We start from the raw sequence: 144179 nt of genomic DNA, 5'->3' as shown, positions 1-144179 counted from the left end.
ACAGCAAAGAAGGTCGGGTGGTTTTGAAAGGCAAAGGATTAAGGAATGAAGAAAGAATTCCCCTCAGACTTGTCCGAGAGGAATTGGTGGGGTAACTGTCTGGGGATTTTCTCCACTTCACAAAACCCACTGGGACTCAGCCCAAAGCCCGATTCAAAGGCCACCAAGTCTGAGTAAGGGGCAAAACATCTACCAAGAAAAGGGGTCGAGTGGTCGACAAGACAGGTCAGCCTGACAGCCTACAGCAGCATTCAAAACTCAGAGACCTGCATAGAGCACAGCGAAAAATGCAGATAGCCCTTAATCGATCAATATCAGATCATTTACGGCTCATAAAGGACAAATGCAAAGTCAAGAAATCACATCGCATTAATGGCACCACTACCGAGCTACACGCCACATTTATGGTGCCGTCGGAGAAGCCACCCCGTATTAAAGAACTCTAATAGCAGAAGGGGCATGAACTCGGTAGATACAAAGATGATCTACACCTCCCCAACCTACGGCATAAATAGCAAGGTTCAGGTACGAGAAAGCTCTATGATCCCTAGACTCCTTGACTTATTTACAAACTTCCAAGAACACTTACTAACTTTGACATCAGAGACCCCCCCCCCCCGACCCTGAGGTCGCCCTCCCCAAGTTGCCTTTTCTCTTGTCTTTTGCAAGCCTATTCAAAAGATCTGAGTTGCCGGAGCCTGGCCCAAAGGTGTGCGAAACACAATGTTAACACCATTCATTCGGTCCACTCGGTCCGTGAACATTTTTTTCATTGTATATATATGGTTAATGAAACTAAGTGATCTCTTCAACATTTTATATATGATTAATGAATATTAAATAATTTTATTATATATATATGGTCAATGGTGATCTCTTGGATGAAAATTACAAAATTAACTTAGACAACTACTGTATAAAACAATAAATTAAATATCTAAAAAATATCTAAATATATATATATCTACATTCGGTCGGTCTTAGTCCAGTCCTGTCCAAAAACACAACACCCCGAGACTGACCAATAAGACTATCGGTCTAGTCCGGTCTGGACCGAAACATTCAGTTCAGTCCAGTCGATTTTTTCGGTCCAATCCGATCCTTTTACTGCCCTAGCCCCAGCTGTTCTGAGAAGTTCTCACCAAAACCAAAGTGGTTAGTGTAAATAATTCAAACCATGAGTTTTAGGTTGCATTTGGATGCTGAGATGATCTCAGATTATCTGAATTGATCTATGAATAGTAATATTTTGTGGGTCCCATTGAGATGTACTTAAATGTAAATAGGTTGAGATATGTGTTTAAATGTATGAAGTAGGTTGAAATGAGTTTAACTTTTTTATGGAAAGTTGAAAAAGTAGTAGGTTCTATTAATGATCAGGTTGAGATGTATTTAACAACCAAACACAGCCTGAGACTTGCAAACTTAAGCCAAGTGGCCTAATGTTTGGTAAGAATTCGATTTTAGTAGAGCTCAAGTATGGCTCGAATCTACTATTGGGATTGTTTCAACTCTCTTTTCTTTGCAGGAGTGCGGCGAGGGCTCGAGGCACCCATGTCAGGCTTAAGGGCTACCTTGTCTTGGTGATAACAATGATTTGGTGCGTGACAATGTTCTAGTGAAGATAGGGAGTTGAGGTACCCGAGCGGCACTTAAGGGCAACCTTGCAGCTAGTGCACCAGGTCAGGTGGCCAGATTTTCAAGCTTTTTGTTTGGTTGGGCTTAATCATCGTTGTGCATACTCTTTGTTATATTTATGATTATTCACCCTGGGCCTCTTGTTTGGTGCGTCATCTTTATTCCATTTATTCGTCTTGGGTCTCTTGTTTGCGATCTAGGTTGTTTGAACCAGTGTTAAGGGGATTTTTGTTGCTCGGCCTTGCATTGTTGCTCAATGAGTTCCTTTTGTTGCTCAAGGCAAGCGGTAACACCCCGCTCATTCTTTCTGACGTAAGGAAATTCAACTGCAAGCCTCGTTATGCATGTAGAACCTCGATGGCGTGTTCCTAAAGATATTATGTGATTTCTAAAGTATGCCCAGTGTTTTAAATGCACTGGAAATATTTATATGTGATATTTCCAGTATTACTGAACTAAGTTTGATTTTAAATAAGACAATTATAATATTTTTGAAGAACTCCAAAAATATTATTGTCAGAAATCATTTTAATATCATTTATTAAAAATGATTTCAGTTATTTAAAATATTATGAGATTTGAATTATGTTGAAAACTCTAATTTATTAAATGGTTTTATTCTTTTAAAAGATATTAAATAAGACTTCATCATTTTATTAATGATGAAGGATTATTATTTTATAAACAAAAGGTTAGTTTAAATAATATTCTACATTAATTCCTCTTAGTGCTTTTAATTAAGTTAATGTTTACACATTTTTAAATCAGTGTTTTAATCCTCCACCGTTAGATCGTTTTGAAGATCCCAAGATAAATGGATCAGGATTGAAACCCAGACCCTCTCTCTTTTTCCTTCACTTTCCCTTTCCCTCTCTCTCTCCTCCCTCCCTCAGCTCACGCTAGCAGCAACCCTCTCCCTTACCCGATTCCCTTTCTCAACTTGCCCAGCCCCAAAACACCATCGCACCCAGGCCGCCGGCCACCAGCCACCAGCGCACCTCCAGCCATCATTAGCGACTGCCCCACCGAACCCAGCCCCTCACGGCAGCCCTCTCCCTCTCTTTCCCAAATTGGGTTTACCCACACAGATTCCTTACCCATCCAGCCACCATGCGTCGCCGTTGCCAGCCCCCAGGCCACCGAGCACCACCACGAGCCCCTTGAGCCTCCCCTTTCCTCCTCCCCTTAGTCGAAGGCCCAAAGCCTCCCTCACACGCACAAGCTCTCTCCCTCACACGCACGGGTTTCTCCCCGTCCATCGTCGTACATCGCCACCCACGGCGTCCAACTGCCGTCTCAAGCTTCCTCTGGCCACCATCGGCCTACCCCAACCACCCATAGCCTCAATCTACCCCTCACGCACACCCCCTCTCTCATGGACTCTCCCTCATGCATGGCTTAGATCTGCCACCGTGGCGCCACCCTGATGCCACCATTACCTCGTCGAGGTCCTTCCAAGCCACTTCATGCTCAGCCCCTTCCAGAACCACCACTTTACATGGTGGACAGCCATTGTGCGTGGCTAACCACCACTGCACACGGCTAGAAATGCCATGTTACGCCCCTCGCCACAACCACGAGGTCACCATGAGCCATTCCAAGACCACACTTAGCTATCCAAACGCCCAAACAGCCACTGTACGACCCTTCCGACATCATCGACCGTGACAATCAGCAAGCAATGCACGGGTTATTCTGTTGATGGTATAACCCTCTCTCCTTTGTTATTTATGTTATATGTTGGTTGGTTGGTTGGTTAGGTTGTTGACTGTGCTGTTAGTATTGTGGAGTTCGTTGTGTAGTATAGAGATGTGATGTGTTGTGCTGTGAAGTGTTGGGTGTAGTTGGGAAGTGTGCTGTGAAGTGTTGTGGACTGTGCTGTGTGGTGTTGTGGACTGTACTGTATGGATGATGTGGCGTTGTGTGGATTGGGAAGAGAGTATATGTAAAATATACCCTCTTAGCGTAAGGTGGGATGGGAAGAGTACATGTGGAGTATACTCTGTGAGGCATAGTGTGTGTGAAGGTAGTACACATGGAGTGTACTCCACGTGGTGGAGTGATACCATATGGCAAGTGTGTCGTAATGGTGATGGGTAGTAGTGTGTATGGAAGGAGTACACGTGGAGCGTACTCCATGAGGCGCAACGATACATTGTGTGGCATGTCGCAAAGATTAGGATGGTTGTGTGGTTGATGGGCGTAGAGCGTGGTGAGTAGTGTTAGAAACTGTGGAACAGTGTCCCGAGGTAGCTGTAATGTGGCCTGTAGTTTGAGGTGACAAGTATCACTATGATTGACTTATGGCTAGAAGTATATGTGAAGTGACAGAACAAGTGTAAGAGTGCGCAGCGAAAACATGACTGGGAATGTTAGGAAGTGACATGGTTACTGGCAGTTGTGCTTGTGATGGGTGAGGAATTAGTATAGGAATGGCGTAGTAGGAACATGACGAGATGTCACGATGTGGCAGGAGAATGTGAGGGACCGTACTCATGATGAGTTAGGAGTTGGCATAGAAATGACATAGCGGGATGTCAGGTGACGTGACATGGTCACGGTATAGCTTGAGAGTAGTCTCGAGTTATATGACGTGATGTAAGACGTAGTTGTGAATGGAGTCTTGTCATGTTAAGTGTTAGAATGAACTGTCAAAAGGGACGGGTATCATGAAGAGTCATGCTAGCCAGGTTAAGAGAAGGTTGGTATCGAAGTATGACGCTTGTCCCTATGAGCATGTGATCAATGTGTTATATGATGGTCTTAGGTGATGAAGGGGTAAGGTACATGTGCCGGACGGATTCACCATATGTAATGGGTAATCTGTTCTAAGCACAAGCACACGGTACTTAAGCCATAGAGTCGGCTTAGAGCCGTGTGGTGTGTATGGATGGGAATGAGGATTTAGTGTGAGCTCAGATGCATAAAGGTAGTGACAGGTGTATTGTCTAGGATTGAGATGCATGACTCCTTCAGTCGGAATCATGCGTCGGAATGTGGTTAATAACCAGAGTAAGATGAAGATCTTAGTGTCTTAATCCTAAGGTGAATCATGGGTTCACTTTAGTGGATGGGCACACGAGGTAAGACTTTGAGTTTGGAAGATGTAGTGACCATAAGTGGATCCCGAAAGTTTTAACATAGTAAAAGGCACGTAAGAGCACGAGATATAAAGAGAGTGTTCCAAGTGAATTGTAGTTATGTCTTTTAAGTTTAGTTGCTTATACATTAGATAAAAAATGACGTCAAGGTTATGTGTATGCATGTAAGTTGTCATCTGACATGCACATGAATGGACTGCATGATATAAAAGTAGCATGGAGTCTAGGTAAGTAAAAAGATATAAGAAATGAAAATGAAACGCCTTCTCTTTACGATGCCTTACAAAACGACACGAAAGATGTTTTACAAAAAAATGTGCTAAGTATAAGTGTTCAAATGTATACATATGTACGACCCTCCTTGGCGGCACCTTTTTACGCAACCAAAGTATTAATTGTATGCATATGAATGGATGACTATACGCAGTATCTATTGAATGTATTTTCCACGAAAAGAAACGCCGAGGCTCATGCCTCGAGCTTTAATTGATGCTTTAAATGATGCGAAGAAAGTATGTTGTTTTAAAAGGTCCCTATGAACTGATGTTTTAATGATGCCATGAACCGATGTTTTAAATGATGCCATGAAAGACAGATGCCATGACAGACAATGTTTAAGCCCATACTGTTAAATGAAAGATAGAGCTTAAATGAACTAAAAAGAAAGGACTGAACGTTTAATGCATGAAATACATAACGGCCACATGAATGAATGAAAAGGGTACCGAATGAATGGGCAGATTGCAATGCCGGGTAAGTAGTACTAGTAGTGCACCATTGCTGCCCCTGACTGAAAAAGGATTCCCAACCCGTGGCCACAGGCAGAGTCCGAGTCCAAAAGAAGACCGCTAACCCCAACACATGAGGCGTAACAGTGTGTACCAGCTAATGAAAGTGATAAGAAAGAATATATAAATGTATGAATGTATCGCATTCTTTAAAAAATGAAGGCACTGACGGGAGAAATATTTTACGAAAAGAAAACCCATTTTTAAAGAAAAACCTTATCCAGTGATGTTTTCAAACGAACGCACGCATGCATATACGTATAGTATGCATGGTATGATGAATGCATGAATGAAAACCTATGTCATTATATTTTAACTGTATGAAGTAATGCTTACGAGTCATCGACTCATTTTAGTTTTTATATATGCCCCCCCCCCACCCCACAGAGAGTGAATGAGCAATACGCGTCAAGACGGACACGGCCTAAGGGGAAGAGTATGGAAGTCTAGGCATGAGTGTTTAAATGTATAAGAGGCCCTTTTTATTATTAAAATTGATGTTTTCCGCTATAAACCTCTTTTATTCTCAAAGCACATTTTATTTTATAACGTAGAGTCTTGCACCCTGTGTATGGAAGCAAAAAGTTTTAAATCGAACAGTAATTCCTGTCGTCTTTTCTAAAATCATTTTATAAAAAGTCTCATCACAAGGACGGGCGTTACACAAGCATTGATGCTCGATGAGTTCTTTTGCTGCTAGGGGTGAGTAGCATTCTTCCGGAAAGCTTTATTGCTCAGGAGAGCTTTGTTGTTTGAGAAAGCTTTGTTGCCTAGGATAGCATTGTTGATAAGTTCCCTTGTTGCTCAGTGAGTCCCTTAATTGCTCATGTGAAACTCACAATTTGCTCACTCATGGCCTTTAGGCCAGATGGCACCAGTTTGATTTCCTACCTAGAGAGCCAGAGTTCAAGTCCCCTTGACTAATATGAAATGAATTCTATGTGAAAGAATTTGAGTTGGAAAAATATTGCCTACCATGATTGGAGAGCTTCATTAGTCACCAATTGTGGCTAAGATCTTGCCAAATGTCCAAATCAAACTTCTCTAACCTAATTCGGACATTCCACACTGTAATTTTGAAAACATTGCTCTAGGTGCTAACACCGAGGTTATTATTCACTCTGAAAAAGGGAAAAATAATTTTGCACTATAAAATCCTAAAAATTCATACTAACCTCAAAGTGCAAATAGTTTATCAAAATTTGACTCCAAAGTATCTCGAAATAATCAAAATATGTTTTCGAATAAGCATTATTCCAAAAATCGAAAATGGTTATATTATGCTATAAAATCCGAAATATTTATACAAAACTAATGGCGTAGACCGTTTCTCATTCTCACACTCTTAAGTACCTCAAATAAATAAAATCGCACTACTAGAACCACAATGGGTACAACACTGACTATCCTGACAGACTAAAACTACATGGCTGGGTCAAGTTATGAAAACTTTCAGGTTTTCACGAGTTTGCTAAAGTCTAAAGAAATTCCTACGTTAAATTTTTGGTGGGCTGTTATAGTTTTTATGTTTAAAAAAGATGAAAGGATGTTCAACATAGATATATCACAGCACAATAGGAATAAGAAACTAATGCAATGAAAAAAACTGAATAGCATGCCTAAATTACTGTTGAACAGAAAAATTAGCAAACTAATCCAACCAACAAAACTAAACAACATGCCTAAATCACAGTTGAACAGCAAGAATGTTAAGCAAGATAAATTATCACAACGTGGATATATCATAGCACAACAAGTAAGATAACTAAATAATCCAACCAACAAAGAACAAGCTATGCTACTCGTGATGGGGGGGGCTTACAAAAATAATCAAGATTTGAGGATGAACCAGCATGGATAACTCATAACATAACAACGAAAATAACAAGCAAATTGATGAGGTAAACAACTGAACCGTAGGAAGAAATTACAAGAATATGGTACGTTATTTAGGAAAGAAGCTTATATGTTTAAACAATATGAAAGGATGTTCAGCGTGCGCGCGCGCACACACACACATGTATATATATATATATATATATATATATATATATATATATTACAACACAACAGGTAAAATAAGAAACCAAACTACCAAACTAATCCAACCAACAAAACTGAACAACATGCTTAAATCACAGCAGAACAACAAAATACTAAACTAATCCAACTAACAAAACTGAACAACATGCCTAAATCACAGCAAAACAAAAAAAATATCAAAAGAGAGTTCATAACCAAAAGAAATTTACGAGTTATCAATTCTTTGTTCCATATACAATTAACTTTCCTTATGTTCCATAAACTTACTTTTACCTATCAAAAAAACTGTTCGTTAACCATAAACTGAGAAAAAAGTATTCTAAAAGTAGGGAGTTACAAAGATCCAAAATGATAGAGTTACAGGCGGATTCGAGAGAGCATTTCTCTCAAAGTAGTCGAGAGAGAGAGAGAGAGAGTGTGTGTGTGTGAATCAAATGGCACAAACTTACCTATCGTGGTCGGTTGGAGGGGCTGCTATCGATGGACAAGTAGAGTGCGAGAGAGAGCCGATAGCAACTAGGGCATGAGAGAGAGTGAACGCGGGGAGGGTGGAGAGAGAGACTGTTGAAAACAGTAAACAATGGGTTGGAGGATGTACAGTGGCTCCCAAAATACTCTCCATATTTTAGGAACCACTGTAGCATGTGTAAGTACAAATCCTAATTTAGGAAATTGGATTGGAGGGGAAAATGAAAGTTTTTCCCAAAATTCCTCCTATAATTTGGAGAAGAGGAACGTATAGAAAACCGGATGTCAGTGCTTTAAAGGCGTAGTTTTCGGGCCACTTCCTAGGTGGAGTGACCCTTCTAGTGTGACTGGATCCACCTTGAGGGCCTATTACTTCCTAGCCATTCTAAAGGTGGCCAAAAAAGTGGGAATCTTAGAGTTGTATTAGAGGTGACAAACATTGTTAATGTGATAATAGGTCAATAGAAGCATAAACATTGTCAACTATTATCACATAAACGAGCGAAGTAGGAAACTAAAACTCTAATCTTGTAACTTATATAATATAAATGAGATTTGCTGCTCATTATTTCTATACATTTTTTTTAATTTTAATTTTTTTTAAATTAATTAAATTATTCTATTCATTATCTATACATCATATATTTATTAAGAGAATATATATATATATATAATATATGATATAAAAATGATCAATATAATTAGTCAATATAAATTAGGTGGAGTTAGAGGCCAAAGATGTTATCCACCACGCCACTTGGTGCATGGGAAAGGGTGATCTTTTAAATTTTACTTTTAGTTGACGCGACATTGTTTTGTTTTATTGTTGAGCTGTCAAATTTCAAATACAACTGAGAGCAGAAGTTACCAACATATCATTTTAGAGATGAGATGAAATAAATTAAAATTAAAAGATTAAATAAAATATTATTAAAATATATTTTTTAATATTATTTTTATTTAAATATTTAAAAAAATAAAATTATTTATTTTATTTTATATAAAAATTTTAAAAAATTATAATAATGAGATAAAAAATTTTTAAAATTTTTAAAATTTTAGATTTTAGTTTGTAAGCAAACCGGGCCTAAGACATGGCCACTTTAGTACATAGGATTATGGATAGTAATTTAAATCCGTTTAGATTCATAAAGTGTTTTATCTCATCTTTTCTTATCATTATAATTTTTTTAAATTTTTACACAAAATATAATAAATATTTCAACTTTTTTCAAATCTCAATTCAATTTTTTTCAAATCTCAAAATAATAATAATATTAAAAAATAATATTTTAACAATATTTTTTTCAATTTTTATCTTTCATTTAAAACCATCTCATCTAATCTTTGAATTCAAACTAACCCTTAGTGTTAGGAATGAAATTTAAATAGATAAATTTTACACAGATCTTTTATTAAAAAAAGTTGGCCCTACAAAAAAAATAGATTTTTTTTTATATTTTTTAATATGAACTCTACTTTTCTACAAATAATTTGTACAAGACTTATTTATTGGGATTTATACAAATCATTTCTATAATAAATATAATAAATCCACTTATAACAAATCATTGCAAGACATTTATATATTTCACGACTGTAAATATCATTTCTCTTAAAAGAATATAAAACTTAACTATTATTTTAATAATTAATTATTATATTTTTAATTAAAAAATATCAATGATGCCATCTATGCCTCTGATGATGGATTCGTTTCAATAAATAATGATATTATTATAGTCACGACAGAGGAAAACTAAACTCTTTTAAAAACATATATATTATACGATCTCCAAAATTTAGAATATAAATTAAAATCTCTTGATTTTTGGTAAATATGACATCCAAGCTTAACTCGATTTTGAAATAGAGAACATCTTCAAGTCTTCTTGTAAATGATGTGTCCCATAACCGGTCGTGATTGTTAATTTGTAAATCGTTAAGTGAACAGCACGGTGTGCCTGTAACCTCTATAATCCTTAAGTTAGCAATAAATGAGAGATAATAATTCAAGAATGCTCAATCTAATATTTAAAAGTTACCTATTGACCCTATATATAGGCAAGAAGAATATTGGATGAATACCATAAACTAGTTGACTTTGTATAATGCTTAGCCATTAGAAGGCTTATCCCTGATGTATCGAAATTATTTAATCACTACTTTATCCATATTCATAATGTGAGGTTTATCACTTCCTAAGAATAAGGACGGATAGGGTATTACGTTATCCATATTCATAATGTGAGTAACCATCCTTAATGAATGATGGGTCTTGAGCTCCTAATTTGGATTAGACTAATATTGACTTCTTCACTTCTATCAAATTTAGACCGAAATTCGTTCATGTCAATCCCAAAAAATGTGAAAAGGATGACAGAATACATAACCTAAGATGAAAAATAGGAAAAAAATATTTTCAAGTTAAAAAATTATTTGAATATAATTTTTGTTTTGAAATTTGAAAAAAATTGTATTTTTTTGTATTTTATTTTGAAATTTAGAAAAGTTGTAATAATTAGATAAAAAAATTAAATATTTAAAATTGAAATATATTTCATGTTTAAGTGATATTTGAGGAGAAAATTATAATAAATTTTTTGATGAGATAATAACTACGTGGCATGTCTCGCTGCCCAAGTATAAACGTTAGACTTGGCGAGGACTCTTTGGGAAGATGAGATCCCCTTCCATCTACCTTGGGCGATAAGGTCAAGGTCTCTATCTTAGCACCAAGAGGAAAGGATAGATCTTCCCTTCTCCACATAGGCCTATGAAGGATTTTTTTTTTTTTTTTTTTTTTTTTTTGTGGGAATATTTCCTTTTCTCTAAACTTGATGAAATGGTAAACACGGATCTTTACCAGAGCATGGCAGATGAAAGGCCTGAATTTATCGAATTAATTTTAATTTTTAATAAAAAGTATAGATGCATGGATTAAAGCTCATAGACTCTACTAAATAGATTTTTTAGGAAAAGTGTTCGATTTATAAAGAGATATAACAAAAGTAAATTTATAAATTAATATGACTTAATTTTATACATCATATTTATTTTATAATAAAAATTTTATTATAATTTTATATAACAAATCATATCTATAAATTTATTTTTATAAAATCTTTCCGTAAAATTTTAAAAAATGATTAGGAGAGCAACCTTGCATAGAGCCACAAAAGTAATTGTAGATGTAAATAAATAACACTACTCGATATGGTCTCAAGATCAGCTTGACTAAATTCAAGTTTGGTTTAATTCATTTATTTTTATTTTTTGAAAGTCAATTCATTTATTAAATGAAACAACTCATGAGCACAAAATTATAACCGATTATTAAATGATATTTGTATAAAGTTCATCTCAACTCATATAAGTTCATATAAACCTATATAATTTCATATTTATTATTTTATATGATTATTTTTAATTTAATAGTGAGAATATTTTAAATATTTAATAAAAAATAAGAGGGAGTTATATTCTATTATATTGTACATGTTGAATGAACCCTCGTGTTCATTGATATATGTATATAATAACTATATATAGATATTTTTAAAAACTCAAAATTTATTTTTCAAAATTGATAAGCAAAATTAAAAGATAGAATATAAATAATTTATTTTGTTAAAACTCAAATAACTCGTACATAAGTTTAAAGTCACTCATAATTTAATCAACTATGTATAAATATAAAAGCAACTCAATAAAAAACTAGAATTGTATTTAAATAAAAATTAAACAAATAATTCTCGATCAACAAATACCTTTTATGATTTGGATCCATTGAATTAAAGAAGTTTTATATTTTTAACGGGATCTCGTAAAACTAAATTTATAGAATGACTTAAACTTGTGATACATTAGTCTCATTTTACTTGGGATCTTACTCGAGACTATAAACTTCGCATATTTTTTATGAAAATGTGAATAAATATAATATTTATATAAAAAATTAATTTTTTAATAATATACTTCATTTAAGATGAATGTATAACGCTTGCACAATGTTAGAGCACTTATAATGAATTCTTTATCATATCTTTTAAAATATATCATTAAAACTCTATTTTTTTATTTTATAGACTGATTTTTACAATATGTCATCTATCAAATTATCTATTTTTTTTTTCTATATCATTTAAATATTCTTTTTCAATTCTTTTTAAATATTTCATTTCTATCAATAAATTTATAATATTCATATATTTTTTTATATTTGTAATTTATTTTTATATACAATATAAAATAATTCAGTCGTATATATGTAAAACAAAAATATATAAATCAAATAAAAAATTAAAAATATGAAAAAATTGGTTTAAAATTATTTTTAAGATTTTTTTTAAAAGAAAAGAAAATATATTTATTTTAAATGATGTATAATAAAAAGAATTTACTTGCGTGATAAAAATCAAAACAAAAGAAAACGAGGGAGTAAAGAACTCATCTACCAAACACAGATGCCAATATATATGTCTTTATTTGTGTGATATTGAGAGATAATCTCACGCCTCCACCAAGCAAGCCTTTTCCGTCCCTTTCTCCTGCCCACTAGGGTTTTCTCAAACAACCACTCATTGCCGTCCATTCCTTCATCGTCTCTCTCTGAGCCTCGGTTTAGATTCTGACGATGACGGGAAAGGCTAAGCCGAAGAAGCACACGGCGAAGGAGATCGCGTCGAAGGTCGACGCGGCAACGACGAACCGGGGCGGTGGGAAGGCCGGGCTTGCTGATCGTTCCGGGGTGGAAAAGGGCGGGCACGCCAAGCTCGAGTGCCCGCACTGCAAGGTGACGGCGCCGGACATCAAGTCGATGCAGATCCACCACGACGCCAAGCACCCGAAGGTCGCCTTCGACGAGTCCAAGCTCGTCAATCGCCACGCCACCGTTGCCGCTGACACCTCCAAGCCCCGTCCTGGTGTCCGCGGCAGCTTGAAGAAGTGAAAGAATGATTAGCCAATCGCTACGTCATGTCCGCAATGTTGCTATCGCTGTCTTTTTTCGGTTGGGGTTTTTCTTTTCTTTGATCTCTTAAAGTTAAGTAAGCGATTGGCTTGCACTTTAGTGTGTTTGGAATGTATATTGTCTGCCTTAACGATGATGATGGTGATGATCTCTATGATGATGGCTACTTGTTATGAACTCATGGAAATAAATTATGTGATGTGCTTAGTTAATTGTATGCTATGATTATTATGTGGGGTTATGGTACATGGGAATTGAGAGTAATTTTTTATGTTTTCATAATGATTTTAACTCGTAGTTGGGTTTTGTAGATCATTTTGGGAGAAAATCCATGGAGAATCATTTACATATATGTGGTAGCTTGTGTTTGTTATACAGTAAAACATTTTCTTGAGCTCAAATCTTTTTTTGGTAGATAAGAAATTTGGGGTAACTTTGGTTTCAAGTAACAACAATCCAAAGTTTGAATTGAGGAAATGAAATGTATTCATATAGTTTGTTGCCTTTTGACTATATGGTGATTTCTTCCATGTTGTAGAAAGATTTTTTTTTCCTTTTTTGCCCTTTGGGATCATGCCAATTTTTTTATGATATGGTCGGGAGTTTGGTTCATATGTCTTTCTACTTGGTCTATGTCTAAGGTTCGGTAATAGATATGAAGGCCCATCTCATTTGGTTAACTTGAGCATTTGAGCTTCAGTTTGAGTTATTTTAATTGATTTAATGCTGTTGTGGTGGGGTGGGGGTTGCTAAAGCATTAGTGTATACTGTTGTTTAGAATGCTATGGTCAGTGTGGAAAGTTCCTTGGGCTCTTGGCTTTGGTTTCATTCAAATTTTGCAACTGAAGGACTAATAAAGTTAAACTCAGTCCAGTTCTTGTGCTCTATAATTGTTTGGGATCCCTTTTGTTTTAGGGTTTTTTGAAGTCTCTATTTGCAATCTAAAATAGGTGTTTACACTTTTAGTTAAGTTGCCAACATAATTTGTGACTCTGAATAATATTCGGTTTCTTCATATTTGCATCATAAATTCCTTGTCCTAAGTTTTCTAGTAGATAAAACAATGCATCTGGGAGCCTTGAAGACCATGATATTCAGTGTTTTAGGTTTGGAAGCATGCGGTTGATCGGAAGTAATGGTCATTAATACTAACTTTATTGTGAGGTGTTTTTAGCTGATACTTATAGGAGCAGCAGATTTTTTTTTATGACATGGAATCCTGGAGACCGTGCAAATGCAACGTGTCTTTTACCCAATTAAATTCCGGGCCCGTGTAACACCTCTACATCATGCGAATGAGGTAAATTATTGACTTTTTACCAGTGGGATGTGCCCCTCGAAATTCCTTGCATCCAAGCGCCAACTTGAGGGGAGCATGCCCCCAAAACCAAAGCCCTTTCCTTTTGAGCCAACCCCTATGGTGCTTCTTCGAGTAGGTTCCTTGTTTATCTGAGGGTTTTACTTTAACCTTTGTCTAAGGTAAGAGGAGTTAGTTGCTAGGGAGGGATAAACAAGTAAGAACAAGGCTTGTTCAAGAAATGACTGTATATGGCATATGCGAAACTTGTGCATACCCCTGAATTTATGTCTTGAAGTTTGTGATGGATTAAGTTCTTTGTAAGTCAAGATGTTATCTGTATTTCTCAGTTATTTAATTAATATAAAGAGTGTTTGTTGCTTGCAATCGTTGTATAAATCAAATGTTCTTTTTCTTCTTTTGATGGTTGGTTGATGCTGCTAAAAACTGCGGTATTTAAGAGTTTGGGCTGTTGTTTTTTCATACTCTCCATTGATGCTAATGGAGACCACAACTCTTACACAGCATTTTCTAGCACCATCAGCCAATGACGTTTGAGATGTGTGGAAGATTGGCAGATTTTATGGTTCATGGTTGCGTTTGCATGGTTAGCTGATGTTGTTTTTCTTTTCTTTTTTTTTTTTTTAGAGAAAAAATGCAAATGGAATAAATACATGGTTTAGTCATTTCTTAAACCGCCCAGATCATAATTTATATGCTATGATATTTTCCCCATTTATGGTCTCCATGCATGCAAAGTGCAAACGAAGTATGAGTTGTGGAAGGTTGACAGATTAGAAATCAGGGACGCATTTCTGACTGCTTAAACATTAGCCATGTCGATACTTTTGGAGGCACGGTTATGAAGTTGAGTATTGCTACTGCTATATCTGAAACCTACTGCTTAGATGATCCTCTTGATGTCTCATGTAATTTTTTTAAGAAAATAAAAAACATATTCATAACAAAAGTGTGTCTGAGAATACAAAAACATAAAAATTGTAACTCTAGATTTCTTCTATCACTTTTGTATTTGTGTATTTTATTTTATTTTTATTTTTATAATAAACGTGGCAACATCATGTGGTATGATGGTGCCATGTCAAAAGGGCTATGTTAGCAGTAAATTTTAGATGTTTAAGTAGCATTATTCTATAAAGTGTAGTCATAAATCAATGTCTTACATTTCGATTCTCTCTATTTATATAAACAAATTGAAAATAGCTAGAAACGCAAAAGGATCCCACAAAAAGGGATCCTACAAACTGAAGGGGCACTGTGCCTCGTCAATTTAAGTTAAGATGTTATTTTTCCCCTTCTGTCCCAACCAGTTGTGTGGTGCGAAGTGAACTAGCATCTGGAAGTATACTTGTTCAGACTGAGAGGCCCATGGGCCTGTGCTTATCATTTTATTTGTGTTTTAGTCTTTAGACTATTTTGTTGGACTTTGAGTTGTATCAGTTAGTAAGCCTGTGCACTTCCGGAATTAGTCGAACTTCCTTTTTAGACACCTTGAACCAATAAAAGAAAAAGTTAGTAGGCTTAGGCCCGTAGCATTAAGTTGGTTTGTAGAATGTTATGTATTGTTGCTTATTTAGCCAGGCCCATTATGTAGGTTATAATATTAGAATTTGACAACTATATGTACTGAGCAATTTTTTACACAGAATTTAAGTACAAGAATATTCTATTTCCTTCCATCATCTTCCTGAGCACCCTCGAAGTGAGAATTGTTCTTTTCAACCCTTAAGGGTTTGTTTCAATATGGTATGAGAGAGATACCCTTAAGGAGCACACTCGTCTAAATCAGCTACAGGATGAATTAAATACTTTGAAAAAAATCGACTGACACCCAATATCATTATCTAGAAATAGAGATGTTAGCCTTTAAAACGCAAATTGACTCAGTGATGCAATAGTTGCCAGCTTTAACCTTAGAATTGAATACGAAAAATCAAAGCCCTAGCCTTGGAGAATCTTCCTCTAGTGTCTAGAACTGTGAGGATGGAAACAACTCAACATAGAGTGAAGTATGTACTAGTCGTGGGCTTGGATTTTCTTGTGTTCCAGGGAGAAGACCCTAAGGGATGGCTATACAAGGTAAATCAAATTTTTGCTTTTCACAATACATTACCACGTCACCATATTAGGTTGGTTTCCTTTCACATGGAAGATCAAGCCCTCATTTGGCTCCAAGATATGGAGAAATTGAGACTATTAATTGGTTGAGACACTTTTGTCAAGGCCTTAGATTTGGCCCTAATGCCTATGATGACCGATGGAATCACTGTCTAGATAGAGACAAAGTGGGTCTATGGAGGATTATAAGGCTCGGTTTGAGACTTTGTCGAACAGATTTTGGGGACTCTTGGACACTTATAAACTGAGCTATTTTCTTAGTTAGGATGTTTAACCCCTTCAACTTAACCTATAGCTTAGCCAAAATTCAAGAGGAAAATGTGAATCTTTCTAAGAAACACCACAAACCAATCATATCATACTGATTTAAACCTGAACTTCTAAAGAACCCGAATCCTAAAAAACGCACACTACCTATCCATAAAATCAACCAAAACCAGATGAAATATAGGAGAGAAAAGGAGTTATGTTACTACTGTGATGCTAAGTTGATAGGAACCAAGGTGGGTCTACTCTTAAAGATCCTTTGCAAGTTCCAGATGGGCAATTACAAGATCAAGGGCCAAGAAGATCAAGGAAGCAATGCAAGGATTGGTGCAATCCACTTGGGATGAAGCCAGCAAGAGCCCAACACTGAAGATGGGTCTGAAAGAAGAAGAACTAGCTTTGATCCACTTTATTCATGCTGTGGAAGACATGACTTAGAGATACGGCCTATTGTTATTGGAGGCTTCTAATTTGGTTAAATGATTTATTTTACTAGTTTAGAATAAGTGGGATTGAAAATGCTTGGCTCACATGTCTTATTTCTTATGAACTATGTTTTTGGGAAGGCCTTGTATTTTGGCCAAGGGCTTATTTGAAAAGTTACATTTTAGGAACTAGGGTTTCATCAATTTATTGTTGGGGTTACTGTAGCCGCGGGTACTATAGCCGGTACTGTTCATCAAGGGTAATTTTGGGAAAAAGGGGCTTTATTTTGGCTAGGGTTTTGATTAGGTTTGGGTTTAAAAACTCTTTGTAGCCTCATTTGAGAGATTAGACAATATTGAATTTTATTTTGTGAGTTGAGTTTTCTCCTCTTGTTCTTGATTGAACTCTTGAACTTATCAAAGGCAAATCACAACCTTTGTGGCGTTCCTCCTTTGTAATCTGGGTTCTTGAGACGGGTTCTTCAACGGGTCTAGATTTTAATATAATCTAGGTTCTTGAAACGGGTTCTCATCGGGTCTAGATTCTCCATCCTTAACTTGATTTTTGGCTTTCTTGGGGAGTTTTCAAATTGATTGTGGGTTCAAGGGAATTCATTCCTACGGGTTCATATCATTTGGTATTCAGAGCAAGGTTTCCAATCAGGTCTTATTCTATCTTTTATTTCTTGCATATTTAATTCTAGGGCTTCATTGTTCTAGGGTTGATTACAAAAAAAAAAAAAAAAATAGTGGTGGTTAGCAGACTTCTTCACTATTGTTAGGGTTGCTGAAATTCATTGTTCTAGGGTTTGTGTTGGCTGAAATCTCATGTTCTTGGGGCTGCCGTATATCACTTGCCCAAGGGTTTCTGAGTTATTGTTAGGGTTTTCTCAACTGCTTATTCTTGTTTGTGATCAAATCAGTTGGTGAAAGGAAAAGAAAAGAAAAGAAAAGAAAAGAAAAGAAAGGAAAAAAAAAAATTCGAGATTTTTTTTCTTGAGCCTTATCATCAAAGGGGGTGATTCTAGTTGGTATCTTGTCTTATTGTTAACTGTTTCATTCGTATAATTTTCTTGATTCACGTGCCATTTTTTTTTCAATCCTTCCGTGTTGCTCTTGTTCTTGTTTCTTGGACCTAATTACTAGTTGGGATAAAACAAAGTTGCTTTGTCTTGATTGAGTCAATTAGTTCTTAAAGAACTGGAGTGGGAAAACTCTTGAGGTAAAAGGCAAGAGAGTATGAGACTATTATCGAAAAAAAGCCAATTAAGAGTGAAACACGAATGGAGTGTCATTATTCGAGTGTAAACACGTGAGGGAGTGTGTGAGGTTTACTTTTTTTTTTTCCCACTAACATTCTTTTGTGTAGCGCCTGATAATGTCTCATCGGATTAGCGCATCACCAAGGGGGAGAGCAGATAACTCATCCTTTGTGTTGCAAGCCATGCAACAACAGTTTGAGCGGTTGAACTTGGTGTTGGGTGAAGTGAGGGATAGGATGGATCATCAAGAAGCAGCGATTAGAAATCTACAAGGTGGGAGGGACAGGAGGCGACGTGAGTATAGAGTTGAAAATCAGTATGAGAATGAAGGAGATGGTGAGGATGAGGAAGACTTAGCATCTGACGTTGGGTGGGGTAGAAATAGAAGAGTTAGGCATGAAAGAGGATTTGAGGGAATCTAAGGGGTCGGGATGGTGTAGATGGAGACCTTGGTAGCATCAAAATGAAAATACCACCTTTCCAAGATAGAACTGACCCTGAGGTTTATCTAGAGTGGGAGAAAAAAATAGAGTTGGTGTTTGATTGCCATAATTACTCTGAGGAGAAGAAAGTGAAGTTGGCGGTAATTGAATTCACTAATTATGCTATTATTTGGTGGGATCAATTAGTGACCAATAGGAGGAGGAATTATGAGAGGCCTATAGAGACATGGGGAGAGTTGAAAGCTCTCATGAGGCGGAGATTTGTTCCTAGCCATTACTATAGAGACCTTTACCAGAAATTACAAAATCTTACACAGGGGTCTAGGAATGTGGAGGATTACCATAAGGAGATGGAGGTGGCGATGATTCGGGCTAATGTTGAGGAGGACCGAGAGGCCACCATGGCTAGATTTTTTAGTGAGTTAAATAGGGACATAGCCAATGTAATTGAATTACAGCATTATGTGGAGATAGAAAACATGGTGCACATGGCTATGAAGGTGGAGAGACAATTAAAGAGAAAAGGGACAGCAAGGTACACTTCGGTTTCTAGCACTACTTGGAAATCAAAATGGGAAAGGAATGATCCAGGTGAAGCAAAGAGAAAGACCGAACCACCTAAGGGAAAAGATGAGGGAACTAGCAACAAACCCAAGGTAGAATCCCAACCTTCACGGAATAGAGATATCAAATGTTTTAAGTGTTTGGGTTCAGGGCACATTGCTTCTCAATGTCCAAATAGGAGGGTGATGATTATGCGTGACAATGGGGAGGTGATGACTGAGAGTGAGGATGATAGTGATGAGGTGCCCAAGTTGGATGATGCTAGTGATGATGATGGAGTGGTATACCCTGTGACAGGTGAGTCTCTTGTTGCCAGGCGTGCTCTTAATGCACACATTAAGGTGGATGATGCAGAGCAACAGAGAGAGAATATTTTCCATACTAGATGCCATGTCAACAATAAGGTATGTAGTATGATCATTGATGGAGGGAGTTGTACTAATGTGGCTAGCACTACTTTGGTTGAGAAATTGAATTTACCAACCTTAAAACACTCTAGACCATACAAATTGCAGTGGTTGAATGATTGTGGAGAAGTTAGGGTGGATAAACAAGTGTTAGTTACTTTTTCTATTGGGAAGTATCAGGATGAGGTGCTTTGTGATGTTGTGCCTATGCATGCGGGCCATATTTTGTTGGGGAGGCCGTGGCCGTATGATAGGAGAGTGACACATGATGGGTTCAAGAACATGTACAACTTTGAAAAGGAGGGCAAAACAATTAAGCTTGCTCCTTTAACTCCAAGCCAGGTCTATGAGGACCAATTGAAATTGAAAAGTGAGGTTGCTCAAAAAAGAAAAAGTGAAAATGAGAGTGATCAGAAGAGAAAGAGAGAAAATGAGAGTGATCAAAAAAGGAAGAGTGAAAAAGAGATTGAGCAAAAAAGAAAGAGTGAGAGTGAAAAAGAGCATAAAAGAAAGAGTGAAAAAGAAAGTAGAGAGGTGGCTGAGAGTAAAGAAAAAAGAGTAGAGCCACTAGAGAAAAAAGAAAGAGAGTCTTCTGAGAGAAAAGGAAAGGCAAAAGTGAGTTTCTATGCAAGAGAGAGTGAGGTTAAGAGGGCTTTCTTCGCAGATCGCCCTATGATTTTTCTTGTCTATAAAGAGTCTTATCTTACTCTTGATGAAACTAACCAGTTTCTTCCTAGTTTGGCTGTTTCTTTGTTGCAGGAGTTTGAGGATGTATTCCCGGATGAGATGCCAAATGAGTTGCCACCCATTAGAGGCATTGAGCACCAGATTGATTTTGTTCCCGAGGCTGCTATTCCAAACCTACCAGCCTATAGGAGTAATCCAGAGGAGACAAAGGAGCTTCAGAGGCAAGTTGAGGATTTGATGAGCAGGGGGTACGTGAGGGAGAGCATGAGCCCTTGTGCTGTACCAGTGCTACTAGTGCCAAAGAAGGATGGGACGTGGAGGATGTGCATTGATTGCAGGGCGGTCAACAATATCACGGTAAAGTATCGCCATCCCATTCCTAGATTGGATGATATGCTTAATGAATTGCATGGCTCATGTATTTTCAGTAAAATTGATCTTAAAAATGGGTACCATCAAATTAGAATGAAAGAGAGTGATGAATGGAAAACTGCTTTTAAGACTAAATATGGGCTTTATGAATGGTTGGTTATGCCATTTGGACTTACAAATGCGCCCAGTACTTTCATGAGATTAATGAACCATGTCCTACGTGCATTCATAGACAAGTTTGTGGTTGTGTACTTTGATGATATCTTAGTGTATAGCAAGAACTTAAATGAACATATTGAGCATTTGAGATATGTGTTTGATGTGTTGAGATGTGAAAAGTTGTATGCTAATTTCAAGAAATGTGCCTTTTGCATGGAAAAAGTTGTTTTTCTTGGTTATGTTGTTAGTACGAAGGGTATTGAGGTGGATGAAGAGAAAGTCAAGGCCATCAAGGAGTGGCCAACGCCAAAAAGCATCACTGAGGTAATAAGCTTTCATGGCTTAGCAAGCTTTTATCAGCGTTTTGTTAAAGACTTCAGCACCATTACTGCACCACTCACTGAGGTAATTAAAAAGAATGTTGGGTTTCATTGGGGAGCTAATCAAGAGAATGCTTTTGCCACTATTAAAGAAAGGTTGTGCTCTGCACCTGTGTTAGCATTACCTGATTTTAACAAAGCTTTTGAGATTGAATGTGATGCCTCAGGAATAGGGATTGGAGCCGTTTTGATGCAGGATAGGCGTCCCATAGCCTTCTTCAGTGAAAAGTTAAGTGGGACATCCCTGAAGTACCCTACTTATGACAAAGAGCTTTACGCACTTGTTCGTGCATTAGAGACTTGGCAACACTACCTATGGCCAAGGGAATTTGTGATCCACACCAATCATGAATCATTGAAGCATCTCAAGGGTCAAGGTAAGTTGAATAAAAGGCATGCTAGATGGATGGAATACATTGAGACCTTTCCCTATGTCATCCGTTACAAGCAAGGTAAGGAGAACATTGTTGCTGATGCTTTATCCCGGAGGTATGTACTTCTTACTTCTATGAGTGCTAAAATGCTTGGGTTTGAATATGTGAAAGACATGTATGCCGATGACGCTGATTTTTCTAATGTGTATGTGGCATGTGATAAGGCGGCATTTGGTAAGTTTTACAAGCATGATGGTTATTTGTTTAAAGAAAGTAAACTTTGTCTGCCAAATTGTTCTATGCGTGAGTTATTGGTGCGTGAGGCACATGGTGGGGGATTAATGGGACACTTTGGTGTCAAGAAAACTTTAGACATTTTGCATGAACATTTCTTTTGGCCTAAGATGAAGAGAGATGTTAACCGTATTTGTGGAAGGTGCATTACATGTAGAAAGGCCAAATCTAAGGTTTTGCCACATGGGTTGTATACACCCTTACCCGTTCCTAGTGAGCCATGGGTAGACATATCTATGGACTTTGTTTTGGGGCTGCCTAGGACCAAAAGGGGTAGAGATTCTATTTTTGTGGTTGTGAATAGATTCAGTAAGATGGCACATTTCATTCCATGCCATAAAACAGATGATGCAACCAACATAGCTGACTTGTTTTTCTGGGAGATAGTGCGACTCCATGGTGTACCTAGGAGTATTGTTTCTGATAGGGATGTTAAATTCCTTAGCTACTTTTGGAAGGTGTTGTGGGGGAAATTGGGTACTAAGCTCTTATTTTCCACTACTTGTCATCCGCAGACTGATGGTCAGACTGAAGTAGTTAATAGGACTTTAACTCAGTTTTTACGCACTGTTGCTCATAAGAATTTAAAAACTTGGGAGGATTGTTTGCCATTTATAGAGTTTGCATATAATAGGACGATGCATACTACTACTTCATACTCTCCTTTTGAATTTGTTTATGGATTTAATCCACTTACTCCTTTGGATTTGATGCCTTTACCTGTTGATGACAGGAGTAGTTTGGATGGACAAAAGAAGGCGGAGTTGGTGAAGTCACTTCATGAGAGGGTACGGCTTCAAATTGCCCAAAAGAATGAAAGGGTTGCGTCCCAAGCCAATAAAGGACGAAGGCGTGTCATCTTTGAACCAGGAGATTGGGTTTGGGTCACATGCGCAAAGAAAGATTCCCAGCCCATAGAAGGACTAAGTTACATCCTCGAGGAGATGGACCTTTCCAAATTCTTGAGAAAATTAATGACAATGCATATAAAGTGGATCTTCCAGGTGAGTATAAAGTTTCTGCAACTTTCAATGTTTCCGATCTTTCTCCTTTTGATGTAGGTGAAGATTCGAGGTCGAATCCTTTTGAGGAGAGGGGGAATGATAGGAACCAAGGTGGGCCTACTCTTAAAGATCCTTTGCAAGTTCCAGATGGGCCAATTACAAGATCAAGGGCCATGAAGATCAAGGAAGCAATGCAAGGATTGGTGCAATCCACTTGGGATGAAGCCAGCAAGAGCCCAACACTGAAGATGGGTCTGAAAGAAGAAGAACCAGCTTTGATCCACTTTATTCATGCTGTGGAAGACATGACTTAGAGATACGGCCCACTGTTATTGGAGGCTTCTAATTTGGTTAAATGATTTATTTTACTAGTTTAGAATAAGTGGGATTGAAAATGCTTGGCTCACATGTCTTATTTCTTATGAACTATATTTTTGGGAAGGCCTTGTATTTTGGCCAAGGGCTTATTTGGAAAGTTACATTTTAGGAACTAGGGTTTCATCAATTTATTGTTGGGGTTACTGTAGCCGCGGGTACTGTAGCCGGTACTGTTCATCAAGGGTAATTTTGGGAAAAATGGGCTTTATTTTGGCTAGGGTTTTGATTAGGTTTGGGTTTAAAAACTCTCTGTAGCCTCATTTGAGAGATTAGACAATATTGAATTTTATTTGTGAGTTGAGTTTTCTCCTCTTGTTCTTGATTGAACTCTTGAACTTATCAAAGGTAAATCACAACCTTTGTGGCGTTCCTCCTTTGTAATCTGGGTTCTTGAGATGGGTTCTTCAACGGGTCTAGATTTTAATATAATCTAGGTTCTTGAAAAGGGTTCTCATCGGGTCTAGATTCTCCATCCTTGACTTGATTTTTGGCTTTCTTGGAGAGTTTTCAAATTGATTGTGGGTTCAAGGGAATTCATTCCCACGAGTTCATATCATAAGTAGAACCCAAGACACAAGTGCCAAAACCCTAAATTGTACTTGTTAGAAGAAGTGTTACTTGAAAAAGAGTTTGAATATGGGCATCAAGTGGTACCACCTGAGATGGAGGGAGAGGGAGAATTGGTTGATTTGAGCAGTGTCAATGAGAACCCATAAATATCCTTACATGCTTTAACATGTTCCCACAATCCTAAGACTATGATGGTTAAGGGGAAAATAGGGACAATCTGGGTTACTATCTTGGTTGACACAGGTTCTGCCCATAATTTTCTAGACCTAGCTGTGGTTGAAAAAGCTAAAATTCTCCTGGGTCTCACTAAAAGAGTGAAGGTGAGAGTGGCCAATGGTGATTTACTTCCCAATGAAGGGGTTAGAGTCAAGATACAAAATAATTTTTCCACAAATGTTACTTATCAAAAAACCTTTTCCACAGATGTTCATCTGCTAGTTTTGGCTAGCTGTGACATGGTCATGGGCATTCAATGGCTCAGGGAACTAGGACCTATTCTTTGGAGTTTTGAGGAATTAACCTTGAAGTTCACTTGCAAGGGGTAGTAGTGGAATTAAAAGGGTTAGTCACATCTCAAATGTTTGAGGAATGATCACTTAATCAATGTAATAAATTTGAGAAAAATGTAGTACTATTGGTACTGGAGGAGGAAAGGAGCTATGAGCAGATAGAGGGAAAAGAGTAGTCAATAGTAGTTCAATCTCTGTTGGAACTATATACAGATGGTTTTAGGGAACCAAGGGCTTACCCCATTCTCGAACTAAAGATCATGCAATCAACCTAGTTCCAAGAACCAAACCTATTTCAATTAGACTATACTGATACCCTTATTTCGAAAAGGATGAAATAGAGAAAATAGTGAACGAACTAATGGGCTAGGGGGTCATACAGCCTAACCAAAGTCCATATTCCTCCCTTATTCTCTTGGTGACGAAGGTAGATGAAACTTGGTTTCTTTGTGTGGATTATAGGGGACTTAACAGTGCTACAATCAAGGACAAACTCCCTATACCAGTGGTTGAGGTGTATAAGAGGAAAACATGGTGGTTGATGCCCTGTCTAAGAAGGAAAATGAAGAGGAGTGCTTTCTATCATTGATTTCCTTCCCTACCAGGGATTGGATGGAAGAACTGAGGGTTGCTTATGCTAATGATGAACACCTATAGAAGCTCAAAACTCAATTTTGAGAGAATCAATTACCCCCGAGTGTACTCTAAGAGAGGAGAGTTTCTTTTACATGAACATACTTTGCAGTCCCACATAGGAAGCCTTCAAGGTTAAATTACTAGAGCTAATGCACAACAACCCGTGGGGCGGACATTTAGGCTATGACAAAGCTATATAGTTCATTAGAAATTGTGATTCGTGTTAATGGGTTAAGGTTAACAACACTCTTCCTAGTGGGTTTCTGCAATCTCTCCTTGTGCCTCACCAACCTTGAGCGCGTATTACCATGGATTTCATTGAGGGACTTCATAATTCAAATGGCTTTAACACCTTGTGGGTGGTTGTAGAAAGGCTCACCAAGTATATCCATTTTAAACCCCTCAAACACCCCTACACTGCGAAGAAAGTGGCTAAACTGTTCCTAAAAATATATTCAAACATCATGGCCTACCCATCTCAATCATACCCGATCGAGACAATACCTTCACTAGTTGGTTTTGGCGAGAATTCTTCACTGTCCAAGGGATTCATATGAACATGAGCGTCGCCTACCACCCACAAACTGATGGGTAGACAAAATCAGTTAACAAATCTCTAGAAAATTATCTAAAATGTTTCACGGGGGATTGACCTAAGGAATGGTCTTATTGGGTACCTACCTTTAGCTGAATGGTAGTACAACTCTGCCAACACCTTTAAACCAAACTTACTCTCTTTGAAGCTCTATACGGATACCCTTTGCTGTGACTCCTTAGCTATTTGCCGAGAGTTGCCCACTTGGAGGCTGTGAAAACTAGCCTTTGAACCAGAGATTAGATCCTATAGATCTTGCAACACAACTTGCATAGAGCACAAGAACGCATGAAAAGATATGTAGATATGAGGAGCAAGGAATAGGACTACAAGATCGGAAACTGGATGTACCTTTGGCTTCACCTTACTGACATATCTTGGTGGCCCACTGCTAAAACCTCAAGTTAGCACCTCAGTATTTTGGGCCCTTCAAGATATTAAAAAGGATAGGCACCATCACCATAATATCTCGGCACTTCCCCGATGGATACCATGGGAGTTTTGAATATGGGTGGGCAACGAGGGCCTGTCCCCCGCTACTCCGCCCTTTCCGCCCTGCCCTCGCATGGGCAGGTGGTCTACCCTGCACCGCCCATGCGGGGGTGGGGGCAGGCTGACCCCAAAGGGGCCCCGCCTAGCACCCCTCCCATATTTAGTATACAAAATTATATTTTTAATGTTTAAATAAATAATTTATATAAATATATTGTATATAGATATATACAATTTGTTAAAAACTAGAAGTTGGATTCAAGTTAATGGATTGCCTTGGCAATCCAAAATACAACTCTAATGAGTTTATATTCTTTTTAAATATATAAATTTTAATTTATAATTTTAATTATATTATAATTTGGTTCTAAAAAAGGTTTTTAACCGCAAAAAAATTTATAGACCCAATAGATCATTGGGTTGAGTAAAGGGCGGGGCGGGGCGGGGTACGGTTTCAACCCCACCCCCGATACCGGTAAGTGTACCTTCAAATGCACCACATTAGGCATATGGGAAGTTTTTCAAATGGCTGTAAATTGTGGGAACCATATGCTCCTTCATGAAAACTGATTATGGTGCTGACATGTGATAGTGTCATAGAATGAATGGAAAATGAATTTCCCCTCTTGGAAGGAATCCAAAATATCTTAATTTTTTTGCCATAAATGTTTTTGAATGACTACTGCTCTAGTAGTTGGGAGGGATTGAAGCTCTAACTATGGACTCCACAGTACGTAGGACCATGGATGGTGTTAAGGCTAATATTGTCTCTGCAGTAAAACCCAACTCACAAGCATCACAGCCAAAGGACCATAGCAGTATCACATAACCACCTGCTGCATGAGCAGCATGCACCCTTTGTAACAAACCATACTCTAGGCCTAGAATATTCGATTCTGCACAACAATTCTTTTAGCTCAAGTATATACAGGCATCATTGAAATAGCCACAAAACAATCAACAGAAATATAGAGAAAAATTTTCTTCAACATGGTATCTAGAGCCTCAAAGGACTAACGTCCATGGCTTTTTCTTCAAACCCATCGTCTCCCACCCTCCCTCACCCTAATTTCTCCCACACTATTTCTGTCAAACTCACACCAGAAAATTACCTGTTTTGGAAAGTGCAGCTTGTTCCTTACCTTCATAGTCAAAGGCTTTATAAGTATGTCGATGGCTCCTACTCTTCCCCAAAACCAGAGCTCGACGATGGCACACCAAACCCAGTTTATGATGCTTGGCTTCAACAAGATCAATTAGTAATGTTTGCCCTTATTTCTTCTCTTTCTGAACCTCTCATAGCTCAAGTCGTTGGATGTAACTTTGCCTGAGCTGTGTGGCTCTCCCTTGAGTCCACCTATGCCTCAGTTTTACAGGCACGCCTTATTCAAACCCAACTTAAACTCACCTCTCTCAAGAAAGGAGTAGATTCCATATTAGTGTTTTTTCGTCGAGCCAAAACACTGGCTGATACAATGGCTACTACAGGACGCTCTCTGCCTCCTGCATAATTCATTCTATACTTTCTAGTTGGACTCGAATCTAAATACGATGTTCTTGTTTTATCGGTGACCACTCGCCTTGAGCCCATTTCTCCCGATGAATTGCTTGGTTACTTGCTAGCCCATGAAGCTCGCATGCTTCATCACTCCGACACAAACATCTTCTCAACTGATGCATCAGCTAATTTCACAGCCAAGCAGCAATCTGATCAACGTGGTCGAGGGTCGAGGGTCTCATTGGGGCCGCAATAATTTTCGAGGACGTGGTTGTTCTGATCGCAGTTGTGGTGTTCTCGCAAGTAATGCTGGTATAAGTGCTTCCATGCCCACTGACAACCATTTAATTTGTCAGGTCTGCAATCGCCAATGACACTCTGCTCTCACCTACATGTATCGGTTTAGTCAAAGCTTACATAGCTGCTCCATTGGCAACTGTGAATTTTTCCTCCTCCAACTATATCTCTGATCCAAGCTGGTATCTGGATACCGCAGCCACGAACCATATCACCAGTGATTTGTCTAAATTAAACCTGCAGGCTGCTGAGTATCACGTTGCGTGTTGGTGATGGCTCCACTGTGTCTTTTTCTCACTCTGGTTCAGCCTCCTTCTCCTCTCCTACCTCCAACTTTCTTCTTAATAAAGTTCTTTGTGTTCCTTCCTTTCAGAAAAATCTTATTTCTATTAATCAATTTTGCATCGATAATAATTTTTTCTTTGAATTTTTCTCTGACTCTTTTTGTGTTAATAAACCACATTTAACTAGTGGTGTTAACACCACCCGTTTATACGAAGCAAAACTCTTATTCACCTACTTTAGATGGTTCAAGTGGGCTCCCTCAAGACTCACCCAACAAATATTTGGTGTCCTACTTTATCCGCCAAAGTTCTGCCGTTTGGATCTAAAAGGAAGCAAAAATTTCAAGAGCTGTGCTATATACAGTCTTCTAAAAAGGATTGTATTTCAGACCCAGTATATGAAATGACCAAATTGTCCCCATTTTTGGGCTTGAATTGACTACATTACCCCTCTTTCTTATACAAACTAAACCAAAACATTTGAAACTGAAATATGGTTTTGACCTCTGCACTTGCCCTAGCAGATTTCCACTGTTTTCCTCAAGGTTTTCCTCCAGGTTTCCTCAAGGTTTTCCTCAAGGTTTCTACAACCTCCTTGGCCACCATTGACGCAAAGCACAACTCCATTGTTCCATTGTTTTCCTCAAGTTTTGTTTTTTTTCATATTATTTTGATCACTTTTCTTTATTTTAATTTATGTCTTTTTCTTAGATAATCTCAGATAATCAACTCTCTTGAACATGACCAATACAAGTAGTAATTAACACAAAGCATCATCCCAGCTAGCCTGGAGGGTATTGTTTTAAGAATTAAAGATACATAAAAAATTGATGTCATACTCATAGTATTTGTTCTGCATTTTCTTCCTAGTAATTTGCAATTTTTGCTTCACAGTTTTCTTTTGGTCACAATAAAGACTTTACATATGGAATTTCAGGAATAATGAACTTACTCGTGTCCTCCACTTCCTCCAAATAATCATTGTGCTGTCTCAATGATGGAAGTTCATCTTCCCATTTATTGAATCTACGAAATTGGAATATAAAGAATCATAGTCAGAGACGAAGAACACAAGGCAATGGAAAAATAAACCACCTTCAGAACCAAACTATTCCATACCTTAAAATCCATCGTATTTGTAAGGAGCTGAACATCATTACTCCGGAGAATCCAATTAGGAATAGAGAAAAGAATAAGAATAAGGAAGAAGATTGACCAAAATGAGCAATCGACGAAGCCTTTTTCCAACCATGCACAGAGGCCTTACACTTCACAACTGCCAGCGTGTATTTCTTTTTACTGATAACCTAAATCGGCGTTTGAAACAAAAGGTCCAATTCTTCATTTCCTAGTCCACTGTCGCATTTCATTATGTAAGAATGCACAACGGAAAAATACCTCAAGCTCTGCTTATAAAATTTCTCCACAAGTTTCTCCAGATTGACAAATCCCAAGCGTTTCCTCTTAGTGGCGAAGTGTACTATATAGTATAAAACTAGAGTAACACTTAACAAATGCACAGCCTAAATATTTTATCAAGAGAGAACAAAAAGAGAGAGTTTTTTGTGTATTTCAGATGATGCCAAAACCAAACTGAGGTGTTTATAGTCCACCAACATAAGGTTGGCCTTGAAGGCTAGCCATTACACTGCAATCAAATTGCAGCCGTTGCAAGCTGCAATAGCTTGTAACGTTTGGCATTAAGCCATCCGTTACAAGTCAAGTAACGTATGGCTTACGTTACTCTAGGCATAAGGGGAAGGGGTCAGCCCACTTGGGCGCCCCTCCTTCCCTCTTGCTAACATCTCCCACTCGCACACAGTGGGCATGACCCCAGGTCTGCATCTCTCTAATGTTCTCAATCTTGTTCATGCAAGTAAATAGGTCGTGCGACCACCAAACACATATATAGAAAGGTGGGAGTGCATACACCAAATCTCTCCCAGAGAAGACCAACATAGTAACATCCCTAAAGTGTCTGGTCATGTCCTAGATTCATTCGATTGCATCAAGATCAAGCATTTTCAAACTCTCTTGAGTTAAAAAACTCAGAACAATGCTTGACCACCTCCAAATCATTTCAATGTATTCACAACCTTTAGCCGCTACCAAAATGTAGCATCATAGTTTGACGTTAGCAAACACTATCGAAGATACGATATCGAAGAGTCTTCCCTTTGCACTCATATCACTAAATTTTGGTCGAACTGCTTTTCCAGCAATGCCTCTTTAGACCGTATCAATCATGGTCATAGACAGCATGCCAAAGTAGAAGACATCCCAACCTCAATCTCATGACATAGTCGAAAGTAAATGACATTTAAAAATTGAGACTCACAGTGAGAAAGAGGGGAGCACCAGTGCTATTTGTTAAAAAGAAGGATGGAGGATGGTACCCTTAGAATGTGTATAGATTACCGAGAGCTCAATAAGGTAACCAACCATTAAGAATAAGTACCCCCTACCTCGAATTGATGATTTATTCGATCAACTCCAAGGTGCTTCTACTTTTTCAAAAATTGACTTAAAGTCAGGATACTATCAATTGAGGATAAAGGATCAGGATATACCTAAGACTGCCTTTAGGTCTAGGTATGGGCATTATGAGTTTAAAGTGATGCCGTTTGGATTAGCCAATGCCCCTGCAGCATTTATGGATATGATGAATAGAGTATTTCGACCCTATCTAGATTCCTTTGTGATAGTTTTTATTGATGATATTTTGGTTTATTCTCAAGAACCGGAAGAGCACGCCAGTCATCTTCGATTGGTTTTGGGTAAGTTAAGAGATCATCAGCTCTATGCAAATCTGAACAAGTGTGAATTTTGGTTGGAGGAGATTAAATTTCTTGGTCATGTTATATCCCGTGATGGAGTAGCAGTTGATCCAAGTAAGGTCGAAGTTGTATTAGCATGGCCACGTCCTTCAACGGTGCATGAAATTCGAAGTGTCTTGGGACTTGGCGGTTATTATCGCAGGTTTGTGGAAGGTTTTGCTCGATTGTCTAGACCTCTCACTACTCTTACCAGGAAAAATGTGGAGTTTGTTTGGTCTGACAAATGCGAGAAGAGTTTTCAGGAGCTAAAGAAGAGGTTAACTACAACACCTGTTTTGGCACTTCCGGTACCTCATAAGCCGTTTGTGGTATTTAGTGATGCTCCCAAATTTGATTTGGGATGTGTTCTTATCAAGAAGGGAAGAGTTGTGGCGTATGCATCCCACCAACTGAAAGATCATGAGAAGAATTATCCCATGCACGACTTGGAGTTAGCAGATGTGGTTTTTGCTCTCAAAATTTGGCGGTACTATTTATATGGTGAGACTTGTGAAATTTACACTGATCATAAGAGTCTTAAACATCTTTTCTCCAGAAAAATCTTAACATGAGACAGAGGAGATGGTTAGAGTTAATCAATGATTATCAGTGTGAGATTAAGTACCACCAAGGAAAAGCAAATCAGGTTGCAGATGCACTCAGTCGGAAGTCTTATTCGGTTGATGAGGCTGAGTCACCAGAATTAGACTCTCTTCTTTTTGGTATGAGGAGACTTCTTGCTGAGAGTTCACAGCAGGATAAGGTGTTGACTTCAATTCATGATATCCGAGTTCTTGATTTTGAGGAGTTGAAGACTCTATAGGAAAATGACTCTAAGCTGTTAGATATTAAAGAAAGAGTCAAGAAGTCACAAGGACCCGCGCATTTCAGTCTAAGCAGAGATGACATTCTTTTATTCCGAAATCGTAGGGTGATTCCTACAGATTCAGAATTTAAAGAAAGAATCTTGGCTGAGGCCCATGCAGCGCCTTATTCAGTTCATCCTGGAAGTACAAAAATGTACTGAGACTTGAAGAAGAGTTTTTGGTGGGAAGGTGTGAAAAGAGACATTGCTTTGTTTATTGCAAAATGTACAACTTGTCGGCAAGTTAAAGCTGAGCATCAAAGGCCCGCTGGCTATCTTCAACCACTCCCTATTCCTGAGTGGAAATGGGACGACATCGCAATAGATTTTGTAATTGGTCTACCAAGGACGCCTAGTGGGAAGAATTCAATCTGGGTTATTATTGATCGGTTGACCAAGAGCGCCCATTTCTTACCTATTTCTAACACTGATACTTTGGGAAGTTTGACTCGGTTATATGTCAAGGAAATTGTGTCTTCATGGAATACCCAAGAGTATAGTGTCAGATAGGGACCCACGATTCACGTCTCACTTCTGGAAGAGTTTGCAAACAGCTTTGGGCACTAAGTTGAAATTCAGTAGTGCTTATCATCCTCAATCCGACGGCCAGTCAGAACGCACTATTCAGACTCTTGAGGATATGTTGCGAGCATGTGTCCTGGATTTTAAGGGGAGTTGGGAAAATCATTTGCCGCTTGTAGAGTTTACTTATAATAACAGTTTTCAAGCGACTATTCAAATGGCCCCTTATGAAGCTCTTTATGGGAGGAAGTGTAGATCTCCCTTGTTTTGGGATGAAGTTGGCGAAGGGAATCTACTAGGACCAGGGATTATTCAGGAAATGAGGAATCAGGTTCGAGTTATAAGAGGCAAGATGGTAGCTGCGCAGAGTCGTCAGGAAAGCTATTCGGACACAAGGAGAAGAGATCTATTATTTGGGGAAGGTGATTGGGTATACCTCAAAGTTTCTCCAATGAAAGCCGTCAAGCGTTTTGGTAAGAAAGGCAAACTTAGCCCGAGGTATGTTGGCCCTTTTTCAGATTCTGGAGAAGGTTGGACCAGTTGCTTATCATATTGCCTTACCAGAATATTTTGGTGAGATTCAAGATGTTTTCCATGTGTCATCATTAAAGAAGAGATTTGGACAGCAAGAGCCCCGTTTCATTGATCCAGGAAGCATTCAACTCTGGCCTGATCTCACGTATGAAGTTGTGCCAACTCAGATTTTGGATAGAAAGGAGCAACAATTGAGATCCAAGTCGATACTCTAGTTATGGTATCTTGGGGAGATCCTTTAGCTCAGGATTTTTCGTGGGAGAGAGAAGCAGACATGAGAAAGTTCTACCCTTACTTTTTTGGGTAGTTTTGAATGTTTGTTTTCTTTCTCAAGTTTGTTTTGAGTTTTGTATTGTATCTTGTTTTGAAATCAATGAAGGAACTTGTCAATTTCGAGGACGAAATTTCTTTTAAGGGGGGAGGTTGTGAGATCCCTAATTTTCTGGTGTTTTATTTTTTCCTATTATTTATTTATTTATTATTATTTAATTGTATTATTTGTTTATTTATTTTATTTGTGATATTTTATTTATGTTATTTTAATTTTATTGGTCTATTTTCGGATTGGGCCTTTGGCTTTTGTTGTATTTTATTTAGTGGGCTGTGTGTGTGAGTTCTGTTTTAACCTAACCCAGCCCAGCAAGCCCGACCCGTGTGTTCTGATCGAACCCAGCTTGTGTGTGTTGTGTGAAGCCCGAAAGCCCAGCCCAGCAGGGCCCAGCCCGTGCGGTTCTGTTGAACCCAGCCCCTCATTTTGTCAAACGGCGCCGTTTTGGGAGGGAACCCCTTAGGGTTCCATCTCTTTCCTTCTTGCGCCGTGCAGCAGCCCTTCTTCTTCTTCTATTTTCTTCTTCTTCCTTCAAGCTTCTTCCTCCACGTAGCAGCTGCCGACGCCATTTGGGCCTTAGTCACGCATTTCAGCCGCAAGCCGCCACCTCCTCCTCCCATACTTCAGCTCGGTGTCATTCGGCTAGTGATTTCTGAAAGCTCGTTGTCAAGCCGTAGCTTCACACGGCCACCACCACCTTCCACCTCAAGCTTTCATGGCTGTCCCGTGTCTAGCTGTTTTCTAACCTTCATCTGCTGTCAATCCACCTTTTCCCCACGCAACCCGCACTGCCACGCATTCCCTCCATAGCTTGCACTTCGGTTTTCTCTTCCGTGATGCTCCTAATGGGAACCAAGGTGGGTCTAGTCTTAAAGATCATTTGCAAATTCCAAACGGGCCAATTACAAGATCAAGGGCCAAGAAGATCAAGGAAGCAATGTACGAATTGATGCAATCCACTTGGGATGAAGCTAGCAAGAGCTCAACACTCAAGATGGGCTTGAAAGAAGGAGAACCAGCTTTGATCCACTTGATTCAAGCTGTGGAAGACATGACTTAGAGATAGGGCCTATTGTTATTGGAGACTTCCAATTTGGTTAAATGATTTATTTTATTAGTTTAGAATAAGTGGGCTTGAAGATGCTTGGCACATACGTCTTATTTTTAATGAACTAGGGTTTTCGAGAAGGCCTTGTATTTTGCCCAAAGGCTTATTTGGAAAGTTACTTTTTAGGAATTAGGGTTTCAAGAGGTACTGTAGCGTACTATAGCCATACTGTAGCCACGGGTACTGTAGCGAGACACTGTTCATCAGGGCATTTTGGGTAAAAAGGGGCTTTATTTTGGCTAGGGTTTTTATTAGGTTTAGTTTAAATACTCCTTGTAGTCGCATTTGAAGGTTAGACAATATTGAATATTATTTGTGAGTTGAAGTTTTTCTTCTTGTTCTTGATTGAACTCTTGAACTAATCAAAGGTAAATCATAACCATTGTGGCGTTCCTCCTTTTTAATCTAGGTTCTTGAGACGGGTTCTTCAACGGGTCTAGATTTTGATATAATCTAGGTTCTTGAAACGAGTTCTCATCTGGTCTAGGTTTTTCCATCCATTGACTTGAATTTGGCTTTCTTGGGGAGTTTTCAAATTAATTGTGGGTTCAAGGGAGTTCATTCCCGCGGGTTCATATCATTCCTCGTGTGCTTCAAACCGCCACTCTTGGCCTATTTAAAGGCCACGGTTTCAGCAAATTAAATGTTCCGAAAATCCTCATCTTCTCTCTCGCTTAAGTTTATCGCATTTCTTGGTGTCTGAGATTTTGTTCTGTATATTTGTTAGTGAACCCGTGAGCTTGTGTTGTACTGCCGAGCTCTATTCAATTTTAAACTTGTGAAATATCACTCGGTTTCTTGGAGAAATTGTTGGGTTGTAGTGAGTTGAATTTCCATCCACTTGTAAATTGACCCAACCCATGAGTTGAGAGGCCTTTTGACACTGTTGTCGCCGCTGAGCCGCCACCTTGAGCAAACGCTCTTTCGCTTGATCTTTCAGATTTCCAGTGTATGTAATTTTCCAGTTTTATTAATAAAGTTGCTGTAATTGTATTTTGTAAACTGTCATTTTTGTTGTAACTGTTGATTGTAATGATCTGTTGGATTTGGGCCGTTAAAGCGTTGAGTTGTAACTGTTGTTCATTTGTAAATTGTTGATCTGTTGGTTTTGTTGGAAATTGGGCCTTGAGTCGTTGAAGTGTTGGGTTTGTTAATTGGAGTTGTTGGATTCGGGCCTTGGGCCGGATTGGAGGACGGGATTACGCGTGTAGTTGGTTTTAAGCTGTATACTTGTAATTATTGTGAATTTGTAAATGAGATATTTGAATTTATTCCAACAAATTGTTGTAATGCATATTTATCGTTTTTAACAAATTGTGCATTACAACAGACTGAATTGTGCATTACAACGCTCTCGTACAGATTCCGTGACCTTTTGGCTGGCGAGATTAGTGGATGCTTGGCCATGTACGCGCTGGGCGCTGAACTGGGCATCGCTCGTTACGAAGTCTCATGCACGTATGTTACCCGTGATGTGACGAAGAGAGCCAGTGTGTGCGGACGGTCCATAAGGGAGACCGTGGTGCATTCGTAATTCTGTAATAATTATGATCAGGGCCAAAGATGGGATTTTTGGTGTGAGTATTAAAAGTGTATTTTTGGGAAAATTGAATGTGGGTTGTTATTCTGTCTGTATGGGGACACGTGATTATAAATGTGTTTTAAATCTCTTGGATGTTGTTTTGGTTAATTACTTGCTGAGATGTCATAATCTCATTGTGGTGTTTTACCCTACGGTTCCGTTTTATGGTGCCATAGAGTTTGACGCAGAGCTCGAGTATGAACCTGAAGGACTGGCTCCTCCAGAAGCTTAAGTTGCTGATATGTTGTTCAGCGTTTTGGGATTTGTTTCCCTTATGTTATTTGTTTTCTTTAAATTTTCTGTTGGAAAAATGTAAAATTCTTGTAAAGTTATTTTATTGCTTTTTGAACAAATTCTGGTACTTAATAAAGTTGTTTTCTCTGTTACGAAAATTATTTTGTATATTTATTGCATGTTGTACACACTTTGAGCACTGGTCGTTGGGATGCGTGATCCGTGTAGTCATCATCCCAGTGTCACGAACTCCACAAAAATAACACGTGAGGGTCGAGGGCGTCACACAATGTCTCATCTCTACTCGCTACTCAAGCGCTAGAGGCGATCACTCGTATAAGTGAGCCGATCTTAGCCTGTTGACATATCTTGTGTGTGTATTAGAAAAAAAATACGATAACGAACTGAATCATATTGTATTAATATCCCAAAGGAAAGATTACATCTCAATGTCATTTGAAACACAAATTACATTTACAGTCTACGCAGTCTTAGATTCCTAACATGAGCCTCAAAGATATCTCTTGCTATAGGCTTCGTTAAGGGATCAACAAGTATGCGACTTGTAGAAAGGTGTTTCAGAACCACTTCCTTTTGCGCTACCATGTCTCTGATGTAGTGATATCTGATATCTATGTGTTTGGTTCTTCCATGATACTTTGAGTTCTTAGCATATGCTAGAGCTGCCATGCTATCGCTGAATATCGTCACCGGATTTGAAGTATCCGTGCCAATGTCTAAATGCTTGAGGAACATCCGTAACCAAACAGCTTCTTGAACTGCTGTAGAACAAGCTATGTATTTTGCCTCCATGATGGATAAAGCTATACAGGGTTGTTTCTTGTTGCTCCATGTAATGGCGCCTTTGTTGAGCAAAAAGACTAGGGGTTGATTTGCACTTATCTTGGTCGCTGCCCCAATCAGCATCACTGTAACTTCTTAGCTGCAATCTGAACCCTGATAGCACAGCACAAAGTCCGCAGTTGCTTTGAGATATCGCATAATTCTTTTGACCACTTTTCAGTGAGCCAGTCTAGGATTAGATTGAAATTTACTCACTAAGCCAACTGTATAGCATATGTCAGGCCGAGTACACATCATTGCATACATCAAACTACCCACAGCATTAGCATAAGGGACATGGGCCATCTTTTCCTTTTCTCTTTGAATCTTAGGACACAACCCTTTAGATAAGTTCTCGCTTCTTGCAACAGGGGTGTCAATGGGTTTACATCCATTTATTAGAAAGCGCTCGAGGACTTTATTTATGTAAGTCTGTTGGGACAAACACAAAAGTCTCTTTGAGCGATCTCTATAAATTTTAACTCCCAGAATGTATTCTGCCTCACCCATATCCTTCATCTCAAAATTGAAAGATAACCACTCTTTTGTGGCAACTATCAACCCTTTATCATTTCCAGCTAGTAGTAAATACTCAACATACAATGACAACATAATGAAATTCTTCTTAGACCATAATGAAACTCTTCTTAGACCTTTTGACATAGACACAATGATCCTCTGTGATCATCGTAAACCCATTCGCTAGAATGGCTCGATGGAATCTGAGGTACCATTGTCTAGATGATTATTTTAGGCCATATATAGATCGTTTGAGTTTGCACACTTTGCGCTCTTGACCTTTGACCACAAAACCCGTTGGTTGATCCATATAGATCTCCTCCATCTAGTTCTCCATTGAGAAATGTTGTCTTAACGTCCATCTGGTAGAGTTCCAAATCCATATTTGTTACTATAGTTAGAATCAGGCGAATTGAGGAAAACCTCACCATTGGTGAAAATGTTTCCTCATAGTCTATACCTTCCTGTTGAGTATATCCTTTCGCCACTAAGCGAGCTTTGTACTTATCTATTGATTCATCTGACTTGCGTTTGACCTTAAGAACCCGTTTGTTCCCAATAGTCTTACGCCCTGTCGGTAGATCAACCAGATCCCAGACCTAATTAGTTTTCATAGACTCAATCTCATCATTAAGAGCTTTCATCCATTCATCTTTAGTAGAAGATGAGAGAGCCTCATGAATTGTCCTAGGCTCATCATCATCATGTGGAGCTACCATAAAAGCTTCCCCTTCAATCTCAAAACGACGACGGGGAATACTTTCACGTGTGCTTCTACACGGCTGAAGTTGTTGTGATAGATTGACAAGTGGTGTGCTCCCACTCGGATTCAAATGCTTTTTATAATTTGTAGGAGTTTGAAGAATTTCTTCCTTATTCTCAACTAAATTCCTTGGAAACTCATTTTCAATGAAATCCACATCTTGTGACTCAATCTCAGTCACATTTCCATTAGATTGTTCACCTATTAACACATACCCTTTAGAGAGTTCTGAGTACCTTATAAAGATACACTTATTCCTTCTAGGGCTTAACTTCCCATGCTTATGAGAAAGATCGTGAGCAAAACCCGTTGAACCGCATGGCCGTAAGTTACTCAAATTGGGTTTCTTGCCGGTCCATAGTTCATATGGGGTGAAAGTTACTGATTTGTAGGGCACTCGGTTAATAATATAGGCAGCAGTCAAAAGTGCATCCCCGTAAAAAGAAATTGGTAAGTTTGCTTGCGCCATCATTGACCTAACCATCTCAAGCAGTGTTCGATTTCTCCTTTCCGCCACGTCATTTTGCTGCAGCGTACTCGACATCTTCAACTATCTTTCAATTCCTTTTTCATCACAGAGCCTTTTAAATTGCTCAAAGAGATATTTTCGTCCTCGGTCAGTTCTTAGAGTTTTTAAACTCTTGTCTAACTGGTTCTCAACCATTCTTAGATATTGCCTAAAACATTCCAATGCTTCGGACATATGGGAGATTAAGTAGACATGACCGTAAGTTGAAAAATCATCTATAAATGTGATGAAGTAGACACCTCCGTGTCTTGCCCTCACACTCATTGGACCACAGATGTTTGAGCAGACTAGTTGCAGTGGAAAAGATGCCCTAATGGCTTTTCCTAACGGTTTTCTCTTAGCTTTTCCTATTAGAAAATGTTCACATGTGGGCAAGTTGACCTTAGTGAGATTGCTTATAAGGCCTTCTCTAGCTAACCGAGCCATTCTCTAGCTAACCAAGCCAAATTATCAAATGTAGAAAGAAAAACAATAGACTCATTTATTTTTGAATAATCCAAATTTAATATCATGAAATCGTCTTGAAGAAAAGCATTGCCATAAAACACATGGCCTAAATAAAAGGAAACATAATTGTTTTCAAATATAATTTGAAAACCAAGTCTTAATAGAGTGACTACAGGAAGTAAGTTTCGTCGGATCTTGGGAGCGTATAGCACATTGTGGAGAGAAAGAGTGCGGCCACCCTGCAAGTCCAGCTTGTAGGTACCAAGTCCCAATACCTCCACGCTAGCTCCATTCCCCACCTTGATATCACAACTTCCAGCTAGAATCCGGCAATACTCCACAAATTCGACTCTCTCTCGCGCTATGTGTTCGGTCGCTCCTGAATCAACAGTCTACACAGGATAGGAGTGAGCAACCATCACATGGCTAGTTACAAAAACAATGCGAGAAAAGTCAGAGCGTACCTTCTTCGGCTCAATGCAGTCACGGGCGAAGTGGTCATTCTTTCCATAGTTGAAGCACTCTAATTTTGACTTGTTCTTCCCACGCTTGCCCCTCTTGTTGCACTGAGAAGTTCCTGACACCTTTTTAATTTGTCTAGCAGCTACCCCATTCTTGAACTTCTTGCACTTAGGCCTTAATGCCTTACACAAACCAGAATCAGCCACATAGGCCATATGATTGGGCTTAGCAGCCTCTAGGCGCTCAGCCTCCAATTCCAAGTGACGCGAGACATCATCAAAGTCTTTGATATTCTCGTTATGCATCAGGTTCTAGCTCATATTCTCCCAAGAATTCGGCAATAATCTTATCATTGCCCTAAGATCGTGGTCGACATAGCCCTAAGATGCTGCTTCATCGTGTGGACAGAGCGCATCTTGTAGGAGTCAAACCTCATGGTTAATCCACGCAACCTAGTGGCTGAAGTTCCACCAAACTTCAACTTCAAAGCTTCCCACATGCTTTGGGCAGTGTCATAGATCTCGAATTCACACATTAGGTCATTGTGCATGATTCTTAACGTGATTATGCGTGTGCACCGACTTTTCTTAGCCCATTGAGTATAGGCTAGTTGATCTATCTTGTGTTGTTCCAAGGTCCCTTCCCCGGGCTCGGTAAGGGAGTGAGATAAGGCCTCCAAGACCTCTTGCTCATCTAAGACATATTGGATCTTACGATGCCGAATGTCGTAGTTCTCCCCATCCAATTTCTCCCATTTGTTTAAAACGGCACCTATACTCTTGGATGCCATTTCACTACAATACAAAAAGAACGGATATTACACACACACCTAAGAAATCTGCCGTGTCCATCCAAGCTAGAAAAAGAATAATTTGGACATGTCGCAAGAACGAAAATTCGCTAGGCTTCAGAATCATCTCTTGTGCCACAATATCCAATTATTAAATTTCTAACCTAATTCTCGCGCAAATTTAAAAAAAAATATGAGAGAATTAATCATCATAAATCTCAACCATACTCCCACTATCTTAAGTAGTCATCTAGCCATAGTCACATGTAAAGAAAACAAGAAGACTATTGTCTTCTTCAACCTTCAGAATTGGTACTGTTCATGTGAACAGTACCACGAAAACACAGTGGCTTGAACCCACAGTCACAGTGTGCCACCGGGACTGGGCTGGATGGCAGAGCACTCACCGGAGTGCTCTGAACGACGTGGGTTGCTCCACACGGTGCGCGCAACACCACGTGGTGTGCGCGAGGCCCCGAAGGTGCACGCGGCACCGCTGGGTGTGTGCTGCACCCCCCCAGGTGCGCGCAGCACCTCCGATGGCTTTTTTTTTTTTTTTTTTAAATCCAGATAAAAAGAATAGGATAAAAAATGACACCCAGACAAATCTCAAGCATATGCGAGAAAAATTATAAATTGGAAGCAACTTTAAAAAAAGCTCTGATACCAATGTAAGAATGCACAGTGGAAAAATACCTCAAGCTCAGCTTATAAAATTGTTCTACAAGTTTCTCCATATTGACAAATCCCAAGCGTTTCCTCTTAGTGGCGAAGTGTACTACGTAGTATATGATTAGAGTAACACTTAATAAATTCACAGCCTAAATATCTTATTAAGAGAGAACAAAAAGAGAGAGAGCTTTTTGTGTATTTCAGATGATGCCAAAACCAAACTAAGGTCCACCAACACACGGCTGGCCTTGAAGGCCAATCATTACACTGCAATCAAATTGCAGCCGTTGCAAACTGCAACAGCTTGTAACGTTTGGCATTAAGCCATCCGTTACAAGTCAAGTAACATATGGCTTAAAGGGATAAAGGGGGGGTCAGCCCACGTGGGCGCCCCTCCTTTCCTCTTGCTAACACATTCCCTTCTTCCTTCTTCTTCCTTGGCTTCCCTTCATCTCCAAATTTATTTTGTTATTTTGTGAAAATGATTAGCCCATCCATCAAAACTGGATTGCAATTTCGACTTCATTGGGTGACGGCAATGGCAATTTCATTCGGGTATGGGGACGATTTCATCTCGGCGCAAGGGGGACTGGTATCGACTTAACTGGGCACACGGGGCAAGGTCCTCATTCTTTCGATTTCATCAGTTTCATTACAGGACCTGATTTCTTCCCTGTAATGGAATGCAGTGTTTCATTTAATAAGGAAACACTATAATTCATTAAGCTTGCAACGCAGTCCCGATTCGGGACTGCAATAAGAATAATTCAAATTTCAAAGGCCAAAAACTTTGTTTGGAACCCATCTGTTTGAACTCCTATTTGTATGTTGGAATCTTAGAATCCGTCTGGATATTTAGAATATTTCAGTATTTTTATAAATAATAGTAAAAAAGTTTGAGTTAAAAAGGTTTTATCGAATTTTAAAAAATAAGAAAAAAAGTTGAATAAAAATATTATAAGTTGAAAATATAATTTTTTAATAGAATTTTTGTTTTAAAATTTCAAAAACTAGTATTGTCTTATGTGTTTTGTTTGGGAGTTTAGGAAAGTTATAATGATTAGATAAAAAGTTGAATATTTGAAATTAAAAATATTTTATATTTGAATGATATTTGGGAAGGAACTATCTGAGAATAGTTTAGAACATTTTGTTGCCAAGCGAACTCTTAGAATATATTATTTTGAGCGATTGAGATTTTTTTTTTAAATAAACATGAGCGATTGAGAATTTGAGATAGAAGTAATGTGTCGTTTCTTTAATTGTGAATGGATTTAAAAATTTGGATTCAAATTGCGATTTTAATTTGGATGATGATAGTGAAATTTGCGGGCTGATAAAGTATCTGAAGGGCGCACTATTGGCGCTTTGGTAAATAAATAAATAAATAAGCCGTTTTCTTAACTCAATTGTTATAATTATTTTCAACTTTTGATTAAAAAAAATTGAAAGATGTCAATTAAAAAGGATAAATTACAACTCAAACGTTCTATAGAAATTTGATAGATTTTATAAGAGTATTATAACCAGAAAAGGATTTGATCGGAATCAAGGTGGGCCTAGTCTTAAAGATAATTTGCAAATTCCAGATAGGTCAATTACAAGATCAAGGAAGTAATGCACGAATTGGAGCAATTCACTTGGGATGAAGCTAACGAGAGTCCAACACTCAAGATGGACTTGAAAGAAGGAGAACCAGCTTTGATCTACTTGATTCAAGCTGGGGAAGACATAACTTAGAGATAGGGCCTATTGTTATTGGAGACTTCAAATTTGGTTAAATGATTTATGTTATTAGTTTAGAATAAGTGGGCTTGAAGATGCCTGGCCCACACGTCTTATTTTCAATGAACTAGAGTTTTCAAGAAGGCCTTGTATTTTGGCCAATGGCTTATTTGGAAAGTTACTTTTTAGGAATTAGGGTTTCAAGAGGTACTGTAGCGTTACTATAGCCGTACTGTAGCGCGACACTGTTTATAAGGGCATTTTGGGTAAAAAGGGCTTTACTTTGGCTAGGATTTTAATTAGGTTTAGTTTAAATACTCTTTGTAGCCTCATTTGAAGGTTAGACAATACTGAATGTCATTTGTGAGTTAAGGTTTCTCCTCTTGTTCTTGATTGAACTCTTGAACTTATCAAAGGTAAATCACAACCTTTGTGGCGTTCCTCCTTTGTAATCTAGGTTCTTGAGACAGGTTCTTCAATGGGTCTAGATTTTGATATAATCTAGGTTCTTGAAATGAGTTCTCATCGGGTCTAGGTTTTTCCATCCATTGACTTGAATTTGGCTTTCTTGGGGAGTTTTCAAATTGATTGTGGGTTCAAGGGATTTCATTCCCGCGGGTTCATATCATTTAGTATTCAGAGCAAGGTTTCCAATCAGGTCTGATTCTATCTTTTATTTCTTGCATATTTCATTCTAGGGTTTCATTACTCTAGGATTGATTACAAAAAAAAAAAAAAAAATAGTGGTTGTTGTATTTCTTCACTATTGTTAGGGTTCTGAATCTCATTGTTTAAGAGTGTTTGGGTTTTTGAGTTATTGTTAGGGTTTTCTTAATTGCTTATTCTTGATTGTGATCAAATCAGTTGGTGGAAAAAAAAAACAGAAAGGAAAAAAAAATATGCCCGGAAAAAAAAAATCATCCAGAAAAGAAAAAAAAATAAAAAAAAAAGGGAAAGAAGAAAACTGAAATTTCTCTTGAGCCTTATCATCATCAAAGGGGCTGCATACATTATTCTAGTTGGTATCTTGTCTTATAGTTACTGTTTCATTCGTATAATTTCCTAGATTCACGTGTCATTTTTTTTATTCCTTCCGTCTTACTCTTGTTCTTGTTTCTTGGACCTAATTACTAGTTAGGATAAAACATAGTTGCTTTGTCTTGATTGAGTTCAATTAGTTCTTAAAGAACTTGAGTGAGAAAACTCTTGAGGTAAAAGGCAAGAGAGTGTGAGACTATTATTGAAAAAAAATCAATTAAGAGTGAAACACGAGTGGAGTGCCATTATTCGAGTGTCAATACGTAAGAGAGTGTGTGAGGTTTACTTTTTTGCCACTAACATTCTTTTGTGCAGCACCTTATAATGTCTCAGCGGAGTAGCGCATCACCAAGGGGGAGAGCAGATAACTCATCCTATGTGTTGCAAGCCATGCAACAACAGTTTGAGCGGTTGAATTTGTGTTGGGTGAAGTGAGAGATAGGATGGATCATCAAGAAGCAGCGATTAGAAATCTGCAAGGTGGGAGAGATAGGAGGCGACGTGAGCACAGAGTTGAAAATGAGTATGAGAATGAGGGAGATGGTGAGGATGAGGAAGATTTAGCATCTAAAGTTGGGTTGGGTAGACATGGAAGAGTTAGGCGTGAAAGACGACTTGACGGGAATCTCAGGGTAGAGATGGCATAGATAGAGACCTTGGGAGCATCAAAATGAAAATACCATCTTTCCAAGGTAGAGCTGACCCTGAAGTTTATTTAGAGTGAGAGAAAAGAATAGAGTTGGTGTTTGATTGTCATAATTACTCTGAGGAGAAGAAGGTGAAGTTGGCGGTAATTGAGTTCACTGATTATGCGAGTATTTAGTGGGATCAATTAGTGACCAATAGGAGGAGAAATCTTGAGAGGCCTGTAGAAACTTGGAGAGAGTTAAAAGCTATCATGAGGCGGAAATTTGTACCTAGGCACTACTATAGAGACCTCCACCAAAAATTACAAAATCTTACACAGGGGTCTAGGAGTGTAGAGGATTACTATAAGGAGATGAATGTGGCTATAATTCGGGCTAATGTAGTGGAGGATCGGGAGGTCACGATGACAAAATTTTTGAGTGGGTTGAATAGGGAGATAGCCAATGTAGTTGAGTTGCAACATTATGTGGAGGTAGAGGACATGGCACACATGGCTATGAAGGTGGAGAGGAAGTTGAAAATAAAGGGTACAACAAGGTATACTTTGATTTCTAGTACTCCTTGGAAACCAAAGTGAGACAAAAATGATCAAGCTTAACAAAAGGGAAGACCGAACTACCTAAGGGAAAAGATGAGGTTGAGGCTGAAACCTCAAGAAAAATAGAGAATGAGTTGGAAAATAATTGTGAGGCCGAGAGTTCAAAAAAGGAGGAAAGTGAAAGAAAGAAAGAGAGGTAAAATGAAAAATATAGTGAGATGAAAAGAGAGAATGAGGCCGAAACTTCAAGAGAAAGAGAGAGTGAAAAAGAAAATATAGAGGTGGCTGAGAGTCAAGAAAAAAGTGTGGGCCATGAGAGGAAAAAGAAAGAGAGATTGCAAAGAGAAACAGAGAGACAAAAGTGAGTTTTTATGCTAAGACAAACTTTTATACTAACAAATTTAACGACTCTTTGCCTCGTGTTGTTGTTTTTTTGTTGCAGGGATATGAGGTCATGATTTCTAGCGGCGTGTTTTGTGCATTGCCACATATTAGGGAGATAAAGCACTATATTGATTTTGTGCCAGGTGCGACAATTCCTAACCGATCTTTCCTTGAAGAACATGAGTTTTTAACACACTTGAAGGGATAAGGTATGTCGTTGACTATAATGCATGCTAAGTGGGAGGACTGTGTTGAGACATTTCCTCATGAATTCAAATACACACAAGGTATGAAAAATCTTGTGGTTGATGCTTTTGCAAGAAGGTACGTCTTTATCTTCATTTTAGATCCAACATTGTTGAGACTTGAATATAATAAGGAATTGCATGCTAATGATGATGACTTTGCTAGTGTGTATGGAACATGTGAAAAAGTATCGTTTGGTAAGTTCTATAAATTAGATTGGTACTTATTTAGAGAGAATAGATTTTGTGTGCCAACTAGTTTTATGCTTAAGTTGCTTGTGTGTGATAGACATTGTGGTTTGTTGGGTAACTTTGGTGTAAGGAAGACTTTCAATTTGTTGCATGAACGTTTGTGGGAGTATCATTTGCCATTCACTGACGTATTGCATGAACGTTTGTGGAAGTATCATTTGTCATTTATTAACGTGTTGCATGAACATTTGTGGAAGTATTACTTGCCATTCATTGAGTTTGCATATAATTGGAGTGGTGTAAGAAAAACTTTAGGTGTGTTTTATGAACGTTTGTGGGAGTATCATTTGCCCTTATTAGAGTGTGCATATAAAACCTTGCATACTACTATTTCTTATTCTCCATTTGAGGTTGTTTATGGTTTTAATCCACTTACTCCTTTAGGTTTGATGGCTTTGCTTGTTGATGATAGGAGTAGCTTGGAAGAACATTTTCAATTTCTTGAGAAAATTAATGAAAATACATATGAAGTAGATATTTCAAGTAAGTATCATGTTTTTGCTATTTTCAATGTTACTAACATTTTTCCTTTTGATCCAGGTGGAGATTTGAGGTCGAATCCTTTTGAGGAGGGGGGAATGATGGAATCAAGGTGAGCCTAGTCTTAAAGATAATTTGTAAATTCCAGATGGGCCAATTACAAGATCAAGGGCCAAGAAAATCAAGGAAGTAATGCACGGATTGGTGCAATCCACTTGGATGAAGCTAGCAAGAGCCCAACACTCAAGATGAGCTTGAAAGAAGGAGAACCAGCTTTGATCCACCTGATTCAAGCTGTGGAAGACATGACTTAGAGATAGGCCTATTGTTATTGGCGACTTCAAATTTGGTTAAATGATTTATGTTATTAGTTTAGAATAAGTGGGCTTGAAGATGCCTGGCCCACACGTCTTATTTTCATTGAACTAGGGTTTTCAAGAAGGCCCTGTATTTTGGCCAAGAGCTTATTTGGAAAGTTACTTTTTAGGAATTATGGTTTCAAGAAGTACTGTAGCGTTACTATAGCCATACTGTAGCTGCGGGTACTGTAGCGCGACACTGTTTATAAGGGCATTTTGGGTAAAAAGGGCTTTACTTTGGCTAGGGTTTTAATTAGGTTTAGTTTAAATACTCCTTGTAGTCTCATTTGAAGGTTAGACAATATTAAATGTTATTTGTGAGTTGAGGTTTCTCTTCTTGTTCTTGATTGAACTCTTGAACTTATCAAAGGTAATTCACAACTTTTGTGGCGTTCCACCTTTGTAATCTAGGTTCTTGAGACAGGTTCTTCAATGGGTCTAGATTTTGATATAATCTAGGTTCTTGAAACGAGTTCTCATCGGGTCTAGGTTTTCCATCCATTGACTTGAATTTGACTTTCTTGGAGAGTTTTCAAATTGATTGTGGGTTCATATCAGGATTACATAAAAGTAATCAAACAAATTAACGTGATTTAATATGATTTGTCAGATTTACTTTGTTTTGGTATCTTTTAATGGTGCTTATTATTTACCGTTGAGTTTCTCTCATTTTTTTGTTGGTAGTTAATAACATTGCCGTTGGGGAGAGTTTTGGTCTTCAAGTGTTCAAACCGTTTTTTTATTTCAAGTGATTTTATGCCTTAGACGTTGTAAGATTAATTTCTTTAACGTTTTGAAGGTTTTAATTTATTTATTGTTCAGTTGCCGTTTATTTCTTCCAGAAGAACGTTTTGAAGGGTTATTAAAGAGGGTTTTTAAGTTGTAGACATTGGTTTTTTTTTTTTTTAACCTGTTAACGTTGGCCATTTATTTCATTGTTAGTCTTTTCTTTGTACATCCTGGGTCCTTTCTTAGTCTTATATATATTTATATTGTTTACTTCTTTATACGGGACTATTTGTGGAATATACTTTAGAGAAAGTGAGATAAGATAAATAAGCTTAATGAGTATATATTTTTTAGAGTATTTTCAGATAAAAGAGATATGTTCTTTTTAGTAGAAATTTGGACTCAACCACTTGTGCAGAGTAAGCTTGAGTTATACGACAATTAGTTGGGCTGTTGTATCCTAGAGGAGTCAAGTCAAGATGAGTTCTGCTACACCAGTTAATTTGAGAATTTGTACACTACAGAGGCTTGAATCTCCTTAAAAAGAGCGATATTTCTGTGCCTCGGTCCAAACTAGCTTCATTTTAATTTTAATTTCATTGTAATTTTTATTATATTATTGTGTATATCACCAACAATTTTAAGGAGATTCAGACATAGAGCCTAGAATTGAAAAATCCACGGAAAGCATCGGAGATCTCAACAAGTCCTTCCGGTTCAAAGGAGCTTATTTCAAGAGATAGAAGTGCAAGGTTCTCTTCTATCTAAGTCTTCTCAACGTCTCTTATGTTCTCACATAAAAAAATCCTTGCAAGATCACCACTGAGAATATGATTGAAGCACAAGTCAAAACTCACGAAGAAAAGATTGAAAAATATACCAAAGATGAGTATGTCCATTTTATCTTTTAAATTGTCTTGCTAATCAATTTTATGATTACTACAATACTATTTACACCTTTGCAAAAAAAATTTGGAAAGCTTTACAGAGTAAATACGATACAGAAGAAGCCAAAGCGAAGAAATATGTGGCAAGTCGCTTCTTTCGATATCAAATGGTAGATGAAAAATCCGTTGCAGAGCAAGCGCAAAATTTTCAAATGGTTGTAGCTGAAGTTAGATCCGAAGGCAACAAGATTAGAGACAATCTAATTGTTTGTGGCATCATTGATAAGCTACCACCTTCGTGGAGGGAGTTTCAAAAATCGATGCGCCATAAACCAAAGGGACATCCTTGGAGAAATTAATCACACGTATTTGTGCAGAGGAGGAAGCTAGAGGCCAAGATGATTTGGTGTTTCAAAATGGTAATGAGGATTATATGACAAAGGTAAACTTAATTTTTGAAAATAGTAGCTTGCCCAATGGTCAAAATACAAGAAATAGTTATTTGAAGCCGCAAAGAAAAGATTTCAAAAATTTTAGTAGACCTTACAAAAAGGCTTTCAAATCCAAAATGGTAAGAACCAAGGACCCCCTTCACAAAATCAAGCTTGTTTGTCTATGGCAAAGTTGGGCACTTTGCTTGAATTTGTAAGTTCCGGAAGTGAGAAAATAATCCTCAAGTTAACGTAACTGAGGAGCCATTTGTAGCAATGATTACAGAAATTAACATGGTTTAATTTGTTGAAGGGTGGTGGGCAGATTCTGGTGCCAATAGACAAATTTGCTATGATAAACATTGGTTCAAAACTTTTACTCCCTTTAATGAAGAAAAGACTATTATGCTTGATGACTCAAGTAAAACCATGGTTCTTGGAAATGGTGGAAATGGTGAGGTTGAGCTGAAATTCACCTCTGGACATATATTGATGCTTAAAGATATACTCTATACACCGTCTATGAGAAATAATTTGATATCGAGTTTTTTACTCAACAAAACGGACTTCAAATAAACTATGGAATCTGATCAATTTGTAATTACAAAGAATGGAGATTTTGTGGGCAAGGGCTATGCTTGTTATGGGATGTTTAAATTAAATATTGAGAATAAAACATACAATGTTTCTTTTTATGTGCATTGTTCTTTAAATGTTTTGGCGCGCATGCTTATGTCTTTCTTAGATATGGAATAAAAAATATAGCAGTCCATATTTTTTCATATTGGAATTAAGTGTTTTTTGAGTAAGGTGTTTTTTTTATGAAAAGAAAATTTCCTTTTAAGTCTAAAAATTAGTAGGGGTCAAGGTTTTAGAAAATAATATTTTTTTTAAACACTTGGCTCTAACGTTTTTTTTTTTTTTTTTTTTCCTTTTCTTTGAGTTTTTGGGAGTAAATCTGAATGTTATTAACTTTTTGTATATTAAATGAACGTAAATGTTATTTATGTCGGCTGCCTCTATTGTCTTTATTGCCATTTGGTTTGTTTGAAACGTATGGTATTAATTTTGAATTTAGTGCCATAACTGAAAGTTTTTGATGTTGAGATTTGGTTTTGTTATCCTAAGATAAGTTTGGATGCATGTATAATTATTAGCCGTTTTAAGATTTTATTGATTATCGCTTTATGCTACCGTATTTTTCTTAAGTCAACTATGAAGTTGATCTGCTTTGGCTTCAATAAAAGATCAGATTTGTTGAGAGAATTATTCATTTGTGGAAAAAAACAATTAATTCATTGTGATAGTACTACTATAATTGGTAGAGTACGAAACCGTTATTATAATGGTAAATCCAGATCCTTTAGAAAAAAACACAGTACTGAGAGATTTTTTTTATTGATTGTGTTATTAATGTGGATCCACTAAACAAAATTTTGACAAGAGAAATGATCTGTAATACATCAAGGGAATGAGATTAAAACCCATAAATTCATGAGCCATGTATAAGGATACCAAACCTTGGGACCAAAGATCCTGAGAACTGGGTTGATCAATGAGAAAAACGAATTATATGATGGTCGTAAGAAATGCACTATTTATTTTTATTTCTCATTCATATGATATGAGTGCATTTATCTTGTAATGTTTTGGAGGATGAGTTTTTGGAGAAACTCTTAATGAAATTTTGTAATTCTTATGAGTATGGTGTAAAAATTACAGGAACACCCTTGACAGATTTCACCTATGTGGGTGTGAGAGTGGAGCCGTTCTCTATGAGATTTGGGTTTATTCTCAAATATACATGAAATCGGGATCAATACAAGGCCGTAATGTACTGGCTAATAAAACTCATGTCAACATCTAGATTACTATGTGTTGACATAGTAACGTGAGGGAATGTTGGTATTTTTTAATGATGTTTATTATTTACTGTTGAGTTTCTCAGTTTTTTTGGTTGTTAATAATATTGCCGTTGGGGAGAGTTTTGGTCTTCAAGTGTTCAAACTCTTTTTTTTTTTTCAAGCGGTTTTATGCCTTAGTCGTTGTAAGATTAATTTCTTTAATGTCATGAAAGTTTTAATTTATTTATTGTTCAGTTGCCGTTTATTTCTTTCGGAAGAACGTTGGCTTTGAAGGGTTATAAAAGAGGGTTTTTAAGTTGTAGACGTTGGCTTTTTTTTTTTTTTTAACCTGTTAACGTTGGCCATTTATTTGATTGTTATTCTTTTCTTTGTACATCATGGATCCTTTCTTAGTCTTATATATATTTATATTGTTTAGTTCTTTATACGGGACTATTTGTGGACTATACTTTAGAGCAAGTGAGATAAGAAAAATCAACTTAATGAGTATATATTTTTTAGAGTATTTCCTGATAAAAGAGAGGTGTTCTTTTGAGTAGAGTTTTAGACTTAATCACTTGTGCAGTATAGGCTTGAGTCATACGACGATCAGTTAGGTTGTTGTATACTGGAAGAATCAAGTCAAGATGAATTCTGCTGCATCGGTTAATTTCAAAATTTATATATCGCAGAGGGCTTGAATTTCCTTAAAGAGAGCGATATTTCCGTGCCTCAGTCCAAACTGGCTTAGTTTTAATTTTAATTTCAGTGTAATTTTTATTATATTATTATGTATTTCACCAACACTTTATAATAAAAATAATTTTATAATATGATAAACTATATCAAACTACATTAATTTGTGATATTACTTTTGTGTAATCACGGCTAGAGTATTTTTCTAGAGTTTATATTTGCTAAGATCCAAAATAGCATGTGATCTGCAGCAGCACCCATGACAGATGTCATCTCCTAGCACTGCATTGTCACCACGTCTCGCTTCCCCCCTCATGCAGACGACACACGTAGAGCTCCAATCGACAATCAAATCCCGGGGATCATAAAACCAAAGCCTCCAGCTAGCCCCAGTCTCCATCATCACAACCAGATATGGCCGAGAAGGATTGGAAGAAGCCTACTTTGTGATGCCAAATCCATTAGAATGCTTCACCAAACTAATACTCCTCCAAGCAGACTTGATCTACAACTGCTTCGTCACTCTCTTCTCCCCCATCTTCTGTTTTCTCTCCATCGTCTCCGAGTCCTACCGCCGTGCCGAGGAAACCAAAGACGCCGTTGAATCCACAGTCCGGAAAGTCCCCTCCACCATCGCCCATGGCATCGCCGTCTTGATGAAGAAGTTGAGCTTTGGGTTTCTGGGAGCTATGTACGCGTGCATGGTTTTGACGGTCCTGCTGGTTGTGGCTGCCGTGGTGGGTGTTGGATTGGTAGAATTGTGGGTTGAACATCCTATCTATGTAAGGGAGAAGTTGTATTTTGATTACACTGAGGCTCATCCAAAGGCTGTGTTTTGTCTTGGTAATGTTGGGGTTGAAAGATTCAGCAGGAGGAAGCAGTTGTTTATGGGTGTTCCGAGAGGCCACGAATTTCATGTTTCTTTGGTGCTTTTGATGCCTGAATCTGACTTCAATAGGAAGATTGGCGTGTTCCAGGTACGCATTTTTTTCTCTGTTTCTTTTTTTTTTTTTATATATATATATATTAATAAAATTCGATTGGTAGACTAAAATTAATTAATTAAAACTTTACTTTATTTGGTCATTTTTCCCCATATTTTTCATATATTTAGATCTTATTTTTGAGACGGTCATTAATTAATTATTCGGGGGAATACTTATGGACTCATGAATTATTAAGGTCACTGAAACTGCATTGCTGGAAAGTGGGAGCAATTGAGATGATACTTCCGAAAATGTTGTGAGAATTGTCGTATTTAAAACACCAGAACAATATGCCACCTACCTTAGAGCTTTAGGTCATTGTTTATAAATAGAAACTTCTATTATATAAAGCTTTGACAGTGTAGCTCATGATAATATAAATAATATATTAGGCTAAAACCCTCACGACAAAACCTTGACCCTCACTCAAATAGTAACTTATGAAATATTGGTGCTGTATAGATCAACTCAAGTCAAGAATCACGACCCTAAAAAAAAAAAAAAAAAAGAGGAAAAAGGCTGTTATTTTTCTATGAAGTTATGCTTTTATGGCTCAACAATGAGAAGCAAGTATCCATGAAATTGTGAGATCTGAAACTCTCAACTCATTTGATATATTTTCCAGAACAATAATGATGATTTTGTTTTGTGTAGTTAGGAAAAAAAAGTGTAGTCTTAAACATTATATTTACTATGTCGCAAGATCTAATTTCTATACCAGTTTCCTAATGTTACTTAGAGATGGTGGCAAATGATATAGCTAGAATGTCAAATTTGGAACTTTCAAAGGCAAAATGATGATAATTGTCCAAAACCAACAATAGGCACTATTGATGACGTTTTTCACCACCAACTGGATCTGATCAATGACCTGCAAAAATGAACAAAAAGATGGGGAGATCTCGATGGGTCTAACGCACATCTGATGCCTAAGTCAGGAAATGGTAAATATACATTAATAGAAAAAGGGGAATTTCTTTATCGTACCTGAATTCGTTGGTAAAAGTCCTTTATATAGGGGGTGAATCCTTGTTTGATAAGGAGAGTGAATTTTTTCCCAAATTTTCAGGTCTTGATTGCCAGCTTCTCGTGATAAGATAGCTGAAGGAAAGAATTGACATATCTTGGACTTCTATTCCGAATATCTCGCTAATTTCTTCATGGGTAGATATCTTCTATCTTCTATCAGAGTTTACCATAGAGATCTTATTAGGGGCGATAGGATCTTGTGGTAGTGAACATATAGTATTCCCGTAGGTTCTTTGGCCTATAGGGCATATTACATGGGCCTTTTATTTTGTATCAGTGAGCCCGTTCACTAGGGATTTAAATGATCCTCCAGTTATCCCGCAAATTCCTGCCACATTGGTGTGGCAGGAATTTAAAGATTATGAAGCGTTAGTGCCTATCCCATTACTAGTTGCACTTGGCCACTCGTATTCGTGTGTTAGAAGGATCTTTGATGGCTGCACGTTTGCCTATAGTCACATCACCAGATCGTGGGATGTGCTTGCGGCGATCATGTTGTTAGATGGCTCATATTCTCCCTGGGGAATTCCAACCGTCGCAACCAAGGTGATAAATTGTCCCTTCCATTTCACTGTTATTCCCTTTTCGCTTCTGCACATTCTTTTCATTATTGTCTATGTTCTCCATTAAGACCCATTTTCTTCTCCGAAGTTCATATGATTCCATGGCCACAGAATCAAGGATTTCATACGAATCTCTCAGCTTGCGTAGGTCAGCCTTGGTCATGCTGGATGACTAGTCATAACCCTCGAAGTAAGGAATATCGCGGGCAGTAAGAAGTGTTGAGAATATTAGTGAAAAAGTAATGAAAAAGTAATAATAGAATATTGAATAGTAGTAAAAAGTAATGAATAGTAGTAAAAAATAAGTGAAAAGTAATAATAAAGTAATGAATAGTAGTGGAGTATTTTGAGAATACCTAGGGTATTCTTGGTACCCAAACCTAGCCAGAGGTTCCCCCTCAAGGAGTCGTAAATGAATAAGGATTTGCTAAAAAGGTGGTCCTTACGTCTCGCTCCCTTTCTTGTGGGTTATGTCTTGCTCCCTTTCTTGTGGGTTACGTCTCCCCTGTTGTCGCCTAGTACGCGATCTCCTCGACTATTTGAAGCTAGCACCGGCCCATCTCAACTATAGCACTTGGAGGATCCTCATGTGTTGTTGTGTCACCTGGAGGATGGTTTTGGAACCTACCAAGGAGGGGTACCCTGACTTAACTGCCTGTGAGTTCATGGCTACTCATTCAGTCAGGGCACTGGAAGGTAAAATATGTTCATTTTGTTCCTATTCTCGCTATTGCTTTACTCGCTTCGAGTTGCCACTCGAATGCTAAGCAGTGGTATAAGAAAATTTTAATTATTTTTGGACAGGGATGGGAGTTTCCTGGCAGACAGGTCAAGAAGGTTGAATTTCCAGTCCGCACCATTTGGAGATAAGTCCATGATGACAAGGATGTGGTTGTCACTCTTTCCCTGTGGGAACAAGCCCGTGTAGAGAGAGTTTACTCTTGGGTTGAGCACAACTAATAATGTTTGGACGGAGGACGGAGGACCTCCTGACAATGGCCCATATTCATAGATTTTTGGTGATGCTTGACCACTCTCGCTTCAACGGTCGTAACTTGCCGAAGGAACTTAATACTTCTCAGGGCAAGAAAAGAGTCGTTGTTACCCCGCTGGCGAAAGTAGGGAAGTGGTCTTGTCGTCAGGCTAGGGGGTGGATAGACCTTGACCTCATGAATCTTCTATCCGAGAAGGCTCCTTGGACTTTGACAATCTAGGTGACTTGACGGGGCAAGACTTCTAGGTCCTAGCCACTGCCCTAGATTTTGAATTTCCATTGCGGGGGACTGACTCTACCCCATCACCAGCCTTTGCTTCATCGTCGACCCTGCAAGTCACATTGGAGTTGGCTGACGAAGACGACACAAACATTGACTCTACTTTTACTCGAGGTCTTGTGGATTTTTCTTCTGGTCTCAGTGATAGACTTTGCTAGGTGGGGTTGAGGTCAGGGTTCTGACCTATGAGGTCCAAGCTAGGGTTGGCCCTTAACTAGAGGTTGGGGAAGGGGAGCCTACCCCGGGTTCCCTTCCCTCGACTACATCCGGTTGCGAAACCCCGGTGCTTCCACCCAACTCGGTGCTGAGCAGGGACCGAGTTTCAATCCCTTCCTCGTCCAATAGTACCTTTGGGGGGCGAGGCGTGGTTTCTTCACTTGCTAAGGGGCCTATTCACTTCCCCTTCGACGTGACTGTTGATGTGATACACTCATCTCCTACGATTGAGGTTGAGGCTGTGGCTCCTAAGAGCCCTATCATCAAGGTCGAGGCCACGATTCTTAAGAGTGGCCCCAACCCTTGCTTTCCACCCTTGCTTTTCAGGATATTTCTGCTGCTCGGGCCCTTTGCCCCAAGGAGACAAGGACACCGGTACAGCTTGGGCCTCGCACCCGCCAAGACCTTGAGAGAGAGATGACTCTATTCATTCTATGGCATCCCGACTAAGGGACTCCTTTCCTCGATAAGCAAGTCTTAGAGTTCAACCTTTGTTTCCCTTTTTTGGCTTGGACCAATTGCAGCTTGGATTGTCGACCTAGGGTCCTGGAGGATTAAGTGTAGTCTAGGCGTGTAAGGAAATCGAGTGCCTGAAATTTGATAAGATCGAATTGGAGGTGGTCATCGACCAAGCTAATGGTATTGGAGGTCGACTTGGCTAGACTGAGGGAAGATGTTGTCACCCTCGGCGAGGAACTCAACCAGGTGAGGATGGAGGTTGTCTGCGACCATTTGAGTTAAGGTGCTCCAAGGCGAACACTCTTCCAGACGAGTAATGGTCTTGCCTTCAGACAAAGTTAGAGGGGTTGAGGAAGCGTTGCGGAGAACTGCAAATACTGCGGTGGAAGCTTTGAGGCACCTCTGCATGCCACTGGACTTGGAGGAGAAGAAAGGGGAGTTGGAAGAGTCATCCTGTTGGCACAAAGCAATGAAATATTGATGGTGATGGGATGAACAAGAGGCACCGTGAACTGTCATACTCGTATCGGTTGGGTAACAAGGTTAAATAATGCGATCTATGTATCAAGGAGTTGGAATTTGAGCTAGCTTCTTCAGGCGAGGAGATTGCTCACCTTTCACCTCAACTTCTTGCAATTATATTGGTTCGCAATAGGACCTTCGGTTAAGGCTATGGCATCGGTCTAGAGAGGTTGAGAACCATCTTGTTGGTGAACCCTCACATTGACTTGAGGACCCAAATTCTAGAGTCTTTCTAGCCCGATCGAGCTACATGCTAATCCCTTAACTCTTTTGGGCACGACATGATGCTTGATGCATTTCCGTTCTGACTCCTCCAATACCTCCAACTCTTCCAGCCCCATAGTTCCTTTTATTCCAGTTTTATTTTTTCCTTATTGGCTGCCCCATCCATATTTGTACAAATATGATATTTTGAGTGAATGGACACTTTTTCATTGTGATGGTTGTGCCTTATTATTTTGCTTTATGTGTTCTGTGTTTGTTTTGATATCCTTGGTGCGTTTTTCGCGTGTTGCTATGGCAAGGATGGTACGGTCTGGGGCTTGTGCGCTTTAGAATTTATCCACAACAAGTTTTTGGACTTGGCATTAGTGGCGGAGTGTCGGGAGTCTGAGGACTCTGGCGCCCTACTGTTTATCCACGAGTCTTTGGATTCAACATTAGTGGTCGAGGGTCGCATAGTCTAAGACTGTCGTTCCATATTGCTTTCTCATTATTGGTCGAGGGTCGTGGAGTTTGAGTATTCAACTTTAGTGGTCGAGGGTCATGGGGTCTGAGGACTCTGGCGCACTATCACTTTCCCACAAAGAGTCTTTGGACTCGACATTAGTGGTCGAGGGTCGTGGAGTCTGAGGACTCTGGCATTCCATCGCTTTGCCACAGCGAGTCTTTGGAGACATTAATGTCGAGGGCCTTTGAGCGAGTAGGTAGTGCAGAGAGGAAGTTTATGCGTCAACTTTATTCATAGTTCTTCTTTACATAATCAAGGATAATATTTTTGAGGTGCTCTGCGTTCCATGGATGTGATAGCTCCCATCCTCTAGCGTCTTTTAAGTGATACGTGCTGGGTCACGGGCTGAAGATTACTATGGAGGGTCCATCCCAACGAGGGCCAAACTTTCTCCTGTGTGGTTACTCTTGTTTCCGTCAATACTAGGTTGCCTAACTTAAAGGCTCGGGGCCTAACTCTTTGGTTGAAATATCGTTCGGCTTTCTTTCTGTTGAGGACTGCTTGAGCTTTCGCTTTGTCTCAACGTTCATCTAGTAGGTCGAGATGTTCTTCCAGTGCTTTATCATTCTGCTCTGTCAAAATGTTGGATGCGGTATGTTGGCACTCCTATCTCCACCGGAGCCACGACCTCGCTCCTGTATGTTAAAGAGAAAGGGGTCTCTTCCGTCAGGGTTTACATTGTGGTTGTATGCCCAAGACACCTGGGAGCTCTTCTGCCCAATCCTCTTTCTTATCTAGGAGCTCTTGTTTCTGTAAAGCAGGAATTTATTTATTGCTTCTACAGCTCTATGCACCACTCCTGATAATGTTCTGAGTCAAACTGTCGCCCATTCCTCACTATGATTATCGCCAAGGGTTCCGTCTCCACACATTTGGTGAAGTAGTCTATTATGACGACTACGAACCTTACTCCTCCCTTCCTTGGTGGTAGCAATCCTATTATTTGACGCCCCCAAATTCCACTTGGGACTTGGCGGAACTTGAAATGTTGGGATATACAACACAAAATTACTTGCCCTCGTTCATGAAAATTAAGGATGCAATGTACCTAGCATACATCTAGCAATATGCAATATTCATAGTGGATAATTTTTTTCTTTTAGCAATACTATGTATCAGAAGTAATATGTCGCAAAATATAAACATGCTTCATAAAATTCATGTGATAGCTAGTATCCAAAAGATTACAATACTTATCTAATAGGTCTATAACATAAAGAGTATTGGAGACGGCGCTCCATAAGTACAGTCTATAAATAAAAACTATTATACTAATTTGCTGAGCCGTTCACGTTGCTCAAATATGATATCCAAGCTGACGTCCAAAAATGGGGGTTAGGCTCCATCAACTCTTTATCTGCTCCACATTCTATTCGACCTCGTCCAACCTCCCATGCATGGGTTCTCTAGATCCTGACATCGTCTACCATTTCGGAGTTGGGACTACCAAGTGAGATTTGATTACAAATCTCAGCAAATTAACAAATAACTTAACATACATTTTAAAGATGCATGCATGTCAGTAAAAACATGAATGCATACATGAGCATAAATAAGCTTGACGTGACTTGAGATTTAACAAAATGTGTACTAACATGAGTTGAGCTGACATGAGAAGAACTAAATTGACTTGAACTAAACATGACATAAAGCTGCACCTGAAACTGAACATGAATTAAACTTGAACTAAACGTGAACTGAACTGAATTAAACGTGGACTAAACTGATTTGGAAATTGTATGTAGGGATTCTAAATGTTAGTAACTTTATTACTAATAACTTAGAAACATGAAAAATACTAACTTGGAGTTAAATTACCATTTTACCCTTTACATGTGGGAAAATGACTATTTTATCCCTAACTTAAGGATTTCACATCCTAACTCCAAAAATACCAAAATTTACATTGCTCATGTAAATTTTGTCCTCAACTCAAATATGAATTTAGAAAAATGTAAACCAAACACAACTATGAGAAACATCATAGGGCCGAAACTTCCAAAGACCATTTCTCTTTACTTTTTTGTTGCAATTTTATCCATCTTCAACACTCATACTCAAACCAAAATATTGCAACATAGATCATCACATCCTATACTTTGAATCTCAATGTTTTGACCTTTTCAAAATATTTCCAAGAACTTCCAAAAATTCAGAACTTTCCTCTAACATGCTTATAATGCATTCTAAAGAACTAACATGCTTTGAATCAACATATAAAAGTCACCAAAAATCACAATATCTCACTCGAAGTACTTGGCTCCAACACTTGTCAAAAACAAAAATTTTTCTCGACTTTGATTTGATCAAAGACTTGATCTGAGACATACCTTGATGAAATCTTTAAACCAATAACATCATATGAATTAAAAATATGTAGTAAATTATATCCATGCATTAAAATTTTGACCTAACTGAGTATCCAAGCATTAAAGTACATCACATGGCTAAAAATAAACCAAAACATGGATCTAGCTGAAAACATCAAACGTTTGACCTAACCAAGTATTCTCTTGCAAAAAAATCAAATCTTCACAAACCAACACCTCAAATCTTCAAACCAACATTCTAACATGTAGATAAAAGGCATATAATCATCTAATAAATATATCAAAGCCATTGGAGTAAAAATATACCACAAAAGATCCAAACTTTCTTAAAAGAAAAACTGTTTTACCTCCTCCAGTTTCTAAGTTTCTAGATCTAAGAAAACATTTCATCGAAGGCTTTAATCATGCAACTAATCTCCAATAAAAATTCATATAAACATGTTGACAACACTCTATAAAAATTTTTGATCAAGATTTGATGGGAACCTTTCATTCCCGCGGGTTTATATCAAGATTTGTCCATTAGCTTGGTCAAAAACTCCAAAATATAACACACTATACATATTATCGCCCAGATTGACCTCTCCATGGTTAAAACAACTTTTGACCAATCAAATGAATATTAAATCAAACAAAAAAGTACCCATGGAAACTAGACTCAAATAGTAACAACTTTCGTGAAGGACTCATTGTATCAAAATACTTACAAGGCTTCCAAACATGGCACGCCAAATGGCTCAGAGAACTGCCTGAGAGAACTTCTAAGTGTTCTCTTCCAAGAATGGGGGTGAAAAGTGGTGAAGTGAGGGAAGTGGTAACCTGCATGCCTCAAGTACTTTGAAAAGGGAGGTATGACTTTGAGTGAAACCTTGAGGGATGGTGATTAGGTCACAAAAAGGAGCAAATAGCATGTGGTTTTCAGCCAAGGAAACTTCCAAGTGAAGGGTGGTGTTGAGGTGGCCTTCAGCCTTCACATCATGCACAACTTTGGGGCTTTCAGGAGCAATGGATGGGCTACTATGGGTGGGTATAAACTTCCTCAAGAAGGTTTGCTAAGGTGGTTATCATTTGTGGGCCTTAAACAAGTGGACTTCATTTGAGGTTTAAAGAGGGTTTGATTCAGGTTTGAGATACTTTTAAGCTCAAATCCAATTTTTCTTGGCCCAATCAAATTTTCAAGATTTAAAGGGTTGGATAATGATGTTATAACCTAAATGTGAGGAATTAATAGCATGTGAAAACGATTTAATCAAGTGATTAAACACAATGCTAGAAATTGGATCTAATAGGGTTTTGAAATCAAGTTTGGGGCTTGGGGTAACCATTTAGGGGTTTTGATTTTCTCGAAACTTTTGGGTTTCAATTGGATCCTAAGTATTTAGGGTTTCACTAGGGTTGAAACCCTCTTTGGTTTGGCACGAATTAGACGGTCGGATGGAATAGGGTTTTGGTTAGGTGGCATGATCTCACACCTTGATTTCCTTCACAATCTATCTCATGGTTCCTCTTGGTGCCAGGTGTCCAATACCATTCACCAAGCGTGGCTAAGATGTTGTCATGTGTGCAAATAAAACTTCTCTAGCCTAATTTGGACATTCCATACTAAGATTTTGAAAACATTGCACTTGGTGCTGCTATTGAGGTTACTATTTGCTCTGGGAAAGTGCAAAATAAACTTCGAATAAGCACTTCGTCTGAAAACAGAAAATGTGTATATTGCGCTATAAAATCCTAAATAAACAATTGAATCTAATGGTGTAGACCATATGGCATTCTGACACTTCTATCTCAAATAAATAAAATTGCACTTCTGGCTGAATCTGACTATGATGGCAGAATAAAACCTATGCGATTGGTCGATTCGTGAAAACTTACGAAATCTTCACCAGGTTCCTAAAGTCTATAGAATTTCTAGCGGACTGTTAGATATTACGTCCATCCCCGACTGCATGAAAAGTCACCGGGACATTATGGAGGTTAGCTCCTTCGGCAGGTAGTGCGATACTGAGGCAAACACTTGGCACTTCGTACGTCGCTCTACGAACTCTTTCGCATATTTGAGGCCAATAGTAGCCTGCCCTCACAATCTTTCTCACCAAAACGTATTGTGCTCTTCCATCAGAGTGGTCGCTCGTCCATTCTTGCACCTTTGCTAAGATGTATTGTGCCTCTTGTGGGAGATACATCTCAGTAATGGGGTCGAGAAACCTCTCTTGAAAAGAACTCGGTTGATCTGAGTGAACCGCATAGCTCTTCTTTTGATCTTTCTTCTTCCTTTCCAGTTGAGAGTTTTCCCATATCTAGGTACCTCGCCACTTCTTGAGCCCAGGTCGCTTGGTTCTATCTCTAGGACTTCAGTCCTGATGGTGGGGGATTTCTATCACCCTCCTCTTGACCTCCCATGGTGAGGCCGAGTTATCCATTCCTGAAGCGGCTCACACTACTCTGTTTGCTGTGCTATTACTTTCCCTTGGTATTTTCTCAATGCTGAAGTGGCAAAACCAGTCTTGCCTTTCCGATGTCAATTGCAAGTACTTCTTCAGCTTTTCGCCTTTTGTACAGCTCCAACACCTGATTGACGACCACTTTGTAGTCTGCCTTCACCTTGACCTCGATTGCCCCTACTACATATGCTATTGAGCCTCCCACCACCAAAGCTTCGTATTCGTTTGTTGTTGGTAGTTTTGAAGGTAAATCTCACCATGAAGTGATGTTCGTGCCCAGAATTGTTTACTATGTATACCCCTACTCCCCCATTAGCATGACAGGATGAGCCATCAACGAAGACCTACCAAGGTTTTTCGACTAGAGTAGTTACTATTTCTTCAGGAAAGCCGGTTATTTTGATGATAAGTCTACTAGGGCTTGCCCTTTTGTTGCCTGTGTCTGGAGGATATCGATGTCAATTCGCTTAACTTGATCACCCAACTCACCAGGCGTCCTAAGGCCTCAGATTTATGTAGTATCTTCTTGAAGGGGTCTTTCGTTAAGACCTTAATGGTGATATGAACTCCACCAACAATTGTGATGAAACCCGATAACAATGATGGCTTGGAACCCCAAGATCGTATTGACAAGATTTGTTGAGCCTTGACCAGTCACCCAACTAGATGAAAACCAAGACTACGAAGGATGGAAAACGCCACACCAAGAAATCAGAATCAAGGTGATAAGTTTGGAGCTTGAACGCCACAAGATTAACTTGATAAGTTCAAAGAGTTCTTTGAAGAACCAAGAGGAACACAAGACCTCACAAAGACAAATAAGCTTCTGAAATTTCAAATCTGATATTAAAACTCGAAATAACTCCCCTATATACTTGGAACAACCCTCCAAGAATAGGAAAAGTCATAACTCTAGGTTTAAAAGCAACACAAATATTATAATAACAAGTCCCACGATTTTTAGGCCTCTTGGACTTCTAGAGGCAGCCATTTCAGAAATGACTAAATGACTAAATTCAATGTATTTCAGGTACCCAGGCAAGACCAAGTTCATTCACCTATTTAATATTCTTGAAACTTAACAAATTCACGTCCTTCAATGGACAGATCATTCATCATATTTCTACGTGCTAATTAGTCTCTTCAATTGCCTTGATGACATGGACTAAGTCTTGAATATTATTTGAGCCCATCTTGGTCTTTTTAGAATCAGCCCAATTCTCTTGAATTAGCCCATTTAGTGCTTCCTTGAAACGTTTGGCTCTAAGTCTTGTAAGTGGGCCACTAGGAAGTGACAAAGGGTCTTGTGCAAATTCAGCTCCATTCCCACTTGTATGATCAGCATGTCCAGCTCCTTGGTTTGCATCATTCTCCCCCTCTTGAGAAGGATTTGTCCTCAAATCATCACCTACATCAAAAGGAGACAAATCAGCAACATTAAAGCTTGCACTGACACCATACTCACCTGGTAAGTCAAGCTTGTAGGCATTATCATTGATGCGTTCTACTACTTGAAATGGCCCGTCACCCCGGGGTAGGAGTTTTGAACGCCGCTTCTCTGGAAATCGGTCCTTCCTTAAGTGCAACCAAACCCAATCTCCTGGTTGAAACACTACCTTCTTGCATCCCTTGTTGGCTTGATGGACATATTGTTTAGTCCTCCTTTCAATGTTCAGCCGTGCCTTTTCATGAATCATCTTTACAAATTCTGCCTTCTTCTTGCCATCTAAGTTCACACGTTCACTCAAAGGTAAAGAAGTTAAATCCAAAGGTGACAATGGGTTAAAGCCATAAACAATTTCAAATGGTGAAAACTTCGTTGCAGAATGTATACTTCTATTGTAAGCAAATTCAACATGTGGCAAACAATCTTCCTATGCTTTCAAGTTCTTTTTAATGATAGCACGCAACAAAGACGACAAAGTTCTATTTACTACTTCAGTTTGGCCATCCGTTTGTGGATGACAAGTAGTAGAAAATAACAACATAGTCCCCAGCTTTCCCCACACAGTCTTCCAAAAGTAACTCAAAAACTTTGCATCCCTATTAGAAACAATGGTCTTAGTCATACCATGTAACCTAACAATTTCTTTGAAGAACAAATCAGCTATATGTGATGCATCATCAGTTTTATGACATGCAATGAAGTGTGCCATCTTGGAAAATCAATCTACCACCACAAAAACTGAATCTCTCCCCCTCTTAGTCCTAGGTAAACCTAAAACAAAATCTATAGAAATATCAGTCCAAGGATCACTAGGTATTGGCAAATGGGTGTACAAACCATGGGGTTTCAACTTAGACTTAGCCTGTTTACACGTGATACACTTCTCACAAATTCTTTCCACATCACGTTTCATATGAGGCCAAAAAAAAATGTTCATGCAAAATTCTTAAAGTCTTAGCTACACCAAAATGACCCATCAAACCACCACCATGAGCTTTTCTCACAAGCAATTCGCGCAAAGAACATATTAGCAAACACAGTTTATTTTCCCGAAGCAAAAATCCATCATACCTATAAAACTTACCAAACGCCATTTTTTCACATGCATTGAACACATCACCAAAATCAGAATCTTGAGCATACAATTCCTTAATGTATTCAAAGCCGAGCATTTTTGTATCTAAAATGAAAAGTAAAGCATACCTTCGGGACAATGCATCAGCCACCACATTTTCCTTACCTTGCTTATATCTGATCACATACGAAAATGTTTTCAATGAATTCCACCCACTTGGCATGGCGTTTGTTCAACCTTTGCTGTCCTTTCAAATGCTTCAAAGACTCATGATCTGTGTCAATCACAAACTCCTTTGGCCATAGATAGTGTTGCCAATTTTCCAAAGCCCTCACCAAGGCATACATCTCCTTATCATAAGTAGGGTAATTTAGGGCTGCCCCACTCAACTTTTCACTGAAATAAGCAATTGGACGGCCTTCTTGCATCAAAACAGCTCCAATACCTATGCTTGAAGCATTACACTCAATTTCAAAAGTTTTAGCAAAGTTAGGTAAAACAAGCAAAGGCGCATTAGTTAACTTTTCTTTGATCAGACTAAATGCCTTTTCTTGTTCTTTTCCCCCACTTAAACGGCACATTTTTCTTGATGACTTCAGTAAGAGGGGCGGCTAAGCTACTAAAATCACGCACAAACCGTCTATAGAAGCTAGCTAAGCCTTGGAAACTCCTCACTTGGCTGACTATTGTAGGCGTTGACCACTCTTGGATTGCCTTCACCTTTTCCTCATGCACCTCAATTCCTCTCTTACTAACAACATAACCAAGAAACACAAGCTTATCCGTGCAAAAGGTGCACTTTTTGAAGTTAGCAAACAACCTTTCTTTCCTTAGAATTTCCAAAACAGATTTCAAATGCATTACATGTTATTCCAAATTTTTGCTATAGATCAGGATATCATCAAAATACACAACTACAAATCTGCCAATAAATGCTCGCAAAACATGGTTCATCAAACGCATAAATGTGCTCCGAGCATTAGTTAAACCGAAAGGCATCACTAACCACTCATACAAACCATATTTAGTCTTAAAAGCAATTTTCCATTCATCACCTTCTTTCATCCTAATCTGATGATATCCACTCTTAAGATCAATTTTTGTAAAGACACAAGAACCATGCAATTCATCCAGCATATCATCTAGTCTAGGAATGGGATGACGATACTTTACCGTTATATTGTTGATGGCTCGGCAGTCAACACACATCCTCCATGTTCCATCCTTCTTAGGAACTAACAGCACCGGAATCGTACAAGGACTCATACTTTCACGGACAAACCCCTTCTTCAATAATTCACTTACTTGCCTCTGAAGTTCCTTGGTCTCCTCAGGATTACTCCTATAAGCAGGTCGGTTTGGAATTGATGCACCAGGTATGAAATCAATTTGATGTTCAATCCCTCGGATTGGAGGTAAACCATAAGGTACCTCTTTAGGAAGGACATCTTCAAACTCCTGCAAAAGAGAAACAATATTGCTCGGCAAAGCACCGACGAGATCATTAGTACATAAAAGAGCCTCCTTGTACATGAGTACAATAAGGGGCTGGTGTGAAAATAATGCTCTCTTGATCTCACTTTTTTTTGCAATGTAATTGAATTTTTCCTCTCTTGTTCTCACTATAGCCGAAATCCTCTCTCTTTCTTTTTCACTCTGATCAATGTTTTTCTCTCCTTTTTTTTGAAAGTCTTTTTTTTTTCAGTTTCGGCCTTCCTTTCCTTTTTCTTTTTTTTTTTCATTCGAACTTTGTAACTTTAATTGGTCCTCCCTAACCTGTTTTGGAGTTAATGGCACAAGAGTAATAGGTTGCCTATTAAGAGTGAATGATATGAACCCGTGGGAATGAATTCCCTTGAACCTACAATCAATTTGAAAACTCCCCAAGAAAGCCAAAAATCAAGTCAAGGATGGAGAATCTAGACCCGATGAGAACCCGTTTCAAGAACCTAGATTATATTAAAATCTAGACCCGATGAAAAACCCGTCTCAAGAACCCAGATTACAAAGGAGGAACGCCACAAAGGTTGTGATTTACCTTTGATAAGTTCAAGAGTTCAATCAAGAACAAGAGGAGAAAACTCAACTCACAAATAAAATTCAATATTGTCTAACCTTCAAATGAGGCTACAAGGAGTATTTAAACTAAACCTAATTAAAACCCTAGCCAAAATAAAGCCCCATTTTACCCAAAATGCCCCTGATGAACAGTGTCGTGCTACAGTACACGCGGCTACAGTACCACTACAGTAACGCTACAGTACCTCTTAAAACCCTAATTCTTAAAAAGTAACTTTCCAAATAAGCCCTTGGCCAAAATACAAGGCCTTCTTGAAAACCCTAGTTCATTGAAAATAAGACGTGTGGGTCAGGCATCTTCAAGCCCACTTATTCTAAACTAATAAAATAAATCATTCAACCAAATTTGAAGTCTCCAATAACAATAGGCCCTATCTCTAAATCATGTCTTCCATAGCTCGAATCAAGTGAATCAAAGCTGGTTCTCCTTCTTTCAAGCTCATCTTGAGTGTTGGGCTCTTGCTAGCTTCATCCCAAGTGGATTGCACCAATCCGTGCATTGCTTCCTTGATCTTCTTAGCCCTTGATCTTGTAATTGGCCCATCTGGAATTTGCAAATGATCATTAAGACTAGGCCCACCTTGGTTCCCATCAGTGAAGGAATACTTATTTGTGAATCCATCATGCGTAACCCTCAGATCATACTGCCATGGTCTTCCCAACAGTAAATGGCATGCGTGCATAGGAACCACATCACAAAGCACCTCATCCTCATATTTGCCAATGGACAATGCCACCAACACTTGTCTTGTCACCTTGATTTCCCCACAGTCATTCAACCACTGAAGCCGGTAAGGTTGTGGATGTTTCAAGGTAGTTAAAGCCAATTTCTCCACCAAATTAGTGTTGGCTACATTTGTGCAACTCCCACCATCGATAATGACACTGCAAACTTTGTTAGTTATAAAGCACCGAGTATGAAACAAGTTCTCCCTTTTGTTACTTTCTTCCTCCTTAACCTGCACATTGAGAACTCGCCTTGCAACCAATAAATCTCCAACCACAGCATTTTGCTCATCGTCAGCATCCTCCATAGATGGCATATCATCATTATCTACTTCTTCCTCATTTTCTGACTCAAGCTCTCCTTGGGCATTTATCACCATCACTCTCTTGTTTATACACACTGGCTGGCTATATGTCTGCGCCCCTGACATTTAAAACACTTAATATCACGTGTTTTAGAACTTGAAGTCTCGATTGTACCTGAAGTAGTGGCGGTCTTTAAGTTGTCATTCTTAGAGGATTCAAATTTTGGCTTATTTTGTTGCTGCTCGTCCCTTTTTGGAGTTGTCTTCCACGAGCTGGTTGTAGCCATAGGCAGTCCCCTCCTAGCCAATCCCTTTCGTTTGAATTGTTCCTCCACCTTTATGGCTTGATGCACCATATCCGTCAACTCAACATAGTGCTGCATCTCGACTATATCCGCAATCTCACGATTTAAACCGTGCAAAAACCTAGCCATGGTGGCTTCCCGGTCCTCTTCTACATTAGCCCGGATCATAGCTACCTCCATCTCCTTGTAATACTCATCCACACTCTTAGATGCTTGAATTAACCTCTGTAATTTTTGATACAATCCCCTATAATAGTGGCTGGGTACAAAATGCTTCCTCATAAGCATTTTCATTTCCTCTCAAGTGTCCACGGGTGGCTCTCTATTCCTCCTCCTATTAATCAGTAATTGATCCCACCACACAATGGCATAATCGGTAAATTCAATTGCAGCCAACTTAACCTTCTTTATCTTTGAGTAGTTGTGACAATCAAAAACCATCTCCATTTTAGTTTCCCACTCCAAATAAACTTCAGGATCATTTTTACCTTGAAAAGATGGGATTTTAATCTTTATATTTCCTAAATCGTTATCCCTCCTAGGCCTACCCATCCTAGCTTCTCTATTTCTATACCCACGCTCAATCCTGCCTCGGTTCAAATATTGCTCATCAAACTCCTCCGACTCCGCCTCTCCATCAACATTCGGCCACAGACCACGCCCACCATGCTGCCTATTGTGGATGTCATGTTGCTGGCCCCTAGGAGTTTCCGCTTTTACCGTGTCCAACCTTTCGTGAATAGGTTCTAATTCAGCCCTCAACATACGCGTCATCTCCCCTAACATCTCTTGCATTTGGAGGTTTGGAACTGGAGGTTGTCGAAATTCTTCGGTTGTGTCTTCTTCTTGATTATTAGACATGTTTTAAAATCTTCAAACAAAGTTAGAATCCTCACAAGCACTCCCTCACGTGTTTCACTCAAGAATTGATACACTTGCACTCGTGTTTTCACTCTAAACGGCTTTTATCCTCATATGGTCTCACACAATCTTGTCTTTTTCCACTCTTCTGTGTCTTCTTTAGTTCTTAATCGAACTTCAAGAAACTCATTCAAAATAATCCAGCAGCAATTCGGAAAATAAACAACCAAAACTCATCAAAAGTTCAAGTACTTGAATAAGGTGAGATACAAGATTGAAAGGAAGAAGTTTTCTTACTGGAATCGTGTACCTTTTTTTTTTTTTTTTTTTTTCAGCAAAGAACAGGAAATAGAACGAAAATAAAAGATAGACAAACTTATCTTAGAACCAAAGTTCTGATACCAAAATGATATGAACTCCACCAACAATTGTGATGAAACCCGATAGCAATGATGGCTTGGAATCCCAATATCGTATTGACAAGATTTGTTGAGCCTTGACCAGTCACCCAACTAGATGAAAACCAAGACTACGAAGGATTAAAAACGCCACACCAAGAAATCAGAATCAAGGTGATAAGTTTGGAGCTTGAACGCCACACGATTAACTTGATAAGTTCAAAGAGTTCTTTGAAGAACCAAGAGTAACACAAGACCTCACAAAGACAAATAAGCTTCTGAAATTTCAAATCTGATATTAAAACTCGAAATAACCCCTCTATATACTTAGAACAACCCTCCAAGAATAGGAAAAGTCATAACTATAGCTTTAAAAGCAACACAAATATTAACATAACAAGTCCCACGATTTTTAGGCCTCTTGGACTTCTAGAGGCAGCCAGAAATGACTAAATGACTAAATTCAATGTATTTCAGGTACCCAGGCAAGACCAAGTTCATTCACCTATTTAATATTCTTGAAACTTAACAAATTCACGTCCTTCAATGGACAGACCATTCATCATATTTCTACGTGCTAATTAGCCTCTTCAATTGCCTTGATGACATGGACTAAGTCTTGAATATTATTTGAGCCCATCTTGGTCTTTTTAGAATCAGCCCAATTCTCTTGGATTAGCCCATTTAGTACTTCCTTGAAACGTTTGGCTCTAAGTCTTGTAATTGGGCCACTAGGAAGTGACAAAGGGTCTTGTGCAAATTCAGCTCCATTCCCACTTGTATGATCAGCATGTCCAGCTCCTTGGTTTGCATCAAACGGGATGAGCTTGGAAATTGGGTTGCAACTGCCATGCCGGTGTCACCAATGTGAAGGCTAGCATCTCCATTCAAGGTTACCTCGATTCTGCTCCCCTTAAGGCGTGACTTGTGTAGTACGCCGCTTCTGAACCTGCCCCTCTTGTTTGACGAGAGACTGCCAGGTAATAGTAGAGCGTATCTCCTTGTTCGGGTTGGCTTAATAACAACAGGTTGGATAGGCATTGCTTCAGCACTCATAAAGCCTTTTCACAATCGTCATTCAATGGATGTTCTTTATACAGGACCCTAAAAACAGGCAAGCATTTGTCTGTAGACTTGGACACGAATCTGTTTAGTGTCATTACTCTGCCTGTCAACCTCTGGGTCTTGTTGATGTTCCCAGGGGGCCTTATCTCCATGATTGCCCTTTCTTTTCTATGTTAGGTTCTGTTCCCCTCTCGAACATTCTGAAGCCCAAAAATGCACTTTTTCGAGTTCAACTTCATTTTATACTGTCGTAGCACAGTAAAGGCTTCCTTCAAATCTTCTAGTTGTTGTGTCGCTTCCTTGCTTTTGACTAGTAAGTCGTCAACATAGACTTCCATGCTTCGCTCAATTTGCTTCTTGAACATCCGATTCATGTCTCTGGTACGTTGCTCCTATGTTTTTTAGGCTGAAGGGCATGACTTGGTAACGATATAGCCCTCGATCTGTCAAAAATGTGGTTTTCTGCTAGTTTGCTAGGTTCATTCAGATTTGGTTGTACCCAGAGAAGGCATCCATGAAAGCTTAACATGCGGTGTCCCACCGTGGAGTCAACGATTACATCGATCCTTGGCAATGGGAAGCTGTCCTTTGGGTATGCTGCACATGAGACATTTCCCATTAGCCTTTTTTACAAGTACGATATTGGATAGCCATTTGGGATAATGGGCTTCCTTGATGAACCCTGCGGTGGGCAATCAATCACTTCCTTTGCTATGGCTGCGTATTTCTTCTTGCTGAACGACCTTTTCATCTGGCGAACTTTCTTAATAATGGGGTCGACACATAGATGGTGTTTGATTACTTTGTTTTCTATCCCTAGTATGTCCACCTGGCTCCATGCAAACACGTCTTTGTATTCAATCAATAATTGCTTTAGGGCTTCTCAGACTTCAGGTTGGAGTCTGGTCCCAATACGTGTTGTAGTCTTCAACCATTCTGGGCGGAAGGCTATCAGTTCTAATGGTTCATCAAGTTATGCTTCTAGTTGAATTTCTTCATCCCGAGTCTCTGCACCTTGGTGGAACCTTGACGTCTGTAGTTCGAGTGGGAACCTCAACATTCACAATGTGGACATCTTCTTCCCCCGACCTCAGTTCCTAGACACAACATTCCCACGCTAGTGCTTGCTCGCCTCATACTTCGCCAACTCCCACCTCTGTCGAGAAATTCATCTTCATATGGATAGGTGGATGTGATTGCTCTGAGGTTGTTTGATATGAACCCGCGGGAATAAAATCTCTTGAACCCACAATCAATTTGAAAACTCCCCAAGAAAGCCAAAAATCAAGTTAAGGATGGAGAATCTAGACCCGATGAGAACCCGTTTCAAGAACCTAGATTATATTAAAATCTAGACCCATTGAAGAACCCGTCTCAAGAACCTAGATTACAAAAGAGGAACGCCACAAAGGTTGTGATTTACCTTTGATAAGTTCAAGAGTTCAATCAAGAATAAGAGGAGAAACCTCAACTCACAAATAACATTCAATATTGTCTAACCTTCAAATGAGGCTACAAGGAGTATTTAAACTAAACCTAATTAAAACCCTAGCCAAAATAAAGCCCCTTTTTACCCAAAATGCCCTTATGAACAGTGTCATGCTACAGTCCGCGGCTATAGTAACGCTACAGTACCTCTTGAAACCCTAATTCCTAAAATGTAGTTTTCCAAATAAGCCCTTGGCCAAAATACAAGGCCTTCTTGAAAACCCTAGTTCATTGAAAATAAGACGTGTGGGCCAGGCATCTTCAAGCTCACTTATTCTAAACTAGGAAAATTAATCATTTAACCAAATTTGAAGTCTCCAATAACAATAGGTCCTATCTCTAAGTCATGTCTTCCACAGCTTGTATCAAGTGGATCAAAGCTGGTTCTCCTTCTTTCAAGCCCATCTTGAGTGTTGGGCTCTTGCTAGATTTATCCCAAGTGGATTGCACCAATTCGTGCATTGCTTCCTTGATCTTGTAATTGGCCCATCTAGAATTTGCAAATGATCTTTAAGACTAGGCCCACCTTGGTTCCCATCATTCCCCCTCTCCTCAAAAGGATTCGACCTCGAATCTCCATCTAGATCAAAAGGAAAAACGTTAGTAACATTGAAAATAGCAAAAACATGATACTTACTTGAAAGATCTACTTCATCTGTATTTTCATTAATATTCTGAAGAAATTGAAAATGTTCATCCAAGCTACTCTTGTCATTAACAAGCAAAGTCATAAAAGGTAAAGGAGTAAGTGGATTAAAACCATAAACAACCTCAAATGGAGAATAAGAAATAGTAGTATGCAAGGATTTACATGCACACTCTAATAAGGGCAAATGATACTCTTGCAAATGTCAATGTAGCAATTCAATAAATGGCAAATCAAACTCCCACAAATGTTCTTGCAACATATTGAAAGTTTTCCTTACACCAAAGTTACCCAACAAACCACCATGTCTATCACCCACAAGCAACTTAAGCATAAAACTAGTTGGCACACAAAATATATTCTCTCTAAACAAGTACCAATCTAATTTATAGAACTTACCAAACGATACTTTTTCACATGTTCCATAAACACTAGCAAAGTCATCATCATTAGCATGCAATTCCTTATTATATTCAAGTCTCAACAATTTTGCATCTAAAATGAAGATAAAGACATACCTTCTTACTAAAACATCAACCACAAAATTTTTCATACCTGGTGTGTATTTGAATACATGAGGAAAAGTCTCAACACAGTCCTCCCACTTAGCGTGCATTATAGTCAACGACATACCTTTTCCCTTCAAGTGTGTAAAAAACTCATGTTCTTCAAGGAAAGGTCGGTTAGGAATTGTCGCACCTGGCACAAAATCAATGTAGTGCTTTATCTCCCTAATAGGTGGCAATCGACAAAACACGCCACTAGGAATCATGACCTCATATCCCTGCAACAAACAAACAACAACACTAGGCAAAGAGTCGTTAAATTTGTTAGTATAAAAGTTTGCCTTAGCACAAAAACTCACTTTTGTCTCTCTATTTCTCTTTGCAATCTCTGTTTCTTTTTCCTCTCGTGGCACCACTCTTTTTTCTTGACTCTCAGCTACCTCTATATTTTCTTTTTCACACTCTTTTTTTCTTTCACTCTCCTCTTTTTTTGAACTCTCGGCCTCACAATTGTTTTCCAACTCATTCTCTATTTTTCTTGAGATTTCAGCCTCACCCTCATCTTTTCCCTTAGGTAGTTCGGTCTTCCTTTTTGTTACAGCTTGATCATTTTTGTCCCACTTTGGTTTCCAAGGAGTACTAGAAACCAAAGTATACCTTGATGTACCCTTTATTTTCAACTTCCTCTCCACCTTCATAGCCATGTGTACCATGTGCTCTACCTCCACATAATGTTGCAACTCATCTACATTGGCTATCTCCCTATTCAACCCACTCAAAAATTTTGTCATCGTGGCCTCCCGATCCTCCACTACATTAGCCCGAATCATAGCCACCTTCATCTCCTTATAGTACTCCTCTACACTCCTAGACCCTTGGGTAAGATTTTGTAATTTTTGGTGGAGGTCTCTATAATAGTGGCTAGGTACAAATCTCCGCCTCATGATAGCTTTCAACTCTCTCCAAGTTTCTACAGGCCTCTCAAGATTCCTCCTCCTATTGGTCACTAATTGATCCCACCAAATACTCGCATAATCAGTGAACTCAATTACCGCCAACTTCACATTCTTCTCCTCAGAGTAATTATGACAATCAAACACCAACTCTATTCTTTTCTCCCACTCTAAATAAATTTAAGGGTTAGTTCTACCTTGGAATGATGGTACTTTCATTTTGATGCCCCCAAGGTTCTTATCTTCTCCATCTCGACCCCCCGGCTTTGCCCTAAGTCCTCTTCCATGCCTAACTCCTCTATGTCTACCCAATCCAACTTCATATGTTAAGTCTTTCTCATCCTCACTATCTCCCTCATTCTCATACTCATTTTCAACTCTATGCTCACGTCGCCTCCTATCTCTCCCACCTTGCAGATTTCTAATCGCTGCTTCTTGGTGATCCATCCTATCTCTCACTTCACTCAACACAAAGTTCAACCGCTCAAACTGTTGTTGCATGGCTTGCAACACATAGGATGAATTATCTGCTCTCCCCCTTGGTGATGCGCTACTCCGCTGAGACATTATAAGGTGCTGCACAAAAGAATGTTAGTGGCAAAAAGGTAAACCTCACACACTCCCTTACGTGTTTACACTCAAATAATGGCACTCCACTCGTGTGTCACTCTTAATTGACTTTATCCCAATAATAGTCTCACACTCTCTTGCCTTTTACCTCAAGAGTTTTTCCACTCAAGTTCTTTAAGAACTAATTCAACTCAATCAAGACAAAGCAACTATGTTTTATCCTAACTAGTAATTAGGTCTAAGAAACAAGAACAAGAGTAAGACGGAAGGAATAAAAAAAAATGACACGTGAGTCCAGGAAATTATACGAATGAAACAGTAACTATAAGACACGATACCAACTAGAATAATGTATGCAGCCCCTTTGATGATAAGGCTCAAGAGAAATTTTGGTTTTCTTCTTTCTTTTTCTTTTTTTTTTTTTTTCAGGACGATTTTTTTTTGGGGTGAATTTTTTTTTTCTTTTCTGTCCTTTTTTTTTTTCTTTTCACCAACTGATTTGATCAACAATCAACAATAAGCAATTGAGAAAACCCTAACACAAGTTATATACGGTAGACCCTAGAACAGGAGATTTTAGCCAATACAAACCCTAGAACAATGAGATTTAGAAACCCTAACAATTGTGAAGAAATACAACAGCCACTATAAACCCTTGAACCCACAATCAATTTGAACCCACAATCAATTTGAAAACTCTCCAAGAAAGCCAAATTCAAGTCAATGGATGGAAAAACCTAGACCCGATGAGAACTCGTTTCAAGAACCTAGATTATATCAAAATCTAGACCCATTGAAGAACATGTCTTAAGAACCTAGATTACAAAGGAGGAACGCCACAAAGGTTGTGATTTACCTTTGATAAGTTCAAGAGTTCAATCAAGAACAAGAGGAGAAACCTCAACTCACAAATAACATTCAATATTGTCTAACCTTCAAATGAGGCTACAAGGAGTATTCAAACTAAATCTAATTAAAACCCTAGCCAAAATAAAGCCCCTTTTTACCCAAAATGACCTGATGAACAGTATCACGCTACAGTACCCTTGGCTATAGTACGGCTACAGTACCTCTTGAAATCCTAATTCCTAAAAAGTAACTTTCCAAATAAGCCATTGGCCAAAATACAAGGCCTTCTTGAAAACCCTAGTTCATTGAAAATAAGACGTGTGGGCCAGGCATCTTCAAGCCCACTCATTCTAAACTAGTAAAATAAATCATTTAACCAAATTTGAAGTCTCTAATAACAATAGGCCCTATCTCTAAGTCATGTCTTCCACAGCTTGAATCAAGTGGATCAAAGCTGGTTCACCTTCTTTCAAACCCATCTTGAGTGTTGGGCTCTTGCTAGATTCATCCCAAGTGGATTGCACCAATCCGTGCATTGCTTCCTTGATCTTCTTGGCCCTTGATCTTGTAATTGGCCCATCTGGAATTTGCAAATGATCTTTAAGACTAGGCCCACCTTGGTTCCCATAATTGTTTAAGAACGGTCATCCCAATATGGCATTGTAGGATGAAGGGGCCTTGACGACGAGAAAGTTAGTCATATCGGTTGCCGTTCGGATTCCCTTTTTAGCTGTGATAGTTAAAGTGATGATGCCCAATGGTTGAACTACATCTCCGGAGAATCCTTTCTATGGAGTGGGCGACGACCATAGCTTGCTGGGGTCAATGCCCCTTTTGATGAAGGTGCCCCAAAAGAGGATGTTTGTTGAGCTTCCGTTATCGATCAATATTCATTGGGTAGTGTAGTTGGCGACCAATAGTGTTACCACCAACGCGTCGACATTTGGGCACAAAACCCTTTTGCTATCTTCTTCCCTCAAAGAAATATTCTCTGCGCTCCCTCGCCTCAACTATTTTTGGGGTCTCTCAATTTCGTACACCTTCTCGTATCTTACTTTGTGGGCATGGGCTTTCCTACTGGATGCGAAAGACCCTCCCCCGACAAATCCTCCCGTTAAAGTATGTATCTTGCTCAGGGGTGCTCCGTCGTGGGACCTCTCGGCTGACCCCCCCTAGATGACCGTTTTCCTCTTGGGCTTGTACTTCGCCTATTATTCTGATCTTGCTTCATTCCTCATCTTGGCACTTGTTCTTCGGGCCTCCGGTGTTTCGCAATCAAACCTTCCAGTTTTCCACTTCCCCTCATCTCCTCGACTCGCCTCTTCAGTGTGAAGTAGTCCTCCGTCCTTTGGGTATCATTCCAGTGATATATGCAAAAACGTCATCCATTTCTCACTTCTCTGCCTTTCATTTGATCTGTCGGCCGATCATTTGATTTTACGTTCAGGTTGTGACAGGACGTCAAGTCGCTTCCTTTGGCTGTGATCTCTTTTCCTGCCTTCTATCGGTGTAGCTTCAGCTCTTCTTCTCTGATGTTCTTCGTCCACTAGACCTTTGAAGGTTCTTGCCCTCTTCTTACATCTCTTCTTTCCTTGAATTCTCTTAAAGATTCGATGGAGTCCATCGTGCTAGTTCTGCCATAAATGGACTTTGGGGCCACACCCTTCCTAGAAGGGCTGCCAGCGTAATCTTATCGTCTTGGTCGTCGGTATTTAGCTGCTTTTTATTGAATCGGGTGAGGTATGCCTTCAGGCTTTCTCCCTCCTGTTGTTTGATGGTTAGGAGTTACGATGTGGGTCGTCTAGGCCAACCCTGGTACGAGCAGGAGGTACGCCTTATGCTAGCCATAAACTATAATAGGAATTGCTTTGCCAACTCCTCGAAGCTGTCGATCGACCCTGGTACAAGCAGGAGGTACGCCTTATGCTAGCCATAAACTATAATAGGAATTGCTTTGCCAACTCCTCGAAGCTGTCGATCGACCCTGGTTCTCACCCCGCCTTTTAACGTCATTGGGAGGTCCTGCACCCCACTTTTCCGGCAAACCTGTGAAGAATCATGTGTGCCTTGAAGTTTTCTAGGTGGTCAACCAGGTCTCATGACCCATCGTACAACTCTATTTGTGGAACTTTATATTTCGGTGGGTGCAGGACGGCCATTACCTTCGAACTATAAGGAAGGTCCGTGCGGTTGAGCAATTTATCAACTAAGGATGACCCTCCCATCCTTCTAGCCATCTCTTCATATTTGTTGACGAGGCTGTCCAGTTCATCATGCAACCTTTTCTTCTTTATTCGTCAGCGTTCGTTCCACTTGCACTTTGCACTTCTCCTTCTGGTTGTTCGTTGTGGTCAGGTGTGGTGCCCTCGCTATAGGTTGGATTCTTCCATTTCATGACTTCATTCTCTTGTTGGAGGGTCTCCATCGCCTTATTCATCTTTTTTAATTGCTCTTCCAACTCTACAAGCCTTGCCTCCATGTTCGCAAATGTAGTATCCTAGTCGCGGGTGGTTTGGGAGCGTGTCATAGTAGGCATGTAGGAGTCTCGTTGACAGGTGCCCAAGAAGCTCATTTCTGTAACAGACAGTGCCAACTGTTGATGATGTTTTTCACCACTAACTAGATATGATCAATGACCAACAAAAAGGAAGAAAAAGATGGTGGGAGGCCTCGATGGGCCTGATGCAGATTTCTAAGTCAGGAAGGGTAAATATATATTAATAGAAAAGGGGATATTCTTTATCATACCTGAATTCATTGGTTAAGGTCCTTTATATAGGGGGTAATTGATGTTTGATAAGGATGGTTAATTTTTTTTCCCAAATCTTGATGTCTCGATCGCCAGATTCTCGGGACCAAGTTAGTTACCATAGTGATCTTATTAGGGGCGATAGGATCTTGTGTTAGTGAACATATAGTATTCCCGTAGGTCCCTTGGCCCGTAGGGCATATTACATGGGCCTTTTACTTTGTATTAGTGGGTCTGTTTACCAAGGATTTAAATATGACCTTGGTCAACTAAGGATAGCAAAAATGGGTCTACTCTTCAAACCACGTTAACTACATATGAAAAAGAACAAATTGGTTAATGAAGAACTTATTGAAAAAGCCAATTATTAATAAAGATGTTCGAAAGGTATTATTTGGAGGCAAAATGTGGATGAACAAAGATGAAAATCTGATAACCATTGTATGGATGGAACAAAGAAAAATATTCTATCTATTAGCCGCTAGGATATGGCTCCCCAAAATGCCAGTCCGGCTTTAATGAATGTGAACAGTGGGTGGGATGAACTTAACTTTAAATGGATGTGGACGGGTTATGGGCACGCTACCTGCTCGTTTGAGTTTTGCCCTTAGAAAGATGGACGGGCAGGGTGAATTTAATTTTAAACGTATGTGGACGGGTTACGGGTGGTCGAGTTTTACCCGCTAGCTCACATACCCCTCCCTCTCTCTCTCTCTCTCTCTCAGTCTTTAACCCTAGATCATTTCTTCCCACTTCCTAGTTGCCACTTACTGTTGTTCTTTTTCTTCTCTAGAGAGCCATAGAGTTGCGAACTAGAGATTCACGCCATGGGTCTATGTAAGAACAGGGACCCACATCATGAGTCAGGGTTTTTGCGCTCATGCAAAAATCTGCTCATGTAGATCAGGATCCAATTTTGGGGTTTGATTTTTTTGGATTCAAGATTGTTGAGGTGTTTAATATGACTTTTTTTTTCTCTCTCTCTCTTCTTTTTTTTTTCTTTTATTTATTTCTTTCTTTTTTTTCTCTTTTTTTTTTTTTGTTTTTTGGTTGTGGTGAGACATTTTGGTTGATAGAGTACCATCCTTTTGTGAATCTTTGTTGTTCGATATGGTGGTGGTGGTGCCAATGTGCTCGGCGCGTTCAATAGGATGGGATTGGTCCAAAAAATGCCACCTCATCTAGGTGGGAGTGTGGTGTGGGAAAGGTGGCTACATATTTGCATGTCCTCTCATAGGACTCAAATCTACTACGTGGTATGCATCCCAGGGACTCTATATCCACCACCGTTGATCTAGTATTACATTGTCTAATAATCAGACCTGGTATTGATCTCAGAACCTAAACACCTCTGGCTAGACTTTTAATTATAAAAAATTCACCAACATTGTCACCATAACTCCATCAACTTGTTATAGGGACATGCCTAGAGCAATGACATTTGTGCGAGCATATTACTTGTTATAATAAATATACTTAAAGCAACATCATTTGTATAGTTATAGTTTTAATGAGTTATGGATTGCTTTTGCAATAATCTTGTGAAGGTTGACGCTTTTGCACCTGTTCCTAAAAACTGCTCTGCTAGGGTTCCTTGTGCTTTGCAGGGTGTTGTTGATGCTGCTGCTTCGGTGAGGCTGCATGGCAGCCGCTTCTGGCCATGATATTGGCCGCCAGTCCTGCGCCGAAATGGCTGCGGCGATTCCACAGCCTCCACCTAATATTCACATCACCCCTCGTGCGCCGAAAGTCATGGATGGAGAACTATTCTTCCAGTTTTCGAAAGTGGAAATCACCCACTCAACTGAGCCATTTCGTTTCTCCATTGTGCTCAAGTTCCTTCAGCAACGACAGATATCAACCCACGAGAATAAAATCCCTTGAACCCACAATCAATTTGAAAACTCCCCAAGGAAGCCAAATTCTAGTCAATGGATGGAAAACCTAGACCCGATGAGAATTCGTTTCAAAAACCTAGATTATATAAAAATCTAGACCCATTGAAGAACCCGTCTCAAGAACCTAAATTATAAAGGAGGAACGTCACAAAGGTTGTGATTTACCTTTGATAAGTTCAAGAGTTCAATCAAGAAGAAGAGGAGAAAACTCAACTCACAAATAAAATTCAATATTGTCTAACCTTCAAATGAGGCTATAAGGAGTATTTAAACTAAAGCTAATTAAAACCCTAGCCAAAATAAAGCCCATTTTTACCCAAAATCCCCTGATGAACAGTGTCACGCTACAGTACTACAGCTACAGTAATGCTACAGTACCTCTTGAAACCCTAATTCCTAAAAAGTAACTTTCCAAATAAGCCTTTGGCCAAAATACAAGGCCTTTTCGAAAACTCTAGTTCATTAAAAATAAGACGTGGGGGCCAGGCATCTTCAAGTCCACTTATTCTAAACTAATAAAATAAATTATTTAGCCAAATTGGAAGTCTTCAATAACAATAGGCCCTATCTCTAAGTCATGTCTTCCCCAGCTTGAATCAAGTGGATCAAAGCTGGTTCTCTGATATGAACCCGCGGGAATGAATTCCCTTGAACCCACAATCAATTTGATAACACCCCAAGAAAGCCAAAAAAATCAAGTCAAGGATGGAGAATCTAGACCCGATGAGAACCCGTTTCAAGAACCTAGATTATATTAAAATCTAGACCCGATGAAGAACCCGTCTCAAGAACCCAGATTACAAAGGAGGAACGCCACAAAGGTTGTGATTTACCTTTGATAAGTTCAAGAGTTCAATCAAGAACAAGAGGAGAAAACTCAACTCACAAATAAAATTCAATATTGTCTAATCTCTCAAATGAGGCTACAAAGAGTTTTTAAACCCAAACCTAATCAAAACCCTAGCCAAAATAAAGCCTCTTTTTCCCAAAATTACCCTTGATGAACAGTACCGGCTACAGTACCCGCAGCTACAGTAACCCCAACAATAAATTGATGAAACCCTAGTTCCTAAAATGTAACTTTCCAAATAAGCCTTGGCCAAAATACAAGGCCTTCCCAAAAACATAGTTCATAAGAAATAAGACATGTGAGCCAAGCATTTTCAATCCCACTTATTCTAAACTAGTAAAATAAATCATTTAACCAAATTAGAAGCCTCCAATAACAATAGGCCGTATCTCTAAGTCATGTCTTCCACAGCATGAATAAAGTGGATCAAAGCTGGTTCTTCATCTTTCAGACCCATCTTCAGTGTTGGGCTCTTGCTGGCTTCATCCCAAGTGGATTGCACCGATCCTTACATTGCTTCCTTGATCTTCTTGGCCCTTGATCTTGTAATTGGCCCATCTGGAACTTGCAAAGGATCTTTAAGAGTAGGTCCACCTTGGTTCCTATCATTCTCCTTCTTTCAATCCGATCTTGAGTGTTGCGCTCTTGCTAGCTTCATTTTAAGTGGATTGCACCAATCCGTGCATTGCTTCCTTGATCTTCTTTGATATGAACTCCACCAATAATTGTGATGAAACCCGATAACAATGATGGCTTGGAACCCCAAGATCGTATTGACAAGATTTGTTGAGCCTTGACCAGTCCCCCAACTAGATGAAAACCAAGACTAAGAAGGATTGAAAACGCCAAACCAAGAAATCAGAATCAAGGTGATAAGCTTGGAGATTGAACGCCACAAGATTAACTTGATAAGTTCAAAGAGTTCTTTGAAGAACCAAGAGGAACACAAGACCTCACAAAGACAAATAATCTTCTTGAAATTTCAAATCTGATATTAAAACTCGAAATAACCCCTCTATATACTTGGAACAACCCTCCAAGAATAGGAAAAGTCATAACTACAGCTTTAAAAGCAACACAAATATTAACATAATAAGTCCCACGATTTTTAGGCCTCTTGGACTTCTAGAGGCAGCCAGAAATGACTAAATGACTAAATTCAATATATTTCAGGTGCCCAGGCAAGACCAAGTTCATTCACCTATTTAATATTCTTGAAACTTAACAATTCACGTCCTTTAATGGAAAGACCATTCATCATATTTCTACGTGCTAATTAGCCTCTTCAATTGCCTTGATGATATGGACTAAGTCTTGAATATTATTTGAGCCCATCTTGGTCTCTTTAGAATCAGCCCAATTCTCTTGGATTAGCCCATTTAGTGCTTCCTTGAAACGTTTGGCTCTAAGTCTTGTAATTGGGCCACTAGGAAGTGACAAAGGGTTTGGTGCAAATTCAGCTCCATTCCCACTTGTATGATCAGCATGTCCAGCTCCTTGGTTTGCATCATTCTCCCCCTCTTGAGAAGGATTTGTCCTCAAATCATCACCTACATCAAGAGGAGACAAATAAGCAACATTAAAGCTTGCACTGACACCATACTCACCTGGTAAGTCAAGCTTGTAGGCATTATCATTGATGCGTTCTACTACTTGAAATGGCCTGTCACCCCGAGGTAGGAGTTTTGAACGCCGCTTCTCTGGAAAACGATCCTTCCTTAAGTGCAACCAAACCCAATCTCCTGGTTAAAACACTACCTTCTTGCGTCCCTTGTTGGCTTGATGGACATATTGTTTAGTCCTCCTTTCAATGTTCAGCCGTGCCTTTTCATAAATCATCTTTACAAATTCTGCCTTCTTTTTGCCATCTAAGTTCACACGTTTACTCAAAGGTAAAGAAGTTAAATCCAAAGTTGACAATGGGTTAAAGCCATAAACAATTTCAAATGGTGAAAACTTAGTTGCAGAATGTATACTTCTATTGTAAGCAAATTCAACATGTGGCAAACAATCTTCCCTTGCTTTCAAGTTCTTTTTAATGATAGCACGCAACAAAGACGACCAAGTTCTATTTACTACTTCAGTTTGGCCATCCGTTTGTGGATGACAAGTAGTAGAAAACAACAACTTAGTTCCCAGCTTTCCCCACAAAGTCTTCCAAAAGTAACTCAACAACTTATTCGTGCAAAAGGTGCACTTTTTGAGGTTAGCAAACAACTTTTCTTTCCTTAGAATTTCCAAAACAGATTTCAAATGCATTACATGATATGAACCCGCGGGAATGAAATCCCTTAAACCCACAATCAATTTAAAAACTCCCCAAGAAAGTCAAATTCAAGTCAATGGATGGAAAAACCTAGACCCGATGAGAACTTGTTTCAAGAACCTAGATTATATCAAAATCTAGACCCGTTGAAGAACCCGTCTCAAGAACCTAGATTACAAAATAGGAACGCCACAAAGGTTGTGATTTACCTTTGATAAGTTCAAGAGTTCAATCTAGAACAAGAGGAGAAAACTCAACTCACAAATAACATTCAATATTGTCTAATCTCTCAAATGAGGCTACAAAGGGTTTTTAAACCCAAACCTAATCAAAACCCTAGCCAAAATAAAGCTCCTTTTACCCAAAATTAACCCTTGATGAACAGTACCAGCTACAGTACCCGCGGCTACAGTAACCCCTACAATAAATTGATGAAACCCTAGTTCCTAAAATGTAACTTTCCAAATAAGCCCTTGGCCAAAATACAAGACCTTCCCAAAAACATAGTTCATAAGAAATAAGACATGTGAGCCAAGCATCTTCAAGCCCACTTATTCTAAACTAATAAAATAAATCATTTAACCAAATTAGAAGCCTCCAATAACAATAGGCCGTATCTCTAAGTCATGTCTTCCACAGCTTGAGTAAAGTGGATCAAAGCTGGTTCTTCTTCTTTCAGACCCATCTTCAGCGTTGGGCTCTTGCTGGCTTCATCCCAAGTGGTTTGCACCAATCCTTGCATTGCTTCCTTGATCTTTTTGGCCCTTGATCTTGTAATTGGACCATCTGGAACTTGCAAAGGATCTTTAAGAGTAGGCCCACCTTGGTTCCTATCATTCCCCTTCTCCTCAAAAGGATTCGACCTCGAATCTTCAACTATATCAAAATGAGAATGATTAGAAACATTGAAAGTTGTAGAAACTTTACACTCACCTGGAAGATCCACTTTATATGCATTGTCATTAATTTTCTCAAGAATTTGGAAAGGTCCATCTCCTCGAGGATGCAACTTAGTCCTTTTATGGGCTGGGAATCTTTCTTTGCGCATGTGAACCCAAACCCAATCTCCTGGTTCAAAGATGACACGCCTTCGTCCTTTATTGACTTGGGAAGCAACCCTTGCATTCTTTTGGGCAATTTGAAGCCGTACCCTCTCATGAAGTGACTTCACCAACTCCGCCTTCTTTTGTCCATCCAAACTATTCCTGTCATCAACAGGTAAAGGCATCAAATCCAAAGGAGTAAGTGGATTAAATCCATAAACAATTTCAAAAGGAGAGTATGAAGTAGTAGTATGCATCGTCCTATTATATGCAAACTCTATAAATGGCAAACAATCCAAGTTTTTAAATTCTTATGAACAACAGTGCGTAAAAGTTGAGTTAAAGTCCTATTAACTACTTCAGTCTGACCATCAGTCTACGGATGACAAGTAGTGGAAAATAAGAGTTTAGTACCCAATTTCCCCCACAACACCTTCCAAAAGTAGCTAAGGAATTTAACATCCCTATCAGAAACAATACTCCTAGGTACACCATGGAGTCGCACTATCTCCCGGAAAAACAAGTCAGCTATGTTTGTTGCATCATCTGTTTTATGACATGGAATGAAATGTGCCATCTTACTGAAGCTATCCACAACCACAAAAATAGAATCTCTACCCCTTTTGGTCCTAGGCAGCCCCAAAACAAAGTCCATAGATATGTCTACCCATGGCTCACTAGGAACGGGTAAGGGTGTATACAACTCATGTGGCAAAACTTTAGATTTGGCCTTTCTACATGTAATGCACATTCCACAAATACGGTTAACATCTCTCTTCATCTTAGGCCAAAAGAAATGTTCATGCAAAATGTCTAAAGTTTTCTTGACACCAAAGTGTCCCATTAATCCCCCACCGTGTGCCTCACACACCAATGACTCACGCATAGAACAATTTGGCAGACAAAGTTTGCTTTCTTTAAACAAATAACCATCATGCTTGTAAAACTTACCAAATGCTGCTTTATCACATGCCATATACAATTCAGAAAAGTCAGCATCATCAGCATACATTTCTTTCACATATTCCAACCCAAGCATTTTAGCACTCATAGAAGTAAGAAGTACATACCTCTGGGATAGAGCATCAGCAACAATGTTCTCCTTATCTTGCTTGTAACGGATGACATAGAGAAAGGTTTCAATGTATTCCATCCATCTAGCATGCCTTTTATTCAACTTACCTTGACCCTTGAGATGCTTCAATGATTCATGATCGGTGTGGATCACAAATTCCCTTGGCCATAGGTAGTGCTGCCAAGTCTCTAATGCACGAACAAGAGCGTAAAGCTCTTTGTCATAAGTAGGGTACTTCAGGGATGCCCCACTTACCTTTTCACTGAAGAAGGCTATGGGATGCCTATCCTGCATCAAAACGGCTCCAATCCCTATTCCTGAGGCATCACATTCAATCTCAAAAGCTTTGTTAAAATCAGGTAATGCTAACACAGGTGCAGAGCACAACCTTTCTTTAATAGTGGCAAAAGCATTCTCTTGATTAGCCCCCCAATGAAACCCAACATTCTTTTTAATTACCTCAGTGAGTGGTGCAGTAATGGTGCTGAAGTCTTTAACAAAACGCCGATAAAAGCTTGCTAAGCCATGAAAGCTTTTTACCTCAGTGATGCTTTTTGGCGTTGGCCACTCCTTGATGGCCTTGACTTTGTCTTCATCCACCTCAATACCCTTCGTACTAACAACATAACCAAGAAAAACAACTTTTTCCATGCAAAAGGCACATTTCTTGAAATTAGCATACAACTTTTCACATCTCAACACATCAAACACATCTCTCAAATGCTCAATATGTTCATTTAAGTTCTTGCTGTACACTAAGATATCATCAAAGTACACAACCACAAACTTGCCTATGAATGCACGTAGGACATGGTTCATTAATCTCATGAAACTACTGGGCGCATTTGTAAGTCCAAATGGCATAACCAACCATTCATAAAGCCCATACTTAGTCTTAAAAGCAGTTTTCCATTCATAACCCTCTTTCATTCTAATTTGATGGTACCCACTTTTAAGATCAATTTTACAGAAAATACATGAGCCATGCAATTCATCAAGCATATCATCCAATCTAGGAATGGGATGGCGATACTTTATCGTGATATTATTAAAAGCAGTTTTCCATTCATAACCCTCTTTCATTCTAATTTGATGGTACCCACTTTTAAGATCAATTTTACTGAAAATACATGAGCCATGCAATTCATCAAGCATATCATCCAATCTAGGAATGGGATGGCGATACTTTACCGTGATATTGTTGACCGCCCTGCAATCAATGCACATCCTCCATGTCCCATCCTTCTTTGGCACTAGTAGCACTGGTACTGCACAAGGGCTCATGCTCTCCCTCACGTACCCCTTACTCATCAAATCCTCAACTTGCCTCTGAAACTCTTTTGTCTCCGCTGGATTACTCCTATAGGCTGGTCGGTTTGGAATAGCAGCCCCGGGCACAAAATCAATCTGGTGCTCAATGCCTCTAATGGGTGGCAACCATTTGGCATCTCCTCCGGGAATACATCCTCAAACTCCAGCAACAAAGAAACAGCCAAACTAGGAAGAGACTGGTTAGTTTCATCAAGAGTAAGATAAGACTCTTTATAGACAAGAAAAATCATAGGGCGATCTGCGAAGAAAGCCCTCTTAACCTCACTCTCTCTTGCATAGAAACTCACTTTTGCCTTTCCTTTTCTCTCAGAAGACTCTTTATTTTTTCTCTCGTGGCTCCACTCTTTTTTCTTTACTCTCAGCCACCTCTCTACTTTCTTTTTCACTCTTTCTTTTATGCTCATTTTCACTCTCACTCTTTCTTTTTTGCTCAATCTCTTTTTTACTCTTCCTTTTTTGATCACTCTCATTTTCACTCTTTCTCTTCTGATCACTCTCATTTTCACTCTTTCTTTTTTGAACAACCTCACTTTTCAATTTCAATTGGTCCTCATAGACCTGGCTTGGAGTTAAAGGAGCAAGCTTAATTGTTTTGCCCTCCTTTTCAAAACTGTACATGTTCTTGAACCCATCATGTGTCACTCTCCTATCATACTGCCACGGCCTCCCCAACAAAATATGGCCCGCATGCATGGGCACAACATCACAAAGTACCTCATCCTGATACTTCCCAATAGAAAAAGTAACTAACACTTGTTTATCCACCCTATCCTCTCCACAATCATTCAACTACTGCAATTTGTATGGTCTAGAGTGTTTTAAGGTTGGTAAATTCAATTTCTCAACCAAAGTAGTGCTAGCCACATTAGTACAACTCCTTCCATCAATGATCATACTAGATATCTTATTGTTGACATGGCATCTAGTATGGAAAATGTTCTCTCTCTGTTGCTCTGCATCATCCACCTTAATGTGTGCATTAAGAGCACGCCTGGCAACAAGAGACTCCCTTGTCACAGGGTATACCACTCCATCATCATCACTAGCATCATCCAACTCGGGCACCTCATCACTATTATCCTCACTCTCAGTCTTCGCCTCCCCATTGTCATGCATAATCATCACCCTCCTATTTGGACATTGAGAAGCAATGTGCCCTGAACCCAAACACTTAAAACATTTGATATCTCTATTTCGTGAAGGTTGGGATTCTACTTTGGGTTTGTTGCTAGTTCCCTCATCTTTTCCCTTAGGTGGTTCGGTCTTTCTCTTTGCTTCAGCTGGATCATTCCTATCTCATTTTGATTTCCAAGTAGTGCTAAAAACCGAAGTATACCTTGCTGTCTCTTTTCTCTTTAATTGTCTCTCCACCTTCATAGCCATGTGCACCATGTCCTCTATCTCCACATAATGCTGCAATTCAATTACATTGGCTATGTCCCTATTTAACCCACTCAAAAATCTAGCCATGGTGGCCTCTCGGTCCTCCTCTACATTAGCCCGAATCATCGCCACCTCTATCTCCTTATGGTAATCCTCCACACTCCTAGACCCCTGTGTAAGATTTTGTAATTTCTGGTAAAGGTCTCTATAGTAATGGCTAGGAACAAATCTCCGCCTCATGAGAGCTTTCAACTCTCCCCATGTCTCTATAGGCCTCTCATAATTCCTCCTCCTATTGGTCACTAATTGATCCCACCAAATAATAGCATAATCAGTGAATTCAATTACAGCCAACTTCACTTTCTTCTCCTCATAGTAATTATGGCAATCAAACACCAACTCTATTTTTTTATCCTACTCTAGATAAACCTCAGGGTCAGTTCTACCTTGGAAAGGTGGTATTTTCATTTTGATGCTACCAAGGTCTCTATCTACACCATCCCGACCCCTTAGATTCCCCTCAAATCCCCTTTCATGCCTAACTCTTCTATTTCTACCCGACTCAATGTCAGATGCTAAGTCTTCCTCACCCTCACCATCTCCTTCATTCTCATACTGATTTTCAACTCTATGCTCACGTCGCCTCTTGTCCTTCCCACCTTGTAGATTTCTAATCGCAGCTTCTTGATGATCCATCCTATCCCTCACTTCACCCAACACCAAGTTCAACCACTCAAACTATTATTGCACGGCTTGCAACACAAAAGATGAGTTATCTGCTCTCCCCCTTGGTGATGCGCTACTCCGATGAGACATTATCAGGCGCTACACAAAAGAATGTTAGTGGCAAACAAAAAAATTAAACCTCACGCACTCCCTCAAGTGTTTACACACGAATAATGACACTTCACTCGTGTTTCACTCTTAATTGGCTTTTTCCGATAATAGTCTCACACTCAAGAGTTTTCCCACTCCAGTTCTTTAAGAACTAATTGACTCAATCAAGACAAAGCAACCTTATTTTATCCCAACTAGTAATTAGGTCTAAGAAACAAGAACAAGAGAAACACGGAAGGAATGAAAAAAAAATGGCACGTGAATCAAGGAAATTATACGAATGAAACAGTTAACAATAAGACAAGATACCAACTAGAATCACCCCCTTTGATGATAAGGCTCAAGGAAAAAAATCTCGAAATTTTTTTTTTTTTTCCTTTCTTTTCTTTTCTTTTCTTTTCTTTTATTTTATTTTCTTTTCCTTTCACCAACTGATTTGATCACAATCAAGAATAAGCAGTTGAGAAAACCCTAACAATAACTCAAAAACCCTTGGGCAAGTGATATACGGCAGCCCCTAGAACAAGAGATTTCAGCCAACACAAACCCTAGAACAATGAATTTCAGCAACCCTAACAATAGTGAAGAAATCTGCTAATCACCACTATTTTTTTTTTTTTTTGTAATCAATCCTAGAACAATGAAGCCCTAGAATTAAATATGCAAGAAATAAAAGATAGAATAAGACCTGATTGAAAACCTGGCTCTGATACCAAATGTTATGAACCCGCGGGAATGAAATCCCTTAAACCCACAATCAATTTGAAAACTCCCCAAGAAAGCCAAATTCAAGTCAATGGATGGAAAAACCTAGTGATATGAACCCGTAGGAATGAATTCCCTTGAACCCACAATCAATTTGAAAACTCCCCAAGAAAGCCAAAAATCAAGTCAAGGATGGAGAATCTAGACCCGATGAGAACCCGTTTCAAGAACCTAGATTATATTAAAATCCAGACCCGTTGAAGAACCCGTCTCAAGAACCCAGATTACAAAGGAGGAACGCCACAAAGGTTGTGATTTACCTTTGATAAGTTCAAGAGTTCAATCAAGAACAAGAGGAGAAAACTCAACTCACAAATAAAATTCAATATTGTCTAATCTCTCAAATGAGGCTACAAAGAGTTTTTAAACCCAAACCTAATCAAAACCCTAGCCAAAATAAAGCCCCTTTTTCCCAATATTACCCTTGATGAACAGTACTGGCTACAGTACCCGTGGCTACAGTAACCCCAACAATAAATTGATGAAACCCTAGTTCCTAAAATGTAACTTTCCAAATAAGCCCTTGGCCAAAATACAAGGCCTTCCCAAAAACATAGTTCATAAGAAATAAGACATGTGAGCCAAGCGTTTTCAATCCCACTTATTCTAAACTAGTAAAATAAATCATTTAACCAAATTAGAAGCCTCCAATAACAATAGGCCGTATCTCTAAGTTATGTCTTCCACAACATGAATAAAGTGGATCAAAGCTGGTTCTTCTTCTTTCAGACCCATCTTCAGTGTTAGGCTCTTGCTGGCTTCATCCCAAGTGGATTGCACCAATCCTTGCATTGCTTCCTTGATCTTCTTGGCCCTTGATCTTGTAATTGGCCTATCTGGAACTTGCAAAGGATCTTTAAGAGTAGGCCCACCTTGGTTCCTATCATCTAGACCCGATGAGAACTCGTTTCAAGAACCTAGATTATATCAAAATCTAGACCCGTTGAAGAACCCGTCTCAAGAACCTAGATTACAAAGTAGGAACGCCACAAAGGTTGTGATTTACCTTTCATAAGTTCAAGAGCTCAATTAAGAACAAGAGGAGAAAACTCAACTCACAAATAACATTCAATATTGTCTAATCTCTCAAATGAGGCTACAAAGAGTTTTTAAACCCAAACCTAATCAAGATCCTAGCCAAAATAAAGCCCATTTTACCCAAAATTACCTTTGATGAACAGTACCGGCTACAGTACCCGCGGCTACAGTAACCCCTACAATAAATTGATGAAACCCTAGTTCCTAAAATGTAACTTTCCAAATAAGCCCTTGGCCAAAATACAAGGCCTTCCCAAAAACATAGTTCATAAGAAATAAGACATGTGAGCCAAGCATCTTCAAGCCCACTTATTCTAAACTAATAAAATAAATCATTTAACCAAATTAGAAGCCTCCAATAACAATAGGCCGTATCTCTAAGTCATGTCTTCCACAGCTTGAATAAAGTGGATCAAAGCTGGTTCTTCTTCTTTCAAACCCATCTTCAGTGTTGGGCTCTTGCTGGCTTCATCCCAAGTGGATTGCACCAATCCTTGCATTGCTTCCTTGATCTTCTTGGCCCTTAATCTTGTAATTGGCCCATCTGGAACTTGCAAAGGATCTTTAAGAGTAGGCCCACCTTGGTTCCTATCATTACATGTTCTTCCAAATTTTTGCTATAGATCAGGATATCATCAAAATACACAACTACAAATCTGCCAATAAATGCTCGCAAAACATGGTTCATCAAACGCATAAATGTGCTCGGAGCATTAGTTAAACCGAAAGGCATCACTAACCACTCATACAAACCATATTTATTCTTAAAAGCAGTTTTCCATTCATCACCTTCTTTCATCCTAATTTGATGATATCCACTCTTAAGATCAATTTTTGTGAAGACACAAGAACCATGCAATTCATCCATCATATCATCTAGTCTAGGAATGGGATGACGATACTTTACCGTTATGTTGTTGATGGCTCGGCAGTCAACACACATCCTCCATGTTCCATCCTTCTTAGGAACTAACAGCACCGGAACCGCACAAGGACTCATACTTTCACGGACAAACCCCTTCTCCAATAATTCACTTACTTGCCTCTGAAGTTCCTTGGTCTCCTCGGGATTACTCCTATAAGCAGGTCGGTTTGGAATTGATGCACCAGGTATGAAATCAATTTGATGTTCAATCCCTCGGATTGGAGGTAAACCATAAGGTACCTCTTTAGGAAGGACATCTTCAAACTCCTGCAAAAGAGAAACAATATTGCTCGGCAAAGCACCGACGAGATCATTAGTACATAAAAGAGCCTCCTTGTACATGAGTACAATAAGGGGCTGGTGTGAAAATAATGCTCTCTTGATCTCACTTTTTTTTGCAATGTAATTGAATTTTTCCTCTCTTGCTCTCACTATAGCCGAAATCCTCTCTCTTTCTTTTTCACTCTGATCAATGTTTTTCTCTTCTTTTTTTTTAATGTCTTTTTTTTTTTTCAGTTTCGGCCTACCTTTCCTTTTTTTTTTTTTTTCATTCGAACTTTGTAACTTTAATTGGTCCTCCCTGACCTGTTTTGGAGTTAATGGCACAAGAGTAATAGGTTGCCTATTAAGAGTGAAGGAATACTTATTTGTGAATCCATCATGCGTAACCCTCAGATGATACTACCATGGTCTTCCCAACAGTAAATGGCATGCGTGCATAGGAACCACATCACAAAGCACCTCATCCTCATATTTGCCAATGGATAATGCCACCAACACTTGTCTTGTCACCTTGATTTCCCCACATTCATTCAACCACTGAAGCCCGTAAGGTTGAGGATGTTTCAAGGTAGTTAAAGCCAATTTCTCCACCAAATAAGTGCTGGCTACATTTGTGCAACTCCCACCATCGATAATGACATTGCAAACTTTGTTATTTACAAAGCACCGAGTATGAAACAAGTTCTCCCTTTGGTTACTTTCTTCCTCCTTAACCTGCACATTAAGAACTCGCCTTGCAACCAATAAATCTCCAACCACTGCATTTTGCTCATCGTTAGCATCCTCCATAGATGGCATATCATCAATATCTACTTCTTCCTCATTTTCTGACTCAAGCTCTCCTTGGGCATTTATCACCATCACTCTCTTGTTTACACACTGGCTGGCTATATGTCCGCACCCCTGACATTTAAAACACTTAATATCACGTGTTTTAGAACTTGAAGTGATATGAACCCGCGGGAATGAAATCCCTTGAACCCACAATCAATTTGAAAACTCTCCAAGAAAGCCAAAAATCAAGTCAAGGATGGAGAATCTAGACCCGATGAGAACCCGTTTCAAGAACCTAGATTATATTAAAATCTAGACCCGTTGAAGAACCCGTCTCAAGAACCTAGATTACAAAGGAAGAACGCCACAAAGGTTGTGATTTACCTTTGATAAGTTCAAGAGTTCAATCAAGAACAAGAGGAGAAAACTCAACTCACAAATAAAATTCAATATTGTCTAATCTTCAAATGAGGCTACAAGGAGTATTTAAACTAAACCTAATTAAAACCCTAGCCAAAATAAAGCCCATTTTTACCCAAAATGCCCTGATGAACAGTGTCGCAATACAATACCCGCGGCTATAGTACGGCTACAGTACCTCTTAAAACCCTAATTCCTAAAATGTAACTTTCCAAATAAGCCCTTGTCCAAAATAGAAGGCCTTCTTGAAAATCCTAGTTCATTGAAAATAAGATGTGTGGGCCTGGCATCTTCAAGCTCACTTATTCTAAACTAATAAAATAAATCATTTAACCAAATTTGAAGTCTCCAATAACAATAGGCCCTATCTCTAAGTCATGTCTTCCACAGCTTGAATCAAGTGGATCAAAGCTGGTTCTCCTTCTTTCAAGCCCATCTTGAGTGTTGGGCTCTTGCTAGCTTCATCCCAAGTGGGTTGCACCAATCCGTGCATTGCTTCCTTGATCTTCTTGGCCCTTGATCTTGTAATTGGCCCATCTGGAATTTGCAAATGATCTTTAAGACTAGGCCCACCTTGGTTCCCATCATTCTCCCTCTCCTCAAAAGGATTCGACCTCGAATCTCCACCTGGATCAAAAGAAAAAATGTTAGTAACATTGAAAATAGCAAAAACATGATACTTACTTGAAAGATCTACTTCATGTGTATTTTCATTAATTTTCTCAAGAAATTTAAAGTGTTCATCCAATCTACTCCTATCATCAACAAGCAAAGCCATCAAAGGTAAAGGAGTAAGTGGATTAAAACCATAAACAACCTCAAATGGAGAATAAGAAATAGTAGTATGTAAGGTTTTATAAGCACACTTTAATAAGGGCAAATGATACTCCCGCAAATGTCCATGTAGCAATTCAATGATTGGCAAATGATACTCCCACAAACGTTCATGAAACACACCTAAAGTTTTTCTTACACCACTCCAATTGTATGCAAACTCAATGAATGGCAAGTAATACTTCCACAAATATTCATGCAACATGTTAATAAATGACAAATGATACTTCCACAATCGTTCATGCAACATATTAAAAGTCTTCGTTACACCAAAGTTACCCAACAAGCCACCATGTCTATCACACACAAGCAACTTAAGCATAAAACTAGTTGGCACACAAAATTTATTCTCTCTAAACAAGTACCAATCTAATTTATAGAACTTACCAAACGACGCTTTTTCACATGTTCCATACACACTAGCAAAGTCATCATCATTAGCATGCAATTCCTTATTATATTCAAGTCTCAACAATTTTGCATCTAAAATGAAGATAAAGACGTACCTTCTTGCTAAAGCATCAACCACAAAATTTTCCATACCTTGTGTGTATTTGAATACATGAGGAAAAGTCTCAACACAGTCCTCCCCGCTTAGCATGCATTATAGTCAACGACTTACTTTGTCCCATCAAGTGTGAAAAAGACTCATGTTCTTCAAAGAAAGGTCGGTTAGGAATTGTCGCACCTGGCACAAAATCATTGTAGTACTCTATCTCTCTAATAGGTGGCAATCCACTAAACACACCTTTAGGAAACATGACCTCATATCCCTGCAACAAAAAGACAATATCACTAGGCAAAGATACGTCAAGTTCGTTAGTATTAAGACTCGCCTTAGCATAAAAACACATTTTTCGTTTTGTTTTTCTCTCACTTTCTTCACTCTCTCTTTTCTTTCTACAATTCTTTTCTTTTTCACTCTCTTTTTCCCTTTCACTCTCTTTTTGCTTTTCACTCTCTTTTTGCCTGTCACTCTCTTTTCCTTCATGTTGTTTTGAACTCTCGACCTGACAACTGTTTTTCAACTCATCCTCTCTTTCTCTTGAGGTTTCAGCCTCACCCTCATCTTTTCTCTCTCTCATTTTATTCTCTCTCTCATTTTCGGCCTCACTATTTCTTTTTTTCTCAATCTCACTTTTACTCTTGCTTTTTAGCTCAATCTCCTTTTCACTTTTTCTTTTTTGATCACACTCATTTTCACTCTTTCTTTTTTGAGCAACCTTACTTTTCAGTTTCAAATGGTTCCCATGGACTTGTGTTGGAGTTAAAGGAGCAAGTTTGATTGTTTTTTCATCCTTTTCAAAACTGTACATGTTCCTTAACCCATCATGGATCACCTTCCTATCATACTCCCATGGCTTCCCCAACAAAATATGACCAGCATGCATAGGCACTACATCACAAAGGACCAAGTCCTGGTATTTTCCAATTGAAAAAGTAACTAGCACTTGCTTATTGACCCTAACCTCCCCACAATCACTCGACCACTGCAACATGTATGGTCTAGGGTGTTTTAATGTGGGTAAATTCAATTTCTCAACTAAAGTAGTGCAAGCCAAATTAATACAACTCCGCAAATCAATGATCATACTACATACCTTATTGTTGATGTGGCATCTAGTATGAAAAATGTTCTCGCTCTGCTTCTCTGTATCATCCATCTTAATTTGTATATTGAGAGCATGCCTGGCAACAAGAGACTCACCATACTCTTCATTCTTATAGTTATGTTCAATACAAGGTTCACTCCTCCTCCTATCTCTCATGCCTTGTAAATTTCTAATTACCACTTCTTGATGATCCATCATATCCCTCACTTCACCTAACACCAAGTTCAACTGCTCAAACTGTTGTTGCATGGATTGCAACACAAATGATGAGTTATCTACCATCTCCTTTGGTGAAGAGCCACTCCGATGAGACAATGTAAAGTGCTGCACAAATGAATGTTAGTGAAAAAACCACACACACTCCCTTTCATGTTTACACTCAAATAATGGCATTCCACTCGTGTTTCACTCCTAATTGTTTTCCTTAGATAATAGTCTCACACTCTCTTGCCTTTTACCTCAATAGTTTTCCCGCTCAACTTCTTTAAGAACTAGTTGAACTAAATCAAGACAATACAACCTTGTATTATTCCAACCAGTAATATAGATCCAACAAACAAGAAACAAGGAAGGAATAAAACGACACGGGACTCAAGGAATTTATATGAGGGAAAGAGTAATTATAGAACAAGATACCAACTACAAATATGTATTCAACCCATTTGAGGATAAAACTCAATCAACAAATGTTTTTCTTTGTCTTTGTTGTAACTATGTAGCAACCTTTAAATATGCTACCTCTCTTTATCTTCTTCTCCTTCTTCTTCTTCTTCTTCTTCTTCTTTTTTTTTTTTTTTTTTCGAATTTTCTTTTCTTTTCTTTTCATTTCCTTTCCTTTCTTTTCTTTTCTTTTCTTTTCTTTTGTTTTCCTTTCCTTTCTTTTCTTTTTCTTTTCTTTTTTTCTAATTCAATCACAAACAGAAATACTCAATTGTAAAAATCAAGCAATTGAATTGAAGCACACAAGAATTGACAATGAAATAGAAGAGAATCAATGGAACAACATTCCAAGCAATTGACAAACTCAGATATGCATTAAACCCTAGAATTTTGAAACCCTAGGTGATGCAAATTTCAGCCAAACCCAAAACCCTTAGAATTTTAGCAGCCTACTTTTCGTTTCTGCAATTTTTTTTTCCTTTTTTTTTTTTTTTTGGCAACTCTAGAACAATGTAGCTCTAGAATTAAATTTAAGGATGCAAGAAATTAAAAGATAGAATCAGACCTGATTGGAAACCTTGCTCTGATACCAAATGATATGAACCCGCGGAAATGAAATCCCTTGAACCCACAACCAATTTGAAAACTCCCCAAGAAAGCCAAAAATCAAGTCAAGGATGAATCTAGACCCGATAAGAACCCGTTTCAAGAACCTAGATTATATTAAAATCTAGACCCGTTGAAGAACCCGTCTCAAGAACCCAGATTACAAAGGAGGAACGCCACAAAGGTTGTAATTTACCTTTGATAACTTCAAGAGTACAATCAAGAACAAGAGGAGAAAACTCAACTCACAAATAAAATTCAATATTGTCTAATCTTCAAATGAGGCTACAAAGAGTATTTAAACTAAACCTAATTAAAACCCTAGCCAAAATAAAGCCCCTTTTTACCCAAAATGCCCTGATAAACAGTGTCGCAATACAGTACCCGCGGCTACAGTACGGCCACAGTAACGCTACAGTACCTCTTAAAACCCTAATTCCTAAAATGTAACTTTCCAAATAATCCCTTGGCCAAAATACAAGGCCTTCTTGAAAACCCTAGTTCATTGAAAATAAGACGTGTGGGCCAGGCATCTCCAAATAATCCCTTGGCCAAACCAAATTTGAAGTCTCCGATAACAATAGGCCCTATCTCTAAGTCATGTCTTCCACAGCGTGAATCAAGTGGATCAAAGCTTGTTCTCCTTCTTTCAAGCGCATCTTGAGTGTTGGGCTCTTGCTAGCTTCATCCCAAGTGGGTTGCACCAATCCGTGCTTTGCTTCTTTGATCTTCTTGGCCCTTGATCTTGTAATTGGCCCATCTGAAATTTGCAAATGATCTTTAAGACTAGGCCTACCTTGGTTCCCATCATGAAGTCTTGATTGTACCTGAAGTAGTGGCGGTCTTTAAGTTGGCATTCTTAGAGGATTCAAATTTTGTTGCTGCTCGTCCCTTTTTGGAGTTGTCTTCCACGAGCTGGTTGTAGCCATAGGCAGTCCCCTCGTAGCCAATCCCTTTCGTTTGAATTGTTCCTCCACCATTATGGCTTGATGCACCATATCCGTCAACTCAACATAGTGCTGCATCTCGACTATATCCGCAATCTCACGATTTAAACCGTGCAAAAACCTAGCCATGGTGGCTTCCGGGTCCTCTTCTACATTAGCCCGGATCATAACTACCTCCATCTCCTTGTAATACTCATCCACACTCTTAGATCCTTGAATTAACCTTTGTAATTTTTGATACAATCCCCTGTAATAGTGGCTGGGTACAAAACACTTCCTCATAAGCATTTTCATTTCCTCCCAAGTGTCCACGGGTGGCTCTCTATTCCTCCTCCTATTAATCAGTAATTGATCCCACCACACAATGGCATAATCTGTAAATTCAATTGCAGCCAACTTAACCTTCTTTATCTCTGAGTAGTTGTCACAATCAAAAACCATCTCCATTTTAGTTTCCCACTCCAAACAAACTTCAGGATCATTTTTACCTTGAAAAGATGGGATTTTAATCTTTATATTTCCTAAATCGTTATCCCTCCTAGGCCTACCCATCCTAGCTTCTCTATTTCTATACCCACGCTCAATCCTGCCTCGGTTCAAATATTGCTCATCAAACTCCTCCGACTCCGCCTCTACATCAACATTCCGCCACAGACCACGCCCACCATGCTGCCTATTGTAGATGTCATGTTGCTGGCCCCTAGGAGTTTCCGCTTCTACCCTGTCCAACCTTTCGTGAATAGGTTCTAATTCAGCCCTCAACATACGCCTCATCTCCCCTAACATCGCTTGCATTTGGAGGTCTGGAACTGGAGGTTGTCGAAATTCTTCGGTTGTGTCTTCTTCTTGATTATTAGACATGTTTTAAAATCTGCAAACAAAGTTAGAATCCTCACAAGCACTCCCTCACGTGTTTCACTCAAGAATTGATACACTTGCACTCGTGTTTTCACTCTAAACGGCTTTTACCCTCATATGGTCTCACACACTCTTGCCTTTTTCCACTCTTCTGTGGCTTCTTTAGTTCTTAATCGAACTTCAAGAAACTCATTCAAATTAATCCAGCAGCAATTCAGAAAATAAACAACCAAAACTCATCAAAAGTTCAAGTACTTGAATAAGGTGAGATACAAGATTGAAAGGAAGAAGTTTTCTTACTGGAATCGTGTACCTTTTTTTTTTTTTTCAGCAAAGAACAGGAAATAGAACGAAAATAAAAGATAGACAAACTTATCTTAGAACCAAAGCTCTAATACCAAAATGATATGAACTCCACCAACAATTATGATGAAACCCGCTAACAATGATAGCTTGGAACCCCAAGATTGTATTGACAAGATTTGTTGAGCCTTGACCAATCACCCAACAAGATGAAAACCAAGACTACGAAGGATTGAAAACGCCACACCAAGAAATCAGAATCAAGATGATAAGTTTGGAGCTTCAACGCCACAAGATTAACTTGATAAGTTCAAAGAGTTCTTTGAAGATCCAAGAGGAACACAAGACCTCACAAAGACGAATAATCTTCTGAAATTTCAAATCTGATATTAAAACTCGAAATAAACCCTCTATATACTTGGAACAACCCTCCAAGAATAGGAAAAGTCATAACTACAGCTTTAAAAGCAACACAAATATTAGCATCACAAGTCCCACGATTTTTAGGCCTCTTGGATTTCTAGAGGCAGCCAGAAATGACTAAATGACTAAATTCAATATATTTCAGGTACCCAGGCATGACCAAGTTCATTCACCTATTTAATATTCTTGAAAACTTAACAAATTCACGTCCTTTAATGGACAGACCATTCATCATATTTCTACGTGCTAATTAGCCTCTTCAATTGCCTTTATGACATGGACTAAGTCTTGAATATTATTTGAGCCCATCTTGGTCTTTTTAGAATCAGCCCAATTCTTTTGGATTAGCCCATTTAGTGCTTCCTTGAAACGTTTGGCTCTAAGTCTTGTAATTGGGCCACTAGGAAGTGACAAAGGGTCTGGTGCAAATTTAGCTCCATTCCCACTTGTATGATCAGCATGTCCAGCTCCTTGGTTTGCATCATTCTTGGCCCTTGATCTTGTAATTGGCCCATCTGGAACTTGCAAAGGATCTTTAACTCTAGGCCGACTTTGGTTCCCATCATTTCCCCCTCTTCAAAAGGATTCGACCTCGAATCTCCACCTGGATCGAAGGGAAAAATGTTAGTAACATTGAAAATAGTAAAAACATGATACTTATCAGCATTATCATTAATTTGTTCAAGAATTTGAAATAGTCTATCCAAGATACTCTTGTCATCAACTGGTAAAGGTTTTAAATCTAAAGGAATAAATGGATTAAGTTTATAAACAATTTCGAAAGCTGAAAATTGAGTAGTAGCATGAACACTCCAATTATATGTAAACTCAATGAATGACAAACAATACTCCCACAAATGTTCATGAAACATATCTAAAGCTTTCCTCACACCAAAATGATCACTCCAATTATATGCAAATACAATGAAACGCAAATGATACTCCTGCAAATGTTCATGCAGCAAGTCAATGGCAAATAATACTCACACAAACTTTCATAAAACACATCTAAAGCCTTCCTTACACCAAAATGACCACTCCAATTATTTGCAATTTCAATGAATGGCAAGCAATACTCCCACAAATGTTCATGTAACACGTTATCAATGACAAATGATACTTCCACAAACGTTCATGCAACACGTCAATGAATGGCATATGATACTCCCACAAATGTTCATAAAACACCTCAATGAATGGCAAATGATACTTCCACAAACGTTTATGCAACACGTCATTGAATGGCAAATGATATTCCCACAAACGTTCATGCAACACAACAAAAGTCTTCCATACATCAAGGTTACCCAACAGACCACCATGTTTATCACACACAAGCAACTTACGCATAAAACTAGTAGGCATACAAAATATATTCTCTCTAAACAAGTACCAATCTAGTTTATAGAACTTACCGAACGATGCTTTCTCACATGTTCCATACAAATTAGCAAAGTCATCATCTTTAGCATCCAATTGCTTATCATAATATTCAAGTCTCAACAATTTTGCATCTAAAATGAAGACAATTCTTGCTAAAGCATCAACCACAAAATTCTCCATACCTTGTGTGTATTTGAGTACATGAGGAAAAGTATCAATACAGTCCTCCCACTTAGCATGCATTTTAGTTAGCATTTTACTTAGCATCATCTTTAGCATACATGTGGGTCAAGGCCTCATGTTGTTGAAAGAATGGTCGGTTAGGAATTGTCACACCTGGCACAAAATCAATGTAATGCTCTATCTCTCTAATAGGTGGCAATCCACTAAACACACATCTAGGAACCATGACCTTATATCCTTGCAACAAAAAAAAACAACATTAGGCAAAGAATCGTTAAATTTGTTAGTATAAAAGCTTGTCTTAGTATAAAAGTTCACTTTTGTCTTTCTGTTTCTCTCTGCAATCTCTCTTTCTTTTTCCTCTCGTGGCTCCACTCTTTTTTCTTGACTCTCAGCCACCTCTCTTTTCTTTTTCACTCTCTCTCTCTCTCTTGATGTTTCAGCCTCATTCTTTTTTTTTCCTCTCTTTTTCCCTTCCACTCTCTTTTTTTCTTTCACTCTCCTCTTTTTTTGAACTCTCGGCCTCACAATTATTTTTTAACTCATTCTCTCTTTTTCTTGAGGTTTCAGCATCACCCTCATCTTTTCCCTTAGGTGGTTCGGTCTTCCTCTTTGTTACAGTTTGGTCATTTTTGTCCCACTTTAGTTTTCAAGGAGTACTAGAAACCAAAGTATATCTTGATGTACCCTTTATTTTCAACTGCCTCTCCACCTTCATAGACATATGTACCATATCCTCTACCTCCACATAATGTTGTGAATCAACTACATTGGTTATCTCCCTATTCAACCCAATCAAAAATCTAGCCATCGTGGCCTCCCGATCCTCCACTACATTAGTCCGAATCATAGCCACCTCCATCTCCTTATGGTAATCCTCTACACTCCTAAACCCCTGTGTAAGATTTTGTAGTTTTTGGTAGAGGTTTCTATAGTAGTGGCTAGGTACAAATCTCCGGCTCATGATAGCTTTCAACTCTCTCCAAGTTTCTACAGGCCTCTCAAAATTCCTCCTATTGGTCACCAATTGGTCCCACCAAATACTAGCATAATCAATGAATTCAATTACCGCCAACTTCACATTTTTCTTCCCGAGTAATTATGGCAATCAAGCATCAATCCAACTTCAGATGTTAGGTATTCCTCATCGTCACCATCTCCCTCATTCTCATACTCATTTTCAACTCTATGCTCGTGTCGCCTCCTATCTCTCCCGCCTTGTAGATTTCTAATCGCTACTTCTTGATGATTCATCCTATCTCTCACTTCACCCAACACAAAGTTCAACCGCTCAAACTGTAGTTGCATGGCTTGCAACACATAGGATGAATTATCTGCTCTCCCCCTTGGTGATGCGCTACTCCACTGAGACATTATAAGGTGCTGCACAAAAAAATGTTAGTGGCTAAAAAGAAAACCTCACACACTCCCCTTACGTGTTTACACTCGAATAGTGGCACTCCACTCATGTTTCACTTTTAATTTGGTTTTTTCCCGATAATAGTCTCACACTCTCTTGCCTTTTACCTCAAGAGTTTTCGCACTCAAGTTCTATAAGAACTAATTGAACTCAATCAAGACAAAGCAACCTTGTTTTATCCCAACTAGTAATTAAGTCCAAGAAACAAGAACAAGAAAAACACGGAAGGAATAATAAAAAAGGAATGGCACGTGAATGAAGAAAATTATACAAATGAAACAGTAAGTATAACACAAGATACGAACTAGAATAATGTATGCTGCACCTTTGATGGTAAGGCTCAAGAAAAAATTTCGGATTTTTTTTTTTTTCGGATTTTTTTTTTCTTTTCACCAACTGATTTGATCACAATCAAGAATAAGCAATTGAGAAAACCCTAACAATAACTCAAAAACCCTAAGACAAGTGATATACAAATGCCCCTAGAACAAGAGATTTTAGACAACACAAACCCTAGAACAATGAGATTGGGAAACCCTAACAATAGTGAAGAAATACAGCAGCCACCTCTATTTTATTTTTTATTTTTTTGTAATCAATCTTAGAACAATGAAACACTAGAATTAAATATGCAAGAAAAAAAACGATAGAATTAGACCTGAATGGAAACCTTGCTCCAAATACCAAATGATATGAACCTGCGGAAATGAAATCCCTTGAACCCACAATCAATTTGAAAACTCCCCAAGAAAGTCAAATTCAAGTCAATGGATGGAAAATCTAGACCCGATGAGAACTCGTTTCAAGAACCTAGACTATATCAAAATCTAGACCCGTTGAATAACCCGTCTCAAGAACTTAGATTACAAAGGAGGAACGCTACAAAGGTTGTGATTTATCTTTGATAAGTTCAAGGATTCAATCAAGAACAAGAGGAGAAAACTCAACTCACAAATAAAATTCAATACATTCTAATCTTCAAATGAGGCTACAAGGAGTATTTAAACTAAACCAAATTAAAACCCTGGCCAAAATAAAGCCATTTTTTTTACCCAAAATGCCCTTTCAAGCCCATCTTGAGTGTTGGGCTCTTGCTAGTTTCATTTCAAGTGGATTCCACCAATCCGTGCATTGCTTCCTTGATCTTGTAATTGGCCCATCTAGAACTTGCAAAGGATCTTTAAGTTTAGGCCGACTTTGGTTCCCATCAACGACCCTCCCTGGATGCTATCCGTGCATTTATCCATAGCCGTTGGGGTCTGTCCTCTACCCCGGTGGTCTCTTCCATGAAACTTCACCGTAATGTATTCGTAAGGAGTTGCTTACCGTGCGTTTCACTGGTCTCCAAACTTTAATGAAGAGCATGAACCTTCTAACGTCCCTGTGTGGATTTTGCTCCTGGGGTTACTGCCTAACTTCTATCAAGAAGCATTCCTACATATATTCACGGCATCTATTGGACGTTTTATACGCAGGGACAATCCAACTCGTTGTGCGACTTGGACGGATGGAGCTAGAATCTGTTTGGAGATGGTTGCAGCCAAGGAACCTATTCCCTATTTTTGGATAGGCACCCCTGGTTTGCCAACTAGCCGGAAACAGGAAATCTTATATGAAACGTTACCTGCGTATTGTGGAAAGTGTAGAGTGCAGGGGCATAATACTCAGACTTGTCGCGTGGGGAAATCCATGCATCATGGGAAAATTCGTGGCATTTAGAAAGTTGAAACAACTGGTGGAAACAATACTGAAAACATGCAGGATGGTGAGACGTCAAAATCTGCAGCCCCTGAGAACGAGAATGGTGAGGCTGCTGAACCGCAGGATGAACAACTGACTACCAAGGTGTTACTGTCCTTAGCTCAGGAGCTTAATGTTACCAGGGTAGGAATGCAGATGGAGTGCTTACGCCAAGTCAGGATGAACAAGTGACTACCGGGGTAAGCATTCAGTTGTTAGGAGCTTAGTCAGGATGAACAACTGACTACTAGGGTAAGCCTCGATGCCCACCCTTACAATCAGCCACCGAATCAAGTGGGTCATTCCTTGTCTCTGTCTTGCTAAAATCAATCTTTTTTAATCAAACGGATTGCTTGCAGGTTCTAGACTTCATAAATAGCTCTACAAAGTCACCAAAATGTCAAAATAACTTTATGAACAAGTCACTTAAAGTCAATTAGTGAACTAAGTGTGCTTAATTACATTGATCTTGTCTTAAGCTTACCAAAATGTCAATAACTTTATAATTCAGTTTCACTTAAAAGTCAATTAGTGAACTAAGTGTGCTTAATCATATTGACCTTGTATTATGCTTAGCCTAATCAAGCTTACTAAATGTCACTTGGTGAAAGATTTCAAGTTTGAATGCAAAATGTTAAAACCTAGTCTATCAACTGTCTTCTTTAGCTATCTTGGACACATCATATGCTCAATATGAACATTCAATAAAATATGTTTATCATGATACCATTCTGTGACACCCCGGGGGCTTGGGATTTTGATAGAGATTAAAGTGTCGGGACATGTAACACTTGGTTACAAACTCTCATACATGACAGATAATATGTAATGCACATAGCATGCTTCTAACAGTATGAAATAATCACAATGGAATAATTGTTTCAAATCATAATTTGTACCAGAATAGCTTATATTCCATACTTAGAAATAACTTTAAAGCATAACAAATTTGTTCAACATCCACAAGTAAAACGTACAAATCGAAAAATAACATAGTGTATTGGAGTAGCATACTCCTTAACTACAAATTACAAACTAAACATAATAAATAAAAAATAATAGATAGCATTAACGAGGACATAACTCTTCCATCAAAGCCGAAATTCTCAAAAATCAACTTAATCTAGTTCTGTGGTCTCTTCCTGATTAGGATTGGCCTCCACGTATACTGCCACATCTTCTACTATTCTGAATGAGAGTGGTTGTGGGAATACCATAGTGAGCTTTCTACAAATCTTGGTAAGTTACGCTAAGAATAATAGTTCATAATAACATGTCTAACAATAAGCTTTGTATGTATGCAAGAACATAGACTCGTACTTCATGAAATTATGTTTTTTTTTCCCATTTAGATTCCTTTACAAACTCAGAGTAACACCATAACAACATCATCAACAGAGCATCATAACCTCAAATTTTAAACTTGCTTGTGGTGCCCCACGACTCCCCTCATGACCCGTGTGCACCTCTGGTTATATTCACCACACCCACCAATGACTTCGTCTGAAGAGTAGTCAAGCTTGACGTAAACATCCTTTACATTAAGTAATTTATAGCCCGATTAGTCGAAAGGCACATACATACCTTCACTGTGGAATCATTACTATCCTATTTGAGATTGTTGATTGTTCTTCATGAGCCCTAGGGATTCCGCTCGGATAATCCTCCATCTAACTTTGGGTCGTGACAAAACATATACAATGCATAACTTCTACTACATGACATATCCATGCTTCATGTGAGATGACATTATAAACTTGATATGAACATTTAGGGTATCAAATAGAAATTTAAAGCATAGATATTTATCAATGAATAGCATTTATCAAAAGACATATTAGTGCATCCCATGGTTAAGAAGCTAACTTGCAAACTCCTTTGTTTACAACATAAATCTTCAAAGGGCTGAAATAAATATATACTATGGTTAGCTTTATAATGAATAATAAAATATATAAAAATTCTGAACTTTACATAAATTTTGAACTTTCATAATTTTATTTTATATTGTATGATTTATTACAAAGTCTCTAACCATATAGTATATATTTATTTCAGCCATTTGAAGATTTTTCTTGTAAATAAAGGATTTTGTAAGTTAGCTTCTAACTTACTCATGGGTTGTACTAATATGTCTTATGATAAATGCTGTTTATTGATAAATTTCTATGGAACTATTTGATATCCTAAATGTTTATATCATGTTATAATGTCATTTCACATGAAGCATGAATACATGTTATGCAGTACAAGTCATGCATTGTATACTCTTCACACTGTTCCTCCTCAGGATTCTACTCTGCACACTCTGCAACATCTTTTATGGTTTCAGGAGACTGTAGTGGGACTACCATGGTGATATTTTATCTCAGTAAGTTATCCGTAAAACTAATGCTCATATAATATGTCATGAGAGGTATTAACATGTATATGAGTGCATGGACATGAAACTTGCATTTCATAAAAAACAAATTCCATCTAGATTCCTAAACCTCTCTTCTCATGATCATCCATTTTTAATCTTTCCTTACCATACACAATAGCTCCTCATAAAATCCATGTGTACATCTTGGTTCTCTTCATCACACTGTGGGTAATGCCCATCGAATTGACTTTGTATCAAGAAGACTCCAGGCTTCACATAAATATCCATTGAGTACTCTCTAGCCCCGATCAACAAGACGGCACATACCCTCGCCTCCAAGACTATTACTATCTTGTTCGAGGTTGTTGATTTTTTTTTTTCCACCAACTCAAGGGATTCCACACCATCTTTAAACACTCTAGAGTGAACAGAAGAATTCTACTAGAATAATCTCTCATTCCAGCTTGGGATCATGATGCGTTTTAAAAAATGTTTCCTTTGTCAAACAAATGCACTGCTTCATGTAGCAATGCTTCATGATAATGATGACAGATATTCATATGTTTCTAAACATAACATGTCATGACTAAATAAGTGAGATTAACTTTCATGTGACAACGTTTAATACTAAAATCATAAATCACATAATCAGCGAGTATAGTTGAAGAGTTGGAACTAAACTTAAAAAATTTCCTTTATGTAATGCAAGTTTCATGTCCATGCACTCATGTACATGTTAATACCTCTCATGACATATTCTCACTATCGTTGTTCTACTGCAATCCTGCTTCCCGGAAGAATAGAAGATAATGCAGTGTGCGAAGATCAAAATCTTGAGTATAAAATATTGGATGAAGTGGATTAAGACTCAAGCAGCAGTATTGGAGCACTTTTGAAGATGATTTTTTTTTTTAAAAAAAAAAAAATTGTATTTTCTAGTTGCACCCATAATTTAAGAACAATTTCAATATGATGGTGTGACTTCGGGTTGAGGCTCTTTAGAAGATAATGTGTTATGTTGTTTTTATTGAAGCTGTTGGTTTGTACGAAGAATGCTTTTATGAATTGTATGTTGGGATATATATTATTCTAGTACAATGATTTAATAGTGCTTTCCACTGTGAATTATTTCTTTGCTAGAAGCATGCTACGTGCATTAATATTATTTGTAGGATGTGTGACCCAGTGTTATATATCTCGACATCTCGATCTCCATCAAATCTCGAGAAGTTTGCTCCTGAAGTTCCAAGAAGTCTTCCCATGAATCCAAATGTTTTCTTATCAAAATAACATCATAAGACCATCCTTATGAAGGACTACAACCTTGATCTAGTTCTATGCACCGAAAAAAGAAAACTAAACATAATGCTCACCTAGTGCATAAAATGACTCTCCTTGGATGTCATGAGTCTATTTATAGCTTTCAAACTTCATATTAGGTTGAGTATTTTACTTGATTGGACCTAAATATGAGCGAATACAAGGCTGGTGGCTAGTTACTATATAAAGCTTTCTATAGCTGCTACTCAAGGCTGATTTGAACACCACATGCTTCCAAAGCTTATGGTCACCATGCTAGAAGTATTATAGAGTGTCCTCGGGTTTTTTAGGATGAATTTGGGTTATTAATTCCATATGAAAATTGATTAACACTAAGTAGTCTTGAGTAAACTACTGCAAAACTAGCTAAGTCTTGAGTAAACTTGATGCCCTTCCCTTGATTGGTCGACTTTTAATGTACATTTCAATAAGATATTTCATGGTATTAATTCTAATTCATATTTAAGGTTGTTGTTAGAACTGTGGATCAATCGGACACCATTCTTTTTTTTTTTTTAAGGTAATTGGACAACAATTGGGTGGCTTCACATAGGCTTTAGTTGAACAATTTAGGGACCTTAGACCACCATGGCTAGTTGCCCCACAACCATCAGCCACCAAATCAAAGAGGTTCTAGACCTAATAAGAATCTCTACAAAGTCACCAGAATGTGGATAACTTTATATCTATTAGCCATCTTGTGGAAAGACTTATACAAACACAGGATGATGACAGAATTTGTGACACTTCATAATGTTCCTGCTCTGCACCTTGGAAAGAAGCTCTGTCAAGCCCCAGACTTGGGGGTTGAACCCTTTTACTTGGAATCCACTATAATAAGAACTTAAATACAAAAAGTCCTCCAAAAATCAAATGTCACTAGAATGTGGCAAAATTGCTCTTAACTTAGACAAAACCATTTATGTCATCTAGCACTTATCTCATATTTCTCTTAGAATCCTGTCACGTGTCTTCTATTTCAACTGTCACAACCATAAGAGTCATCCATAAAAAAAAAATGGTAGATAAAGGTGTGAGTCTACCGACTCAGTAAGCAGCGAACATATACTAGCATGTAAACATAAGTCAATTGTAGAATGCAGAAACAAAGAGTTCTAAAACATATGATAGTGGTATTTTCATATGCATTTCATCACAATAATAAAAATATATATATAATATCTTAGACACAAGCGTACTAAACACCATAAGAAAACATAAACAAAGGTCATGTTTTTACCGCCATCATAGGGTTGTGCATGTATTCGGTTAGCGAAGCAGAACATAATTCGCTATGTTGTCACCAATGTGATGCACTCAAAATATAGGCCATGTTTACCCACGTGGCGAGGTTGTGCATTCTACAGATAGCCAAGCAGAACATAATCAACTATTATATCCAGTGGCAGAGCCACAAATCAGAGTTTAACATAATCTTATGCCTCAGGGTTTTAAGATACAATGCAATAACAGAATTAGTATATTGAACAAATAATATTATAGACACAGAGTACAAATATCGTTCCCCTAAACCAATCATGATAAAATGTCATATTTCAGAGTTCAAATATAGGGACTAATGCAAAAAATAACCAAGTCTATTTGCATAACAAAATATGAAGTTATTTCAGAAAAGCAACCTCAGTCAATTTTAAGCAAAGTCTAGCATAGGAACACTGTTTACTTGAACTTTTTAACTTCTCTGAATTTTCTTACGACAGTTGCAAGCAAATATATTTTCTCATCTACACATCGATTTTCTTTTAATTTTATCATCAAACCTAAACAATTCATGCAAACTTGTATGATCCGTATAGCTAAAGTCGTGAGCTATAATATTCATGCAAACCGTAACACTTAATCCACCTTTAACCCATGACCTACTGATATGAACCCGCGGGAATGAAATCCCTTGAACCCACAATCAATTTGAAAACTCCCCAAGAAAGCCAAATTCAAGTCAATGAATGGAAAACCTAGATCCGATGAGAACTCGTTTCAAAAATCAAGATTATATCAAAATCTAGACCCGCAGAAGAACCCGTCTCAAGAACCTAGATTACAAAGGAGGAACGCCACAAAGGTTGTGATTTACCTTTGATAAGTTCAAGAGTTCAATCAAGAACAAGAGGAGAAAACTCAACTCACAAATAAAATTCAATATTGTCTAACCTTCCAATGAGGCTACTAGGAGTATTTAAACTAAACTTAATTAAAACCCTAGCCAAAATAAAGCCCATTTTTACCCAAAAATGCCCTGATGAACAGTGTCACGCTACAGTGCGCGTGGCTACAGTAATGCTACAGTACCACTTGAAACCCTAATTCCTAAAAAGTAACTTTCCAAATATGCCATTGGCCAAAATAAAAGGCCTTCTCGAAAACCCTAGTTCAATAAAAATAAGACATGTGGGCCAGACATCTTCAAACTCACTTATTCTAAACTAATAAAATAAATCATTTAACCAAATTGGAAGTCTCCAATAACAATAGGCCCTATCTCTAAGTCAAGTTTTTCACAGCTTGAACCAAGTGGATCAAAGTTGATTCTCCTTTTTTCAAGCCCATCTTGAGTGTTGGGCTCTTGCTATCTTCTTCCCAAGTGGATTGCACCAATCCATGCACTGCTTCCTTGATTTTCTTGGCCCTTGATCTTGTAATTGGTCCATCTGAAACTTGTAAATGGTCTTTAAGAGTAGGACCACCTTGGTTCCCATCATTCGCCCTCTCCTCAAAAGGATTCGACCTCGAATCTCCACCTGGATCAAAGGAAAAATGGTTAGTAACATTGAAAATAGTAGAAACAGGATACTTACCTGGAAAATCCATTAGATATGCATTATTATTAATTTGTTCAAGAATTTGGAAAAGTCCATTCAAGCTACTCCTGTCATCAATAGGTAAAGGTGTTAAATCTAAATGAGTAAGTGGATTAAGTCTATAAACAATTTCAAAAGGTGAAAATTGAATAGTAGCATGAACACTCCAATTATATGTAAACTGAATGAATGGCAAACAATACTCCAACAAACGTTCATGAAACATATCTAAAGCTTTCCTCACACCAAAATGACCGCTCCAATTATATACAAACTCAATGAATAACAAGCAATACTCCTACAAACGTTTATGCAACACGTGAATCAATGACAAATGATACTTCCATAAATGTTTATGCAACACTTCAACGAATGGCAAATGATACTCCCACAAACGTTCATGTAATACATCAATGAATAACAAATGATACTTCCACAAACGTTCATGCAACAAGTCATTGAATTGCAAATGATATTCCCACAAAAGTCTTCCTTACACCAAGGTTATCCAACAAACCACCTTGTCTATCACACACAAGCAACTTACGCATAAAACTAGTAGGCTCACAAAGTTTATTCTCTCTAAACAAATACCAATTTAGTCTATATAGCACTTACCAAACGACGCCTTCTCACACGCTCCATACACATTAGCAAAGTCATCATCATTAACATGAAAATTGTTATCATATTCAAATCTCAATAATTTAGCATCCAAAATGATGATAAGGACATATCTTCTTTCTAAAGCATCAACCACAAATCTTTCCTTACCTTGTGTGTACTTGATTACAGGAGGAAAGGTCTCGTTGAATTGCACCCACTTGGCATGCATTCTATTCAACTTACCTTGGCCCTTCAAGTGCATTAAGGACTCATGTTCTTCAATGAAAGGTCGGGTAGGAATTGTCGCATCAGGCACAAAATCAATGTATCGCTCTATCTCCCTAATAGGTGGCAATCCACTAAAGACATCCTAGGAAACACGATCTCATATCCTTGCAACAAAGAGACAACAACACTTGGCAAAGATACGTCAAGTTCGTTAGTATTAAGAATCGCCTTAGCATAAAAACTCACTTTTCTCTTTGTTTTTCTCTCACTTTCCTTTCATTCCCTTTTTCCTTTTCACTCCTTTTTTTTTTTTTCTGTCACTCTCTTTTCCTTCCTCTAGTTTTGAATTTCTCGACCTGACAATTGTTTTTTAACTCATTCTCTCTCTCTTGACGTCTTAGTCTCAGCCTCATCTTTTTTCTCTCTCATTTTTTTCTCTCTCCTTTTCAGCCTCAGTATTTCTTTTTTTCTCAATCTCATATTCACTCTTGCTTTTTAGCCCAATTTCAATTTCACTCTTGCTTTTTAGCTCAATCTCCTTTTCACTTTTTCTTTTTGGATCACTCTCATTTTCACTCCTTTTTTTATCACTCTCATTTTCACTTTTTCTTTTTTGATTATTCTTACTCTCACTCTTTCTTTTTTGATCAACCTCATTTTCAGTTTCAATTGATCCCCATGGATTTGTGTTGGAGTTAAAGGAGCAAGTTTGATTGTTTTCCCATCCTTTTCAAAATTGTACATGTTCCTTAACCCATCATGTATCACCTTCCTATCAAATTGCCATGGCTTTCCCAACAAAATATGATTAGCATGCATAGGCACTACATCACAAAGGACCATATCCTGGTATTTTCCAACTGAAAAAGAAACTAGCACTTGCTTCTTTACCCTAACCTCCCCACAATCACTTAACCACTGCAACATGTATGGTCTAGGGTGTTTCAAGGTAGGTAAATTCAATTTATCAACTAAAGTAGTGCTAGCCAAATTAATACAACTCCTCAAATCAATAATCATACTATATACCTTGTTGTTGATGTGGCATCTAGTATGAAAAATGTTCTCACTCTACTGCTCGGTATCATCCATCTTAATTTGTATATTGAGCGCACGCGTAGTAATAAGAGAATTACCATACTCTTCTTTCTCATACCCATTTTCAACACTAGACTTACTTTGCCTCCTGTCTCTCCTGCCCTGTAGATTTCTAATTATCACATCTTGATGATCTATTCTATCCCTCACTTCACCCAACACCAAGTTCAAACGCTCAAACAGTTGTTGCATGGATTGCAACACAAAGGATGAGTTATCTACGATCCCCTTTGATGAAAAGCCACTCCGGTGACATATTGTAAAGTGCTGCACAAAAGAATGTTAGTGGAAAACCTCACACACTCCCTTATGTGTTTACACTCGAATAATGACACTCTACTCGTGTTTCACTCTTAATTAGCTTTTTCTCAATAATAGTCTCACAAACTCTTACATTTTACCTCTAATAGTTTTCTCGCTCAAGTTCTTTAAGAACTAGTTGAACTAAATTAAGACAATACAACCTTGTATTATTTCAACCATTACGTAATATAAATCCAAGAAACAAGAAACAAGGAATGAATAAAATGACACGAGACTCTAGGAATTTATATGAGGGAAAGAGTAATTATAAAACAAGATACCAACTACAAATATGTATTCAGCCCATTTGATGATAAAACTCAATCAGTTGTAAATATGTAGCAACATTTGAATATGCTACATTTTCTTTCCATTTTTCTTTTCGATTTTTTTTTCGAATTTTTTTTTTTGAATTTTTCTTTTCTTTTCCTTTCCTTTCTTTTCTACTCTTTTCCTTTCCTTTCTTTTCTTTTCTTTTCCTTTCCTTTCTTTTCTTTTCTTTTTTCTTTTCTCTAATTCAATCATAAACAGCAATATTCAATTGTGAAAATCAAGCAAATATGGAATAGACAACGAAATAGAAGAGAATCAATGGAACGGCACTCAAAGTAATTGACAAACTTAGAGATGCATTAAACCCTAGAATTTTGAAACCCTAGAAGATGCAAATTTCAGCCAAACCCAAAACCCTAAGGATTTCGGCAGCCTACTTTTTGTTTCTACAAGTTCTTTTTTTTTTGGCAACCCTAGAACAATGTAGCCCTAGAATTAAATTTATGGATGGAAGAAATTAAAACATAGAATCAGACCTGATTTGAAACCTGGCTCTGATACCAAATGATATGAACCCGCGGGAATGAAATCGCTTAAACCCATAATCAATTTGAAAACTCCCCAAGAAATCCAAAATCAAGTCAATGGAAGGAGAACCTAGACCCAATGAGAACTCGTTTCAAGAACCTAGATTATATTAAAATCTAGACCCGTTGAAGAACCCGTCTCAATACACAAATAAAATTCAATATTGTCTAACCTTCCAAAGAGGCTATAAGGAGTATTTAAACTAAACCTAATCAAAACCCTAGCCAAAATAAAGCCCATTTTTACCCAAAAATGCCCCTGATGAACAGTGTCGCGCTACAATACGTGGGCTACAGTGATGCTACAGTACCTCTTCAAACCCTAATTCCTAAAAAGTAACTTTCTAAATATGCCCTTGGCCAAAATACAAGGCCTTCTCGAAAATCCTAGTTTATTAAAAATAAGACGTGTGGGCCAGGCATCTTCAAGCCCACTTTTTCTAAACTAATAAAATAAATTATTTAACCAAATTAGAAGTCTCCAATAATAATAGGCCCTATCTCTAAGTCAAGTTTTCCACAGCTTGAATCAAGTGGATCAAAGCTGGCTCTCATTCTTTCAAGCCCATCTTGAGTGTTGAGCTCTTGCTATCTTCATCCCAAGTGTATTGCACCAATCCGTGCATTGCTTCCTTGATCTTCTTGGCCCTTGATCTTGTAATTGGTCCATCTGGAACTTGCAAATGATCTTTAAGAGTAGGCCCACCTTGGTTCCCATCACCTACAATCACCATATATCTAGCTTATAGTTTGGATCTATGCTGAGCATAGTTTCTGAAACAAGAGGTCCAAAGTTTTGCTCCCTGCTTAGAGCTACTCCAACTAGATTCCCCGATTTGGCAAACTTGGTTGGTTACTTCTACCAATGTAGATTGGTCTCACTAACAGGGGAGGTTACTTGGGGAAAAGGGAGATTAAACAATTGTCCCAAATTCTAATCTGCCAAGATTCATAAAATGGTTAGGTTTATATTATATACAGAATCTTTTTTGGGGGAAAATATGTCATAGGGTCTTTCTAATTGAAATACTCCTCACCTTTGTTAAGGCACTACGGTGACCAAAACCACCTTTGTTTCAAGGAACAAACATTGTATGCCTTTGATAAAATTTTGAGAATGCCATGGACGACTTACTTCACTACTATTCACAAACAGTTAACTATTATTCACTATTTTTTTACTATTATTTACTAGTTAACTTACTTCACTATTATTCACAGATCATCTAAGATCACATCAGCATCTGAACGTAGCCTACTCGTTTGAATACTTGGAGTATCTCAGAATTATATTAATATTAGTGAAATGATTTGTGAGTAGTAGTGAAAATAGTTTGAGTTAAGATATTTCTTTGGATTGGGAAATGACAGACAAAAAGTTGAATAAAAATATTTTTAAGTTAACGAGTTGTTTGAATATAATTTTTTAATGTAATTTTTTTTTGAAATTTTAAAATGTTGTATTGATTTTTATGTTTTGTTTGTAAGTTTGAAAAAGTTATATTGTTTGTTGTGTTTGGATAATGCTAGGTAATGATTAGATAAAAGTTGAAGGTTTGAAATTGAAAAGTTTTTTTTGTTTTAGTGATGTTTGAGAAGGAAATTATGAAAAGTTTTGAGAATTTCTCATCTCATTGCAAGTACCCATGCCCATAGTGTAAATTTTTTTTTTTTTTTTTTTTTTTTTTTATTGAAAGTTCCTCTTGAGCTTATGGTATGCCCTAAGTAGGTAAAGAAGATGCTTGATAGAGTTGGTTTAACATTCTTTTCACCAAGTGAGATCTGAGATCAATAAGCTCAATTAGGTTAAGCCTAAGACAAGGTGAAGATCACTAAGCACATTTCGTTCACTAACGGACTTTTACATAAAACTAATTGATCATGTTATTCCGAAAATTTGGTGACTTTAGAGAGCAGTTATTAGGTTAAAACCTCTTGAATGGATCGTTCATCGTGGTTGACAACTAGCCCTAATGGCCTAAGGTAAGCTTTAATTGGGGCAAATTCAATTAATTGAAATTTAACAACCTTCTTATATGAATGCGGAATAAGGTCGTGAAAATTTGATTGAAATCTAAATTAAAGTTGGGTCAAATAAGAGAAGGGCACAAGGTTACAGGGTCGGTTTGGATAGTGAGTTGAGATGAGATGAATTGAAAGTTAAATAAAATATTGTTATAATATTATTATTGTTTTAGGATTTGAAAAAATTGAATTGTTTATTGTATTTTGTGTGAGAATTTGGAAAAGTTGTAATAATTCGATGAGATAAGTTACAAGGTTTTTTGTATCCAAACCTCCCATTAACCTTTTTTCAGTTAATTGATTCCACTTATTAATCACTTTGATTTTAGGGTTGAAGTTCCAAATTCAACTTCAACAACCCTAAGACACACGAGTAACCTCAGCATGCACACCAACATCTTTGGAAGTAGGTAGTGCTAGAAACCAGCCTTGGCCAACAACTGCAGAGATCTTTACCTTGCAGCTAGCTTTCCAGCTTGTATTTGGTTATGTTTTGGTCCAATCCAACATTAGATTCAACTTTATCTGAATTTTGAAGTTTGTAATAGGCTTATGTCTTTTCATTCACCAATCACACCAAAAAAAATAAGACTAACGGCTGGTTACACGTCCAGTTGAAAATTTTATAAGAACATGGAGGCAATGTGTCTTATCTTGTTTAGGCTTGATAAAGTAATCATAGCACCAGAGACTCAAGGTGAACCAACAACTGATTGTACCCAAGGAAAGAAGGCAGCAACTGGCACCCATAGCAGAGCAGGTACACACGACCTTGATCAAGAAAGTACCAAAATACAATTTGGAAATATTCCTGTCAAAACAGAATAAAGAATTTGAAATACACGTGTCCTAATACTAGAGGATTGGTTGTTATGTATTGACTAGTAAAAATATTGTACATGTAATGGTAAAAATTGTACGAAGGAATTTTCGGTATAGTGCAGTAGCCCTTTGAGGCATTTTAGTGAACCCTCCATTTCTTCTGATGACACTGTCCCACATTCCAATCCCACCATAAACACCTCCCTTCTCAACTCAGCTAGACATTTTCTCACTATAAAACTTACGACTATCTCTTGTGGAAGGCTCAAGTTGTGCCTTTCCTCAAGGGTCATAGATTTTTTCATCATGTGGATGGCTCTTGAGATGTGCCCCTACCCTTGATTGATAACACTACGAATCCAGAGTACCTCAAATGGTCTCAACTTGATCAGTTAATCATTTCAGTTTTGAATTTCTCTTTATCCAAAAATGTTCTTGCACAAGTCCTTGAGTGTACCACTGCTCATGAAATATGGACTATGTTGGAGAACCGTTTTGCAGCAGATGTGATTCTTATGCAAACCCAGCTGCAACTTACTACCCTCAAAAGGGTCTTGAGTCCATTATGGACTATTTCCATAAGGTGAAGTCTCTTGCAGCTTCCATGGCAGCCGCGGGTCAACACTTGTCCCATACTAAATTTTTAGTGTATTTGCTAACCAGTCTAGGCACTGATTATGATTCCTTGGTGACTTCCCTCACTACTAGAGCAGGTCCTCTCAGTCCACAGCAAATATATAGCTATTTACTCAATCATGAGTCTCGCTTGGCCCATCAAACACATACTCTTCTCTCTGTGATATGAACCCGTTGGAATGGAATCCCTTAGACCCACAATCAATTCGAAAACTCACCCAAGAAAGTCAAAATCAAGTCAATGGATAGAGAATCTAGACCCGATGAGAACTTTTTTCAAGAACCTAGATTATATTAAAATCTAGACCTGTTAAAGTACCTGTTTCAAGAACCCAGATTACAAGGAGGAACGCCACAAAGGTTGTCATTTACATTTGATAAGTTCAAAAATTCAATCAAGAACAATAGGAATAAAACTCAACTCACAATGAATAAATTCATTAAATTTCATAAACTGATTAAAATGAGGCTACAAAGAGTATTTAAAGCATAACCTAATCAAACCCTACCCAAAATAAATCCCCATCTTCCAAAAATACCCCTGAGTGAATAGTGCCACATCTACAGTGCGGCTACAATACTCGCTATAGTAAAACCCTAACCCTAGTTCAATAAAATGCCCCTTGTGTGAATAGTGCCGCATCTATTGTGCAGCTACATCACTTGCTACAGTAAAACCCAAACCATAGTTCAATAAAATAATAACTTTCCCAACATGTCTTTGCATAGGCCCCCTTAAGTCCTTTCCATAATAAAACCAATTATTCTAAACTAATAAAATAAGTCATTTAAATAAATTAAACAAGTTGAAAGCCTCCAAGTGCCCAAAGCCCCAAAGTCTTTAAGTCATGTTGTTGCCCTCTTCCATAGCTTATCAAATGAATCAAAACTGGATCTTCATCCTTCAAGCCCATCTTGAATGTTGGGCTCTTGCTAAACTCGTCTCAATTGGATTGCATCAATCCTTGCATTGCTTTCTTGATCTTCTTAGCTCTTGACCTTGTAATTAGTCCATCTGGAACTTACAAATGATCTTTAAGACTAGGTCCATGTTGGTGCTCATCATTCACCCTCTCCTCAAAAGGATTCAACCTCAAATCTCCACCTGGATCAAAGGGAAAAAGGTCAGTAACATTGAAAATAACGGAAACATGATACTTACCTGCAAAATCCACTCTATATGCATTATTATTAATTTGTTCAAGAATTTGGAATAGTCCATCCAAGATACTTCTGTCATCAACTGGTAAATGCATTAAATCTAAATGAGTAAATGGATTAAGTCTATAAACAATTTTAGAAAGTGAAAATTGAGTAGTAGCATGAACATTCAAATTATATGTAAACTCAATGAATGGCAAAAAATACTCCCACAAATGTTCATGAAACATATCTAAAGTCTTCCTTATACCAAAATGACCATTCCAATTATATGCAAACTCAATGAAACACAAATGATACGCTCGCAAATGTTCATGCAACAAGTCAATGTATGGCAAATGATCCTCCCACAAATGTTCATGAAACACACCTAAAGCTTTTCTTACACCAAAATTACCACTCCAATTATATGCAAACTCAATGAATGACAAATGATACTTTCAGAAACGTTCATACAACATGTCAATGAATGGCAAATGGTACTTCCACAAACGTTCATGCAATACATCAAAAGTCTTCCCTACACCAAAGTTACCCAACAAACCACCATGTCTATCACACACAAACAACTTACGCATAAAACTAGTAGGCACACAAAGTCTATTCTCTCTAAACAAATACCAATCTAGTTTATGGAACTTACCAAATGATGCTTTCTCACATGATCCATACACACTAGCAAAGTCATTGTCATTAGTATGCAATTTCTTATCATATTCAAATCTCAATAACTTTGCATTTAAAATCAAGATAAGGACACACCTTCTTGCTAATGCATTAAGCACAAAATTTTCCTCTCCATGTGTGTATTTGATTACATGAGAATAAGTCTCAATACAGTCTTCCCATTTAGCATGTATTCTAGTCAACAACTTACTTTATCCATTCAAGTGTGTCAAGGACTCATGTTCTTCAAAGAAAGGTCGAGTAGGAATTGTCACACCTGGTACAAAATTAATGTTGTGCTTTATATCCTTAATAGGTGGCAATCCACTAAACACACCGCTAGGAAACAAAACCTCATATCCCTGCAATAAAGAGACAACAACACTAGGCAAAGATACATCAAGGTCGTTAGTATTAATACTCACCTTAGTATAAAAACTTACTTTTCTCTTTATTTTTCTCCCACTTTCTTCACTCTCTCCTGTCATTCCACTCTCTTTTTCTTTTTCACTCTCTTTTTTCCTTTCACTCTCTTTTTTTTCACTCTTTTTTTTTCTGTCACTTTTTTTTGAACTCTCGACCTCACAATTGTTTTTCAACTGATTCTTTATTTTCCTTCAGGTCTCAACCTCATCCTCATCTTTTTTGTCTCCCATTTTTCTCTTTCTCTCATTTTCGACCTCACTATTGCCTCTTTTCTCAATCTCACCTTCACTCTTACTTTTTAGCTCAACCTAACTTTCACTCTTGCTTTTTAGCTCAATCTCTTTTTCACTTTTTCTTTTTTGATCACTCTCACTCTCACTCTTTCTTTTTTGATCACTCTCATTTTCACTGTCTTTTTTGAGCAACCTCACTTTTGAGTTTCAATTGGTCCCCATGGACTTGTGTTGGAGTTAAAGGAGCAAGTTTGACTGTTTTTCCATCATTTCCAGAACTTTACATTTTCCTTAACCCATCATGAATCACCTTTCTATCATACTGCCACGGTTTCTCCAACAAAATATGGCCAGCATGCATAGGCATTACATCACAAAGGACCATATCTTGATATTTTCCAATTGAAAAGGAAACTAGTATTTGCTTATTTACAAAGTTAGAAATGCAAGAAATCCTTTTCTTCTCTAATTCAATCTCAAACAACAATATTCAAATGTGAAAATAAGCAATTGAATTTAAGCACACAAGAATTGATAGTGAGGAACAATGAAACGACACTCCAAGCAATTGACAAACTTAGAGATGCAAGAAATCCTAGAGTTCTGAAACCCTAGGTGATGCAACTTCAGCCAAACCCCTAACAATTTCGGCAGCCAACTTTTTGTTTCTGCATTTTTTTCCCAACCCTAGAACAATAAAGCCTTACAATTAAATTTAAGCATTCAAGGAATTAAAAGATAGAATCAGACTTGATTGGAAACCTTGGTCTGAATACCAAATGATATGAACCCATAGGAATGAAATCCTTTGAACCCACAAGAAAGCCAAAATCAAGTCAATGGAACCTAGATTATATTAAAATCTAGACCCGTTAAAGAATGTACCTCAAGAACCCAGATTACAAGGAGGAACGCCACAAAAATTGTGATTTACCTTTAATAAGTTCAAAAGTTTAATCAGGAACAAGAGGAGTAAAACTCAACTCACAATGAATAAATTTATCAAATTTCATAAACTAACTAAAATGAGGCTACAAAAAGTATTTAAAGCAAAAATTAATCAAACCCTAGCCAAATAAATCTCCATCTTCCAAAAATGTCCTTGAGCGAATAGTGCTGCATCTACAGTGTGGCTACAGTACTCGCTACAATAAAACCCTAACCCTAGTTCAATAAAATGTCCCTTGTGTGAATAGTGCTACATCTATAGTATGGCTACAGTACTCACTACAATAAAACCCTAACCTTAATTCAATAAAATAATAACTTTCCCAACATGCCCTTTCTTAGGCCCCCCTTAAGTCCTTGTATAACAAACCCAATTATTCTAGACTAATAAAATAAGTCCTTTAAATAAATTAAACTAGTTGAAAGCCTTCAAGTGCCCAAAGCCCCAAAGCCTTAAAGTCATGTTGTTGCCCTCTTCCATAGCTTATCAAATGAATCAAAACTAGATCTTCATCCTTCAAGTCCATCTTGAATGTTGGGCTCTTGCATCAATCCATGCATTGCCTCCTTGATCTTCTTGGCTCTTGACCTTGTAATTGTCTCAGCTGGAACTTGCAAAGGATCTTTAAGACTAGGTCCATGTTGGTGGCCATCACTCTGGCATTCCTATGTCCGCAAATCTGACTCAAACCAAACTATCTCCAGGCTCTAATTTTTCACCAAGTCTTAGAGGTCGTGGACTTGGCCCACGTAGAGGCCGTGGGGGTCTAAATAGTCCTTTTACCAACATAAATGACAATAGACCTACTTGCCAAGTCTGTCACAAAGCTGGGCACACAACCTTACGTTGCTATTTTCGGTTTGATCAGAACTATTAACTCCCTCGTCCACCGAACCTCTTAGCCAATCTCACTACAGCTGCACCTCAAATGCCGTCTACTTGCTTCGTTCCTAGATACTGCGGCAACGAATTATTTTACAATGATTTTCAGAACCTGAATTTGGACACATTGGGCCTACTCTTAAAGATCATTCGCAAATTCCAGAAGGGCCAATTACAAGATCGGGGCCAAGAAGATCAAGGAAGCAATGCACGAATTGGTGCAATCCACTTGAGATGAAGCTAGCAAGAGCCCAACACTCAAGATGGGCTTGAAAGAAGGAGAACCAGTTTTGATCCACTTGATTTAAGCTGTGGAAGACATGACTTAGAGATAGGGCCTATTGTTATTGGAGACTTCGAATTTGGTTAAATGATTTATTTTATTAGTCTAGAATAAGTGGGCTTGAAGATGCCTGGCCCACACTTCTTATTTTCAATAAACTAGGGTTTTCAAGAAGGCCTTGTATTTTGGCCAATGGCTTATTTGGAAAGTTACTTTTTAGGAATTAGGGTTTCAAGAGGAACTGTAGCCGCGGGACTGTGGCGTGACACTGTTCATCGGGGCATTTTGGGTAAAAAGGGGCTTTATTTTGGCTAGGGTTTTAATTAGGTTTAGTTTAAATACTCCTTATAGCCTCATTTGAAGCTTAGACAATATTGAATGTTGTTTGTGAGTTGAGGTTTCTCCACTTGTTCTTGATTGAACTCTTGAACTTATCAAAGGTAAATCACAACCTTTGTGGCATTCCTCCTTTGTAATTTAGGTTCTTGAGACGGGTTCTTCAATAGGTCTAGATTTTGATATAATCTAGGTTATTGAAACGAGTTCTCATCGGGTCTAGGTTTTTCCATACATTGACTTGAATTTGGCTTTCTTGGGGAGTGTGGGTTCAAGGGATTTCATTCCCGCGGGTTCATATCAACCCCCCCCCCCCCCCTTCTTCATCTCATTCTCTTCACCCTTTTGAATTATTGTTCATTGATGTTTGGGGAGCGGCACCAGTATTGTCATCTGCTGGATGTCGGTTTTACTTGTCAAAAGTAGTTGACAGGGCCAATTTTGATTGCCAAATTTGAACGCAGGTACTCATGCACCGTATAATTTTGTATAATTTTTTTGTAGTTTGAGTGTGCAATGCACCAGCTTTGATAGCTTAGATATAACATTACAGATTATTTTCTGCTAGCACTCCACCCTCAAGCTTGCCATATTTCTTTGTTGCTTTTGGTTGAGCGGTATTATACAAGTATTTTCGTTAGAGGGCTTGATTGGAAAATAGTTTTGTATGCAATAGAAAGTTTGCAGCATATGAACATAAATTTCTATGTAAATATGTATTGTTTACACCATATTTTATCTTTTCAGTTGTCTGCAGAGCTGTTATCAATAGATGGAGCTGTGATAGCGAAGTCCAGCCAACCCTGCATGTTGCGGTTTCGAAGTTTCCCAATTCGACTCGCTCGGACAGTTCTTCTTTTCATTCCTCTTTTACTTGGAATCTCCAGCGAGACCCAGAAGATGACCATAGATATATTAAAACACACGGAAGGAATACAAAGAACCAAGGCAGTACGAGCAACTTTGGTTCCGAGTGCAGGAACTTCATCTGTACCACAGCTGTATGAAACTGAAATTCTCATCCACTCGCAGCCGCCATGGACAAAGGAGTTGGTTCGAAACTGGAAATGGACATTCTACGTGTGGACGTCTTTGTATGTATACATTACGTTGCTTATGGTTCTTCTATTCTGTTGTAAAAAACTCTTCTTGCCCATGGCAGCAGCAGCGACTTTAGGTGATGGTAAAGATCAGGAGAAACTGAAAATGGAAGAACCTGCAGAAATAAGTATCCAAGATAGAGATGAAAGAGAGATGTCAGAGTTTTTGAGAAAATGGAAACAGAGGAGGAGCAAGAGAAAGGCAGTCTATTTGCATGAGGCCATGCCAGAAAGTACTTTTGACTCATCAAAGACTAGCATTAGTGTTACAAGAGAAGGCAGTAGCAGTACGGCTGTTGAAGAGGGATGTTGGGGACTCTGAGTCAGTGTGTTTAGGAGGTAATTAAGTGGGTTTGGGTTAGTATATAATTCCGTTTGCATGTACTTTCTGTTGTACGAGAAATTTGTGATTATGTTCGGAAAGTATACACAGCCCATGCATACAAACCGATGACATCTAGCTTCAATCGGTGGATAGCATTACCTAAAAATGTAGTCGTGTCTTTTTAACTTGAATAATTAAGTACCGAGTTAGATTTTCTTTTTAATCAATCAAAGTCATGTTTTGGAGTACATTTCATTGCTTGTTTTTATACTGCCTTTAAAATGAAAATGATTGCTAGAAAGAAACAAGAGCACATACTCAAAATCTGTCATCTTTCCACAATTCATATATATTTTCATGAATTAATGTAAACTTAAGTTTTTGCTTATATGTTAATACAAACCTAATTATTTGCATATTTAGTTCTGTGGTTTGATATGGAAGATATGCACACATATATATATTGTTGTTTTAGAAGATATGCATAATAAGATCAATGTTTTCAGTCGAAAATGTTTAATGTCTCTGTTAATGTAAAAGTAATATATTATGATGAAATTCAGTCCAATTCATGATGGGAACCAAAAGTGGGCCTAGACTTAAAAGATCGAACCAAGAAGATGAATGAGGCAATGCAAGGATTGATACAATCCACTTAAGACGAGTTTAGCAAGAGCTCAACATTCAAGATGGGCTTGAAGGATGAAGATCCAGTTTTGATTTATTTGATAAGCTATGGAAGAGGGCAAGGACAAGACTTAAAGGCTTTGGGCTCTTGAAGGGTTTCAACTTGTTTAATTCATTTAAATGACTTATTTTATTAGTTTAGAATTATTGGATTTAATTATGAGAAGGACTTAAGGGAGGTCTATTCAAGGGCATGTTGGAAAATTTATTATTTCATTAAACTATGGTAGTTTTCAATTTGATTGTGGGTTCAAGAGATTTCATTCCCGCAGGTTCATATCAATTCAGTTGTAAATGTATTGGCTAAGATCTGACCTTTTCAAAGTAAACTATTCATAACTTTTTATCCCAGTATGGAATTTAAATGATTTGGTGGGGTTGCAAACTTCACATCTTATGAAAATTTTCAAGTTCTAATGTTTACAGGGTCAAAATATGACAGCTCAGCATTGGCTTAAGTCAAAATTGGACAAAAAGTTCACTCAACCCTAGCCTGAGAAAAAATTTAGAAAAACATAATTACGCCTACACAAATCCCAAGTATATATATATATATAGATTAAGATGCACGACTTAGGGTGAAGAGAGAAGCCAGAGCTATTGTTTTCATTGTATTATTTTTTAGAGAAAACACTAAACAGATCCATTGAGTGTTCAAGTGTAATGACCCAGCCCACATTTTGAGCCAAGCCCAAGTTCTAAACTAAAAACCCAGCCAAACGCCTAACCAAAAAAAAAAAAAAAAAAAAAAAAAAAACAAAAAAAAAACAAAAGTGCGAAACACACCATTTCATCAAGCCTTGATTTTCCCTCATTTTTATATTTCTTCCCCCAGCCAGCAATGCCCTATTCCCTCTCTTTTTCCCTTCTATGCAGACAACAACCCACGACCCTTCTTCTCTTTGCCTGTTTCTCTCTCTTCTTTGTGGTTGCTGCTTGCAGCCGTGCTCGGCTCCTCATCTTTTATCTCTGCCTCGTCCGCCTATAAGTCTCACTCATCTATTTCTCTCTCTCTCTCTCTCATAGTGATAAGGTTGTCATCTGCCTCTCTTGGTTTGTCCATGCCAATAAATCCTTCGTCCATCACCATGGCATTTTTTCTATCTCTCTGTCTCTCTATCGTTTGCTCTCCCTCCCTCTCTCTCTCTCTCTCTCTCTCTCTCTCTCTCTCTCTCTCTCTATCCCTCCGTTGTAGGATAACTAGTTTGATTAATGGACACCACCAGAGCGAGCTGTACTTGTGGTTGGAATCTGACAGACATATGAAGCGTCGGGACATGTAACACAATTAAAGAAGCAATGTATCTAGAATGCATCTAGCACTAAGCAATATTTGCAGCGGATACTTTTTTTCTGCACCAACTAATAATATCCCAAAAAATTATTAAACATAATACATAAACATTAAAGTGATAGACCTTCTTAATTACAGCATGAGTCCAAAATGTCTATATGATATGAACCCGTGGGAATGAATTCCCTTGAACCCACAATCAATTTGAAAACTCCCCAAGAAAGCCAAAAATCAAGTCAAGGATGGAGAATCTAGACCCGATGAGAACCCGTTTCAAGAACCTAGATTATATTAAAATCTAGACCCGATGAAAAACCCGTCTCAAGAACCTAGATTACAAAGGAGGAACGCCACAAAGGTTGTGATTTACCTTTGATAAGTTCAAGAGTTCAATCAAGAACAAGAGGAGAAAACTCAACTCACAAATAAAATTCAATATTGTCTAGGCCTTCAAATGAGGCTACAAGGAGTATTTAAACTAAACTTAATTAAAACCCTAGCCAAAATAAAGCCCCTTTTTACCCAAAATGCCCATGATGAACAGTGTCGTGCTACAGTACCCGCGGCTACAGTACGGCTACAGTAACGCTACAGTACCTCTTAAAACCCTAATTCCTAAAAAGTAACTTTCCAAATAAGCCCTTGGCCAAAATACAAGGCCTTCTTGAAAACCCTAGTTCATTGAAAATAAGACGTGTGGGTCAGGCATCTTCAAGCCCACTTATTCTAAACTAATAAAATAAATCATTTAACCAAATTTGAAGTCTCCAATAACAATAGGCCCTATCTCTAAATCATGTCTTCCACAGCTCGAATCAAGTGGATCAAAGCTGGTTCTCCTTCTTTCAAGCCCATCTTAAGTGTTGGGCTCTTGCTAGCTTCATCCCAAGTGGATTGCACCAATCCGTGCATTGCTTCCTTGATCTTCTTGGCCCTTGATCTTGTAATTGGCCCATCTGGAATTTGCAAATGATCATTAAGACTAGGCCCACCTTGGTTCCCATCATTCCCCCTATCCTCAAAAGGATTCGACCTCGAATCTCCACCTGGATCAAAAGGAAAAATGTTAGTAACATTGAAAATAGCAAAAACTTGATACTTACTGGAAAGATCTACTTCACGTGTATTTTCATTAATTTTCTCAAGAAATTGAAAATGCTCATCCAAGCTACTCCTATCATCAACAAGCAAAGCCATCAAAGGTAAATGAGTAAGTGGATTAAAACCATAAACAACCTCAAATGGAGAATAAGAAATAGTAGTATGCAAGGTTTTATATGCACACTCTAATAAGGGCAAATGATACTCCCGCAAATGTCCATGTAGCAATTCAATGAATGGCAAATGATACTCCCACAAACGTTCATAAAACACACCTGAAGTTTTTCTTACACCACTCCAATTATATGCAAACTTAATGAATGGCAAGTAATACTTCCACAAATGTTCATGTAACACGTTAATGAATGACAAATGATATTTCCACAAACATTCATGCAATACGTCAGTGAATGGCAAATGATACTCCCACAAACGTTCATGTAACATATTGAAAGTCTTCCTTACACCAAAGTTACCCAACAAACCACCATGTCTATCACACACAAGCAACTTAAGCATAAAACTAGTTGGCACACAAAATCTATTCCCTCTAAACAAGTACCAATCTAATTTATAGAACTTACCAAACGATGCTTTTTCACATGTTCCATACACACTAGCAAAGTCATCATCATTTGCATGCAATTCCTTATTATATTCAAGTCTCAACAATTTTACATCTAAAATGAAGATAAGGACGTACCTTCTTGCTAAAGCATCAACCATAAAATTTTCCATACCTTGTGTGTATTTGAATACATGAGGAAAAGTCTCAACACAGTCCTCCCACTTAGCATGCTTTATAGTCAACGACATACCTTGTCCCTTCAAGTGCGTAAAAAACTCATGTTCTTCAAGGAAAGGTCGGTTAGGAATTGTCACACCTGGCACAAAATCAATGTAATGCTTTATCTCCATAATAGGTGGCAATCCACAAAACACGCCGCTAGGAATCATGACCTCATATCCTTTTGTCTCTCTGTTTCTCTTTGCAATCTCTCTTTCTTTTTCCTCTTGTGGCACCATTCTTTTTTCTTGACTCTCAGCCACCTCTATATTTTCTTTTTCACTCTCTCTTTCTCTTGATGTTTCGGCCTCATTCTCTCTTTTCATCTCACTATATTTTTCATTTTCACTCTCTTTTTTTCTTTCACTCTCCTCTTTTTTTGAACTCTCGGCCTCACAATTGTTTTCCAACTCATTCTCTATTTTTCTTGAGGTTTCAGCCTCACCCTCATCTTTTCCCTTAGGTAGTTCGGTCTTCCTCTTTGTTACAGCTTGATCATTTTTGTCCCACTTTTGTTTCCAAGGAGTACTAGAAACGAAAGTATACCTTGATGTACCCTTTATTTTCAACTTCCTCTCCACGTTCATAGCCATGTGTACCATGTCCTCTACCTCCACATAATGTTGCAACTCAACTACATTGGCTATCTCCCTATTCAACCCACTCAAAAATTTTGTCATCGTGGCCTCCCGATCCTCCACTACATTAGCCCGAATCATAGCCACCTTCATCTCCTTATAGTAATCCTCTACACTCCTAGACCCTTGTGTAAGATTTTGTAATTTTTGGTGGAGGTCTCTATAGTAGTGGCTAGGTACAAATCTCCGCTTCATGATAGCTTTCAACTCTCTCCAAGTTTCTACAGGCCTCTTAAGATTCCTCCTCCTATTGGTCACTAATTGATCCCACCAAATACTGGCATAATCAGTGAACTCAATTACCGCCAACTTCACCTTCTTCTCCTCGGAGTAATTATGACAATCAAACACCAACTCCATTCTTTTCTCCCACTCCAAATAAACTTCAGGGTCAGTTCTACCTTGAAATGATGGTATTTTCATTTTGATGCTCCCAAGGTTCTTATCTACTCCATCTCGACCCCCCGACTTTGCCCTAAGTCCCCTTCCACGCCTAACTCCTCCATGTCTACCCAATCCAACTTCATATGTTAAGTCTTCCTCATCCTCACCATCTCCCTCATTCTCATACTCATTTTCAACTCTACACTCACGTCGCCTCCTATCTCTCCCACATTGAAGATTTCTAATCGCTGCTTCTTGATGATCCATCCTATCTCTCACTTCACCCAACACTAAGTTCAACCGCTCAAACTGCTATTGCATGGCTTGCAACATATAGGATGAGTTATCCGCTCTCCCTCTTGGTGATGCGTTACTCCGTTGAGACATTATAAGGTGTTGCACAAAAGAATGTTAGTGGCAAAAAGAAAACCTCACACACTCCCTTACGTGTTTACACTCGAATAATAACACTCCACTCGTGTTTCACTCTTAATTGGCTTTTTCCCGATAAATATAGTCTCACACTCTCTTGCCTTTTACCTCAAGAGTTTTCCCGCTCAAGTTCTTTAAGAACTAGTTGAACTAAATCAAGACAATACAACCTTGTATTATTCCAACCAGTAATATAGATCCAAGAAACAAGAAACAAGGAAGGAATAAAACGACACGAGACTCAAGGAATTTATAAGAGAGAGAGTAATTATAGAACAAGATACCAACTACGAATATGTATTCAGCCCCTTTGAGGATAAAACTCAATCACAAATGTTTTTCTTTGTCTTTGTTGTAACTATGTAGCAACCTTTAAATATGCTACCTCTCTTTATCTTCTTCTCCTTCTTCTTCTTCTTCTTCTTCTTCTTCTTCTTCTTTTTTTTTTTTTTTTTTCGAATTTTTTTTTCTTTTCCTTTCCTTTCTTTTCTTTTCTTTTCTCTCTTTTCTTTTCTTTTCCTTTCCTTTCTTTTCTTTTTTTCTAATTCAATCGCAAACAGAAATACTCAATTGTAAAAATCAAGCAATTGAATTGAAGCACACAAGAATTGACAATGAAATAGAAGAGAATCAATGGAACGACATTCCAAGCAATTGACAAACTCAGATATGCATTAAACCCTAGAATTTTGAAACCCTAGGTGATGCAAATTTCAGCCAAACCCAAAACCCTTAGAATTTTGGCAGCCTACTTTTCGTTTCTGCAATTTTTTTTTTTTTGGCAACTCTAGAACAATGTAGCCCTAGAATTAAATTTAAGGATGCAAGAAATTAAAAGATAGAATCAGACCTGATTGGAAACCTTGCTCTGAATACCAAATGATATGAACCCGTGGGAATGAATTCCCTTGAACCCACAATCAATTTGAAAACTCCCCAAGAAAGCCAAAAATCAAGTCAAGGATGGAGAATCTAGACCCGATGAGAACCCGTTTCAAGAACCTAGATTATATTAAAATCTAGACCAGATGAAGAACCCGTCTCAAGAACCCAGATTACAAAGGAGGAACGCCACAAAGGTTGTGATTTACCTTTGATAAGTTCAAGAGTTCAATCAAGAACAAGAGGAGAAAACTCAACTCACAAATAAAATTCAATATTGTCTAGGCCTTCAAATGAGGCTACAAGGAGTATTTAAACTAAACCTAATTAAAACCCTAGCCAAAATAAAGCCCCTTTTTACCCAAAATGCCCATGATGAACAGTGTCGTGCTACAGTATCCGCGGCTACAGTACGGCTACAGTAACGCTACAGTACCTCTTAAAACCCTAATTCCTAAAAAGTAACTTTCCAAATAAGCCCTTGGCCAAAATACAAGGCCTTCTTGAAAACCCTAGTTCATTGAAAATAAGATGTGTGGGTCAGGCATCTTCAAGCCCACTTATTCTAAACTAATAAAATAAATCATTTAACCAAATTTGAAGTCTCCAATAACAATAGGCCCTATCTCTAAATCATGTCTTCCACAGCTCGAATCAAGTGGATCAAAGCTGGTTCTCCTTCTTTCAAGCCCATCTTAAGTGTTGGGCTCTTGCTAGCTTCATCCCAAGTGGATTGCACCAATCCGTGCATTGCTTCCTTGATCTTCTTGGCCCTTGATCTTGTAATTGGCCCATCTGGAATTTGCAAATGATCATTAAGACTAGGCCCACCTTGGTTCCCATCACTATAAGAGTACTGGAGACCGAGCTCCTTAAGTACAAGCAGGAACTAAAGCAACTACTAGGCTAATCCATTGAGTAGCTCGCACAACTCAGTTAAGGATGCCATAAGACAAACGATAAATCAGAGCATAAAGGCTAAGCTCCACGACATGCCGTTGTCCTCTATTCTACCATTTCCAGTAGGTTGGCTTCTGGTGTGCCTCCTCATCCTAACACATGGTCTACCATTTTGGGAGAATGGTAGTTGGGACTACCACGGTGAGATTTGATTACAAATCTCAGCAAGTTAACAGATAACTTAACATACAGGTCAAAGATGCTTCCATGAAAGTAAAAATATGAATGCATACATGATCATAAATAAGCTTGATGTGACTTGACATTTGACATGACATGAGTTGACATGACTTGAACTTGACCATAGGTTGAAGTGAAACTAAACTTGGCATGACATGAACTTGAATGTTAACTAACTTGAACATGACCTAAACGTGCACTTGAGCTTGAACTTAACGTAACAGGAACCTAAGTTGAAATAAAATGAGCTTCAACATGAAATACTTGAACTTGAAATCTTGTTCAATAAACTGAACTTGAGCATGAACTTAAACACGAACATGAACTAAACTTGAACTGAAACTGAACATGAACTCTAACAATCAGAATGAATTCGCTAGTTGTTTCTACAAGAATACTGAACAATCAGAATGATTATACCATGAGTATTTTAAATGAGATACCTTAATAATCATAATGATTATGTCATGAGTACCTTGTAATACTCTGACAATCAAAATGATTTTGCCAGGAGCATTTAAGTAGAGGTATTCTAACAATCAAAATGATTACGATGGAAATACCTCAAGTGAATTATCAATGCAGATACTCAGACAATCATAGTGATTACGTCACGAGTATCTCAAGCATGACTAACTGAGAAAATACTATTTTCGAGATATACTCTGTACTCTGAGACATAACATGAGATGAAACGAAAAGACAAATGACCTGACGTAACGTGGCATGACATGTACATGAGACACATGACTTGATGTAACATGAAACAGACAAAAAATACGTAACATGGCATAACATGTAAAAGAAAAACATTACATGACATGACATAACGTGTAACAAATAACATTACGTGACATGGTATAACATGTAACAGATAACAATACGTGACAGAGTATATTGTGTAATAGATAAATATTGCATGACAAAATACATTATGTGATAGATACATATGTCATGACAAAATATAAAATCCGTGACAGACATACAAGAGTATATAAACAGTCGAATGGCATATAGGATAACATAAGTATATAAACATATTTCTCTTACCAACATACATACACAGTAATCTGACAGTAAGTTCGAAACTAACTTATAGTGATTGTCGCATTACAGAGAAAGTACAAAACACAAGAAACAGTAAGTAAGAATTTATAAACTTTGGAACTTCATCACTAATAACTTAGAAACATGAAACTACTATCTTAGAGTAAAATTACCATTTTACCATCTATATGTTGAAAAATGACCAATTTACCCCTAACTTAAAGATTTCATATCCTAACTTCAAAATTCACCAAAATTTACATTTCTCATGTAAATTTTGTTCTAAATTCAAATATCTAATCAGAAAAATTTGTTGATGGCACTTAAAGGATGTGCATTGACTACCCTCCCCTTAATCAAATGACCTTCAAAGACAAGTTTCTGATACCTGTCATTAATGAACTCCTTGATGAGCTTTTTGGGGCTAAAGTGTTTTCTAAGCTGGATTTAAGGGCAAGTTACCATCAAATTCGAGTTAGATAAGAACATATACAAAAGACAGCCTTTAGAACTCATGAGGGCCACTATGAATTCTTGGTCATGGCTTTTAGCCTTACAAATGCACCAGCCACTTTCCAAGGATTAATGAATGACATCTTCACTCTTTCTTAGGAAAATTGTGTTTGTTTTCTTTGGTGATATACTTGCGTATAGTAAAAATGTTGCTAGCCATGTCTTGCACTTGAAATCGCTGTTGGAGGTATTGAAGCAACATACCTTGTATGAAAAAAAGTCGAAATGTAAGTTTTGTGCTACTGAAATTGAATACTTAGGCCACATTATATCAGGCAAAGAGGTGCAGGCAGATCCCTCTAAAACAATAGCTTTGGTGGAGTGGCCTGTACCCAAAACTTTGAAGTCTTTGAGGGGATTTTTGGGTCTCACAGGTTACTATAGAAAATTCGTAAGGGACTGTGGTTCTCTAGCAGCCCCATTGACTATTCTATTGAAGAAAAAAAATCCTTCCTTTGGAATGAAGTAGCTGGCAAAGCATTTGAAGGGTTGAAGAAAGCTGTGAGTCATCCTCCTGTTTTATGATTACCAGACTTTTACCATTGAGTGTGATGCTTCACGAATTGGGTTGGGACTTGTGCTTATGCAAGAAGGGTAGCCTATTGCTTTTTATAGCAAGGCATTGAAGGGAGACTATTAGATGTAGTCTCTACAGTGAGTAGATGGAGACCATATTTATTGGGCATACTTTCAAGGTCAAACCTGATCAATAGGCCTTAAAGTATTTGCTTGAACAAAAGATTGGGACTGAAGCTCAACACAAGTGGATATGCAAACTAATTGGGTATGACTTTACTATTGATTATAAAAAGGGCAAGGAGAATGTGGTGGTTGATACCCTTTCGAGGAGAAATGAGGAGGAGACAGCAATTGTTGCCTTAATTTCTTTTTCTCACTCCTCCATGGATAGAGGAACTTAAGGATAATTATTCTTCATGTCCCAGTGTATCAAAATCATATCTAAGCTACAGAAAGGACAAGAAGGCCCTAAGCATTATTCTTTGTAGCAAGGGTTATTGCTGAGGAAGGGAAGATTGGTGCTGATTCCTTCTTCATCATTTCAAGCCAAAATTTTGTAGTTCATTCATCATAACCCACAGAAAGGTCATGTTGGCTACCATAAAACCCTATAGAAGGCTAAGAAGATTTTTGATTGGGAAGGGAGGCACATGGACATTAGGAAGTTGGTTAGGGAATGTGAGGTTTGCCAAATCAATAAACATAAGACTGTGCAGTATCCTGGGTTGTTACAACCATTGTCTATTCCTGATTCTCCATGGCTAGATATCTCTATGGATTTTGTTGAAGGCTTGCCTCTTTCGAATGGGTATTATGTAGTCTTTACTATTGATATGAACCCGTGGGAATGAATTCCCTTGAACCCACAATCAATTTGAAAACTCCCCAAGAAAGCCAAAAATCAAGTTAAGGATGGAGAATCTAGACCCGATGAGAACCCGTTTCAAGAACCAAGATTATATTAAAATATAGACCCGTTGAAGAACCCGTCTCAAGAACCCAGATTACAAAGGAGGAACGCCACAAAGGTTGTGATTTACCTTTGATAAGTTCAAGAGTTCAATCAAGAACAAGAGGAGAAAACTCAACTCACAAATAAAATTCAATATTGTCTAATGTCTCAAATGAGGCTACAAAGAGTTTTTAAACCCAAACCTAATCAAAACCCTAGCCAAAATAAAGCCCCTTTTACCCAAAATTACCCTTGATGAACAGTACCGGCTACAGTACCCGCGGCTACAGTAACCCCTACAATAAATTGATGAAACCCTAGTTCCTAAAATGTAACTTTCCAAATAAGCCCTTGGCCAAAATACAAGGCCTTCCCAAAAACATAGTTCATAAGAAATAAGACATGTGAGCCAAGCATCTTCAAGCCCACTTATTCTAAACTAATAAAATAAATCATTTAACCAAATTAGAAGCCTCCAATAACAATAGGCCGTATCTCTAAGTAATGTCTTCCACAGCTTGAATAAAGTGGATCAAAGCTGTTTCTTCTTCTTTCAGACCCATCTTCAGTGTTGAGCTCTTGCAGGCTTCATCCCAAGTGGATTGCACCAATCCTTGTATTGCTTCCTTGATCTTCTTGGCCCTTGATCTTGTAATTAGCCCATCTGGAACTGGCAAAGGATCTTTAAGAGTAGGCCCACCTTGGTTCCTATCAATTATGATAGACAGGCTAACTAAATTTGAACAGTTTTTTCCACTCTCACATCCCAACACAGCAAGCAAGGTTGCACATGTGTTCTTTTCTCCAGTTTTTAAGCTTCATGAATTGCCTAAATCCATTGTCTTGAATAGAGACCCAATTTTCACTAGCTCTTTTTGGAAGCAATTATTTCACTTCCAATGCACTTCATTGGGCTTTTAGTTCAGCCTACCATCCTTAATATTTTTGTTACAACACCACTACACACTCCTCTATAGGCCTTACTCCCTTTGAGCCCCTTTATGGATATCCCCCACCATCGTTGCTATCCTATGTCCCAGTGTAACGATCCGATCTAATATTATATAAGACAAAAATAATAATAAATAAATAAAAATAATATTGGGCCTAAAATAAGCTATGAGCCGTATTGGAATAACCCACAAGCTATTAATATTTTTTAGTTATTGGATTAGATTTGTTGAAGTTATTGGATTTTATGGGCCATATTGGATAAGCTGCGAGTTACTATTTTGGGAGTTAGTTAGGTCCAAAATTTTATTTTAAAGTCATTAAGATTAATTGAGAAATTTTAGAAGATATTAATGGACTGATAATTTAGAAACCCAATTGAAATTACTGAGTTTTGACCAATGAAATGAATCCAAACCCGTTAGGCTAATACTGGTTTATCTATAATTCTAAGCTATGCAAGTCTCCACTTTCCACTAAAATCCACTCCTCAATAGAAGTCTATCCCAACAGAGTTACAACTTTACAAATCTCTTCATGTTAAATTTCCTAAACCGATTTCATATATATATATATATATATACACATAGATTGAACTCCATGCACAGTACATGCATCACTTTCAATCTCTGGTTACCCATAGCACGTTGCAAGAGACCTCACTCACGCACAACACCTCTTCGCACCAACCACCATTCCTTTCTCCCCCACAGCTCACGGCTCCCCACTTAGCTGTTGTCACCTCCTCCCCTTAAACCAACACACTCCCCAAGCCGCAATTCCTCCACTGAGAATGTCTCGGTTTTAGTCCAACCCAAGCCAATATTCCAGCGTGATCAACCACCAGCCTTTGTGTATAAGCCGTAGCGCCCCTATTATGAGTTAACTGTACTCTAGCCTCGGTTTGGAAGAGAACCAGTCCAAGAACCACCGCCAGCCTCTGTTTTAGCCCCAGCAAATCAGAGCACTAGCTTCCCCCACTAAGAGCCACACCTTGCCATAGTTGAGGTCACGACGTGTTAGGAACCTCACTGATGGCAAGAGAAGCGGCGAGGAAGACCTAGGTGATCTGGGATGAGGACTGAAGGTAGAAGATGGAAGTGAAATGATATGAAATCGAGCTAAAGTTGAAATCTTAAGTGGAGTAACTCGTGACGGCATCGTTTGAAGGTGCTTGGCAGAACACATCGTATTGGAGCAAAGTTGAAATGGTGTTGTTTCAACATTGCGTTTCATTTACATGGAACGCAAAGTTTTAAGGGCTATGGCCCTTAGTCTATCTTTATGCTATTTTGTCATTCACTGTCATTGTATCTTTCTTATTTCATGTAAGGGTAATTCTGTTAGAATGTGATGGAAACCAAGTTGGGCTACTCTTAAAGATCATTTGTAAAATTCAGAAGGGTCAATTACAAGATCAAGGGCCAAGAAGATTAAGGAAGCAAGGCACGGATTGGTGCAATCCATTTGGGATGAAGCTAGCAAGAACCCAACACTCAAGATGGGCTTGAAAGAAGGAGAACCAGCTTTGATCCACTTGATTCAAGCTGTGGAAGACATGACTTATAGATAAGGCCTATTGTTATTGGAGACTTCAAATTTGGTTAAATGATTTATTTTATTAGTTTAGATTAAGTGGGCTTGAAGATGCCTGGCCCACATGTCTTATTTTCAATGAACTAGGGTTTTCAAGAAGGCCTTGTATTTTGGCCAAAGGCTTATTTGAAAAATTACTTTTTAGGAATTAGGGTTTCAAGAGGTACTGTAGCGTTACTGTAGCCGTACTGTAGCTGGGGTACTGTAGCGAGACACTGTTCATAAGGGCATTTTGGGTAAAAATGGGCTTTATTTTGGCTAGGGTTTTTATTAGGTTTAGTTTAAATACTCCTTGTAGTCTCATTTGAAGGTTAGACAATATTGAATATTATTTGTGAGTTGAGGTTCTCCTCTTGTTCTTGATTGAACTCTTGAACTTATCAAAGGTAAATCACAACCTTTGTGGCATTCCTACTTTGTAATCTAGGTTCTTGAGACGGGTTCTTCAATGGGTCTAGATTTTGATATAATGTAGGTTCTTGAAACGAGTTCTCATCGGGTCTAGGTTTTTCCATCCATTGACTTGAATTTGGCTTTCTTGGGGAGTTTTCAAATTGATTGTGGATTCATGGGATTTCATTCCCGCGGGTTCATATCAGAATATCAATACTGTATATAGGGAAGAAGACAAACCAAAAGGACTCAGCAAAATTAGAATATTTTCTAGACTGTTTTTGAGGTTGGGTTGCCTCAAACAGACCCATGGCTATTACGTATGAATGAGATCTTCTCTATTTTCCTTTCATCCTCCTTTTCACTGTGCTTGGTTATTGCTATCTTTTCATTGCTTGAGAAACACTGTTACAAGATCTTTCCAGCAAGGTTTTAACACTACGCCACCGCCAACAGCAACAGACGACGCTAGAGAACAAGTCTTCACCGTCGGAAGCCACTAGTTGACGTTCAAACCACATCCAACAGCTCCTCCATGCCTCTTTCCTGAACTGCAGATAACTGCAACCAGCCATGCCGTCCCATTGGGCTCCACGGTCGGCCGGACTCCTCCGCCTCTCACCACGGTTGCATTGTTGTAGACAACCCACCTCACTTGATAAGGTCCCTATTTATCCACACGAAACAATCTCTTTTTCACTTCTCTCTTATCCGAGGTCAAACACACACACTCTCTCTCTCTCATCTCCTCTCGTCGGTCTACCCTAGCTATGTTGCATTTATATATATATATATATATATATATATTGAGTAAATAGACTGAGGATGTTACATGGAAGGGTATGTGCTGTGGGTCCCTGTGACATGCATTAAATATTTTATAAAAATCCATGATTTATATGAAGATTTATGCGTTAAATTATTTTTTAAAAGTCATAGTTTTATGAAAAGAATTATGCATCAAAATATTTATGAAAGTCATGATTTTATGTGAGAGTTATGCATTAAAATATTTATGAAAAAGCATGCATGATTTTATGTAAATATTTATGAAAAAATTATGACTTTATGTAAGGAAACATATATCACGACATTTTATGAAATATGTGATTTCATTTGAAATCTATATATGATAAGGCACAATTTCACTTGAAATCTATGATATGATATGAAACTTATGATTATGATGAAGTATAAATGATAAGATACATAACGGCCTATGTTATGATACGAAGAAGACACCATATGTTATGAGCATATTGTATTGCTAGGTTGTACATGCTAGTAGTGCACCCAGTGTGTCTTCTTTTTGTATGGATTCCACAACCTGCGACCATGGGTGAAATCAGAATCTATTTAGATTCGCTAACTCTAACTCATGGGGGTCAACAGTGGATAGCCTATAACAAGTGAAAGATAAGTTCATGTTCATGTTATTTACGTACGTATTTATGAGTATGCATATTTTTCAACAAAGCCTATATTTATTATGTTTACTGTATGATGTGTTACTTATTCAATATTCGACTCATTTTTTGTATGTTTTTATATTTTAACCACCTCAAGTGATGATCTTTATGAGCATTGAACTATAGGACAGGACTTAGCCTAGGGGGGCAAGGCAGAGAGGCTTAGATAGTTTATGTTATCCTTAGTTTTTTTATTTTAGTTTAATAAGTTATTTTGATAAGCACATGAGAGTTTATTGATTTTAAATAACTGCCTTCGCAGACTCTCTTTTGAATTTTAAAGATTTAATAAAGATGGTATTATAAGGAGTCTTTGTATATGATGCTTCATTTTGAACAAAATAAAATATTTTTTAAGTCAGGTTCAGTAGTAGCACTCCAGCTCTGATAATTTTTAAAAGTGATTTTATTCTTAAACCTGGGGAGCGGGGTGTTACACCGAGGCACTTCCACAAATGATGTCGTTGATCAGCAACTAAGGTCAAGAGAACAACTACTATCATTACTAAAGGAGAATATGCATAAAGCTAGGCGTAGATGAAGTTTGATGAAGTCTTATGCTGATAGAAGGAGAACTGAAAGAAGTTTTCAAATTGGAGATTGGGTTTTTCTGAGACTCCAACCCTACAGGCAGAAAACTGTGTCAATGAGGCATAATATGAAGCTAGCTCCAAAATGTTACGGGCCTTTTCTAGGTGGTGGAAAGAATTGGGTCAGTGGCGTATAAGTTGCAGTTGCAATCTTCTTCTACCATACGTCCAATTTTTCATGTGTCTTGCTTGAAGAAGAAACATGGTCAGAACATTACTCCATTACCAACATTGCCTCCAACTGATTCGCATCGAAAAATCCAACCTGAACCAGAGTTAATTTGTAACACCCCGCTCTCCAATAAAATCGTTTTTAGAATTTTTACAAAATCGGTGTGCTACTAAACTTGGACTAAAAAAAAACTTTTCTTCTTAACGAAGTGCCAGATACAAAATATTCCATAAATAAATAAGCCAATCTTTAGTAAATATTTAAAATCCAAAAGAGAGTCTGCGGAAGCACTTATTTAAAATCAATAGTCTCGTGTGCTTATGAACATAACTTATTAAACTTTAAATCATAAAAACTGAGCATGACATAAACTATCTAAGCCTCTGCCTCACCTCCTTGGGTTAAGTCTTGTCCTACAGTCTCATCCTCATAAAGATGATCACTTGGAGTGGTTAAATATAAAAATATACAAAAATGAGTCGAATACTCATTACTTATCATACAGTAAACATAATAAACATAAGGTTTCTTGAAAAATATGCACACTCATAAATACATACATAACTAAAATGAACATGAACCTAATTTGTACATGAAATGCGTTAACTTGTCTTTCACTTGTTGTAGGCCGATACCCACTGTTGGTCTCCATGAGTTAGGGTTAGCGATTCTAAGTAGATTCCGATTTTGCTAGTTGTCGCGGGTTGTGGAATCCATATATAAGTAAGGCACACTGGGTGCGCTACCAACATGTACAATCTGGCAATACAATATGCCCATAACATATGGTACCGTCTTTATATCTAACATAGGCTTTTACGCATCTTATCATTCATATTTCATCATAATCATACTTACATACTTGTCTTATCATAGATTTCAAATAAAATCGCATTCTATAAAATGTTGTGATACATATTTCCTCACATAAAATCATGACTTTTCATAAATATTTTAATGCATAACTCCTTTAATAAAATTATGAATTTTCATAACTAATTTAATGGATAAATCTTCACATAAATCATGGATTCTCATAAAATATTTTAAGCATGTCTTGCAACTAACGTGAAACGTATTTATAAATCATGGCATTTATAAATTAATCATGACTTGGGCATATCAATAAAGGCTTCCAATGGAGGGAGTACATGCATAATATTTTTATAAAAATATGTTGTTTACCGTTCATGCGTGTAAGGGTATTCTTTAAAATCCTAAAATATGGTCACTTCCCAACTATTTTGATTTTCGTATAACTTCTCTAAATAATCTCACAATTAATTCCTAAATCATATTAACTCCATAATATTGACATTAAAGTCATAAATCTAATGTTGATGTGTCCAAACTTTAATTCCTAACATTCTTTCAATTACCTTAAAAATAATCTATATTTTTGTGAGCCCGAACCCATTACAAATCGATATTCCCCTTAAATCCAAAAAACATGAGTCCAGCCCCATTTAACATTGTATAACCCATAACCTAATTATTCTAGGCCGTAATACTTACTGCATGACCTGAATTTGCACTTACATAACTCAAATATTTACTCAACCATATGTGACTAAAAGATGGGGCATGTAAGTAATTTGGCTTAAAGATCTTGAATGATCTATATGTTAAACACAGAGAGAGAGAGAGAGAGGGTGAGAGATTTAAGTTGGAAGAGAGAGAGGGATGTTTGCTGAATCATTGCATACATACTAGTTTTCCTCTCTTTTTATAGTTGAACAATCAGTGAAACTGATGGGCACCAAGATGGACCTAGTCTTAAAGATCCTTTACAAGTTCCAAATGGGTCAATTACAAGGTTAAGAGCCAAGAAGATCGAAGAGGTAATGCAAGGATTGATGTAATCCACTTGGGACGAGTTTAGCAAGAGCCCAACATTCAAGATGGGCTTGAAGGATGAAGATCCAATTTTGACTCATTTGATAAGCTATGGAAGAAGGCAATGACAAGACTTAGAGGCTTTGGGCACTTGAAGGATTTCAACTTGTTTAATTCATTTAAATTACTTATTTTGTTAGTTTAGAATTACTGGGATTAATTATGAGAAGGACTTAAGGGGGGTCTCTCCAAGGGCATGTTAGAAATTTTATTATTTTGTTGGACTAGGGTTTTAAGAAGTACTGTAGCGAACTAGGGTTTCAAAAGTACTGTAGCCAAGTTACTATAACGCCATACTGTAGCCGAGGCACTATTCACTTACGGGTATTTTTGAAAGTTGGGGCTTTATTTTGGCTAGGGTTTTAATTAAATTTTGGTTTAAATACTCTTTGTTGCCTCATGTTAAGAAGGTTATGAAATTTGATGAATTTATTCATTGTGAGTTGAGTTTCACTCCTATTGTTCTTTATTGAACTTATCAAAGGTAAATCACAACTTTTGTGGCGTTCCTCCTTGTAATCTGGGTTCTTGAGACTGGTTCTTCAACGGGTCTAGATTTTAATATAATCTAGGTTTTTGAAACGAGTTCTCATCAAGTCTAGATTTTCCATCCACTGACTTGATTTTGGCTTTCTTGGGGAGTTTTCAAATTGATTTTGGGTTCAAGAGATTCTATTCCCGCAGGTTCATATCAGAAATGGTACCGTTTCATGCCTTCTTTACTTAATAATATTTCACACTAATGCAAATGACACCGTTCTATTTAATCACATTAAACCCAAACGACAATACATCTTCACTACGACCTGTCGTATTGGCATTCTTCTAACTAACAAAACTACCCTTCTATCCTTTTTTCTGCTGCTACATATGATGCTTCCCATGAGCCTTCAACAATCTATGTCTACTGTTGCACACAAACCCTTCAATGTTGCCATCACACTGGACCCTTACAAACTTTTATGGTCTGTGTTCATGGTGGAGGAAGCAATCACTGCTCTATTTTTGTTGTAGTGGAACAAGGGCTCACGATGGCTATCGAGTGTGGGTTGTGGCGTGGAGAGGAAGGGGTGGCGGCGGTTTTTGTGGGAGGTTCACTACGTGCAGTGGGTTCTATTTTTTTCGGTGTTTGCCATGACGGGGAGGCGACCTGAGAGAGGAATTGTTATAGGCAAGGAGAGGTGGCTTCGGTTTCTCATGGCGTTGTACTGCAAGGGCAAAGTAGAGGGTCTGGGTTATGGACAGTAGCGGTGGTGGTTTTTATAAGGTGGCAGCAGTAACTTTGTGAAGGTCGTGAGCTGTGAGGAAGGAAGGGATGGTGGGTGGTTTCAGGCATGCTTCGTGTTTTCGTCGTGGCTGTAACGTGAGGAATGTGAGGTGCGGTTGCTTCAAGTTTTATAGGTGATTTTCATGAACAAAACAAGCACTTTGTACTGTTAGGGTTAACACTTTTAACCTAAAGATGATTGTGGAATTGTAACCCTATTGAGACAACGCTATTGAGTGAGATTTTGTGGAAGTTTGAGACGTGATGTCTTAGAGCTCTACTGAAGGTATTCAATTAAAGAGTTTTAACATGAAGATGACTTGTAGAGTTATAATCTTATTGGAAGAGAATTCCATTGGGCCTAATGAGTTTGGGTTCACTTGATGGGCTAAAAATTCAATAATTTCAATTGGGTTTCTAAATTATTAACCCAGGGCCAATTGAAGCACCTATTATTTTTACCACTTTTCCCTTGCTTTGTAGAAAACCAACTGATGGCAAAGTGGCAAAGTTATGAGGTTGGAGTTTCTCGCTCATGGGCTTCCTATGGTACTACCATGACCTTATGGTATAAATCTCCAAACCCCGGGCAAATCAGAGCACCCACTACTTTTACCACTTTGCCCTTCCATAGTAGAAAGCCAATTGAGGGAAAAGTGGCAAAGTTAAGATGTTGGCATTTTTTGCTCGTGCGCTTCGTGTGGTACTACCATGACCTTGTGGTATGTATGCTCAAACCCTGGCCAATCGGTGCACCCCCTATTTTTACCACTTTGCCCTCAGTAGAAAACCAATTTAGTGCAAAGTGGCAAGGTTAAGAGGATGGAGTTTTTCGCACGTGAGCTTCTTATGGTACTACCATGACTTTGTGGTTTGTAAGCCCCAATCCAGGACCAATCGGAGCACCCTTATTTTTACCTCTTTGCCCTTCCTTTGTAGAAAACCAATTGAGGGCAAAGTGACAAAGTTAAGGAGTTTGAGTTTTTTGCCCGTGACCTTCCTCTGGTACTACGATGACCTTGTGGTATGTATGCTTAAACCTTGCGCCAATCAGAGCACCTCTTATTTTTACCACTTTGCCTTTCCTTTGTAGAAAACCAATTGAGGGCAAAGTGACGAAGTTAAGAAGTTAGAGTTTTTCGCCCGCAAGCTTCCTATGGTTCTACGATGATCTTGTGGTACGTATGCCACAACCCCGGACCAATCGGAGCACCTTTTATTTTTACCACTTTGCCCTTGCTTTCTAGAAAACCAATCGAGGGCAAAGTGGCAAGGTTATGAGCTTGAAGTTTTTCACTGCGGCCCTCGTATGGTATTCCCATGACCACGTGGTATGTATGCCCCAACCCCGGGTCAATTGGAGCAACCCTTATTTTAACCACTTTGCCCTTCCTTAGTAGAAAACTAAGTGAGGGCAAAGTGGCAAAATTAAGAGGTTGGAGTTTTTCGCTTGCGAGCTTCCTATGGTACTAACATTTCCTTGAGGTGTGCATGCCCCAACCCCCTGGCAAATTGGAACACCCTTTATTTTTACCACTTTGCCCTTCCTCTGCAGAAAGCCAATTGAGGGCAAAGTGGCATATATAAGATGTTGGAGTTTTCACTCGCGGGCTTCCTGTCGTACTACCATGACCTTGTGCCATGTATGCTCAAACCATGGGCCAATTGGAGCACCTCCTATTTTTAAAGTTTGCCCATGGTTAGTCGAAAACCTATTGAGGGTAAACTGAAAAATTTAAGAGGTTGGTGTTTTTCGCACGTGGGGTTCCTATGGTACAACCACGACCTTATGGTATGTATCCCCAACCCCGGGTCAATCGGAGCACCTCTTCTTTTAACCACTTTGCCCTTGGTTAGTAGAAAGTCAATTGGGGGCAAAGTGGGAAACTTAAGAGGTTAGAGTTTTTCGCTCGTGGGTTTCGTATGGTATACTACCATGACCTTGAGGCATGTATGCTCAAACCCTGTGCCAATTGGAGG

The 144179-nt window shown here is 38.2% G+C and overlaps 4 protein-coding genes across 4 annotated transcripts; 3 read left to right on the top strand and 1 right to left on the bottom strand.

Annotated features, from left to right (window-relative positions):
- Positions 1–12530: 12530 nt before the first annotated feature.
- LOC121259912 (protein METHYLENE BLUE SENSITIVITY 1-like) lies at positions 12531–13227 on the top strand. The gene has a single exon (XM_041161719.1). The coding sequence runs from the start codon at positions 12675–12677 to the stop codon at positions 12987–12989; it is 315 nt and encodes a 104-aa protein (XP_041017653.1). The 5' UTR covers positions 12531–12674; the 3' UTR covers positions 12990–13227.
- A 19638-nt stretch (positions 13228–32865) lies between these two features.
- LOC121260157 lies at positions 32866–33295 on the top strand. Its single transcript, XM_041162000.1, has 2 exons — positions 32866–32976; positions 33065–33295. Exons 1-2 carry the CDS (start codon positions 32866–32868, stop codon positions 33293–33295), a joined length of 342 nt encoding a protein of 113 aa, XP_041017934.1.
- Positions 33296–39758: 6463 nt separating this feature from the next.
- On the bottom strand, positions 39759–40200 carry LOC121260155. Its single transcript, XM_041161999.1, has 2 exons — positions 39898–40200; positions 39759–39812 (listed from the first exon to the last, which is right to left on the bottom strand). Exons 1-2 carry the CDS (start codon positions 40198–40200, stop codon positions 39795–39797), a joined length of 321 nt encoding a protein of 106 aa, XP_041017933.1. The 3' UTR covers positions 39759–39794.
- Positions 40201–51975: 11775 nt separating this feature from the next.
- Positions 51976–123745, top strand: LOC121260866 (seipin-1). The gene is given in 3 exon segments (XM_041162920.1): positions 51976–52590; positions 122812–123456; positions 123458–123745. Coding segments are annotated over 3 exon segments (1227 nt in total). The 5' UTR covers positions 51976–52062; the 3' UTR covers positions 123512–123745.
- Positions 123746–144179: the final 20434 nt, after the last annotated feature.

Source organism: Juglans microcarpa x Juglans regia, chromosome 4D (genome assembly GCF_004785595.1).
Source record: "Juglans microcarpa x Juglans regia isolate MS1-56 chromosome 4D, Jm3101_v1.0, whole genome shotgun sequence".
Taxonomy (NCBI): domain Eukaryota; kingdom Viridiplantae; phylum Streptophyta; class Magnoliopsida; order Fagales; family Juglandaceae; genus Juglans; species Juglans microcarpa x Juglans regia.
Note: the sequence above shows the minus strand (reverse complement) of the source record. Positions and strands in the feature narration are given on the sequence as shown.

What these genes read in the sequence shown, in the direction of transcription:
- LOC121259912 (XM_041161719.1), top strand. Translation starts at nt 12,675, where the DNA reads ATGACGGGAAAGGCTAAGCCGAAGAAGCACACGGCGAAGGAGATCGCG.
- LOC121260157 (XM_041162000.1), top strand. Translation starts at nt 32,866, where the DNA reads ATGAGGAATCAGGTTCGAGTTATAAGAGGCAAGATGGTAGCTGCGCAG. An exon ending in TATTTGGGGAAGGTGATTGG is followed by an intron (nt 32,977 to 33,064) that starts GTATACCTCAAA and finishes GCCCTTTTTCAG; the next exon opens with ATTCTGGAGAAGGTTGGACC.
- LOC121260155 (XM_041161999.1), bottom strand. Translation starts at nt 40,200, where the DNA reads ATGCATAACGAGAATATCAAAGACTTTGATGATGTCTCGCGTCACTTG.